The sequence below is a fragment of the Epinephelus lanceolatus genome, chromosome 12 (genome assembly GCF_041903045.1).
Source record: "Epinephelus lanceolatus isolate andai-2023 chromosome 12, ASM4190304v1, whole genome shotgun sequence".
Lineage (NCBI taxonomy): Eukaryota > Metazoa > Chordata > Actinopteri > Perciformes > Serranidae > Epinephelus > Epinephelus lanceolatus.
The window spans coordinates 41,529,072-41,650,967 of record NC_135745.1 but is presented as its reverse complement, the minus strand read 5'-3'; the positions used below and the strand labels follow the sequence as shown (position 1 = coordinate 41,650,967).

The 121,896-nt window shown below is 41.8% G+C and overlaps 4 protein-coding genes and 1 long non-coding RNA gene across 7 annotated transcripts; 2 read left to right on the top strand and 3 right to left on the bottom strand.

Moving 5' to 3' along the window:
- Nucleotides 1-1,643: 1,643 nt before the first annotated feature.
- Nucleotides 1,644-9,091, bottom strand: LOC117271980 (uncharacterized). 3 transcript variants are annotated; one of them, XM_078173428.1, is made up of 4 exons: nt 8,564-9,091; nt 6,963-7,060; nt 6,772-6,859; nt 1,644-6,414 (listed from the first exon to the last, which is right to left on the bottom strand). In XM_078173428.1, exons 1-4 carry the CDS (start codon nt 8,895-8,897, stop codon nt 5,492-5,494), a joined length of 1,443 nt encoding a protein of 480 aa, XP_078029554.1. In that variant the 5' UTR covers nt 8,898-9,091; the 3' UTR covers nt 1,644-5,491. The 3 variants fall into 3 exon arrangements, with proteins under 3 accessions (XP_078029554.1, XP_033506489.2, XP_078029555.1); XM_033650598.2 differs by having other exon boundaries at nt 1,644-6,411; XM_078173429.1 differs by having other exon boundaries at nt 8,579-9,076.
- On the top strand, nt 2,071-30,731 carry LOC144465109 (uncharacterized). The gene is made up of 3 exons (XR_013492469.1): nt 2,071-2,127; nt 6,784-7,069; nt 30,634-30,731. It is a non-coding gene; the product is annotated as an uncharacterized LOC144465109 (long non-coding RNA).
- On the bottom strand, nt 11,704-20,208 carry LOC117271982 (uncharacterized). Its single transcript, XM_033650600.2, has 3 exons — nt 19,665-20,208; nt 17,351-17,411; nt 11,704-13,225 (listed from the first exon to the last, which is right to left on the bottom strand). Exons 1-3 carry the CDS (start codon nt 20,034-20,036, stop codon nt 12,315-12,317), a joined length of 1,344 nt encoding a protein of 447 aa, XP_033506491.1. The 5' UTR covers nt 20,037-20,208; the 3' UTR covers nt 11,704-12,314.
- On the bottom strand, nt 30,572-35,347 carry LOC117271983 (uncharacterized). The gene is made up of 4 exons (XM_033650601.2): nt 34,852-35,347; nt 33,266-33,378; nt 32,789-32,912; nt 30,572-31,824 (listed from the first exon to the last, which is right to left on the bottom strand). Exons 1-4 carry the CDS (start codon nt 35,120-35,122, stop codon nt 31,022-31,024), a joined length of 1,311 nt encoding a protein of 436 aa, XP_033506492.1. The 5' UTR covers nt 35,123-35,347; the 3' UTR covers nt 30,572-31,021.
- A 996-nt stretch (nt 35,348-36,343) lies between these two features.
- Nucleotides 36,344-96,750, top strand: dnaaf11 (dynein axonemal assembly factor 11). The gene is made up of 12 exons (XM_033651223.2): nt 36,344-36,364; nt 39,198-39,365; nt 39,637-39,714; nt 41,682-41,854; nt 42,348-42,565; nt 43,906-44,079; nt 64,555-64,632; nt 66,238-66,303; nt 66,912-66,981; nt 70,303-70,398; nt 71,419-71,510; nt 92,753-96,750. The coding sequence occupies exons 1-12, from the start codon at nt 36,355-36,357 to the stop codon at nt 92,934-92,936; spliced, it is 1,407 nt and encodes a 468-aa protein (XP_033507114.1). The 5' UTR covers nt 36,344-36,354; the 3' UTR covers nt 92,937-96,750.
- The last annotated feature ends 25,146 nt before the right edge of the window (nt 96,751-121,896 follow it).

The following is a 121,896-nucleotide window of genomic DNA, read 5'->3' as shown; positions in this document are numbered from 1 at the left end:
AGTCATCCCTTGATCAGGACTGGTAACTAAAGGTGACTGGGCTTTTGCCATCATGGCCCCGAGGCTCTGGAATTCTCTCAGAGTTCCCACACATTTTCACCAATGAGTTTTCAAATCTTTTTCAAAACTTTTCCGTGACTTTATTTAAGTAATATAATACTAGTCCACACCCACTGAGTGCACAGTTGCCCACGTACAGTTTCACATGGTGTGTGTTTGGGATACAGGTCATAGGAAACTGCAGATTAAATAGTCAACTGAACCCATTAAGAAGAGCAATGTATTCAGACAGAGTGTTTGTGAATTTGATAGTACGATTGCTTTATTGAAAGTACAGTAGTACCATTGCCAATAGTGGGATAGTTAGTGGGCTAAAACTGTACATTAGTAGTTGAGGTAGCACGTTGAAAGGCAGATAGTTAAAGTGTTTATATGTTGTATTGACTTCAAAGTGGGGCGCACTGGTAGTTCACACGGGAAAGGTGCAGCTAGCCCTTGTTGCAGCAGCATACCATACCATGACTTAGTCATACCAAAAATTAGAAGAAAACACCAACATTGGTCCACAGGGGGAGCCACAGCGATCGGTCGCATTTTAGCCATTTTGAAGCATTTTTCTGTTGTTATAGCGCCACCCAGTTGCCAATTAGAGTTAAATTTCTCCAGTCACCTTGAGGCGTCCTGTTCTACATATCTACCAAGTTTAGTAAAAATCCATATGGCGGTTAGGCCTAGATAAGAAATGAGCTCTCTAGCGCCCCCATTTTGTTTGATGGGGTCAATAATGGAGGGGTCCCCTCAGATTATGTGTGGTCATATGCCTACAAAGTTGCGTGGTGATGGGTGAAACCCTTGAGATGTTATACACCTTTATGTGATGAGCCACGCCCTCCGCAATATTCATTGCCTTATAGAAGCTCAGTTTTAGTAAGTTTTCCAACTTTTGCCAAGAGTGAACTTTAGATATTGGTCCCTAGATTATGTTCACCCAGTTTCATGCAGATCGCGCAAACTTCCTAGGAAGAGATCCATTTGAAGTGTTTTTTCAAAAAATTCAAAATGGCGGAAAATGGAATGGATGCTATGTAGAAACACTGGTATGACTGTCTTTTTTAAATATTGTATGTTTGTCTGTCTTTTTTAATGGACCTGGAGTCTAAATAAAAAGGTTGATTGATTGTTAAGATTTGTGTGCTAGCTTATTACACAGGCTAACATAAGAAGACTGGCATTACTATGACTCATCACTGAGGGAAATTGCAAGGCATTGTAGCACAAGGTCAAGTCCTACTGTGGCAGATATTTACTTAATGTTAACTCCTGAGTCCAGTCGTAATAAGATGACATGATATGACACCGTGGCTTCTCCTCTTTTTAACCCCAACAGAAATGCAGAGGTACAATCTGTAGTTTGAGCAGCAGCCCCAGAGCCAGCGGAACATCTGCCCGTTTACTACTGACATCGTTGATACGAAGCTGGTTGAAAATCAGCAAAGTATCCCTTTAAACATCTTGGATTTCAGCCTTAAACTAGAGATTTTTTTTTAAACAAATGTGAAAAAGGTGTTAATTATGACGATGAACAAAGCAACTTTTCTGCTCACAGTTGCTTTCAGATAATTATTGCTCATGAATTTTCCGAGACCCACCAAACTGCTTTTATTACAAAATGACATGATAATCATAAAAAACAAACATCTATGACAGTATCACAAAATGTAAACATGACAATTCTGCTTCCTCTTAATTCATCTCACAACATTTCAACAACTGATGGAGAGAAACGACTGGACAAACAGCTGCTGGTTGCAGAATTAACTGTTCAGACAAACATGCAGATCTGTCTTCAAAAACAGGGGAATCATCCAAAATAATACTTAAAGAAGACAAAAACAGATTGTGAATTTCAGCTGCTTCTGCTTTTTAATTTTGAACTGTTTGGTACTATAGAACCACTGTCTGGTGAACTGATGTGTTGAAGCTTGCTGACGGTGCATCTCTGGCAGCCTGTAGGTTTTCACCACATCTACAGACTCCACCCACTGATGTAGAAGACAGGAAGTAATCAGTGAAAACACCTGCTGAGCTGAGCAGTTCAAATGAAACCCTGCAAACACTCCTGATGAGGTGAGTAAATATTCTCAGGACATAAACCTTCTTAAACCTTTAAGATGTAGAATAAGATCAACTTGTGTTGGTGAGATAGCCTCATCCCAGAACAGTAAAGTCTGTGGGTCCAAAAGAACCACAGGAGGAACCTGAAATCACTTAATCTGAATCTGACAGTTTATAAGTGAGCTTCTGAGGCAACTTGCAGAGTTACTCAAGTACAGAATGATGTAATGTGGCAGAGAAAAGGTTTAAAATCATGACTACACATGGCATGAGCAAAGAGGAGGTGACAGAGAGACACTGTACAGGATATTTCCTCGACAACACAACACATGACGTCCTCCAAAATGTCCGCTGAGCCGAATCAACACCTCAACAATAGCTAAACACTGCTGGTTTGTTTTCCCTAAAACAGATTTAGAAAAAGGCAGCACTAGTTATCGTGGCCCGACAGTATTAACCCCCATGAACACTTTGTGTGCACTGTATTAAAGCTAAAACAATTACTCCAATTAAAATTTTAAAAAAATTTTAAAAAATTAAGAGGCGACCAACTTGATAATGAAGTTGTTAAATCAGGAAACAAAAGGGGCAGATATTTGCTGCTTCTGCTTTCTTACTTGAGGATTTTCTAATGTTCTTTGTCATAATAACTTTAAAGCTGGAGCACAGGACTTTTACAAAGAAATGAACATCCGTTACATTCGAGCCAAATGAGTTGACACAATACTGATGAAGCCCATCACTGCAGGGAAGGCTCTCTGTACTCCCAGTATACTGGAGTTGTGGTGTCTGTGGCGACTTTTCCACGCTGGCACACCTGAAGTGACGCGTTTCACGTCAACCAGCTGGATCTAAAGGGGGCAGGAAGGAGAGAGAGACCATCTCAACGGAGCAGCAGCAATGAGCATGAAGAAAGCTACGGCAGAAAATCCTAAAAAGCATCCAAGAAAAGTTTAAGTGGATGCTTCAAGAATTACCACGTGTGGTTGCATGCATCTGCAAACCAGTGAAGCTGCAATTTACATCCATGTCTGTCCAGACACGTGTAGCCATGACAGTTGACAGTACTTCAAACATGGATGTTGCAGCAAAGAAGCTACGTATTCTTAAACGTGGATGCTTCACACACGTCTTCCCCCCGGCAGCACAGAGAATCTATACAGTCAGCACAATTTCAAGATGGACACCCAAGATTAGTGTCACAAATTCAGTATCTGACCAAATGTCTCCCCTTCTGTTTTGTTTTTGCAAAACTTAATGATGTCACAGTGAAGTTGACCTTTGACCTTTTGGATATAAAATGTCGTTTAACAATCATTTTATCCTGTCAGACATCTGTGTGAAATTTTGTCATGATTCTAAGTTATGGCCAAAAACATTCTTTGTGAGGTCAGTGACCTTTGACCACCAAAATCTGAATCAGTTCATCTTTGAGTCCAAGTGGACATTTGTGCCAAATATGGAAATTCCCTCAAGGTGTTCTTGAGATATCGTGTTCACAAAATTAAGACAAACACAAGGTCAACGTGACCTTGACCTCTGACCACTTAATTCTAATTAATATCCCTGAGTCCAAGTGGACGTTTGTGCCTAATTTGAGAAAAAAACCTCAAGGCTTTCTTGAGAAATTGCACTCACAAGAATGAGAGGGATGCAAGGTTACAGTGACATTTGACCTTCACCCACCAACTGAGTACATCTTTGAGTCCAAGTGGATGTTTGTGCCAAATTTGAAGAAGCTCTTCTCAACCAAGAGAGCAAAATCCAATCTGTTGCAAGCCGCCAGTTCCTTGGAGATGGCGGTTGACGTGGGAAGAAGGCTGCAGTTCCCGGAGGTGGTGCACACAACCCTCCGGCCAGACATTGTGCTGTGGTCAAACAAAGACCAGAAGATAATTCTGGTCAAGCTAACAGTGCCATGGGAGGAAGGCTGCGAAGTGGCCCACCAGAGGAAGGCGTTGAAGTACCAGTCCTTAGTCCAGGATTATAAGGACAAAGGTTGGCAGGCGTGGTTCTTCCCGGTGGAGATCAGATGCAGAGGTTTCCCAGCCAAGTCAGCATGGCGATTATTATCAGCTCTGGGCCTTGACAAAAGGAGCATAAAAACAAGCTGCTTGCAAGATGGGGGAGGAGGCTGAACGAGCCTCCTGCTGGATTTGGAGTAAGAGAGGAAGAACGCTGGAGGCTAGGAGCAGATAGGCAGTGATTTGGCCAAACACTGTCGGCCCTCCAACTAGAGTGTGTTGTGGTTGAGGGCCAAAACACACTGTGACAGTTGGGTACCATCTGATGATATCTGCTCCTGGCCAAAAGCTACAGTTACCTTTGATAGGTAACAAAACAACGCACCTGCCTTAAGGCATTTCTGAGTTAATGCGTTCCCGACAATGGGACACACAGATGGATATACAATGTGAAAACATAATGCCTCCAGTCACGGCTATCGCCGATGCGGAGGCATAAAAGACACTTGGCGTTCAGAGGAAGGATTAAAGACAAAGATCTGAAGAGAGGCCTCCTTGGGCGGGGAGATGTGTTTGGTTACATACAGGCGTGCATTACAACCACACGTTAACAGTGTTTGTATGAAATTACTCCCATTGCCAAAACTCCCGTACTCCAGCTTTAATATCTCATGATTTAGACTGTGGGTTGGACAAAACAAAACGATCTGAAGACATCACTTTGATCTCTTATGACTTGTGTTGGACATTTTTCACTTTCTGGATATTTTGTCAAAAAATAACCAACAGATCAGAGAATCAGTCTGAAAATAATAATTTGTTGCAGCCTTATATTGGAAATGAACCCTGTCACCCGCAGGTTCCCATTAAGTCCAGAGCACACAGCTTTTGCTCAGACCCCAAACAATAGTCATCTGCAGGAGTACCACTTGGACCAGGGTGTCCGTTTGTGGTCACTGGATTAAACGCCACCTCATGTAGTAGTGCTTTAATCGTCTCTTAAAAGTAGATTTTGACACAGGCTTCCTCTACAGTGCTTTAGTTGATATCGGACTTTAGTGATCTGAAGATTTACATAAAACTTTGCAAATCACCAAAACCAACTGACAAGCAGTGACTTTTGGGGCCCCCTGTGGCCCCGGGGCAGCTGCCTGCTTCGAATGGTTGTTAATACAATTTTGTGTTCATCTTTTTTTAGGCCTCACGCTGAAAGATAACTAAAATCACCACAATGACCAAAACATGAGGTGACTTTTTGTGTGGAAACAAACACAGTGTGGTCAAGTTTTCAGAGAAGGAGCTGAGCTTGAACAGCTGTTCTCATCTGGGCCGTGGTGTCGTGTTTCCATGTGTTTGTTACTTTGCTCGCACATGAGGCTCCTGTGAGATATGACCTCATAATTCCCCCTCAGTCACTGAAACGTTGGAGCAAATCGTTTCTCCCCAGCGTGCACGGTCACGTGGCGGCGCAAGTGGCTGCCGGAGATGAAAGTTTTGCCGCAGTAAGAACACCTGAACTGTTTGCAGTCTGTGTGGACGGTCATGTGGACCTTCAGGGATCCTGACTGGGCGAAGCGTTTCCCACAGTGGACACAACCGTAGCGCTTCTCTCCGGTGTGGACGCTCTGGTGGCGCTTCAAGTTGCTGGAGTCGGAGAAGCGTTTGCCGCAGAGCGCGCAGACAAACGGCTTCTCTCCTGTGTGGACCCTCATGTGGGTCTTGAGGTTCTTCAGGCAGGCCAGAGTTTTACCGCAGCAGTTACAGACAAATGACTTCCCCGCGCCGTCCTCCCTGCTTTGGCTGGACGCCCTGCTGACACCATCCTGAGGTCTCCATCTGTCCCTTCTGATGAACGCATTGAGTCTTTCTGTCATCTCTTTCCTCACAGGAAGCTGAGGCTCGTCTGCGGGTAGCTGCGCCCTCTGCTGGTTGTTCTGGAAACCTGCAGGCTGCTGGTGCTCGGCTGCAGACAGACTCACCTCTGTGATGGTGAAAGGGAAGCTGCTGCTGCTGCTGCCTGAATCAGACGCAGCTGAAACACTCACGCTGGTGTTCAACACGTACGAGCAGCCGGGATCCTCACTCAGAGGATTCTGGGTACTGAGGGAGCCATGTTGGAGCTGTGGCTCGTACATCAGACATTCATAACTGCTGGTTTCTGACCTCTGGCTGGTGTTCAGGGTTTTTTGCACGGACATGGAGGTGGAGCTGACTTCACCGCTCGCCCACGACCGAGACGAACCTCCACCTTCATCTGCTACTTCCTGTTTGGTCAGTGGAGGCGGGGCTTCTGTCTCTGTTGTCTGACCGTCTGCAACATGGCAAAACTCTTCTGCTGAGAAAGAAGAACAGAAGTCGCACCTTTAACAATATTTCACGTGCACATATCTGCAGATTTATACCAGCGATTTGAGCTGCAGTTACATGTCAGAAGAGACGAACACTTTACTTGAACCACTTGAACCTGATCCTTTGAAATGATCAGATAAATGTATGTTAAATGCACTTAACTTTACACCTTTAAAACTTTAGATCCGTGTTGCATTGTGGCAATTGGACAGTCTGTGCTGTTACATAACACTGAGCTGACTGGTATGCTTGCTTACCTGCAAATGTGCAGTGTTGAGTACAGTTAGTGAAGTTAGCCAGCCCTGTCAAAAATAAGGTCTCAGTTTACTAAAACTGTACTTACTGTCCTGCTCAGATTGGGACCAGGACTCATCATCATCCTCCACTTTGATCACTGCAGTCGTCACTTTGGTTGGCTCACCTGCAGCAGGCTGCAATCAGAGCACAGAGAGAATAAAGACCCGAGACAGAGAGGGAGAGGGAAGACTATAATCTGCAGCTGTGACGTCCTGCTAACATTCCAGCTCTACTCACCGTCCCCTGTGTGGTATCTTGTCCAGAGTCTGAGGACGGATCGGGGTCTCGGCACTGCAGAGTCTCCTGGTTGGACACTGTGGACCGCCTGGCCTCACCTGGAGGAGGTAAGTCATGATGACACTTTAGTTATGGATCATAAAAACAAACTGCTCATAATGCTAAAAACGTCTTTTAAAAACACCTCATTTATTGTATGACACTAATTCAACTAGTTTTTTATATTAACAGCCAAGCATGTACACAGCGCAGCGTACACTCATAGTATGTTGTACATACTGTAGTCTGGAATTGGGACAAAGAAAAATCTTAGCTAAAGGTCCACTTGTTTTTTCCGAGCTTTCAATCACATCTCACTGTCTTCATCAGTGGATGAACTTTGGAAACTCTGAGTAGTACTGAGGAGGAGCAGTCTCCATGTCTACAGAGTGAACCTCGTCCTGTGTGGAATACCATAAGATGCAGTAGAAAGCTTTGGGAGAAAAAAGCAGTACGTGGACCTTAAAAACACATTACTGTAGATATTGCTATAGCTTAATCTGTATCATAATTTATTAACTGATACATACTTTGTATTAATATTTGTAATAGGCCCTTTTTACAGCAGACATGACGTGCCATAGTAGGAAGAGAAGAAGATCCTGTAAATCATTATAATGAGAAATGTTCAAATGTATCATCAGTTTGGGATGATAACTAAAATCATCTTTTTGGGATGAAAAAGTTTCATTATTCTGAGATATTTACACAGTATTATGAGAAAGTTTCTCATCATTTTGAGATACTAACTTTTTTTTTTTAGTTTCTAAATATTTTGGGATGGTAACTTATTTATTTTTGGGAAAGTTTCTTATTATTTTAAGATACTTCTTTGAAACAGTTTAATTATTTTTGAGAAACTAACTTATCTATTTATTTAGTTATTTTTAGGAACGTTTCTCATCATTTTGAGACACTAACTTATTATTTTAAGAAAAGTTTTATTTTGAGTTACTAACTTTTTTTACTTTAGAAAAATTTCACATTATTTTAAGATACAAACTTATTTATTTATTCATTTTTGTATTCTGAATTAACAATAATATTGTTATTTTATTATTTTTGAGATACTAAGTTTTAAATTTCTCATTATTTTATGAGTTTTTCATTATTTTTGAGATAGGAGCTTATCATTTTAAGAAAGTCCCTCATTACTTTGAGACACTAACACCTTATTTTAATAAAGTCCCTCATTATTTTGAGACACTAACACCTTATTTTAGTAAAGTCCCTCATTACTTTGAGACACTAACACCTTATTTTAATAAAGTCCCTCATTATTTTGAGACACTAACACCTTATTTTAGTAAAGTCCCTCATTATTTTGAGACACTAACACCTTATTTTAGTAAAGTCCCTCATTATTTTGAGACACTAACACCTTATTTTAGTAAAGTCCCTCATTATTTTGAGACACTAACACCTTATTTTAGTAAAGTCCCTCATTATTTTGAGATATGAGCTCATCATTTTAAGGAAGTTTCTCATCAGACTGACCTACAGGATCTTTTTGTCATCTCACAGGCGGAAATGGGCTTCCGTACTGTCGTACTGTAACTTACGGTCTGAACGGTTACCTCCAGGTGCTCCGCTCCTCCTTGGCCCGTTGCCCAGGTGATGAGCAGGCAGCTGAGCACGCGCGCGGCTGCTCGCGAGCAGCAGCGCGTTGCCGCCTGCGGTGGCCGCGGCTCGCAGGGCGGACGCCCGCGCGGCTCGCAGCTCCATGAGCCGCAGTTTTCTCCGCAGCACCTCGTTCTCTTTGCGGCTCCGCGAGATCTCCAGCTGCAGCACCGAGTAGCCGCTGTCCACGAGCTCGCAGATCTCCGCCACCGCCGTGTTGGCCAGCACCTCCATGATGGAGGCGAGCTGCGCGTGGAAGGCAGCGGCCGGAGACATGATTTTAATAACCCTCCGCGTGCGCGTGTTGAAACAGAACAATCCAGATTACTGGCACGAGGCAGGTGACAAAACACAGAAACGCACGCGCCCTCTGCGTTTATGTGAAAGTAGAATCCCACCTGATGTAAACAGTGTCGAGAAAACCAGGAAGTGATGCGGGGGTAGCAATGACTAGAGACGACCCACAGTGCGCATGTGCAAAGTATCATTTTACATTATTCTCAAATATATTCAGTATGACAGCAATGCGCATGTGCACATCCATGGACCCAAGAAAAAACCCTTTTTATTTTACATCTATATCTGAAGCTCTTAAATCCAGTGTGACCTCGAACACACCTTTATTTAAAGCATCTCAAGGTCAAAACTCCCAGTTACTTCCAGTGTCGATTATCTTCTGGTCTCTATAAAACCAGTGGTCATGTTACTTTTTCTTGTCAGAGCAGCAGTCCAAAACTCCCCAAAGTTTAATAACTCACTACAAGAGCTGAAACCTCATGCATTCACTTCATAAAAAAAGAAACTGCCCTGTTTTCTGCATTTACAATATTATTAATCAATAATAATTGTATATTGAATAATAAATAATTTTGGGCTTGTTTTTCAGAATTAGCAAAATAATAATCTCATTAATTCAGAAAAAAAATAATTTTGTTTCTCAAATGTATGTGTTATATGCCTCTGTACATTACTGCTTAATTATTATTAATGAAATTTATTGTCAAATTTGTTGAAGATTATTTTTCTGTCAATTCTTCAAATACTCAACTAATTGTTTCAGTGCTGCTAAATTCTCCTCTGGAACCAGGAAATCATGACATTTGGCATTTTGTAGTTGCTTTGTTTATCTTTGTAGTTGTTCTGTTTTTCTTTGTGTTGTTTTGCATCTCTTTAAAGTCTTTTGTGTCTCTTTGTATTTTCTATTTTTGCATCTCTTTGTTGTCACTTTGTTTCTCTTTGCAGTTGTTTTGTGTCTGTGTTCCTTTGTGTCTCTTTATTGTTGTTTTGCATATTTTATATCCTTTTGCATCTTTTCAGTATCCTCTTGTCTCTTTTGTAGTTGTTTTGCATCTCTTCCAATTCTTTATTCTGTAGTCATTTGCCTCTTTATAATCGTTTTGTGCCATTGTAGTGGCTTTGTTTGTCTTTGTAGTGGTTTTGCATCTCTTTGTCTTCATTTGCATCTTTGTTATCCTTTTGTGTCTTTGTAGTTTTTGTGTCTCTTTGCAGTCATTGGCATCTTTGTAATCGTCTTGTCTTTGTTGTTGCTTGTTTCTCTTTGCCTTCCTGTTAGTTTTGCATCTCTTTGTAGTTTTGTGTCTCTTTGTATTTCCTATTTTTGCATCCCTCTGTTGTCATTTGTCTCTTTGTAATCGTTTTGTGTCTTTGTTGTCACTTTGTTTCTCGTTTTAGTTGTTTTGTATCTCTTTGTAGTAGTTTTGTTTCTTTGTAAACATTTTGCATCTCTTTCTAGTAGTTTTGTGTCTCTTTGTTGTCACTTTGTTTCTCATTGCAGGTGTTTTGTGTCTGTGTTCCTTTTTGTCTCTTACTGTTTTGCATATTTTATATCCTTTTGCATCTCTTCAGTATCTGTTTGTGTCTCTTTGTAGTTCTTTTGAATCTCTTTCAAGTCTTTTTGTATTTTTTGGCACCTCTCTGTAGTCGTTTGCCTCTATGTAATCGCTTTGTTTCTCTTTGTAGTTGTTTTGTGAGTCTTTGTAGTGGTTTTGCATCTCATTGAGGTTGTTTTATGTCCCTGTTCTCTCTGTAGTTTTGTGTCTCTTTGTGTTTGGTTTGTATCTCTTTGTTGTAGTTTTGTGTCTCTTTAAAGTTGTTTTGTGTCCTTGTATTTTTTGTGTCTCTTTGCAGTCATTGGTGTCTTTGTAATCGTTGTGTCTTTGTAGTCACTTTGTTTCTCTCTGCAATTATTTTGTGTGTCTTTGTGTCTTTGTTGTCAACTTGCATGTCTTTAAAATCTCTTTTTTGCGTCTCTTTGTGGTAATTTGCCTCTTTGTTATGGTTTTGTGTGTCTTTGTGGCTGCTTTGTTTCTCTTTGTAGTTGTGTCTCTGTGTGTTTGTTTTGCATCTCTTCAAAGTCCTGTTTTTTTTTCATCTCTGTGGAGTCATTTGCCTCTTTGTAATCACTTTGTGTCTCTTTGTAGTTGTTTTGTGTGTCCTTGTGGCTGTGTTGTGTTTCTATGTAGGAATTTAATTTGTCATTATTGACTTTGCAGCAGTCAATATTAACAGGCAGTTAGAGGCCCCCTAAACCTTTGGCCCCTGTGCCCGAGTCCAGTAAGCCGGGTAATTAATTCATCCATGATCCGACCCCTGGAAACAAGTTAGGTTTGTCCCAGCTGGACACACAGCCAACTGGTCTTTAAACTGGTTTGCAAATAGACTAAACGTGAATGCACATGTGACACTAGTTTGTCTAAACAATGTGACCATTGTTGTCTTTCATCCTTCCATACGATGACAATGACGACCAGAGATGGAAAACAAATTGAAAGTTAAGTTTCATGTTTAAGTTTCTTTAAAACAACAGTCTTTTATATGTTGTTATACACGGCTCCTGTTTGTTTCAGGGTTAACAGGATAAATATCTTGTTATATGTTTAAAAAAAAAACCTTTTGATTTCTCTTTTGCAAGAACGCACATCATTAAGATAAAGTTACTGCTACAGCTGATCTTGACTTCAGTGCTAATCATTGACGGCTACAGTTTCACAAATGACCTTAAATACCCGTAATTCCTTGTGTGACAAATCTGTCTTAATAAAAGGAAATAACTGATACAAAACACTTTTAAAATTTGTTTTATTAACAAAGAATGACACAAACCTTATAAGACGGTGCTTTTGCTTTTTACACAACTATTAACCTTTTGTACCTGTACACTGTTACACCTGTAGACTTTATAACAGCAGAGACTGAGTAAAGTTTCATTCCAAAATCAGGCACCTTTTATTTTTAGATTCTCCAATCTGCCAGTTATATCCTCGATTAATTATTTGGTCTTTTCAGCATTAAAAATTGAAACATTTCTTTAAGCCCAATGTGACGTCCTCAAATGTCATTTTAACTGAGCGACACCTACAGATATTCAGTGTACTATAAAGCTAACAAAAGAAAGTCAAACTTGAGAAGCAACAAACATTATTTGTTCAAATGCTTTAAAAATAACTTCAGTTAACAAAATAGTTGTTTAATAGACTAATTATTGCAGCTCAAAGTTAAACTCATTCTTTAAAAGAACAGACTTTAAATCATCTAAAACCTTGAAACTCAATGTGTCTTCTGCACATTTGTAAAACTTATTATTTGTGAGTGTTAAATAACATTTCTTCCTTTTAAAACTGTGTATTTACAGAACAGAACATTTTGGAATGAGACCTGCACACGTTCATTCACTCAGACGTTGGGATGGCATTTCTTCATGTGTAACTTGAGACTGTATTTGACGATGAAGCTCCTGGAGCAGAGCGTGCAGGCGTACGGCCGCTCTCCGGAGTGAACGCTCAGATGCGACTTTAGATGAGCCGACTGGGTGAACTTCTTGCCGCACTGGCTGCAGCTGAACGGCCTCTCGCCTGTGTGAATCCGCATGTGAACGTCCAGGTTCTGAGACGTGGCGTATGTCTTAGAGCAGATGGCGCATGCAAAGCGCTTCCCTCGAGTGCTCAGCTGCCCATGACTGAGCTGAGGTCGCCCCGATTGGTCCCTGTAGAGGCCGTAGTTCATCATGTCGGCATCGTCGTACTCAAATGCAGAGTTGCTGCTTTCAGACAGCTGGCAGTCTGTGGAGGTCGAGCCTGTGACGCTGATCATCTTAAGCCCGAAAGCATCACTGTCCAGGTTTTCATTTTGGTGAAACTGAGTATAACTCATCTGACTTTTCGACTGTTTGGTCCACGTCAGGCTGAGATCTAGTTCTGCTCTGTTTGTGGGGGACTCCATCAGAGCGCTGTTACCAAAATACGTTTGTCTGTTAGCACTCGGAGGGACCAGTGAGGACTCCTGGTGGACCAGCTGGACGTCCGCGTCCATCTGTGCAGAGTAGGAACAAACTGAGTCGCCAGCCTCCATCTCATCACCGCCATGCTGGGTGGAGCAGCCTGGCTCGCTGCGAGGAGAGTCCAGAGTGTAGACGGTGACGCTCTTCTTCTGTGCCCCTGTGGTTTTCAGTGTAATTGGCTCAGAGGACGACCTCCTGTTGGCCTCCTCGCCTGCCGGCCAGTGTCTCTTCGTACTCCGGCTGATGGGAGTCGAGGTGGCGGCCTCCCTGGCTGCAGCCGTCCCTCCATCAGCAGGTGTTGTGTTACCTGCGAGAAAAGACAAAATACAAAACCAAGCTGAAAACTGTGTTTCCAGTACGTTGCATCCTGCTCGCCTAGTTTTCACTTCACGTTTCGGATCTCGAAAATCAAACCAGATATTTATCACAGCAAAGAACTGGCAGTGTTTGGATGATCAAGTAACTCAACAAATATGGACTAACTTAACAAAGACAGATTGTGTTGAAAACAGGTTTTTCCTGTTCATGTAATCTAAACTAGTTTTTTATGAATGTTATTATTCACACACTGAGTTGAGCCACTGGTGCTGCAGTCTGTATGTGGCTGAAGTGTAATATGAAGGTGCAAATCGACTGCTACGTATTTACACTTCATTTATATATGTTGTCTTTGTTTAATTATTATGGGCCTTTTTGTGTCTTTAATAAAGTCATAATTATTATGGTTATTATTATTATTGTTAATTCAACCTTTGATTCAAATACAGGACATTAACGCATGGCTGACCTGAAACAACACGTACTCTCACTGTTACAGTCCTGCCTCTCATTTCCTAGATCAGGGTTTTTTTTTAGTCCAAAGGTTCTCTTAATATTTGGTAAATGTGATTTGTTTTCAGATTCTTAGAGCATTGTGCATCTTGAATTGATAACGAACACTTTTAAATTGTGAAACATATTTATTCTTTAAATGAAAAATGCATTAAAAATACAGCGGGCTGCTGTGTTTTTGGGCTGCAACTAACGATTATTTTCATTGTCGACTAATCATTTTATCGAAAAATGTGTTAATGTTGAAAAATGTCGGTCTGTCTCTCCCAAACCCCAAAATGATGTCATCTAATGTCTTGTTTCATACTCACGCCACGCCAAAGGGTTTTAGTTCACCGTCATGGGAGAGTGTGTAAAGCTGCCAATATCTGAACATAAGAAGCTGCAGTAAGAATATTTTGGGGTGCTTTTATATGAAAAATGACTCAAACCGATTAGTCAACTACCAATCTGGAAATCCATCGGTAAAAAAAAAAGAAAAAAAAAATTTTTTTTCTTCCTTTACCTCTGGAGGCACAGCCCGGAGTTTTTCGACTAACGGAAGTGCAGGGGCCTCGGCGATCGCTCACGCCCTTCACTTCCGGCGGTGCCCCCAGGGAATCGCTGTGTTGTTTACAAATACTTCGGGTAGAAAACCAGCAGAGTTTAGCTATATATCACATTTTTCACATCACTATATCACCGTGTAGACTAATCTGATGTTTGTTAAGTCTATAAACACAATGATTGAACAAACGTTACTATTTCTGTGTGTTTTGTAATTAACATGGTTATCGTAGATTAGCTGGGCTAACCGTTAGCTGTTAACGTTAGCCGTTAGCGGTGCCATAGACTGTATAAAAATAAGGTAATAACTTAATAAACGGTCCGTTAATAAAATATTTTTTCCAGCGGATATCTTAGTTACAACATGATTGAGCTAGCAAAGCAGTTTTGTGTTGCTATGTGTGGTATTTATTCAGTTTTGGGAAATCACGATGTCTAGAAAGCATCAGTGGCTGCAGCTGACAGGGACAGTTAGCAAAGCTAACATCAGGACGTCATCTGTTAAAAGCCTCCTGTTGTCGGATACGACATGAAACTACTCCAGTTAGCTCAATCATGTTGTAACTCAGACATCCGCTGGAAAAAAAAAAAATTCACATTGACGAGACGGCGTTTTGGGTGGAGCGGTCGCTATGGACGCGGAGCTTGCTGTTTCTGTAGGTACACATTTCCTGGGGACACCTGCATGTCTCGGCCACACCCCCTCCATTGTGATTGGCTAAAGCGCAGCGTCGTTCAAACTCAAAGCTCCGCCCTCTCGCCCTCTGTAGTCGTCTTTCACACAGGGCTGCCGACAGATTCTACAATCTGCAGAATCTGTCTTGAGAGATTAGTCAACTACTAAAATAGCCAAGGATTATTTTAATAGTCGATTAGTCATCGATTCGTCGACTAATCGTTGCAGCCCTACTGTGTTGGTGGAGGTTTGTTCCCACAGTTCAACTTGAGTAAACAGGTCAATGAGTTTTAAGGTTTATCTGACAAAGAAAACTGCACAGAGGTAAATAATAATATGGGACAGGACTTTACAAGTAAATAAGAAGTGTTTTCACAAGTTAACACAACCATTTTATCCTCTGTCTTAATTGTGAGGTAAAAGTAGACAGTGATAGAAAGTGCAAAGTCATCAAACAGGTAGGGCTGTAGCCAACCGAAGAAAATCTTGGTCGACTAAAGTCGCACATAATCTTCAACTAATTGATTAGTCGTGGGGGAAAAAAATCTGCAAGTTATTTTTACTTGTGCGGTGGTGTGTCTGTGTCACTCTGCAGTTACACCTCCAAAACACTAGTCGCGGTGGAGGACTGTGTTAAGTGCTGTAAAGTTTACTTCAAATCAAACTTTATTTATAATTAATTAATTGATTCAGAACACACATTAAACACACATTAAACATGGCTTAACATAGACAATTTCAAACACAAGTACACAAATCAGCTTCACTATAACTCGCAGCATTCACAGACAAACACTTGTCTTCATCTGGACACATTTTCCCCACAAATACAACATGCTAACGTTATTAGCACAAGCCTATGGCATTTTACATTGTGTAAATTAGCCTAGCGTCTAGCGATCTTTTCCTCTTCTCATATGAAGCCAGGATAAATCACACATAAGACTTAAAATGCTATTTTAGTGGAGGCTTTATTGTCTTCACAATTTATTGTTTCTTATCTGTGAAATTAAAGTAAATACAAGCTTCGTTTCCACTGAGGAAAATGGTTTCAGCTTACAGAGACAGACAGGAGGTCTGACACTGAGCGTGAGGGTGGGTGAGTTCAACTTTCTGTCACCAACGGGGGCGTTTTGAAAACACCCTATTTTCACAGGTAACTTAGCCTGTCCCCCCGCCGCAGGAAATAATGGATTAATCCTGGAAAGCTGTTGATGTAGCACTTTTCTCCTTATGAAAGTAACACGGCAAATATTCGACCAATGAGAATTTGGTCGGACGAGAGCATAGCGACCAAATAATCGACTAGGAGACTACAGCCCTACAAACAGGAACGTGCACCCCGCTTTGGTCCCGACCGAGAGGCTAAAAAACTCTGTCTTGTTTACACCAGCTGGTTTGGTTGTTATTTTTATCTGTGGTTACAGAGTGCCCCAGGAATGAGTCCTCGAACCTGGAAATGAGTTAGCATTTTAGCACTCCCAGTTCCCTCCTCTAACAGTCTGTGGCTCTTTGCACCTTTTGTTCTACAACATGAAATGCGTCAGTAATAGAGGTGTGCCATGTCATCTCCTTCTCGATAACACCGGTACAATTTTTAATATATTATGAAAAATTCATATCATGATAGTCACAGTACCTCAACTTGTTGACATATTGACGTCATACTGTTAGCTTTTTACTTCTGCCGATTGCATTTACGCTTCAGAAATAATGAAAGTGGTGTTCACCTGTGAAGCTTATCTTGCTAAACAAATGTGTAAGTATCACACGTTTATTTTCTGCAATAATCCAAAAGCCAACAGAAAAATCCCATTGTGGTTCTTTGAGAAGGGAAGCAGAGTGACGCTAACTTCTGCATGGGCTTAAAGAAAAACATCATCCCTGGAGCACTCTATTGAGCATCAGAAATATGGGTCAGAAGGGGCCTGTCACATCCGTTAGGCTCAGTGGGCCATTATCAGGCCATGAAAAGGCTGTTTACCTTTACTGTTAGGCAGGACCTCACATGGCCATTATAACTGTGATGGCAGCAAAGGAAGAAGTCAGGTGACGTAGTATAAAGAGTGACAAAGTCCTCATCAGATGGGTGGGAAAGCAGGGTGGTGGATGGTTCAAACAAACACAGAACTTTGACCCAGGAGAGCGGAGTAAGCAGCACGCCACACCTACTATTAGGTTCACAGCCCATTAAATGGCTGTTTGCATATCCAACGTCAGGAAATGGTTTCGTGAGCTTTCGCTTTCTTCAGGTTGATGCAAAAACTACGTGGTTACAATAAAGGCATATCATGGTACGTCAGTCTAAACAACCGTCTCTGTTAAAAATAAGTCAGTGTTGACTTTTATTTTGACACGGGACACATCAGCAGCACTCACCGTCCTCAAAGGCGTCGTTACTGTCCGAGTCTTCATCTTTGATCAACACCACGTCTGGAAGCTGGAAAAGATTTAATATAAGAATTAAAACAGTCGTACAGCCACAAGAGGAATAAAACGAATGTTCGATAAATATAAAAATCAATTATTAACATCAACAAACAAGAATTAAACAAACAATCAGGCAAGTGATGCATTTAAACATGAAATACGGATTTTCTATCTTTGAAACTGAGATAAAGTCGATAACATGCAAACTAATCAAGATACAGTGTCCCTTCTGTGCTGACTGGCTGACTCATCTTTAAGGTTAATTAAAGTTTTAATGAGAACATAATTAAAAAAGGAAATCAGTGATGGTTGTATCACTGGATTAAGTTCCAACAGTTGCTCAAGACGAAGCTACGGCCGAGTGATTCACTACAACTGTTCAAATGTTAACAAGACTTGTGAGTGACTGACTGAGATAACCTTTCACACCTTTGCTTTTGTCTGGAAACTTGAGAGCAGTTTATGTTTTAATCCCGTTATCTCAAAATCTCCATGTAATTATCACATTATCGAAAAAAATAGCCTTTGGGTTTTTTAAGATAACAATATAATTAACATGTTATCACAAAAATACGCCTTTCAGCCCAAGGTAATAAGACTGAGATAAAAAATAAATAATGGTTATCTTGAGATAAGTGCTCAACATGCACAGAGCAGGCGCAGCACCGATAAGGAGATGATTAACGTCTGATCGAGAGATTATATGGGATTAAATATAACTGCAACCTCGCCTGCTGTCAGTGTACACAGTGTTTGATATACAGTATATCCTTAAGGCCGAATGCCACGTTATGAAAGGATGCAGTGGACTGTATCTACTTGAAAATCAAATATTATCATTAAGGCAGAAGTGACATGTATGGTGGCCATTAAGTCCAAAAATACTTTTTTTTTTTAGATTCGTGAGAGGACAATTTGTAACCTGAGAGAGGACACAAGGTCTAATATTGTGAGAATAAATTATAATTAGATGCAAACAACCGCCATATAATAGAGAGAACTCTAATCCAGAGCTCCAAATGTGCATAAGGTGATATTTTTTTAATCTTGTGCTTTGTTTACCTTGTTTGCTTGCATTTTTTTTTTTTACTATTTTCTCTCATTTTCTAAACTAATTAAGGAAACAATCGACAGATTAATGATGAGAATAATCATTATTTGCAACCCCAAATCAGTTTACAATGATGCCAAACAGAAACGTCTTAAAAACACTCGATTACAGATTAATAAATGAATTATTAATTTTCTATGAAGCTGACAACGGCAGTGCTTGCATTTTTATATAGCCTTATCTTGAGTTAATTATCAGGTTATCTGGAGATAACAAAGCTTGTTTTCTCCAGATAAGGAAACAATTCACTGCAGATGTGGAGATAAAGGCATTAAAAATAACAAGCGCTGTTGGCTCCTGTAATTTGCCTTTATTGCCCTGTATCTCAATAAGGGACTGTTCTTTACTTATCAGAGGGTTGGGGGTGTGATTCCTTGTCGTTAATCTTTATTTTGGAACTGTCCAACGCTACAAATATTTCTGCATGAGCCTCCCTGAGTGACTGGGGGAAAATATACGACCTTCCCGCCATCATAAATCAATGTTAGGTTTTTAAAATTTACCCTTTGATGTTTGAAAGTTAAAAGTTGAAAATGAAAGCCTCAGTTTTTAGTTTTTGGGAGAAAAAAAGCTTTATTTTTGACAAATGTAAAGTATTCGTATAGTTACGTGATTTTGATTCAGTAGCATTATTCTAAGCTCTGATTTTTTATTTTTTATTGTATTTTTTCTGACTGAAGCTTTCATCGCACATCATGTTTCCAAGAGCCGTTACAAACGTGAAAATCCAATGATATTTTCTGTTTTTACAGTTTCCGGCTATGACAAATGGTGTAATTTTGGCGATTTTTTTTTTTTAAACCTGCCCATATTCTTTGAAAACTCCATGACAAAATAAACACAACATATAACCATTTAAAGTTGTAAGCCCCTCCCCTCAGCCAAAAAAAAAAACTTAAATCCCTCCTATTGCTTAAAAATGATTTGACATGCCCCCCTCCATAAAGTAACGAACAGTCCCTAACTTTTATTATTTATTGTGACATTTGTCCAGAGTCTATGGATGCTTGTTGCTTATCAACGTGCACTGTCCCTAAAAATGAACATAACTTGATGATCGACTAGTCGACTAGCTGTTTCATCACTATGGTAACCGTAATGAGGTCAAACTGTTTACTGTGACAAAGATGAAACGAGGCCGGCTGTGTTTACCTCCTCCCGCGCCACCACGGCACCTCCTCCATCTCCTCCGGGAGCCACGGCGGTGGCTCCTCCATCACCGTCCCGGTGCTGCTGCTGCTGCTGCTGCTGCTGTGTTTCCGCCTGCTGTGCGCCCTCCGCGGCCGGCGCGAACTCCAGTGCCGCCGCGTTCCCCCCGCCGCTCCCCCGGACCACAATGGACTCGATGAGGTGCAGCTTCTTCTTCAGGTCCTCGTTCTCCTTGTGGCTGCGGGTGATCTCCATCTGCAGCACCGCGTAACCTTCGTCCACCACTTCGCAGATCTCCGCCACCGCCGCCTTAGTCAGCGCGCCCATGATGATACAGAGCTGCTCGTGAAGAGCTTTGCTGGTTAAAACAGCCATCCCGCCGCTCGAGAGGAAACCACACCGGGCTGAGACACCTCCTAACGGGAGTCACGGAGCTCCGACGGGCTCGGAAACACGCGTCGATGTCGGTAACGGAGCCGCTGACTGAACCTGTTTGGATTTCAACCTGCCCGTCGCTCATCACAAAGACGAGATATATTTTTCTACTTCCTTCCGACTTGCACTTCCGGAATGACACTGATGACTTCAAAATAAGAGACTCTTGTTATTGTTGTGATGAACTGTTGTAAATTTGTTTCTCTTCAACACACAACGTTCATTATTTCAGAAAGAAGTCGTATCAATTCCATATGTGGTAGCTTATTGGAACAACTGTTAAAAACCTTGACTAGAAAAAGATTTGGAACTTACCTGCTAGATATATGATAACTAATAAAGTAAAAGAAGTATCTTTTAAACTAATTCACAGATTTTACCCCTCTAAATTTCTTTTTACAACGATTCAAAAAAGATACAGGCCTAGGTGTCGACTGCTCTTTCTGTGAAGGAGACTCTGAAGATGTTTTTCATTTATTTTGGTCTACCAAATTCTGGGAAGATATTTGCAACTTGATTTCTACTTGTATTGAACCACATTTTTCTTTTTGCTTTGAACAGATATTGTTTGCTTCATTGACTATCCATCTGTGAAAAAAAATCTTATTATACTATTAGCCAAATGGCATATCCACAGATATCGATACACTAATCAAAAACCCCTCCTTTCCATCTTTGAAAATGAGGTCAAACAATATATTAAAACTATCAGACATTCCACTTATATGAAAGCCAAAAAGATTTTGGATTTATGTGCTCTTTTTGATGTATTTGTGTAATATGACATTCTGAAATGTTGCCTCTGAATGTATGTGACCCTCTGGCGGTTGTCATTGCACTTTTGTATTTCTTAATAAAGTTTTTTTTTAAAAAACAAATGAACTGTTGTTGACAGGAAGAGGGACATAAACACTACAGAACTTAATGGGTAAATAAAAAATAGATCAGGTAGATGATACAAATAAATCCAATAACAAATAGGTAGGTAGAAAAATGAATGAGGAAAATTATAAATAATATAATGGAGTGACCATGACCTTTAACCACCAAAATCTTATCAGTGCATTGTTCAAGTGGATGTTTGTGCCAAATTTGAAGAAATTTTACTCAAGGTGTTATTGTTGAGATATCACGTCCACGATAATGACACTGACCATGTCACAGTGACCTTGACTTTTGATCACCAAAATCTAATCAGTTCGTCAGTGAGTACAAGTTGATGTTTGTGCCAAATTTGAAGAAATTTTACTCAAGGTGTTATTGTTGAGATATCACGTCCACGATAATGACATTGACCATGTCACAATGACCTTGACTTTTGATCACCAAAATCTAATCAGTTCGTCAGTGAGTTCAAGTGGATGTTTGTGCCAAATTTGAAGAAATCCCCACAAGGCGTTTTTGACACATCGTGTTCACAAAAATGAGACAGATGAGGTCACAGTGACCTTGACCTTTGACAACCACAATCTAAAAAATTTATTGTTGAGTTCAAGTGGATGTTTGTGCCAAATCTGAAGAAATTGCCACAAGGCGTTTTTGACATATTGTGTTCATGAGAATGGGACAGACAGGGTCACAGAGACGTTGACGTTTGACCACCACAATCTAAAGAGTTTATCACTGTGACCAGGTGAATATTTGTGCCGAATTTGAAGAAATCACCACAAGGTGTTTTTTGACATAAAGCCCTCACAAGAAGGGGACAGACGGGGTCACGGAGATGTTTACGTGTGACCACCAAAATCTAAAGAGTTCATCGTTGAGTCCAAGTGAACGTTTGTGCCAACTTTGAAGAAATCCCAAGGCGTTTTTGACATATAGCCTTCACAAGAAGGGCACAGACAAGGTCACAGTGACCTTTGACTACCAAACTTTAATCAGTTCATCACTGAGTCCAGTTGAATGTTTGTGCCAAATTTCAGGAAATCCCCTCAAGGTGCTTTCGAGATATCACATTCCCAAGAGTGAGACAGGTGAGGTCACAGTGACCTTGACCTTTGCCCTTTGACCATCACAATCTAATCAGTTCATTGTTGAGTCCAAATAGACATTTGTGCCCAATTTAAAGAAATCTCCTTAAGGTGCTTTTGAGATATCACGTTCACAAGAGTGAGACAGATGAGGTCACAGTGACCTTGACCTTTGCCCTTTGACCATCACAATCTAATAATTTCATTGTTGACTCCAAATGGACGTTTGTGCCAAATTTGAATAAATTCCATCACAGTGTTCTTGAGATATTGCATTCAGGAGAATGGGACGGACAACCCTAAAACATAATGCCTCCTGTCACAGCAATCACCAACACAGAGGCTGAAAAATGTTTCATAAGAAGTAAAAAAAATAGAACTTAAAAAGTAGAAACAAAACAGAATAAATAGGTGGATAAAAATTAAGACAGTAAATACAAGAATAAAAAATTGATTCATAGGACAAATAAATAAATACATATTAAAAGCTAGAATTAATTTGTAGACAGAATAAATGGGTGTGTTAAACAAGAAGTGGATCGATAAAAATATAATACTAATAGGAAGATTTAAAAAAAGGACTTGTAGGTAAATCAGCCTAAAGGTAAACAAATCAATAAGTAAATAAAGTGATAAACATCGTATTTGTTTTCCATTTTGTTTACATTCTTTCCACCATCTGCAGATCTGTCTGCCAATCTGGGGACTTGTCCTTCAAGTAGTGCCGGAACTTATTATCACTGACATCACCAGTAAATCTGTGCATCACTTTAACAAACTGATCAATTAATGTTTTTGTCCATAAATTGACAGGAAATAATGAAAAAATGTCCAAAACCCAAAGATATTAATTTTACATGAGACAAAGAAAAGCACCAAATCCTCACATTTGATTTATAGATTATTAAAATGGTTGACAGTTAATTTGCTGTCAATCAAATGATGATTTATTGTTTCACTGCTCAGTAAGAAAGGAAATTAGCACATCAGCAGCTCCAAGACATAATTGCGACTCCATCTGCTGATGAAGATAATATGAAACGGTCCAAAAATGTCCCTTGTGCTGACATTGTTTCATTAACTACTGTTTCCACGCTGTGTGAAGCGCCCATTTGAGCCTCCTGTCATTCAGTGAGAGTGGATTTGTTTGAAAGCAGTGGAACCAGTGAGAGTCCAGTCAGCTGGTGCTTCTATTGTGTGAAAGGCATTTGTTTGTGATTCTATTGAACATTGTGTGTTGGGATAGAGAACAGTCCAACACAGTCAGCCTGGGCGTATAAAATATCACGTCACTGGTCAGTTGGTAGATGCTTCTTTTTCTCACTGTGCCATGTAGGCAGCTCAGTGAGGCTGTAAATGATACAGGACTTTTGAGGCCCTGAGTGTGTATTTTCATATATATTTAATTCAGTCAAAACATATCTGACTACTCTGAACCAGTTATTTTCATCAGTTTCCCCTAAATTTGGTTGTTAAAGAGTTGTGACCGAGACATGTCATGAGTACGGGAGCCGCAAACAGCTGCGCTTGCTTTTTGTTTCTTAAATACCATTATGTAGAGATCAAGTTAATTATTTCGTCATCTCGAGATAACAAATAAATAAATAATGAGATAATTTATCGCAAGAAAACGGCTTGTTTTCTCCATCGTGGTATAATTACATAGAACATGAGAATGAGTGCTTGGATCATTTGATCACACCTGATTTCAGCCTTGACCATCACTGAGCATGGTTACATGCGCACAATAATCAGATAACTGGGAATAATCAGGTAATGGTAATAATCTGATTTGACACGTTTACATGCACTTCAATAATGTGATAATCAGAAAAACCTGGTTTACATGATTCAGTCCTTCAGTTGGATTTCTCCTCAAGTACATGACATAAAACTAAAACTTCCTGTTACAGTAGGTACTCATATCCTTGAAAAACCATGAAAAGTACGCAAGTCATATATTTGCAAAATAAAGCACTCATCATGCTGACAGCTTATATTCTTACAGTACTGTTTGTTTTTATCATTAACAAATACATGTGAGAGTATTCTAATGTGTAGTTTATCAGTGTGGAGCCAATTTTACATACTTTGGGTAGATTCGTAGTAAAAGTACTGCAAAGAGCAATATACAAGTGTATGGTATATAAACTTGTCACACAAAGTGCATAACATAAGTAAGATAAAATAAAAGTGACAATTTAAACACTGAGAATATAAAAATATATTATTTTATGTAAAATCTTTATCTGAAAGGAAACAAAAGCTGTCAGATTAACGTAGTGGAGTAGAAAGTACAATATTTCCCCCTAAAATGTAGTGGAGTGGGAGTATAAAATAGCAAAACCCGAAAGAAACCAGATTAAAGGGTATACATGCACCGAATAATCTGACTATTGGGGAAAAAGCTAGCTGTGTTTATCTGATTTCTCATAATCAGATAATGGCTTTTATCTGATAAAGCCTCTCGGATTATGCTGTTTACATGACCACTTGAATAATCAGGTAACTCCAGAAATCAGATAATGATCGGTTTATTAGTGTGCATGTAAACGCGCTCACTGTCATAGCTGAACAGCTGTCAAGGCATAAATGTGGAGCTCAGTTTGCTGCAGCTGCATCTTTAGAGCACACAGTTTAGTTTCAGATGAGAAGCTGACCAGCTCCCTTCTCTCTGCCTCTCTCTGCCAGCTGCTCAAATAAAGCCTGTGAAGTTGCAGCCGGGCCGGTTGCCTCCTTTAATGACGAGGACTGATATCTCTAAACAAAAGACAAAATGGGATTTCTGCCTGTCTGAGACCTTCACTGAAGTAGAGTTTGATGCATTGGATTGATAGTGGGTACTCCTTGATCTGACATTTTCCATTATCTTGAGATAACAAAACTTGTTTACTCGAGATAATGAAATAATTAACTTGTGATCTTGTGATAACGGCATTAAGAAAACAGCTGCATGCACAGCCGTCCATGGCCTCCGTAAGGACTCTGTGGAAAAAAACAGATACAAAGAAGATGCAGTTTCTGCTTGATCTCAACATGTTTGACAGTTTTGTATGAGATTGGCCAACATATACACCGACACTGTTATCTGCAGCTAATTCATATATAACCCCGGGAAATACTGACTTGTGGTTGTATCCTCCACGCACCAGTCGAGTCACAGTTACAGTTACATCTCTGCCTGTCCAGATTCAGCTGTAACCATGAAAGTTGACAATGCTTCAAATAGACTAGTACGGATGTTGCAACATATTCTTTAACATGGATGCTTCACACACATCTTCCCCCCGACAGCACAGAAGATCTATACAATCAGCACAGTTTCAAGATGGACACCAAGATCAGTGTCACTGATTCAGCATCTGACCTTGTCCGTCTCATTCTTGTGGTAGGTATCTAGGTGGTATCTTAAGAACACCTGGAGGGAATTTCTTCAAATTTGGCACAAACATCCACTCGGACTCAACAATGAACTGATTACAGGGTTTGTACGGTCATGAAAAACCTGGAAAAGTCATGGAATTTTAAAATGCAATTTCCAGGCCCTGGAAAAGTTATGGAAAATAATATTTTTTCAGAAGTTTTGGAAAAGTCTTGGAAATATATCTGAAGTTTCATCAATTAATCCAAACAAAATCGATGTGTGAAGAGGCAAAAATCGGTGCCTGGAATTGGGCCTGGAGGCTCCCGACCTTGTCCTCAGCGTTGCTTCTCAGTTGTCCTCTGATGTCAATCTACTACCTTGGGTTCATCTAAGTAACACTCAAAGAAACACTGGAGACAGGCAGAGTCCGATGCAATCGAGTTTAATGTGTTCACAAGCTTCAAAACATACAACTCATGAGTCAAGCCCCGGAGCCGGACTGAAAACTCGCTCTCAGTGCGTCTGCTTTTATGCTGGTGGAGACTGGGTAGTTTTGTCTCTTAATCAACTTATGCAGTATAACACTTTTACTTGATTAGGGATTAACTATTACACTACATGTGTCGTAATAAAATGTAAATTGCCACGGACCGTCATGATATTTTGGTGGTGTGAAAAGTTTATTCAGTCTGGCTCAGTCTGTGTTACTGGGCATGCGGCGTGCACGCGCCTAGTAACTGCAGGCACGCCCACTAACCTGGAGTTGCTTCCACTAGCAAACGGACGATGCCGACAAAATGCCAGGGACGTGCAGCTTCAATAATACATGGCTTTTTAAGGATAAATACCAATTATGGCTGGCAAAAGACACTGACCCAAGACGTGCTAAATGCAAACTGTGCTTTAAAACATTTGACATTTCGAATATGGGCGAGGCAGCGCTCGTTAGCCACTTGAATGGGAAAAACCACGAGACTGTAGCCGCAGTTGCTAACTCAGCAGCGCAATACCCATAGGTGAGTTTATGAACGCTGATGCTGTGAGGACGTCCAGCAACACTACTACAGTTTCCACAGCAACAAAGCAGACAACTTTGGACGTTTCTGTAAAAAATGTCCTCAAAGTGGAGATACTGTGGGCACTAAAAATCATGAATTCACACTACTCATTCAAGTTAGACTCACAAGTCAGTCTTTAGACGCTTTGCTTAAATAAAGACTGATGACTTTCTCCCTGATTTTGTGTTTAGATGGGCGGATACAATTTCAGAGTTTAAAAAAACTCCCTACGTTGCAGAACCAATAGTAAATCTGCAGGGCGGTCCTTCGGTGGCTCGCTGAACTCTTGTGCTCATAAACATAGTCCCACTAGAAACACGTGTAGCGGTACAAAATGGCTCAGCGTGCTCACAGAAAACGCCGTCTAAGTTAGTGGATGTTTGTCGCGTTTGCGGCGACACATTCTCACCAACTAAAAGAAACAAACATAATCTTTTACAAGGCCATGACTCATCCGTCCGGCCGGACTATAACGTTAGAGGGATTTGCCTTGTTGTTTACAAATACTTCCGGGTAGAAAACCAGCAGAGCTTTTAGCTATATATATATATATATATATATATATATATATACAGTACAGACCAAAAGTTTGGACACACCTTCTCATTCAATGCGTTTTCTTTATTTTCATGACTATTTACATTGTAGATTCTCACTGAAGGCATCAAAACTATGAATGAACACATGTGGAGTTATGTACTTAACAAAAAAAGGTGAAATAACTGAAAACATGTTTTATATTCTAGTTTCTTCAAAATAGCCACCCTTTGCTCTGATTACTGCTTTGCACACTCTTGGCATTCTCTCCATGAGCTTCAAGAGGTAGTCACCTGAAATGGTTTCCACTTCACAGGTGTGCCTTATCAGGGTTAATTAGTGGAATTTCTTGCTTTATCAATGGGGTTGGGACCATCAGTTGTGTTGTGCAGAAGTCAGGTTAATACACAGCCGACAGCCCTATTGGACAACTGTTAAAATTCATATTATGGCAAGAACCAATCAGCTAACTAAAGAAAAACGAGTGGCCATCATTACTTTAAGAAATGAAGGTCAGTCAGTCCGGAAAATTGCAAAAACTTTAAATGTGTCCCCAAGTGGAGTCGCAAAAACCATCAAGCGCTACAACCAAACTGGCACACATGAGGACCGACCCAGGAAAGGAAGACCAAGAGTCACCTCTGCTTCTGAGGATAAGTTCATCCGAGTCACCAGCCTCAGAAATGGCAAGTTAACAGCAGCTCAGATCAGAGACCAGATGAATGCCACATTCATCAGAGTTCTAGCAGCAGACCCATCTCTAGAACAACTGTTAAGAGGAGACTGCGCCAATCAGGCCTTCATGGTCAAATAGCTGCTAGGAAACCACTGCTAAGGAGAGGCAACAAGCAGAAGAGATTTGTTTGGGCCAAGAAACACAAGGAATGGACATTAGACCAGTGGAAATCTGTGCTTTGGTCTGATGAGTCCAAATTTGAGATCTTTGGTTCCAACCGCCGTGTCTTTGTGAGACGCAGAAAAGGTGAACGGATGGATTCCACATGCCTGGTTCCCACTGTGAAGCATGGAGGAGGAGGTGTGATGGTGTGGGGGTGTTTTGCTGGTGACACTGTTGGGGATTTATTCAAAATTGAAGGCACACTGAACCAGCATGGCTACCACAGCATCCTGCAGCGACATGCCATCCCATCCGGTTTGCGTTTAGTTGGACCATCATTTATTTTTCAACAGGACAATGACCCCAAACACACCTCCAGGCTGTGTAAGGGCTATTTGACCAAGAAGGAGAGTGATGGAGTGCTGCGGCAGATGACCTGGCCTCCACAGTCACCGGACCTGAACCCAATCGAGATGGTTTGGGGTGAGCTGGACCGCAGAGTGAAGGCAAAGGGGCCAACAAGTGCTAAACACCTCTGGGAACTCCTTCAAGACTGTTGGAAAACCATTTCAGGTGACTACCTCTTGAAGCTCATGGAGAGAATGCCAAGAGTGTGCAAAGCAGTAATCAGAGCAAAGGGTGGCTATTTTGAAGAAACTAGAATATAAAACATGTTTTCAGTTATTTCACCTTTTTTTGTTAAGTACATAACTCCACATGTGTTCATTCATAGTTTTGATGCCTTCAGTGAGAATCTACAATGTAAATAGTCATGAAAATAAAGAAAACACATTGAATGAGAAGGTGTGTCCAAACTTTTGGCCTGTACTGTATATATATATATATATATATATATATATATATATATATATATATATATATATATATATATATAGCCTATATATCACATTTTTCACATCACTGTATCACCGTTTGGACTAATCCGATGTTTGTAAAGTCTATAAACACAATGATTGAACAAACATTACTATTTCTGTGTGCACGTTTAGCTGGGCTAACCATTAGCTGTTAGCCCTGTTAGCTGTTAGCGGTGTCTGTAATAGGTAATAACTCATTAAACGGTCCGTGAAAAAAATATCTTTTCCAGCGGATATCTTAGTTACAACATGATTGAGCTAGCAAAGCAGTTTTGTGTTGCTATGTGTGGTATTTATTCAGTTTTGGGAAATCACGATGTCTAGAAAGCATCAGTGGCTGCAGCTGACAGGGACAGCTAACAGCAGCAGCAAAGCTAACATCAGGATGTCATCTGTTAAAAGCCTCCCGTTGTCGGATACGACATGAAACTACTCCAGTTAGCTCAATCATGTTGTAACTAAGACATCCGCTGGAAAAAATATTTTCTTCACGGATGAGCACACGTTTGATAAAACGGAGTTAAATCTCTCGGCATCCATTTTCAAGCTCTCTGTGTGTTTGTTTCCTTGCGGACAAGAAAAGGGGGAGCGCACATTTCCGAGAAGGCGTGTCCTTTTCAAAAATGCAAGAGGCGTTGCTTTCTTGCCCGCCGTTTTCGCCGGTGTGTTAAACACACTTTAGAAAGGAGTGTCCCCAGACTATCAGAAGGTGGAGATCTCTGATTGTCTGGTGGTGAGACTACATTCAAGTCATCTGAGGACACGAGCCGTCTTTTCGCCGCCATGTTCCCGGACAGCCGGATTGCACTGAAATTTACCTGTGGTGAGAACAAGTGTGCCTATGTCTGTACTTTTGGGCTGCTCCGCACTTCAAAAGACTCTTACTGTCAGAAGTGTCCCAACAAACGGCATATGTAGTGCTGTTTGACGAAAGCCTAAACCACCATGTGCAGTCCAAACATTTTATTTATTTATTTATTTTATGTTATTTCTTTTTTTTTTTATTTTGACAACTCATGTACTGATTACTGGGTAATCAGTAGTTAGCACTGGCATTCCTACCCCAGTGCACTATTTCTCTCTGTTTATCTCTGACAGAAAATGTGATGGCATTTTTATCTTTTGAGACATTGACAAAAATATTAAACTGTTGGAATTAAAATATGAGAAAATGTATCTAAGTGTGCCTGTCTGGTGTTTTTTTTGTTTCAGAGAGGCACTATACATTTCAGATGTAAACCTAATTTTACTTAGTGTTACGATAATTAGTTTTCGGTGGTCCCATTGAGATAAAACAATTTCTTTTGGTCATGGAAATTCAGTAAAAGGTTTTGGAGAAGTCAAGGAAAATCATTGGTGAAAAACCCTGTGATTAGAATTTGGTGGTCAAAGGTCAAGGTCACTGTGACCTCACAAAGCACGTTTTTGGCCATAACTCAAGACTTTGAACATTAATTATGACCAAATTTCACACAAATGTCTAAAAGGATAAAATGATGAAGTGATGACATATTATATCCAAAAGGTCAAAGGTCAGCTTCACTGTGACATCGTAATGTTCTGCAAAAAACGTGTCTGGCCATTACTGAACATCATACCTCAGGAGCAGAGGGGGAGACATTTGGTCAGATACCGACTTGGTGACAGTGACCGTGACACTGTGCTGACTGTTCAGATCTTCTGTGCTTGACTAGTTGTTTTTTTTGTTTTTAACACAGTGGTATCGGATTGGTACTCAGTATTGGCTTATACGCAAGGTAGCGTAATCAGGAATGGTACTGGAACATCTCTAAAAACACACACTGAAGAAACCAAACCATTCATCCAAGATTGCACACTTTTAATTCCAGATACACACCAACTAATAAACATTCACATGCTTCTTACAGGTGTTGGCTCTCTACAGGAATCATCTTCACCACACAGTCATTCCTCTAACCTAGAGTACTGAAGTGGACCCCAAACGGCCCACGTTCTTTTTGAGGTAAGAATTGATCTGGATCAGCTCATAGTCCCATTTAGCTTTGTATCAGCGTTCTACCAAGGCAGTTCAGATGGTTAAAAATATGTAAGGCCTGATAAACTTTAAACAGTCGCATCTATGGATCAGTTTTTCAAAAGCACCCATTCTTCTAAAACTTCTTTAAAAGGCCTTCAACTTAAAAAAAGATGTATTAAAGTTACAAGTTCAGCAACAGTATCAGCAGTCAGAAGGTTGTGGTGTGTCACAGTTTGGAGCTCAGTACCATGAGTGCATTTATTTCAGCAGTGTTTGTGTTAAACAGGAGCAGCGCTCTGCTCAGCCGGATGGTGTTTCTGCTGATGGATCCGCAGGTTCTGCTTCCCGGCAAATCTCTTCCCGCAGTGCTCGCAGGCGAACGGCCGCTCTCCAGTGTGAACGCTCTGGTGCGTCTTCAGGTGTCCCGACTGCGTAAAGCGCTTCCCGCACTGAGCACAACTGTACGGCCGCTCGCCTGTGTGAACGCGCACGTGTGTCTCCAGGCTGCGGGATGATGTGAAGCATTTTCCGCAGTAGCTGCAGACAAAGCGCCTGTCCCTGCAGTACCTGTTCAGGTCCAGCGGGTCCAGTCTGGATCCGCCAAGACCCAGAGCTAAGGGGAAACCGGCAACATTCAGGTCTGACACTTTGTCCAGCAGTGTCGGCCGCTGAGGGACGGGCACCATGCTCGGCAGGCCCTGATTAGTCCACGAGGAGCACAGGTCCAGGTCTGTGTCGTAGGGGAGGGAGCTGATCAGAGACACACCCCGCTTCAGCTCAGAGGTCCCGGGCAGAGAGGTGGGACTTTCTCTGGACCCGAGAAGGAACGGCTTCCTCGTCTGGACCACAGACGGAGCTTCACAGTCCGACTCGGAGGCCAAGTCAAACACCACATCTGAAGAGCTCTTAGCGCCCCCTGCAGGGCCTGGAGACCCTGGCGCACTGTGGGATTCTTGATGCTCCAACGGTCCGTTACTGTTCTGATCCCACAGCCTCATGTCTGCCGCTGGGGTGGACATCATCATCATCCCAGAGGGTCCTTCATCACTGTCCTCTCTCTCTGACGGCTGCACCTCCGTTCCTTCAGACACACAACAAACAGTGTGAAACACAGAAGCAGTGATTTCAAGGCCATTTTGCATTTAACATCTCAAAGACGAAAGACCAGCGCGACAATGACTTCTGTCAAAGTGTCTATTTTTACATTAAACCTCAGTTTGCACTAAATAAAGAAACGTTGGCTGCAGTTTGTCTCGTGCATTTAATGTCAAAATATCGGCCGTGTATTATCCACTGACAGGCATACACACATGAATAAAAGTTGTGCTGTGAGCTAATGTTCTCAATCTCAACCCGAGCCTGGGTTCAGGCCAAAAATGAGCACTGACTGGCTGCGTCAGGTAGGTCTGTGGAATTTAAAAAAATATATATTTATATAAAAAATATTAAGAAGTGCAGGCAGGGAGAGAAGAGAGGGAGCAGCCAGGTTCTGTGCCGGGCTCTCTGGCGGGGAAATACAGTGTGGAGACTCTGTGATCCACTGAGCTGGTACATTTTCCGCTTAAGATGTGCTTGACTTGTGCCGCCACACAGCTGGTGCGTCCTGGGTGTTAGAAGCCAACTAGTGCTTTTTGGCGGAGTCAGGCTCAGTCAGGCTGAGCCTCAGTATTTCATGTGATGATCTCGGACGGGCCAGGTTCCAACTTCAACTCACACGGGTCAGTTCAGTTTGGGAACACACTGAGAACTCTAGAGTGAGCATGTTGCTGCAAGATGTGATGTAAGTATGCAAGTACAGTTTGACTAGGGGATTATTATAGAGATGACAAACTGTCACTGTCTTGGGTGTTTGAACAAAGCTGACATGGTGACCGTGTGGCATCAGAGTCTGTTGGTATAAAAGCTGCATCAAACCTGCTTTCATCTTCTCTCCTTTGTGATTTTATTTCGTAGCTGTGCTCATGACTGCTGTCACAGGGAGTCTGGCAGGAAATTAAGCATTACTTCCTGGATTAATGTTAGAGTCGGTGCGTTTCCTCTCTCACCGTCCTCATTGAGAAGCAGCTCGTCTGTGGCGTCGTTGCAGTCCGCCTCCTCTTTTGCGGCTTCCTCTTTTATCAAAACAACGCCCTGATCGTTCGTCTCCTCTGCAGCTCCTGTCGCTGAATCCTGAGAGCAGAAAACAACAGAATAAACAACTGACACTTAATTCACTGGGAGACTTATTTTAACTTTGTTTATGATGACAGGTGTGCTACACCAGATCGTCACACCACAATTACTATTCATTTTCAACCACAATGTCACATACAGTGTAACATTTGTGCACTAAGCTCCACCAAAAGCAACACAGTTACTAAAGGCAGCAGAGATGATGCATTTAAACAACCTAGTAAGAAAGCTGGCAGATAATACTGTATGTTTATATGACTGCTATATGATTTATGTCAATAGTTGTCTTTCCTGGGTCTTAAAGGCCAAGCTACAGCAAGATGAAAACAACTTCGTCTCTGTCCTCTCACCTCTTTGGCTGCAGGGGTCAGCTCTGTCGTCACATCCAACGCAGTGACCCTTCCACTTCTTTTGAGATTTGCTTTCGGCTGTTTGGGCCCCGCTGCAGCTGGTAAGGCACGTTCTGAGTAAAAAACCAAAAAGACAGTTACCCTACTGGCTCCTCATTTGGGGTGAAGGAGACCACCAGGGCTCTTTGAAGGGGTGTCACGTGGGGAGGCAGACAACTGTAATCGAGGTTTCATTGTTCTCTACTGCTGTGTTTAAATAACTGTTCTTACTTACAAACAGTAAGTACAATATATGAGTAATAACTGTGAATGAGTAATGTGTAACTGAGTTATTTGAGTCGAAAAAAGGTGGGAAATGCCAAGAACTTGGTTCAGTAAGCTAACAATTTTAAAGTTGTTTTACTTCCTGTGACTTCACGTGCACTTTATTGTGTGTCTTAATGCTTTTTGTGAATATTCTAGATCAAGTCTTCAGTTCAGCATATATACATGTAAGGTTTAAAGTTTCATGTCAGTAAAATGTAAAGTTGTAATCTGTCTATAACAAAACAGTGGGAGTCAAGGGTAGAAATGGCTAAAAATAGACAGAAAAAAAAAATACAAAATTTGTAGTTTCCTTGCAAATAACAAAGAAGTGTTTTAAGTATGGTGTGCAGCGCTTTCCAGGCAGAACAACAGCAGTTGTGTAAAAAAGAAAGATGGGGATGCCAAGAACTTGGTTCAGTAAACTAACAATTTTAAAGTTGTGTTACTTTCTGTGGCGTCACGTGCTCTTAATAATGTGTCTCGATGTCTTTTCTGAATATTCTAGATTAAGTTTTCAATTCGGCTTATATACATGTGAGGTTAAAAGTTTTTTTTATATCAGTAAAATAGAAAGTTTGCTCTCTGCTTGCTGGCTGTGAACGTTAACTGCGAATGGCTTTTTGTAACCTGCGTATGACAAGAGAGTGGGAGTCAACGGTCGAAAGAGCTCAATATTTTATCTGTCTTTTTTGCAGAAAATGATATAGTTTCCTTGCAACTAACAAGGAAGCGTTTTAAGAACAGTTTTTCAGTAGAGTTTGGTGTGCAGCGCTCTCTATGCGGAACAACAACAGGTGAAAGGCAGACGTGTAAAAAGAGGGAAAGGCCAAGAACTTGGTTCAGTAAACTAACAATTTTAAAGTTGTTTTACTTTTTGAGACGTCACATGCTCTTAATAATGTGTTTCAATGCTTTTTGTGAATATTCTAGGTCAAGTCTTTAATTCGGCATACATACATAGAGGAGTAAAAGTTTAATATCAATAACAGGGCAAGTTTTATTTGACATCACTCTCTGCTTGCTGGCTGTGGACGTTAACTGCGAATTTGTACCTGCCTGTAAGGACACAGTGGGAGTTAATGGTTAAAAAGGGCTAAAACAATAAACTGAGTGCAGTTTGGAGTTTGGTGTGTGACGCTCTCCATGCGGAACACACCAGTGATCGGAGCCTGGAGTCCATTCATTGCAGCACACATCCTGCCTCCATCATCGGTGTCATGAACACGGTAATAACGGGCATTTGCATGTCGGCTCTGTCTGGAAAAGGCCCCGAAACTCACCGAGAGTGAAACCCATAAACCTCCCGCCGGCAGCCTCCATCCTGCCGTCATCCAGCATCGCGACGTTCCCCCGCTGTCCCCGGGCGATGATGGTCTCGATGAGCTCCAGCCTCCTCCTGAGCGCCTCGTTCTCCTTGTGGCTCCGGCTGATCTCCAGCTGCAGCACCGCGTAGCTGTCATCCACCAGCTCGCAGATCTCCGCCACGGCCGCTTTGGTCAGTGCCTCCATGATGGACGTCAACTGAGAATGAAACGCCTTGTAACTCGTCATGTTGAGCGGACGTGAAACGACAACAACCGCCGAAACGTGAATTAAACCAACATTAGGAAACACACGGTGCGTTCAGGGGAGGAGGAGAACGTCCGGTGAGCTCCTGGCGGTGGGCTGGTTCTTGTTGTGGCCGAGCAGTGAGTGGCCGGCTCGGGGGAACGGATGGATGCTGCGGTTAATCGTTGTTGTTTGTTGATGGTCGGTTCTCTCCTCCTCAGCGTGTCGTTGAACAACTTCCGTAATGCCACTTTCAAAATAAAAGCTCGGAGTTGATGATGGGGTGCTGCCTTCGTGTGCGCCTTGTAAACTCTAACTTCACTTACCCAAGTTATATTGAATGATAAAAAGCAACGCCTCAAACGCCACATGGGTTATGCTACCTGGGTACTCAGTGGGTATGGGCCCATAGTGAGCATTTTATCTGGGGCCAACTTGGGTAAATTAATTAGCTCCCACATGTGGGTCCTTGTTGGGCCACTAATGGGCCCACCTGTGGCCACTAATGGGCCCACCTGTGGACAGTGGACAGTCCCATAATAGGGCCTATTTACTACCCTCAACTGGCAGTTATTTTTCATTAAACTGTTATCCAGAGTTCCCCCACTCATGGAAAATCTGGAAGAGTCATGGAATTTCCCATCACATTTTCCAGGCCTGGAAAAGTTCATGACATTAGTAAAACAAAATATGAAAAGTTTTGGAAAAGTCGTGGAAGTTTTTTTTTATTGTTTGTAGTTAAACAAAGGTATATGAAATAATGTTTTTGAACATCTTAAACCCATACTGGTAAATATATGTATAGATCAGTGGTGTAAAATAAGGAAAAAAAACATGCATTGTACTGAACCAGCTATTATGGGACTTTATTTTTTACTTCTACTCAACTACATTTTTTACAACATATATCAACTCAATTCAATTGAATATGACTCTATCTATCTATCTATCTATCTATCTATCTATCTATCTATCACTACACTAAATGCTCCCTAGAAGTTAATACATCAGTATCAGCATTAATCATACATTATATATAATAATTCTGTGGGGAGTTTGCATTTTCCTGTACACATTATTGTTTCTCTAAAAGTATTAAATGTCAAATATTAGTGTCAGTCTCTAAAATAACTGGACCTCGTCAATTGCCAAATTTGTAGTTGTAGTATTTCCCACGGTACGCGAATGCAGCATGAGATCGGTTACTACAGCAACGGCAGACAACAGAGAGGACGATGGTTTACAGTAAGTTAAATAAAGAAATCAAACAGCCCAAAATAACTGCTGATAAAACTGTACAACAGTTCTCTGCATTTTTACTGCTGTTAAACATCGTTATGTGTAAATGACACGTTTTACTTTTTATTTTTAACGACACAGACATTCTTAAATTTACCTTATAAGGTAGGGGATTTTGCTAACTTAGCTTCACCGTAACGGTCACGATTGGTAATGCGCTAGCTTTTGAAATTACGTCATTGGTAAACCATGTTTTTTAGTAAAAGTAGGTCTGGTTAGTAGTTATACCATTATCACAGGTGGCTTTTACGTCTATCACTGGCTAACCTAGTCTAGCTAACCTAGTCTAGCTAACCGGGGAGCTAGCCACTGCTATCATAACACTTCTTTAGCATGCTGACGTCACAAAGCTAACACTTATTGCTAATCTTACTATATAATGACGAACACTGTATGTGTGTGTGTGTGTGTGTGTGTGTGCGTGTGTGTGTGTGTGTTCCACGTTTTTCTCCTCACTGACTTGGTCAATCCATGTGAAATTTGGCACAGTGGTAGAGGGTCATGGGAGGATGCCAATGAAGCAATATTACATCAGTTGGCCAAAGGGGGGCGCTATAGCAACCCATTGAAATGTCAAACTTTGAATGGGCATATCTCATGCCCCGTATGTCGTAGAGACATGAAACTTTGCACAGAGATGCCTCTCCTCACGAGGAACACATTTGTCTCAAGAACCCATAACTTCCGCTTATATAGATTTTCCGCCATTTTGAATTTTTTGAAAAACACTTCAAATGGATCTCTTCCTAGGAAGTTTGAGCGATCTGCATGAAACTGGGTGAACATAATCTAGGGACCAATATCTAAAGTTCCCTCTTGGCAAAAGTTGGAAAACTTACTAAAACTGAGCTTCTATAAGGTAATGGCTTTAACTATCTGCCTTTCAATGTGCTACCTCAACTACTAATGTACAGTTTTAGCCCACTAACTCTCCCACTATTGGCAATGGTACTACTGTACTTTCAATAAAGCAATCGTACTATCAAATTCACAAACACTCTGTCTGAATACATTGCTCTTCTTAATGGGTTCAGTTGACTATTTAATCTGCAGTTTCCTATGACCTGTATCCCAAACACACCATGTGAAACTGTACGTGGGCAACTGTGCACTCAATGGGTATGGACTAGTATTAACTACTTAGCTTTCTCCACTACCAATACTAGAGATAATTTGAAAGATATCTACCTTTATTATTGATGGATAAAAGGCACGGCAAATTTATTCCTGCAGCACCGCTCAGCAACAAGGCAATTGAAAGTTATTTAACACTAGATAAGACTTTAAATTACATCTCAAGATAAACACAAGGCCAGAAAGGCCCATATATGGGAGACTGGGGGCAGTTGCACCAATCAGAAATGAGACAGAACCATGAAACTCAGGCACACACGGTCTGTGATGGCCCCTCTGTGCCTGCCACGACTCCTTCTTGAGATATGAAAGTAATTTTTGTCGTCTACAGTAGTTTCCTCACACAGTCTAAACCTCACCTTTATTTGAATCGGACTGGTTTGAAGACCATCCTGTTGAGTAACATTTACATTTACATATCTCATACATGGTATACTTAATTATAGTGTTTGAATTAAATTTGTTTTGTTAATATTTATCTTTTTAATTATATCTTTATTCCTTAAAGTTTATTGTTGTCATTGGTATTTATGAGGTATTATGTGTGTTGTTACAACTGACTGACATTATCTGTAAAAACAGCTGATGACTGTCAACAAGTAGAACACAAAAAAGTTTCCTATGTAAAAATTGCATCCGAGTAGTTCAAGAGGTTTTTGAGTAATGACATCAAAACCAAACAATGTTACAACTGTCCTGAGTTTTCCCTAAATAAGAAAATAACAGTATAATGTTAGTACAATGCAGTATGTTTATAATTGAGTAAAAAACAGTGGCAAACAGTAAAAGTTTTAAACTTCAGTTTACAAAAACAAAGTTGGAGCAGAACTCGTTTCCTGGGAGTTTGCTGTGAATGTATGTTGTAGCCTTTAAATGAATGATGCTTCTCAGTGGGGAGATTAGACACCTCATCATGACCTACCTAAACATTATGGATTTCAACCAAATATGACTTCAAAATAAATTGATTATTTCTGGCAAAGGAAACCAGGCACATTTCTAGTAATAGTAATATGATTGGAGAAATGATGCTAACGTAGCGTTATTGGTGTTTTTTTCCACCGATATGCCGATAAACAATTTTGTTTCCTTAGCTGAGCTGTTTTGCCCCTGGCGTTCTTCTCACTGCCTGCACGTACCACTCTTAGCTTTTAAAAGCAAACTCAAGACCTACCTTTTTAGCCTGGCTTTTAATTGAGCTCTCCTTTATTTTATTTTATTATTATTATTATTATTATTATTATTTTTATTCTTTATTGTTTTTCATTTTATTTTTTTAAATTCTGTATTTATAGTTATTGTGTATTTATTTTTATTAATCTGTTTTTATTTAGCTGGCATATTCTTCAACGTCGTTACTTATTTATTTATTTTTAACTTATTTATTTTCCTGTTTATTGAAAGATCTAAAATGTCGTTCTTTATTGTGAGTTTTTATCCTGCCTCTGGTGTTTCTTTGTCAGTGTTTATTTTTTAAAATTCTGTGTCAACTATGATTTTTACACCAGACATATATTGGTTGTAAATATCGGCTGTCTGTATTTCTGTTTCATAATAATCTGTATCTGCATCGGCTCTGAAAAAAACATATCGGTCGATCCCTGGTTTTGAATGTTTGACCCTTGTTTGTGTTTTGTCCGTCCAGTTACAGAGGACATGGTCCGCCGACGGGCCGAGCACAACGAGTGTGAGATCTTCTCCCTGGAGGAAGTGTCTCTGCATCAGCAGGACATCGAGAAGATCGAACACATCGACAGGTGGTGCAGGGACCTGAGGATCCTCTACCTGCAGAACAACCTCATCCCCAGGATAGGTGAGACATCAGTCAGTGGCCTCTGGTGAAAGTTGCTCAGTAAACACTGATGATTTATAGACATCTAGATTAAAACTGAACATTTGGCTGAAAAATGAAGGTCTTCAGATGTCACACATTACTGTTGTGTTGACAACTTTGAGCGTCCAACCAGCTAAAAAACAACCCTAGTTTTAGACGTGTTTACGAGCAAATCACCAAATCATTGTTTACAGGGAACATCACAGACAGTTTGCACAGACATGCTTGTTTTCTGTAATTTGTTTCATAGAGAATGTTGGACGCCTGAAGAAGCTGGAGTATTTGAATCTGGCCTTGAACAACATTGAAGTCATTGAAAACCTTGAAGGTTGGTATGCAGAGCACACACTGTTGTCACAAATAATGAGCAACCTTGGCGCTTTATGAAGTACCTGTAAGGGCTGGTCTGGTCTGTTTGCATATGCAGCTAGTTGACGATGGGAATATCTAACGAGTCAGTGAAGTTAGCACGTGCTAGTGGTTTGCATATCTGCAGATGACTGGGAAGTGGGTGTGGCTGTATTGCTAAAGGCCTGTTCATCTTATCTTACTTTATAATGACCAAAACTTAGTGTGTGTGTGTGTTCCATGTTTTTCTCCTCACTGACTTGGTCAATCCATGTGAAATTTGGCACAGTGGTAGAGGGTCATGGGAGGATGCCAATGAAGCAATATTACATCAATTGGCCAAAGGGAGGCGCTATAGCAACCCATTGAAATGTCAAACTTTGAATGGGCATATCTCATGCCCCGTATGTCATAGAGACATGAAACTTTGCACAGAGACGCCTCTCCTCATGAGGAACACATTTGCCTCAAGAACCCATAACTTCCGCTTATATAGATTTTCCGCCATTTTGAATTTTTTGAAAAACACTTCAAATGGATCTCTTCCTAGGAAGTTTGAGCGATCTGCATGAAACTGGGTGAACATAATCTAGGGACCAATATCTAAAGTTCCCTCTTGGCAAAAGTTGGAAAACTTACTAAAACTGAGCTTCTATAAGGCAATGAATATTGCGGAGGGCGTGGCTCATCACATAAAGGTGTATAACATCTCAAGGGTTTCACCCATCACCACGCAACTTTGTAGGCATATGACCACACATAATCTGAGGGGACCCCTCCATTATTGACCCCATCAAACAAAATGGGGGCGCTAGAGAGCTCATTTCTTATCTAGGCCTAACCGCCATATGGATTTTTACTAAACTTGGTAGATATGTAGATCAGGACGCCTCAAGGTGACTGGAGAAATTTAACTCTAATTGGCAACTGGGTGGCGCTATAACAACAGAAAAATGCTTCAAAATGGCTAAAATGCGACCGATCGCTGTGGCTCCCCCTGTGGACCAATGTTGGTGTTTTCTTCTAATTTTTGGTATGACTAAGTCATGGTATGGTATGCTGCTGCAACAAGGGCTAGCTGCACCTTTCCCATGTGAACTACCAGTGCGCCCCAATTTTAAGTCAATACAACATATAAACACTTTAACTATCTGCCTTTCAACGTGCTACCTCAACTACTAATGTACAGTTTTAGCCCACTAACTATCCCACTATTGGCAATGGTACTACTGTACTTTCAATAAAGCAATCGTACTATCAAATTCACAAACACTCTGTCTGAATACATTGCTCTTCTTAATGGGTTCAGTTGACTATTTAATCTGCAGTTTCCTATGACCTGTATCCCAAACACACACCATGTGAAACTGTACGTGGGCAACTGTGCAGTCAGTGGGTATGGACTAGTTTTAAATTACTTAAATAAAGTCATGGAAAAGTTTTGAAAAAGATTTGAAAACTCATTGGTGAAAATGTGTGGGAACTCTGAGAGAATTCCAGAGCCTCGGGGCCATGATGGCAAAAGCCCAGTCACCTTTAGTTACCAGTCCTGATCAAGGGATAACTAGTGAAGGCAGGCTCCAGGATCTCAGATCACGACTTGGAGCACAGGTAGTCAGAAGCTCAGTTATGTAACTGGGGGCTTAACCATGTTGAGCCTTAGAAGTTACTGAAAGAATCTTAAAATCAGTCCTGAAGTGAACTGGTGACTAATGGAGGGAGGCGAGGATCGGCGTGACATGTGACCTATGATTTGTCTTACTTAAAATACGAGTGGCATTCTGAGGCGTGTAAACGGTGTGTCACAGCAGTCGAGGCGTGAGAATTTATCTATCTCACAGTTAACATCACATTGTGTTTGATTCATTAAACATAATTTGTGCACGTCAAAGTTTTGCCTGTAAATATCCAAAGATGTATGTTTGTGTGTTTGCTTTCTGCCTTCAGGCTGCGAGAGCCTCCAGAAACTGGATCTGACTGTGAACTTTGTGGGTCGTCTGAGCAGCGTGGAGTCTCTGAAACACAACATCCACCTCAGAGAGCTGTTTCTGGTGGGGAACCCCTGCACTGAGTTCGAGGGCTACAGGCAGTATGTGGTGGCGTCTCTGCCTCAACTCAAGGTGACTCTACCTGCCTTCCCCTCTGGCCTCAGGACAGGGCACACCTGGTCAGTCTGAGCCCTGGAGGGGCGCGGCTCCAGAAAATAACACTCTGAATTTGTAGTTTTAGAAATGTTGAGCACAAAGTTGTTATAAATGCAGTTGTCGCACTTTCATTTAGTCAGTTTAACTCCTTTACTCAGAGAGCGAAAAATCACAAGATGCATTTTATTACTTCTTTAACAATGATGCCAAAAGCATAATTGGGCTGATGACAACCTGGATCACATTTTATTAATTTTGGACATGATTTTGTCTGTGATACTCATGTTGAAATCCCAAAGTTTATTGACAGGAGACCAAGTTGTAATAAAAGCAGCATCATCTTTAAAACAGTTGAGTCTGTTTAAAGAATAAATGATTAAAACCAGTTTGATTTTGGATGAAGAGGCTGGTGAGAGAATCTGTATAATTCTGATCCAGATTCAGAGTTCTGCTTTGTCTCCGTCCTCAGTGGCTGGACGGGACGGAGATCAGCCGGTCGGAGAGGATTCAAGCCTCTCAGGGACTGGAGGAGGTGAAGAGACGAGTCTGGGAGCAGGAGAAGGAGTACCTGAAGAGGAGAGCCAGGGAGAAAGAGGAGGCGCTGAGGAAGGACGCAGGAGAGGAGAAAGGAGACAAGGAGAGGAAACCAGGCTTTGACGGTCGCTGGTACACAGACATCAACACAGTGTGAGTGCAGACGCAAACACTTCCTGTCAGAGTTTGAAAGACATGAGCATTAACAGACAAAGGTCTGATGAAAGAAAGAAACTGGGGTGTTGCATTCTGGGAAATGTAGGATCCAGTGTTAAAATGTCAGTACTACAATATACAGTACTTCTTTACAAGTAAAACTACTGCATTTAAAGTAATGAAAAAGAGAATTTAATTGAACTGTTCAGGGAAATCTTATAAATTGACAATATTTAGATTATTTCGTCACACTTGTACATCCAGTTTGGGGTTTTTCAGGCTTATCGTAAACTTCAAAAGAGAAAAATATAGAGAAAGAAATACAGAGAAGGAAAAGAAAACCCTCTAAAACAAAGCGAAGATTATGTGGCCACAATTGATTCTATTGAAATATTCAGGCCATACATGAATCAGTTGTTCAGCATCTAAGTTACAGTCCCATTTCTAGGCAAGTAATAATATTAAATAAACAAACAGACAAATAAATAAATAAAAATTATAAATAAAAAAAATAAAACAATAATAATACCATTATTATATAAATATACATTTAGAGACAGAGAGGTGGTAAGTGATAAAAAAAATGAATAAAAAAGACTTACTAAAAACAACAAATAATAAATATAAAAAGAAGTAAAAAATAAATGAATAAAAAATAAGGAACAAACATTTAAAAAAAGATAAAATAACAGAAAATAGAGAGATTGTAATAATGACACAAAAATATAAATAGACTTAAATAATTACAAATTACTAAATAAAAAATAAAATAAAAATAAAATTTACTGTTAAAAATAGCATTATAAAGGAAAAAAGAAAATTAACAATTAAAAAAAAAGCTGGTTTTAACAGTTCAAAGTTAAAATGTTTTCAGCAGCTGCAGCCATATTCATTTGATGTTGACTGTTAAAATAGTGGAGTAAAAACATACTTCAGTCAAGAGTCTAAGGATCGAGGATGTCCTATGTGGTGCAGATAATAAAGCACTTTGAGGCACATTTGTGATTTATGGCTGCTCCGTAAAATTCAGTTCCCTCTGTGGTGGTGGGAGAAAGAAGAAAGACTCCAAAATAGAAACATTCAAGTAAAGCAACAGAACTGGAGGAGATAAAGTTTGTCACCTGCTTGTTTTTTAGTCTCCCATTTAGGATCACAGTCAGCTGAACTGAATCGAAACACACTGATCAGCTGACTGTGATCCTAAATGGGAGACAGTCAGCTGAACTGAATCGAAACACACTGATCTGAAAAAGATGAAAGTTATGTTTTTATTATAACCACAGCTTGAAGTGAAGTTCCATCAAAGCTGAAGTCGCTGAATGTTTCTGCCTCTGTAGTCCAGTGTTGGAGGAGAATAAGGAGAACCAGGAGGTGGAGGAGAACACGATGAGCCCTGTCTCAGATGAAGAGCGGCGGGAGAGGGAGTTCTGGCACACGCCGTGTTCTTTCACCCCTGAATCTCGTCTGGAGGCTCACCGCCACCTGGAGGAGACGAGGAAGGCAAAGGAGAAGTAAGTGCTCTTCGTTTAAGATGATGCAGCAGCGATCCACCTGCTGTTACACCTGTACAGACTGACGTGCTTAATTCATTCATAAAAGTACATGGAGTTTGGTGACCACAGCAAATTCTCATTATAGCTCCGCCCACAAAATACAGCATATAAAATACCATAAAAGTACTTTACATAAAGAGAAAAGGGCTCATTTCACTCACTCTGTATTAAAAACAATCCAACTTAATCAAAGGAGAAAGTCTCAGCTGATTAGTTGGACATAGCATGCAATTCAACTTGAGTGTTTAAAACCCAAACTCGACTTATATGATATGAAACAGTCTGTTTTTCTGGTCTGGTTTTGACTGCAGTTAACACTTTTGGCCACTGGATGTCGCTACAACACCAACCATCACCTAGCCGAGGCAGCGTCTGACTCATGCTGAGTGGACAGACTCAGTTTCAACCCTTCAGTTATGCACTGATGATTACCTGCTGACACACACACCTCCTGGCCAAAAGTATGTGGACGCACAAACATACTGTAGCAACCGGGTGTCACTGAAGGTGAAGGAGAGGCTGGTGTGTCGCCTTTTAGCCTTCCTCTGGGGAATAACCTTTATGAGGAACAAGCACTGTTCCTAAAACTAGACAAGTGGCGATGGATAAAATAACTCTTCTGTAACCCAGAGCTGATGCTTTAATGAAAACTGTTCTGTGCAGCGCAGTCGTAGGATATGTGACTGCAGTATCACTGATTATACAACAAACTACTCACTGTACTCATTTGTTTTATTTTATTTTATTTCTTATTACATGTTTTTATATGTGAATACAAGTAATAACTGTTAGGCCACCAGGGCTGGTTCACAATCAGCGTTCTAGTTCATCCTAAAAGTGTTGGACAGGATCAGTGGTGGAAGAAGTATTCAGGTCTTTTACTGGAGTAAAAGTATTGATACCACACTGTAAAAATTGGGGCTGCAACTAACGATTATTTTCATTGTCGACTTATCTGTCCATTATTTCTTCGATTGGTCGACTAATCATTTTATCAAAAAATGTGTTAAAATGTTGAAAAATGTCGGTCTGTCTCTCCCAAACCCCAAAATGATGTCATCTAATGTCTTGTTTCATACTCACGCCAAAGGGTTTTAGTTCACCGTCATGGGAGAGTGTGTAAAGCTGCCAATATTTGAATGTAAGAAGCTGCAATAAGAGTATTTTGGGGCACTTTTATAGTACTTTTCTATGAAAAATGACTCAAACCGATTAGTCGACTACTGAAATAGTCACCGATTATTTTATAGTCGATTAGTCATCAAATAGTCAACTAATCGTTGCAGCCCTAGTAAAAATACTCCAAGTTAAAGTCCTGCATTCAAAACCTTACTTAAGTTATAGTATGTAATTAGCAAAATGTACTGAAAGTCCTTCAAGTAAAAGTATATATGTTGCCGTAAAATGTTCACTGTCAGTGTTTTCCTGTTAGGGCTCGACGATGTGGAGAAAATGATGTTATTGCAGGGTCGACTGTTGGGGCTTTCACAATGATATTTTTAAATAACCATGAGTACTGTGGAGATAATGACTAAGGCTCCGAGCACACAGAAAGCGTTTTGCACCCCTCACCACCGTACCCTAACCTTCCCATGGAGCCAATCTACCTTTATTTCAGTTTTATTGTATTTATTTCACAGTAATTAGTTGCTAGTTCCTGACATGTTGAGGCAGAGGGTACTGTTAGATAAACAGAGATCTGTGTGGGTACATGAGACCCCAAAAAAGAGGCTGGATCATGGGGAGTACCACCAGTTGGTCCAGGAGCTTCTCCTCCATTATGAATATTTCAAGTACTGCACTTGTCTGCTTCCACACCTGCTATTTTCTACTGAGATGATGGTAACTGCAGTTTGTAAAGTCGTATAGCTCTGGGTATCCAGCAATGTCTACTGACAGTTTCCGCAAAAAACTGCCTAAAATGGAAAAACTAAAATAAAGTACAAATACCTCAAATTTGAGTCTAAAGGGACAGCTCACCCCAAAATCAAAAATACATGTTTTTCCTCTCACCTGTAGTGTGCTGTTTTTCAGTCTAGATAGTTTTGGTGTGAGTTGCAGAGTGTTGGAGATGTTGGCTGTAGAGATGTCTGCCATTTCTCCAGTATAATGAAACTAGATGTCACACTGCACGAATCACAACTCATAAGGAAGCGTGCATCTACTGCTAGCTCACCTAGCACCACTGAGATGTCACGAGCCTCTTGTTCCTGAGCAGATGCACACTTCCCTAAAATGCAATTACATATTGGAGTGTTCAGATTTTCCTACATTGGAACTAAAGAGCCTAAAATCAGGAGAAACAGACCAAAAGTGCTGGAGTGTCCAACTTCTTTTGGTCAGATAAGGTTGCACTCCTCAGAACCTCTGTTAAGATTCCACCATCTTTCACGAGTGTCAACGCTGCATTGTGCTGAGGCTAAAACGTGTGCTGCCTTCTTAACCAGTCACAGAGGGAACAGGTCGATCAATCACTTTACTGAGCACATGGCTAAGGGTGAAGTGATTTGTTTTCAGTGCAGCATGGAAGGAGACATCAGTTCAACAGCAAAAAAAACAGAAATAAATATCAGGATTTGACACGACAATTAGCGGGACAGATGAGGGGATGTTCACAGGTGCTCCAGAGCGGGTTCATCTGTCGGGTTAATGAGAAGTGTTCAGGTTCGTTACTGCAGCGGAGAACACAGTGTACTGTAAATGGCGGAGACGTGAGCAGGTTTAAAAGGGTCAGAGAGGATTTAGCTCTGACGTTTTGTTTATACGTGTGTGACTAATGAATAGGCTGATGAGCTGGGGGATGTCAATAACCTGAATGATGTACTGTTTCAGTTTCAACAAGATTTGCTGACTGTTATAACTGGACAGTCAGTGACCGATGAAGAAGACTAGAGGTGGAATTTAACTTTGAATTAAACTGAAACTTCTGGATTTAAAACCCCTAAAATATGAGTCGAACTATTTCTTTTTAGAAACCAATGCAACTAAATATGCAACAATTTAAAGTTTTGTTTTCACTTGATTTTTATGAAGAGTTTTAACACTTTGAATCTCAGCAAATCTGCTCTATCATGTGAACTGTCAGGTTCTAGATCTCTGAGTCACCACCTGCATCTCACTTTGAAATACAGTAAGTCTGCTGATGTGCTCTTTGATAGCTGTTTGCTCCGTTGGAAAAAAGACAGAGCCAATCAGAGCTGTGTAGATGGGATTAAAGGGATAGTTCAGATTTTTTGAAGTGGGGTTGTATGGGTACTTATCCATCATCAGTGTATTATCTACAGGAGATGGCAGTCAGCATACTCCCAGTTTGGAGAAGTAGCTGGAGTTCGACATGGAAGCTGGACAATGTACTGCTGTGGAGGGGTCAGCAACAAAACATATTCTCGCCACCTAAAAGAATCTATCAGTTAAAATATATGTTAGCCTGGTAAGGACGTGAACTCAATATTCTTTTTCGCTGTCTGTGTCAGTCTGCGCTCGGGGCCACCCCAGTCACTTTCAGTAGGCGGGAGCACTCGCCTTGACAGACAAACTCCTTCAGCCAATCAGCGTAACAAAAAAATATATTTTCCTCTATTTCTGCAATAATTTCACTTATTGCTGTGTTTACTCAGCTAATGTTGGAGTCAGCGCTTGTTGCTTCAGGAGCTGCCATTACTGCTCTGCAAGCTGCGGCCTGCATTATACATCAACTACAACGCAGTCCTCCAACTATGGTGCGGGTCTCTGATTGGCCCAGATTAGATTTTAATTTCTTTTGAAAGTATAAGGGGCGACATTGAGTCCAGACTGACACAGAGAGCAAAACAGACTGCTGACATTATCAGGATGGTCTTACCAGGCTAAGTGCACAGCTGCACGCTATATTGAGAGTATTTTCACTGCTTTACCTTTCTGTCAGACGGCCATTAACGGCCTCAGTTCCACATCTGTGCTCTCGTCAAAGCCACCAGACTCCATTGACAAAAACAGTCATTTTAGCTTGCTGAACAGTGGCAGGGAAAACAAAAGTTTCGGTTGCACAATGGTTGACGCACATTCTCACCGTGTCAAGCCAGTAAATCGAGGCTTCACTTTCATAGGAAATCGTACCCTGTGGCAGACAGAATTAAACAGTGAAATCAAGGCTTAAAGGGAACTAGAACTATAGACTGTCAGTAAAGATATACGACATGACAGCTCCCCAAAAGTGAAGCCAAAACGTCCTGATTGCCCCCTGGTGGTTGGCTGCAGTACAGATTATAAAGCCTGTCCTCTTCTTGTTAGTGGATGGGACATGAGCCAAACTAAAAACAACACAAAAAAGTACACATCAAATAAAATTTCCACAAAGATGGTTTCTGTCATTTAAGGTAGTTTTATCACGCTGCAGTTTGTTTATGGGCGGGAAACTTGATATTGTGGGGGTCACTACTGAGCAAACTGGCTCCAAATGACATCACCGTATCGGGGATATTTAGCTTCACTTTTGTCCAGTTGGGGCAAGTGGAGATGTGTCGTCCATCTTTATATACAGTGTATGGTCTAAACACAGTTGGTGTCATTATTCTATAACTGTTGTATGTGCAATCAACATTTGCTTCATTACGCTAAATTAAGACAAAACTTGTCTATTTCCACTTAAACTATCAATTATCTATCAGTATGGCTTAAAAGCATATTGTGGGTGGTGAAAGTAGACATGACCTCTGTCATAACAACATGAATGTACAGTTGATGTACATGAGACTGAGACATGTGACCATAAAGGTTAATCTGCGCGGCTGCCTCGCGCCCTCAACACACTCAGAAATGACATAAATGGAGCATTTTCAGCAGAAGTGTTTCAGGGCAGAATTGTTGCTGACGTGTTTGTGTTTCTAACATTGTGGACTGTTGGCACAGTGAGACTGGATAGGTTGTTGTCATGTTAATTCTCTTTAAACCAGGCTGGCAGAGGAAGTCAGAGAACATTATCTCTGATGTGACTGATTCACAGATATGAAAGTGTGCATTTTGTTCATGTTTGTTTCTGCAGTTGCCGGTGAGTGATATGACTGCAGTTTGTCTGAGCTGACAGGACAGAAGAGGTTAACTGTGTGAGTGGAGGGCTTTGATGTTTCACTCTTTGAAATTCATGTGGATGTTTATGTTGAGTTGTATTACTCTTGTAGTTCTGCAGTGCGAGTTCCCACCTACTCTGCAGTTCTACTGAACCTTCCAGCCTCTTTTAGCACCTAGTTTTGGTTTTGCGACACATTTTCTGTCCGGTTCGGTCTCTGGGACAGATTTACTGCAGCTTTTGGGCCTGTTTTTCAGGTGCAGATGTGACAGCGCTGAGCTGTGAGGATGTCAGCTAAATTTAGAAGACTGTCAGTGTTCATTGTTCAGGAGGTTTTACCGTGAGCTAAGTTATCCGCAGAGGTCTCCTCCTCTCCAAAGTAAATGGACCAGGTGCTTAAAACCAGTGAAAAAACGGAATAAAGTTCAGTGTTTCTTCACTGCTGTCTGAGACGACGCAGACGGGCTGTTCGCCAAGGAACGTTAAGACACTGACACACAGTGAGAACGGAGACCGACATACGTGCCAGCAGCTGGATGTAAATGAGATTGGGTCAGAGGGGATAGAGGTAAGGTGACCAGATTTCTGAGATGAAAATTGGGGACATTTTCAGTGCGGCGGTGAAAAATCATTAAATATTATCATTATGAAATAAAAAATGGGGACAAGTACTTTTTCCATGTATTTTGACCAGCTTGTATTACTCACAAGGTTGCAATCAAACAAATGAGTGACATCACCAACCATACATCCACTGAGGAAGAAAAAAATATCTTAATCTTATTAGTTTGAGTTAGGATGGATTTTTTTGGTCAAAGGTTTCAACCTATGGTTTCAACTCATAACTGAATACTGAACTGATATTTATGACACAAAAGGTGGCAATCTAAAAATGGGTGGCATCACCGTGATCCCCTCATTCATCCACCTCCTCCGCCTCAGGAGCCTGGGTAGAATAAGAGCAGAGGAGAACATGAGAAAAACTGCAAGAACAGAGCCAATAGTAAGTGAATAGTTTCTTAAAGAAATAGCAGTTTTGGTAATATAATACTTATATAATTTAGTCATTACAGATTACTACAGTCATTGGTTACCCACACAGCACTGTCTGGTGCCAGCCCAACACAAAATACAGCAGTTAACACACACAACTATTAACCATTTACTTATTATTTATTTATTATTTTAACACAGTCTCAGGTCCCTATGCCTCCAGGAAAATCCTATGCTGTCTTCCACCTCCTCCTTTTCTAAAACAGAGCCACATACAATGTCATCACCTGGTAATCTCACGCTAACGTTACAGCTTCACCAATGAGAGATGTAAAAACAGAGACATAATGTTAACGTTCACTGACTTTTATAACCTTACGTTAGGTCTTCAGTTCAGATTAAACAGACGTACTGAATGTTACCTCACTTCACACACACAAACAGTCAAATCTACTGCCAGCTCACACAAAATAAATGAGTTCATACACAACATACCATTTAACGCGGCTGCTGGTCTCCTTTTCTGTCCTTTTTGCTGCTTCTAGATTGTTGTTGTTGATGCTGCTGTGTCTCTGGTCGTGCTTCTTGATAATGTCTGTACGTCTTACAACGTCTTCTCTGGCGATGCGTTTACTGACTACCGTAGTAACTGGTGTTTGAGTCTGCGCGCAAATCGGGGACATTTTCGGGGACAGCTTTTACCAGGGACAGGTCACCCAAATCGGGGGCTGTCCCCGGAAATCGGGGACGTCTTGTCACCGTAGATAGAGGGCTGTTGTTAGAGAAAGCCACAGCAAGCAAACGCACTGTCTACAGGCAACTTGGCCAACAGACTTTGCTACAAGCTAATAAGCTGTTCAAAAAGGTGATGTGCTTTACGTTCTTGACAAGCTGAGCTGCAGGTGACACCATCAGCCAGCTTGAGTCGGCCAGTTCACACTGCTGCAACTTTTCTCTGCAACGTACTAAAATGGTTTCATCTCATCACAAATCTGTGGTCCGAACTGGGCTCAAAACAAACTGATTTAAACCAGTAAAAACACTGAATATAGTCGTTTCATGTTAAAAAAAAAAAATCTCTGTTTTTTGAACCCTGCATGTTGTGGAGCAGCTGTTAATTACGGTGGCCGACGCAAAAACACAGTGTCCCTCTCTACAGCCACTGTTTGGTTTGTCCATTCTGGGCTACAGCAGAAACATGATGGTGCAACATGGCGCTGTCCGTAGACGAGGAGCTGTTCCCTATGTAGGTACGAAAACAGGAGTTATTTTCCACCATTTAATTCAGGTCACGTAAGCCAAACACACACTCCCCAGTGTGCATTCAGCAGTCATAACCTAAAGATCAAGATTCTTATTAACTGAAGACAGAAGTTATTTTTTTCTACTACACATCGATTATAAGCCTAAGAATATTAAAAAAACTAATAAATTGCTTGAGAAATACAAACGTTACAGAGCTTTTTATCCAGGAAACAATCACAGCTCCCCTGTTGCTTTCATTTGTTTACAGGCCCTTATTTACTCTTTAATATATATATATATATATAATAATACTCTGACTTACTGTATAGCTGCAACGGGCTGGCACAGTCAGCGCAGTGTATACATATATCTGTCTTTGGGTAGTGAGTCGGCACAGTATTTGTTAAAGCCTAATTAATTTTCCCGCCATGCTGCTAATTAGTGCTCACCCTTCAGGTGACCCTCTTGCAGGGGTGTTAATTGGGTGTGTGTGTTGCACGTCCTCGTCTCACTGTGCTTCATTTTTCTCTCTAACACACTGACACACACTTCCTGCCTGACTCTAACAGAACAATGATATCAGTTGGCAGCTGGGAGGTTTCAGACCTGGAGACATCACTCAGCACAATAAGTATAAATTATTAGTCAGCAGTTACACCTGACACATGGATACACAACAACCCTTTGTGATTCTGTCACTTTAAGGAGCTCCTTTTTGACATGCTTTATGGTATTACACATTTCCAGTTTAATTTTTTCGAACCAGCGAAAAAAAAAAAAGTGTCTGAGGAAATATCAAATCCTTTAAAAAATGCTGATGAGGCTTTAGATTGGCTTCCTCTAAAACCAGTACAAAAGAGTAATAAATGGTTAAACTGGTATTTTTTACAATCAAATTTTTGCAATATTTTAATATCTAATTTTCATATTTTTTTATTGCAATAAATACCCATAATTTGTGACAATCTATTTTTTATATGATTTTTCTTTATGAAAATGATCAAGATGATGATAATTACACAGGGTACAGGTCATTTGTATGCATTAAAAAGTCTCAAATATAAAACTGAATACTGGCACATTTTCCTTTCCTGAGTATAAGATAAGATGAGATGATAATATTGATGATAGTAATAATAATAATAAGTATAAGAGGACATTTAAAACAGTTTAAAACATGGATTAATCATAAATCAAGTAAGATTTTGAAAGAGTTGCAGCAGCATGAAGCATAAATGGAAAGTAAAAGCAAGAAAAGAAAGAGTTTCAGATCTGTATTAGTAAAGTCAGAGTGAGTTCAAGGCCAGATACATTTTTAGCTTTCTTTCAAAAATATTTAGCGAGCTAGCTTCCCTGAAATCTACAGGTAGTGTGTTCCATAGCTTTGGGGCGTCAGTGACAAAGGCTGCATCCATGTTCTTCTTCCAGCTGTTTCTTGGAACCTCCAATAAACCAGCTGGTTTGCATAAAATCAAACTGATTTAAGCTCGTACTTTAACTGGACCACTAAACTGGAACTGAACCCAACTCTACTTCAAACATGGATTTAGGTGTGACATGCACCATTTTGTTTTCTCTCTGTGGAATTTAGTTTTTTGAGTTATTAACTCTTTCTGCCTGACTGCAGTCTCCTCGGAGGGAGAGTCCTCTCTGTCATGGTTTCCTTTTTTTCGTCCATAACTTTTTCTCGTCTGCAGTTCTTGTCATTGAATTACAGTTTATCATTGATCTGAGGTTTGTGAGAATCATTCTCGTTGTAGTGCCGCCCCCTATGCGCCCATGACGTGGGTGTTGTGAAGCCAGTACTGTAACCGTGATTAAAGACCATACAAATAAACCTGACATGTGATACATCTCCAGAATAATTAATACAGGAAGCCTCCAACACTCACCCAGCTCCTCTAAGATTTCAGGGTCGCTCCACGGCTCAACTTTGTCCAAGGGCACTCTGACAGTGGAAGTGTGCTGGTATCAACATCCAGCCTCCAGTTCACAGGGGGCTCACCCTCCTCCTGGGTCTGATTATTTAACCATCACACTGTCCACATCTGCTGCAGGTCAAGAGAAGAAACAGTACACAGAGTTTAATCCGTAAACACCTGCAGCTCAGCTCATTTTTGTACCTCAGTAATTACTTGTTAATCCACCTGCTCTGTGTGCATTTTCAATTTTTTCATAAAAAAATAGTGCTGCTTTTCAAAGCACAGAGCTGGGGACACTTCAGTGTTTTGTGATGTAAATGTTTTAAAATGTTTTATTTTATTTTCTGTTGGCTTTGCTGACAGACAGTCGACCAGCAGTGATGTGTGGAAACATGTCCACTGTTCACTCTGCGGTCTCCACTGGCTCCTTGGCTACTCTGTAGTGTGCGTCACCCGGGCCAGGTGGGAGCTAACATTAGCTAACTAGCAGGGGGTTTACTGCTCAAAAGTGAGCTGATTATTCACCAGAGCGACCTGGCGGGAGACCAGAGCGACCTGGTGGGAGACCGGAGCGACCTGGCGGGAGACCAGAGCGACCTGGTGGGAGACCGGAGCGTGGTCACAATGTTTCGCAACAGTGTGCTCTGCCACCGGGATGGCATTACCAGCTGTGATCGTCAGATTAGCAGCGCTGCTAGTTAGCTAATGTTAGCTCCTACCAGACCCAGTGGTGTGCAGTGCAGTAAATTAAGGAGTAGCAAAATTAACCAGTAGACCCACACGTGTAACCGGTGAAAAGTATTCTCGTTGCTTAACCATAATCATAATCTGAGCATTTAGACACACAGAGCCAGATTGGCGAGTTGAACCGAGGTGCCCAATTTTCCGCCTCGTAGGGTAGACGTATTGGCGGAACCCTTTTAGTTTAAACAGACCGAGGCGGCCCTCCACTACGGGAGGGGCTGTTGATGACTTGTGGGAGGAGCTGTTGATGACGCCGCACGTGCGACCCACTGGCGGTGGATAAACAGGAAACAGCTGATAGCAGGAATTAGCGAGCAGCTAGTAGCAAGAGGGAAACACAAACCTGACAGACACTGTAAAGATGAGCACCTGGGGAGACAAGGAATTGCGCGCCCTCCTTGTCCTCGCAAACGAAGGGGCCATTAACCATCAGATGACGGGGACGGTGAAGGACAGGCCGACTTATGAGAGAATCACCGAAGGACTGACCAGCCGGGGCTTCGCTCCAACGTCACTGTTGACGTCACACACTGAGCTACACGTTTTGTTACTTGCTCACGCCCCCCATTGCCCCGAAAAAAGGCACTTTAGGCCCGTTTCCACAGAAGTTCCTGGTACTATTTGGGGAGCAGGAACTACTACAGGAACGTCCTCTCGCTCGGCCCTCTCAACTGCCGTGTCTCCACTGAGAGAGCGGAGTAGGAGGAAGGTTCCTGTAAAGTTACCGGGCTCTGGATGTGACGTAATCGTTGCGCGACCATTTTGACCGGGGCGACGTAGGGACGCCGTTAGCCGATAGCGGTGTCTGTAATAACTCACTAAATGGCACCTGAAAAAAATACTTTTTCCAGCAGATGTCTTAGTTACAACATGATTGAGCTAACTGGAGTAGTTTCATGTCGTATCCGACAATGGGAGGCTTTTAACAGATGACGTCCTGATGTTAGCTTTGCTGCTGCTGTTAGCTGTCCCTGTCAGCTGATGCTTTCTAGACATTGTGATTTCCCAAAACTGAATAAATACCACACATATCAACACATGATTGCTAGCTCAATCATGTTGTAACTAAGATTTCCGCTGGAAAAAATATTTTTTTCACGAGCCATTTAGTAAGGTTTTTTTTTTTTTTTTTTTTTACACGAAGGCGGAAGCTATATGAACGAGCTAACCCTCGTCTGCTGAGTTTTAAAAATGCCAGCTATTTTGTTGCTTTCTGTTGTCGTCACATCCCTCCTTGAGTATATCCAATCAGCACCAAGTAAACCCCAAGCCCCAGCCAGGAGTCTTTCGGGGCTGTTCTGAGTACCTACCCCGAGGCAGGGACTTGTTTAGCCCCCGTAAAAGTTCCGGAACTCTGTCCTTAGGGGGTGGTTCCTGCGGTGGAGACACGCACCAACGGCCCCGGCCCCGTAAAATTACCCCGAAGTTCCTGCGGTGGAAACGGGCCTATTCTGTATTAAACAAAAGTATGTAGGCGGCATTTTGCTGCACTCCCCGATTTTGTTTTTATACTGCCAATGCTGAAAGAAGACTGATTGGGCTTTCCTGCAAATTTGTCTAAAATCTGTCTTAAAAGGGCTAGAGTCTGTCGGTAGCAAGTACACACCTTTAGTGAAAGTACAGTGATGGTGCGAAGATGCCCTGAGTGGTTACATTACAGCCTGTTTCACAGCTGTCGGCTGCAGTGCTCCCTCTCTGTGCTGGACCAGTTTTAAAAGTTGTTGTTTCCATTAATCACTTACATATAAGTACACTGGAAAATGGGGCAAAAGTTGGGAAAAATACTGAACTCACACTATAATAATCTCAGTAATCTTTGTAAAGCGAGGTGTGACAGGTCTGTTTCTCATTTTTCTATCCTAGGAAAAGCTTAGTGTTTCCACTGACCCCGCTGACCTGCAGACACACAGCACTGACTCACAGCATTTAGTTTCTATAACACCTCCAGCCACAGAGTCATGAATATCTGAGAATACTGTAGACGCACTGTGCTGTGATAGAGCTCTTAGCGCTGCTTCATCTCCTTCCCACAGGGAAGTCTTTCCAGTAGCCTGAAGGTATCTCAGTGTTTGTTTCCTGCCTGTGTTGTATTGTTTTTCTCAAAAGGAATGCGTCCTGTGCAACACTTCATTTATCACGTGAGTTGAAAGTAGTGGATCTTTTAAATTTGCAATTTTCCCACAAGTCCACAATTACAAGGAATCTTTCCGTTAATGTGCACAGAAAATACTTTTAAAGAATATTTTATTCATCTAGAGTCACTTCTGGAAATGAAATGGCAGAAAAAAAAACTCACCAAGGAGCTCAATAAACCCTTTCTGTTGATATAAAGACAGGTAAGATACCCCTAAATAAGATACCCAGTGTGATGGTTAAGAAGCCAACTGGTGACAGTCCGCTTCCTAATCCATATTACAAAAACATCCCAGGCCTGTGCGCTGTCCAAGCATAAAATCAGGGTGATATGGTGTTGCCTTTTTTATCGTCTCCCTGCACGCGGCTGTCAGAGCGCGCTGACTTGATGCATGCAGTCGTGCAGTCAGTGGATTGTCAGGAAAGATGAATTTCCTGCTCCTGAGCTGGATTCTGTTGATAAGGTCAGCCAGGAGACGCCTCTGTGTTTAATGGCTGCTCTGTTCCTCTGAGAGGAAGGGTGACACCAGACGAGCAGCAGATCCAAACTGCAGTCTGCACAGCTGAACCTGAAAACACAGCAGGAGCTTTGAGGTCGAGGAAAATGGCAGGCTGATAAACGGGTGCAGTTAATTGATGTGCATGGATGGGTGGAGGTTTGCATGAAGACAGATAACATGTGGTATGTTGTTGAATGTTTAAACAGAGATGTTGAGGTAGACACGTTTTAAAGCGACACTTTAAACATGATTAATGACAGAATGATGCTTATTCCACTGATTGTCGATTATACTGGGCAGAGCTTTAATTCAGGCAGGATACAATGTGAAACTCAGCTCACATCCCAGCTCCATCAGCTGATCTCAAACAGTCCAATCAACTGATGGGTCAGCTGATTGATCACATGACTCCTTTCTATGCAACCAATTGGCAGATCTCATTCAGGGCGCCCTATTTGTTCACAAGCAAGGATGGTCACTGTGTAAAAAACTGTGTGGGTAAAACGTCCAACAGTTTGAGAACAACCTTTCTCAATGCACAGTTGAGTAAGGGGCAAAACTGAAAACCATCACCGAATGTCCATGACCTTTGACCCCTCAGACAGCACTGCATTAAAAACCAACTGTTTAAAGGATATTACTACATCAGCTCAGGAACATTATGGAAAACCATTGTCAGTAAACACATTGCTGCATCTACAAATGACAGCTTAGGCTCTACCATGCAAAGTGAAAGCCAGAAATCAACCTCTGAGCCCGAGCTCATCTGAGATGGACTGACACAATGTGGTCTGACCAGTCCGTCATGGATGTCGTGTCCTCTGAGCTTAAGAGGAAAAGGACCATCCAGATTGTTACCAGGTCAAAGTTCAAAGCCAGTATCTGTGTTGGTGTAGGGGTGTGTTAGTGCCCATGGCATCATGGGTAACTTCAGATGTATGAAGGCACCATGAATGCTGAAAGGTACATACAGGTTTTGGAGCAACATATGCTCCAGTAACATACATCCAGATGATGCCTTTTTCAGGGACGTCCCTGCTTATTCCAGCAAGACATTGAGTGCGTTTACATGGGCAGTTTAATTCCCTTTTCGTTCGGAATGAAAGATCATTAAAAGTAAACGCCTAATTCGGACCACAGGGCATCATGATGATTTTGGAACAACGGGACTTCGGAACAATGGGTTTAATATGGTTGGAACAATGGGCTGTCGGACCAATGGGCAGTTCCTGTTTTATTTGAGAATAGAAGATAACAGGTTAGGGTAGTACGACGCAGTTTTTTTTGAGCGGAGTGGTGAGCGAGTGGAGCGGGATAAAATTTATGATGAGTGGAGCGAAGAATGCGCAGAACCAAGTGGAGCGGACGAGCGGCACAAAGTGACAGGTCTGCGAGCGAGGACCGGAAATTTTCATCCGCTCCGCTCCGCTCACATGCTCTGGGCTGGAATATTCCGTTTCTAATTCCGAATGAAAGAATTTCTCACACTTGTATACACTCATTCCTCTTTAAGTTCATTCCGGTCTTTCTGCACATGCTCGTTTCCTTGCCCTTCTGGCGTGATGACGTACATAGCGTGCGCGATGACGTATTTAGCGTGCATAGCAAAGGGCTGAGATAGAGCAGTCGGACTCGTTGCACTGACCGGTTTCCATTCGCCACAGCACGGTCATCTATCTCCCTTCTTCGACCTTCTACCTCCCTCCTCCTCCTCAACAGACGAAGCATTAGCAGAACAAGGTTGTTGTCGTACTGCTGCTTCAAGAATATAAGCAAAACAAGCCCGAAAAAGGCACTAAGAACGGCGTCGTCAAGCATCTTGTTATCCGGAGCGAGGACTACAGTGTTTTCTTCCGGTAAACGTAAACATGTAACATCCGCCCCGCCCCCTATCCAATCAGAAACCTTCCCTGCCCCAAACCTTGCACGGACCCGAATACAGGCGATTAAACTGATCTCTGTGTAAACCCTCATTTTGAATGAATATTTCCCATGTAAACTACCTGGAAAGACTTTAATTCCGAATGATTTCATTCAGATTTATTTCATTTTGAATGAGAAGCCATCATGTAACCGCACCCAGTGAGACACACTGTGCACGTGTTGTAACAGCGTGGCTTCATAGTGACAGAGTGCAGGTATCAGACTGACCTGTCAGACTGTTGAGACACTGAAGTCGTATATCAAGCAAGAAAAACTGCAACAGTTAGTGTCCTCAGTTCCCAAACTTACTGAGTGTTGGTCAAAGAAAAGGTGATGTAACTCAGTGTTAAACATGCTCCTGTCCCAACTTTATTATAACATGTTGCAGGCATCAAAATCAGAAGTTTGAACATTAAATATAATTTGTATTTGTGTTAAATGTTTCATATGTGAGATTCTTGCCAGATGACATCACATTGTGTTGCAGTCTAAGCTGAGGTCAGACTCCACTTCACCAGACCCATGTGCGTTTTGTCCGAGGTCAGTCTGAACGCAGCTCGGATGTGCCTGACTTTGGCGATGTCCTGTATATCACTGTAATTCACCACAGAACAGAGGCTTCACATAAGTTATTCTCTGCAACCTGAAAGTTCTCTGCTCAGTGATCATAGCTGTGTAGTTGTGGATTAAGACTTCTCCGCAGACAGAGTCGTACATGGCTAACTGAAAGCTGTCTGAACGGATCGTCCTCAGCTCTAGACTCCACTCAAACCAGCAGTGAAGCTGTCACCACTGATGTCTCCGAGGCTCAGATGCCCTGTCACACCCCCTTTAAAAAAAAAGAAAGAAAAGAAATTACAGAACAGGGTGTTATAGAGAGAGAGAGAGCCACTGTGACCTTGACAAGTCAGCGGTATATGGCTGAGGATGAGATGGAGGGAAAAGCTGCTGTTTGAACTGGGAGGCAGCGATGGGGATGATCCCTCTGGTTTGATACTTGGAAGTGGATACTTGCCCTCTGTCTCACCCCAACTTATCCCCACAAACATACACACACACATACACACTATGGCTGACAGTCTTCACGTGTATTTCACAAACAGAAACAACAGCTGGGAACACCTGGGTTCGCTGCTAAATGCTTTACGTTGAGGTGATATTTCAGGCTTTAAGTTCTCCAATGGTACGAAATTCCTTAATGCAGAAATGGCAGAGGATGCTCTTACCAACACTTCATCTGGGTGTTTTTTAAATGTAAATGTACCATTCACGAGGTCAAGCAGCGTCGTCTTGTCTGCCTCCATCATGTGACCAAGCCATCGTGGCCTAGATTAATCAGCGTCAATTTTTTTAACGCATTATTTTTCTGTCATTAATAATCCAAATTAATGCATTATTTTGACGGCCCTAATATAAAGCTTAAGTGAGGGCTTTGCGCTTTGATGTAATTCTTAATGTGAAAATGACAGCACTCAAACTTTGGCTCATGGACAGTGACAAAAACAAATTCTTTGGTTCACAGGTCGCATTGAACTGTGTGTGTTATCTGTACTGGTTCGAGACAAACACACATCCTGTTTCACCTCTTGCATGATTAGAATGTGAGGAAGACTACCTGAGCGTCCTGCTTCCCCCTTGCTGTCTGACTGTCTGTGTGACTAACATGAACGACCACAGTGGTAATGGACCTGTTAACCCAGGAAGTGTTAGTGCCTCGTCTGACCGCTCGGCTCCACAGCACCACTTAAACTCATTACAGGTCTCTCTGCAGCCCTCCGCTCTAATAAACATCCTTGAGTTCAGCAGATTGAAGGCTCTTTGAACACGCTGTCACACTTCTCCTCCTCCTCCTCTCTGCTACTGATGCACGACCGCAGAGAGGTCATGATGGCCGACCCTCTGCAGAGCGCTAAACACCATCCTGCCTTGACCGCCGACTCATTCACCTGCTGCTGAGTGAGCTTAATAGATGCACGTGAAATGAGTGTTTCCCTGCCTGTGCTGCTGTCACGGCCTGCTTCATGTGGGTAATGGAGGGACGGGTTGTTCAGCAGATGGTGGTGAGAATACAGTGGCCCATTTGTCTTAGAGCTGGTGGTCTGAAGGAAAAGGCTCTGAGTGGCTTCAGTTTAAAGGGGACCTTTTTTTCTGTCTTATAGACAATGTTACAGCGTTGGATGTTCCTGTTAAACGTGGCCAAAGTTTCAAATAAATGCTCACAAGTAATCTCTGTGAGCAAAAACCTCAGGGTTCAGACTGTTGTGAATACTGTTGTTTCCACCGTTTTTTACTTTGGCTACAAGCTGACGTCAGCTCGTGACAGGTTTCAGGCACGCTACTGCAAGTGCTTACATTACGTAACCTGCACTGCTACATACATAAAGCTTGCTAACGTCAGAGAAACATGTAATCTTGATTGCTGATGTTGTTGATTTCTCTCTGAATTCGGATCACATTCCTGCTGTAACATGTCCACTTGTGTTTAGGACGGCTGCAATGATGGTGCAGGGACGCTGAGATACGGATGACCCGGAAACACTGACCAATGAGAGCAGCAGGGTTCCCGCAGATCCTTAAAGTCTTAAAAGGCATTGAATTCATTAATGTAACAATAAGGCTGTAATTGGTATCAAAAAGTCTTAAATCAATCTTTCAGAAGTCTTTAAAATGCTAAGAGATGGGAGGGAGGATTTTATGAGTCATTTCTTTCTGGTGTTGCTTTGTCAAGTTGTAAAACCTCAAAATGATGTGTAACAACTATTTATCTTTTCTAATTGATTTATTGATTTTATAAACCTACTTAACCAAGTGCCTCTCACATTAACATCATGCAGATCAGCATAGTGGAACCAACAACAATCAGTCAGTCAGTATGCTCACCCCCTGCACAGTTGTCATGAACAGAGAAATCACCCATAGGGACCAAAACCATTTTTTGTACCAGGCTGTAGACAAATTTATTTCTACTGTAACGTTTGGTACTTCAACACGAGGGTTTGTGGGGAGTGACAGCCTCAAGTGGCCATAAGGGGAACTGTAGTTAGTGGCACTTTTAGGGCCCGTCCCAATACCCCCCCTTGGCCCTACCCCTACATTTGCGCGTTCCCGCGAGGGGTAGTGGTGTCCTAATTCCTTTTTGCGTGTTGGGGTAGGGGGCATAACGAGGGGTAGTGGGTATGAAACTAGCCCTTCGGAGCGAGGGATTTCAGATGCTGACTTGCCAGCGAGGGGTAGACGTCGCCATGGCTACCACCAAGCAAGAGACGGGGAAAAAAGTTCATACATAGCTAACGTTACCGTCGTCAGGCTGCTTGTTAGCTAGCTAGCTAGCTCGCACTATCTGGCGTCTGTCATCTGTCCTGTTCTGCAAAATTGTCGGGCTTTTCACATTACGATAACACGCCAGCTAGTATAACTATGTTGCCTCGTAATGTTAGCTGGTTAGCTAGCTAGCAGAAGTCCCCTGTCGTCTGTTGTTCATCAAACGAAGCATGATGAATGTGGCAAACGCAATCGGTAGGATGAACTCAACTGGAGACTCCATTGTAGATGCCGGTTGGAAATGTAGATGGCTCGCAGCTTCCTGTTTAAAATAGTTACGTATGCGTGAACGTAACCGATGCGGTGACGTAGTGAGTGGTGTCCCAGTTCCCAGGGAAAGATTTCAACCCCTACCCCTCGTTGCTTCATTTTGAGGGCCAAGGGGTAGTGGGCAAGGGGGGTATTGGGATTGGGCCTTATGGTGGCTTCATTTTTTAGTCCAAACCAAGAGGTTCTGAAGTGGGGACTACAACCCCCTAAGGGGCCCCAAGATCAATCTGAGGGGTCACCAAATGATTAAAAAAATCATAGATGCCTGTCAACATCCAGAATAGCAGCAATTTCATGGCATTAACTTCCTAAATTAACACATACAGGCTACTTTTTCTGCCTGGTATGTTCAGTGGATGACAACCTGTGACATGGCGGGTGTTGCACTGAAGACTTTGCTTCATTTACAGTTGGTCATAAGGTTCGGAGCCACTGGTTTAAGCCTCAGGTATGATTTCTGCATGGGCATTAGCTTGTAGTAGAATCATGAGGAGGGAACTTTTGGATCTTTTAGGTCCCGATTGCACAGTTCTAGCAGCTGGAGGCGGCTTTTCATAATTGTTTTTAATGAGAATGAAGCTTTTTGCTTGGTGTCTTTGCGTAGGCTACGCACCTTGTGTTTCTGTGCTGCTGTTTTTGCTGGAGCGCTATAAATTCCTTGAGTAGAAAAAAACTTCAACTTTAAGCGGAAAAGTGCCCCACATCATCATTCCACCCTTTTTTCAAGTTGTCCAATCAGTTGATTTGATAGGTGGGCCTTCTGTGGTGGCCACAACAACAAGTTTACAGTTGGTACAATGGAGGAGAAACTGGTGGTAGTGGTTGCTGGATACCCAGAGCTGTACAACTTTACAGACAGCAGTTACCACCATCTCAATGGAAAACAGCAGGTGTGGAAGCATGAAAGTGCAGTACTTGAAATGACCATCATGGAGACGAAGCTCCTGGACCAACTGGTGGTACTCCCCCCCCGATCCAGCCTCTTTTTTAGGGTCTCATGGACCCTCTGTTTCCCTGTGCCCAACAAACTATTTGCCTCTCACCCTCAACCAGAGCCACAGCCAGTACCCTCTACCTGTCCATTTCAGTTACGAGCTACTCACTACTGTGAAATAAATAGATGAAAATAAAGCATAAATTAATTACACAGGAAAGTTGAGGTAAGGAGTTGATGGAATGGTTGCCTGGCAACAATATACTGGTGCAGCAAGCATTTAGTTACTAGTGGCATTCAGTTAAAAACAAAAAAAAGGCAGTCCGGTGCGCCTTGTGTTTTGCAACATGCAAAAGCTTTCTGTGTGATTGGGACCTTACGCTTGATGCTGGTTCCTCCGTGCAACCAACCAATATCCTCCCAAACTGTAGGGGGCAGAGTATCGAAAACACACATCTACAGCATGGTTTTCCCAAGTTCTCTGCTCAACCACATCCGTGGAGTTAGAAAATGTTGGATGTGCATGGTCAGATGCAAACCCAGGATACCACAAAGGGACTTGCTAATGGTGTGATGTCACTTGAAATGTGAACACTCGTGACCCTCACGAACGCACCAAGCATAAATCATGCATTCAGCATCAGTTCTCTCTGCCAATACACGACTGAGTCCACATCTCAGACTTTTCAGTGATTCAAACAGGTGTGATGTTGTGCTCTTTGACTGATGTTTGCAACAAACATTCCACCGATCAGTTTTTAGATGTACGGGGACATCATCTTTCTTTCTAATCCAGATTGAGCTGTGTGTTAGTGACACTAATGATTTTCCCCCGATACAGAGTGGAGCTGGGTTACAAATGGGGGCCTTATTTCTGCTGGACATGCAGAGATATTTTCAGAAAACAACACGCCAGAATTAACCTTGGTTAAATTTTGGAAGCCTGATGAATCACCACACTCACGCTCTCCTCGGACAGGAGAACACGAGCTTGTGTGTGGTGTGAGTCATTAGAGATAAATCGGCACAGAGGCGACATTATTTAACATCATGTGGAGCATTTCATCAAACGAATTAGGTCCAAATTTACTCTCCATTATCCTTGTTTTTCTGTGACCCATTTAAAATGTTTCAAACCGTAAACCGGTGGAACCATAGTGTGTGTTGCTTTATGTGTGTGTAAAAGTGTGTGTCCTACAGTAAAACCTCTGCACATTATCTGTTGCTTCTCTTTTTATGGACGCTCTTAGAGAAGAAGTGGCTCTCTCCTTCACCTCAAGGACCTCATCACTCGGCTATTGTCGTCTGTCGGTCCACCCATTTTTCACACACACAGACACACACACACACACACACACGCACACGCACACTACAGTCTACTCATGCTTTGCTGTTTTTCTGCAGGGAGAAAGAGAAGAAGCCGAAGGCCCCGAGGACGCTGATCACTGCTGATGGACGAGTCATGAACGTCAACGAGCCAAAGTAAACATTTTCTATCAACAGACTGAAACCTGTGATAACGCAGGTTTTGTAAGTAATTAAAGGAACATTTCTTTTTTCCAACCTTATGTTTGTAACCTTAGGTATGTGTTCTGCAGAAACATTTTCTTCTTTCGTTCTTCACTTTTGTTACATTCTATTATATACTTTTAATATTCTAACTATATTTTCCTGATTATACTGACATACTTTCACTAAACGAACATTTTCAGTGCAGGGCTTTTACTGTAAGAAAGTGTTTTTCTACTGATGTATTTGTACTTTAACTTACATAAAGGATACTTCCCCCACTGGTAACGCCTCATCTCAGTAGTGTAGTTATTTTGCAGTGGCACAGTTCTACCACCTGTGATTGACTGTGAAGGAAATCGACCAATCCACTCAGCTACAGCAGCCGACGCAGCAGAAAGCAACATAATTGGTTCTCATTCTGTTCAGCCAGAACAACAAAACACATCCAATCAACTGCTTCAATTTTGTTTCAGCAAAGATATTACATAAAAACACAGCTCCACTCTCACATAGTTTCCCTTCACAGTTCTTCATAACCGTAATGTGTTTTCTTTCAAACCCTTGATTACCTCCTCCTGCGCCTGGTCAAACTGCTCAGACAGCGAGGCAGGGAAAAAGCTACCAGGTGCCGCATGATTGCTTTATTAGCAGCCTTCGTTTCTTGATCTCTGGCACTGGATTGGCTCGCCTGCCATCGGAGCTCTACAGCAGCGTGCTGGGGGGCAACCTGATAGCTGTGGGCCACCCCGGTCTCCCTCCATTAGCCAGAGGTTTATATCCAGAGCAAGGCCACGGGGGTCGAGGCCTTAAAAACACAGCTGATTTCATTTGTAATCTGAGCTGAGGACACAGTCAGGTCAGGAATGTATCTTTTCTATGATATATCACTTTACATCAGCAGGGAGACAGGACAGTAAGGTTCACTGCAGCCTGGGCAGCAACAGTCAAAACATCACGTCTGTGCTGTTAATATGTAACATGAATGGCTTGTAAAGTCATGTTCTCCAGATTGATACTGCTGAAACACAGTGGGCATTCACCAATATCTTCCTTTGTTTATTCTTAAATTTGTTTTTAGGAAAGGTCACAATAAAAGTTTACATCAGGTTCTTAAAAAGGAGAATTGAGAGTCGTTGACTAGAGATGATACACCGTCTCATCGTGGTCACTTCCTGTCAACGTTACAGATCAGAAGGACAGAGAGTTGTTGAGTCTAGTCTTGTTGCGAATCTTTGGTCTGAACTGGGCTTTAGAGAAAATGCGTGTGTTTTGTGAAGTACCAAGCATACCATCGGATAAGTGAGACTTTGATTATACTGCACGAGTTGGGTGAGAGTTTGTAAACGGAAGTTTTGGTATAGTTTTGCTGTTGTTGAATGCGTTCATGCTTTAAGAAAAAAACAGTTTTCTTCCTGAATACGTTTTTTACCTGAATTCAGCCTGACACAGAGTGAGTAACTGACACACAAATAATCATTTTAGGGTTTCAGTAGTCCTGTAAAGATTTAAATAAAAGTGTTTGTAGCTCTGCAGCTGGACCAGTTTTATATTTTTCGTCTTTGTGTCCTTTTATAGGCTCGACTTCTCTCTAACTGAGGATGAAGAAAATAACACCATTGTCTTAAACTTGGAAGTGTACAGGTATGAAAGAATGAGCTCAAACTCTCAACAGCTTCATTTATCAATATAGTAGAAATGATATTTTATTTGTATCTACCCATATTTGTGCTCTTGCAAGACAAGTTTATTTGGAGAGACTGAAGTTTAAGCCGCTGCAGAGATACAGGCCCACAAATTCTCTGGTTCATTCAGCTGTGTCAAAGTTACCCACTTGTTTACAGAGTGGCTCCATTTGTGGTTTATTTCTTTATTCTTTGTGTTTAGCTTTGTGTCTGTGGTTGTTTCCTTCTCGTGTGTTTGTTGTTTGCATAGAGGAAGCTCCTGAGAACCAGCGTCACGTTAATTTTAAGTGTCAGCAGCACACCAATTGACTTGATTGATGTAGAGCTGCAGTCACATCCAATCCAACTGATGTAAATGATTGTAAGAACTCTCTGCAAGTTCAAATTGGAAACTTAACAACTATCATGTTGGTAGTTTGAAACATTTAGAGACCCGGTTCAGTCAGACTGCTGCTCTACAGCTCAGCTTCATGGCTCAAGCTGATCCATGTAGACTACAGACACCACTACACCTGTGTGTGTGTGTATACAAACTGACCTGGACCTCTACCTCCACCCCTCTCACAGACACATGGACACCTCTCTGATCGATGTAGATGTTCAGCCAACATACGCCAGAGTCTCCGTCAAAGGAAAGGTAAGCTGTGGGGATTTTAAGATTAGTTTGTAACCTTTAGGATTAGCAACACTTCATTTTAAGTTTTTCCTCAGCACTGTTTTGTCTGCACACTCTTTCCAGCAAATGCATTAACTCAGGTTTTTTTTTAACATCCTAAAGGGCAGCAGCAGAGATTTAGACTCACTTCTTAAAGTTTATAGGTCAGAATGTTGCTGACTCATTTCTGAGGCAGGCCTCCACAGTGTCTAAGAATTTACCTTAAAGTCTTTAAAAAACAAAGAAAACAAAACAAAGATAAAGCAGTGCTCCTTTGCGCCATAATTCAGTTTGCTGACAGAAAATCTTTCTGGAATATTTGTATTCAATCTGTGTTTCTTCAGGAAAAGTCCTCAGAGCTGCAGGCTCAGTTTCATTCCCCACACAGTCATACTGGAAGGTGGCCAGTTTAACCACAGACTGCTGCTGTCAGCCAGTGAAGGTCTTTGCTCAAGGGCACTGCGACATTAGTTGGCAAGGAATCCAGCCAGTTAAGGGATTCAAACCAAAGCCCTCGCCGACACCAGCACAGATATTAAAGGGACAGTCAACTCCAAAATACAAAAATACGTATTTTTTCTCTTACCTGTAGTGCTGTTTATCAGGATAATGGAACTAGACGTCACTTGTGGTGCTCGGAGCGAGCTGAAGATGTGCACAAGTGGGTTGAACATGTTCTCACTTAAAGGTTCAGTGTGTTTGATTTAGGCAAATGTAGTGCCATCTAGTGGTGAGGATTGCAGGTTGCTCGTTTGAGCTCGATCACTTGTGCTGCCCCAGGTAAATTTGCATCTGTTCACCTCCACTTACATTTGTCCATTGATAATATAAGGGGTCATGCCGGCTCCAAAATTAGCTTTCAGCTCAGTCGTAACAACTTCACAGTGCTGAATAATTCAAGAGGTGATAAAACAAAAGCAATACTTTTGGCTGGAAGTCCTTCAGCTGCTCTTTTTATTCGTCTAAAATCTCAGTGTTCCTCTTTTATCTTCATGTTTTCACACTCTGCTTCCTACTATACTAATTTGTCAACAGTGCGGAGTGAGTCATTGATTACAGGCTGCTGTGAATTCATGAAGATGATGCTTGCTGCTGAGTCGGGGGCAGAGAGAAGTGTGATGGATGAGGACTCAGATTTAGAGCAAATAAAAGGCTGTCAGAAGCTGCTGAATCATCACACGTGTTTCTGACTCTGACATTCTGATACGTTTATGGAGAGAGTTTATTACACCTGCTGCAAAGTCATTTCCCGGCAGTGAACTTCAGACTTGTGTTTTTTTCCGCAAAATGTCAGCTGTCCGGGGAAAGACCGCCACGCTCTTTCTCTGGTAAATACGAAATTGATCATCCGAAGTGTTGATGTTCGATTAAATAAAATACAACCTAAGTTACCTGCCAGAAGTGGGAGATTCAGTGTCAACAGAAGCTGAGTATTTATCTGGTGTCAGGTGTTCATTTCTCGCTCTGCGTGAGATCTGCTGAAGTCTGACTGTGGCTTATTGTGAAGGGAGGCTCAGTTCTGCATGTCATCGTAAATACAGGTTACCTCTGGGGGCCAGATGCAGAAGACTGTAGATTCACGACTAAAACTAAGACAGAAATATGCAGTCACGTTCTGTCCGCCACATAGATTCATTCATTCATCACACTTCATTTGAAAGTAATCAGTTACTTTACAGTATTACTCTCTGTGTGGACTTTTGCGTTACTTTCACCAAAAGAACTAATGTTGATTTGAAATGGATGAGGCTCATGTTGTTTCACAGAAGCTCCAGTTTATTACAGTTCATGTCAAATCCAGTTTGGAGAAGCAGGCTGGAGTGCCACCACAGAAACTAAGCAATGTACTGCTGTGGACAGGGCAGCAGCAGGACATATTTTGGCCACCTAAAATGATCTATATTGGTTTAAGTGTACGCTATATGGAGAATATTTTCACCTCTTAACCCTGCCGTCAGACAGCCCTTTCAGTATGGCATGGTTTCAGTACTCGATACCTTTAAGGTATGGATAGAAATAACCCGATATGTCTCCAGTCAAACGATACCTGCATTCGATCCTTTTTGCACTGGGGGGTCTGGTGAAGTTGAGCGTGGTGTATTTGACAGAGTCAGCAGTTCAGCGTGCTGAGATGCCACCAAAACATTCAAGATTTTGGCTACCATAAAAACTTCAATTAAAAGCCGAGCTCCAATGAAATGCAGAGTCCGTTGTACTAACCAGGTGTGGCTACACATTTTGACAAATAGACGTTGGTCTCGGTTAGATGCCAGTAAAATCAGGAGAGACTTATCTTTTAGGGTGAACAATAGCGTAAGATGAATACTAAGAAGTTCTTTGGCGATCAGACCCCATTGTAACGTGTATATTTAGGGAGTAGAGATGCCATCGTTGTGTGGCTCTCATAAACGCTGGTCTGAAGTCTGATGTTTGCACTTGCTCACAGCGCATTCTTCTTCAATGTGTAGGAAATGGTGTACGCATGGTTGTTGCTTGACGTGTTGTTTAACCAGCTGAGTTCACCATACTCTCCTCAGCAACACCAAGGAAATTTTAATCTCCCACGAACAAACCACAGCAACCTTTGAGCCTGGTCAAACAGCTGTTTGGCCACACATAAATCCAAGAGATTTAATCTTTTTTTTGTTTGTTTCTGTTCCTGTTTCCTCCCTCGAGCAAACAAATCATAAACACAGAGCCCTGCAGGTTCGGAGTTCTTGAATGTCATCGCTCCTCTTCAAGCTGTTAGCGTATTTATGGATGGTTGTTTTATGCCAGGGGTCAGCCTGATTGGACGGGTGGTGTGATTTACACAGTGATACATCAACTCAGGCCTTTAAAATTCCTTCTAAATATTAACTCATTTAGAGGAGCAGGGGGAATTGGCTGTCGGACTCATCTGTGGCTGTGTATATCAAGTTCGCCACATCTGACAGCAGCAGGGCTTGCAGAGGAGTTAACAGGACAGAGTTTTCTTTCTTCTCTGCCTGCTGTTTGAACGGTCTTCCCTAAAGTCCCTCTCAGAATCAAATAAAAGTAGATTGAAAAATGAAAAAGTCTAATTTTACGCCCATTATTCCTCCCACGTGGATCATTTTGGTTTCCACAGGATTTCGCTGCGGTGATTCATTGCTGCTGTTCTCGGTCGGAGCTATTCTGGTCACTCTCCCACGTCTTTTCTGGAAAGTGTACCTATAAAAAGGCCCAGTAATGATTAAAGTCATTTAACACACTGGGACAGCGGCGGTGCCAGATCAGCGCATTAATCTTGCTAATTAAAGTTGTGAATAATTTACTCTGCAGATATTTCAGATGGTTCTGCCTGCTGAAGTGAAGCCCGACAGCTCGACAGCTCAGAGGTCCCAAACCACGGGACACCTGGTCCTCACTATGCCCAGGGTACGTACGGTTACACATCAGGCTGGAACACATGTATACCTGAGCCAGGTGCACAACATGCAGCCAACGTGCTGTTTCCTTTTTTTAAGGATGCCAGTGAGTTTTTCAGTTTGTTAAAATACACACTGAACTTTTAGCCACAATCATATGTGAAGTTAAAGATGAAGATGTCAGGTGCTCCAACACTTAAAGGGACAGTTTACCCTGAAATGAAAAATACATATTTTCCTGTTACCTGTTGTGCTGTTTATCAATCGAGATAGTTTTGGTGTACGTTGCCAAGGGCTGGAGATATCGGCCGTAGAAATGTCTGCATTCTCTCCAAGATAATGGAACTAGACTGCACTCGGCTTCTGGTGCTCAAAGCGCCAAAATTGTCATTGACATTTGTGTTCCACACATCCACATTTATCTGTGTACTCTATTACAATTTAGTTTATGAAGCACCTCCCTCGCTTAGAGGTTAAAACATAGACGATCAAGATCTGTGCTGCAGTTCCTTGCTGCTAAACACTCCGACTGTGAGTTAGACACAGAGATCAAATTATTGTCACTCATAATTTGTAAAACCCTCCCAGAGTTTTAAACCAGGTCATGGCTGTGCGTTCAAGTTTTTTAGAAGTTTAGTGCATTGTCTGTGAATTTGTCTCCTGTAGGGGGCGACGTCTGAAAATAAAGTTTCCTGATGACCTATGAACTAAAACCTGTTTTTTCTCTTCGCAGAAAAACTTTAAAGATCTTGTTAACTTTGTCAAATTACGACTTTCCTCATGAACCTCAGGCTGTTTTCTGTGATTGTTTTGCTAACGAGGATCAGACATTTTCTACTCTGAGGTTTAATGACAGAATTCTTTATGGTGTCCATAAAGAGACACAGGTGCTGATACTGCAGAGTCAGAGCTGCTACTATTAATCCTCCATATGGCCTCTGATACATCCTGCACCACAGCGCCAATAAACAGTTCAGAAATGAAAAAAACATCGAGTAAACATGTGTCTTCCTCTGATGTGTCTTTTTAGGCTGAAGGTGAAATCAAAGTGACAAAGACAGTCCCACGTTGGCCCAGAGCGAGTCAGAGCAGATGCAGCAGCTCGCCTGAGGGCAATAAGAGGTAAAGATATTCTCTGTACCCGCTGCAGCTGCTAACCTGATGATAGATGTCCTTATAATGTGTGGACGGGAAGGACAATTAACATGTTGGCTTCATACACACTCAGCAGCTTCTAAATCTCATTCCAAAGCTGTCATGTCTGTCTCTCATGGTTACTTCTTTCTTTTATTCTATATTTTACTGTTTTTTTACTATGACGATGCAATATTTTGACTATGGAAGCACATATATATATATAAAAATAAATTATAACAACAAAAAACTGACAAGAACACACATAAAACAATGAACATAAAGACTTAAACCCAAAAATACGAAACAACAATGTGCAAAGGGACTGATGCCGATTGTACAGTAATACAGATACACGCATTAGTTTCCATTAACATCTCACAGCACTTAATAAGATTGTTAACTCTCTTCCACATCTTTAAAACTAATCAATCACAGTAAACATCATGTCTGCTTTTATAATGCAGGTATAAATGCAGACTGATTTGGAAATTCTCTGCTGTTTTTCCTCCCTCCGCTAATGTAACTTGTAAGTTTAAAGTCTCTGCACATTGATTTTTATATTGTATGGGGAATAATGGAAACCAACAGCTAGCTGGAAGAAAAACTAAAGACTAAATCCTCCTACAGACTGTGAGATTTTAGCAACCTTATAAGTTTAGTGTAGCTATGTACACTGTGCGACATGGATCTAATAAACTTGATGTCTGATGATGCAGACTGTACGATGACAGCGCTTACTGAATCACAGACGCACAATGCAACAGCCTCCCATACTGAGTGATGCTGCACAGGTTTACTTCTCCAACTGTGAAGCACAACACAGAGGCTCACATTATTAAATAACCTAATGTTCCGTGGTCACTATATACTGCAGTGTGTCTGTTTGCTAGCTGCTAGGTGTCTCACCTGGCAGCTGTAGCTCCGCCTCTATTTCCTTTCATGCTTCGTCCTTCTTTATCATGATCATGGTCAGAGCTGCAGGACACATCATACAGGCAAAGCTTGACAAGTTTTCCTCTTTGCTGGAATCCCACACATTTCTTTTAGTGCGTTTTGCCTCCATGGCAAGCTGCTGTCTGTCTGTTTGTTTGGTTTAGTGCCAGTGTGTCATTTCATGCTGCGTTTCTATTGGTTGGTTAGTAGACGTAGGTGCTAACAGCAGTCACACAGTGAGATGGTCATCCCAAATATCTGCCAGAATTTTATCCCAGGCTGTCTTTGATCGCAAGACCGTGACAACGGCCATCCTTGAACCTCTCTCACTGTGTGACGTAGGACCAAAGACATCATCCACTTTCTTTCACATTGGTTATCTTTTGTCTGGGACAGCCCAAAATCACACGGTGTATACCAGGTTCAAGACTCTACAGCCATGAAAGTAGCCTAGTGGTGCTTTACTTAGACACGGTTTATCTAAATGCTAACAAAGGCATGCTAACATGCTAACATTGCACTTCCATGAAGTTGTAGATTTGCAAAAAACAGATTAAAAATATGCTATATGCTATCCTCCTGGTAAACTGACCCATATTATCCGTAAAGTGCCTTTTAACATGCTGCTATTCAGCAGGCATAATGTTTACCTTCATTGCCATTTTAATTTAGCCTGTTAGCATGCCAGCATTAGTTAATTTGCACAGACAAAGTACAGCTGAAACAGGAATGTATTTGTGTTAGTTTGCAGATATTTGGTCATAAAGCAATGTTGACAATTTTCAATTTGATCTGATTATGGCACTGAAGAGGAAATTTAGTGGATCACAAAAGTTAGGATTCATCATCAGGTGAATGTGTGGAAAATTTCATGACAATCCAATCAACAGCTGTTGAGATATTTCACTCTGTCATGAGCTGCGGCTGGAGAACAGCAGACGGGAATCTAAAGACACTAGATTTATATTTAGGCTGAGGTTAATCTGTCTTATCTTACATTGTAACTGAAACGAGGTTACATAAGAAAAAAACTGTTTCTTTTTGTTTTACAGTTGTTCTTTTCTGTCTGTAACACTGTCTGTAACAGTGATGCAGAACAACCCCATATCCTGTACTGGGACCAATATCCTGTACTGGGAAATGGGTCAAATTCAAGAATAGATATGAATCATCATTGAAAAAAATAATGAAATAAAACAAAATCAGATAGCAGCAGATAGAGCCTGAATGCCTGAGGCTTGGACCAAACCCCACAGTAAAAGCTGAGTAGTTTACTGTATGTGAGAATCATCCTTCCAGTGTGATGTTGCAGCTCTGGTCAAGGTTATCTGTGGCAAGTCTACGGTCATTAGCAGGGAGAATGCTATCATCAATGCGGCTGATAAATTGAATCATGCAGAGCGTTTAATATACAACAGGCATCTGTAATTAGGACAACAGGGACCTGATAAGCCAGAGGCTCTTAAGTATGTGTGTATTCAACTCAAGGCCAAACAAAGACTAACACCGCGGCCAGCTGAGACCAACACTTGACTCTGATGAATTCATACAAACACACAGACCACTCAGCTGCCTGCAGGCCACAGCGCTGCTGCTAGTAGCTCTTTATGCCTCATTAATATTACAAACTTAGTATTTATTACTATTTTACCTTCTGTTACCACCAGGAACAGACACATAAATATGACAGTACTTGTACGACCGGGAAAAAGTCCAACAGTACCTCAGTCTTACTGTAAGTTTTAAGGTCTCTTTTACACCAGTAGTGGTGATCACAATTGACAGACGCTTTTGTTATTATCCTGAATTATGAAGATGGAGGAAGTGTGGAGTTTTGGCAGCAAATTACAGGTGCAGAGCAGAAAACAGGAAGATATTTAACCGGAAAAATGACTAAAATATTAGGGGGTAAAGTTTTGCGCATTAACAGTTAACTCAAGGCCCATTTAGTGTTTTTGTTCTGGAGCTTTCTCATCAGGGTCCTTAACTACACTCATAAAACAAGGGATAATGGAACTAAAGGTCTGTTTCACATGAAGGCCATTGCCGCTATTTGACTGGCGGCCTGAGGGCCAACTGTGGTCTGCCGATCAGTTCTCTTTGTAAATAAATAAAATTAACAACCTAAAGAAGAAAAAAAATTAAGCCAATAACTGACATGTTGCCGCTTGGCCTAGTTGCTCCTGATCCCCAAAACCTGCCAGCTGGTTTGAAAGGCATGTTTTCTTAAAAAAAAAAAACAAAGAAAAAAAACCCATTAGTCATAACCAGAAACTGTAAAAACAAAAATGATCATTGGAGTTTTCAAATTTCAGACGATCGTGGAACACAACAATGAATGCTTCCACATTCAAACAAAATCAAATCTGAGATTAAAATAGTGAATTTTTACCTCCTGTGACCCTGCGTCCTCACAACACATCACACTTTGGGTTTGCTGCACCTTACCCCCAATTTCCACATACTCTGTCTGTGCTGCGCTACACAGTGCCGTGGATCTGGAGCGACCGACGCGCATTCCCTCGCCTACTGGATGCGTTTCTGGAGCGCCACGCCATGTAGCAGAGCTGCAAGCTCACACGTGGAAACTGCAAAATCACGCGATAAAAAGCATTCACTCCCAAAACTCCTGCAATTTCACACCAGGTCTTCTCCTTTCCATTTGTATCCTTGTAGAAAGGATGTGTGGTGTCATACAAAATACTATGGTTTTCCACTTCAACTATGAGTTACTCCTCGTCCACCTTTCCTCGGACCCTCGCACTGACTGACAACGTGTGCGGCAGGATGTGACGTGATTTAAAAAAAATTGAGAGTTTACAATCCGTAGTCCGTGCATTGTGTTGTGTTTTACCAGATGCTGTGTGTGTTCCGGTTTGGTGCGATCTGAGCTTCGTGGCTTGACGTGCAATGGACGCGCAGTCACTGAAAAATAGACCTGGCGCATATCTCTGACAAAGTGGAGCGCTGTGGCACTCTTGGGACACTCCAGAGATGCTGCGCGGCACTCGCTGTGGAAATGAAGCTATTCACTAGAATGGGATGCGTATCTGCTACGCGCTGCACTGTGCTACGCTGCGCAGACGTAGTATGTGGAAATTGGGGGTAATACTTCATTCTTCTTAACTTAGACCTGCTGTCCTCATTCAGGGAAAAAAAATTGTGTCATCTATTGGTAGCAAAAGCGCAATACACTAATCCATGTAAAAACAAGATGGCAGCCATCTCTGCAAAGTCACAAAATTGGACATCTTGGATGTCTTGGACATTTGTAGTTTGATATGGCAACAAGTTTCACCAGTTTTAGCAGGAGCAACAAGCTAAGACGCTGTTAGTTAGGAAGTACTCATTTGAGGACATTGGGACTTTATTATTATATCACACAAGCAGATCACAAGCAGATTAGGAGTGACAGACTGTGTCTTCTTCAAGGAAAATTTATACAGACTTACAACAAAAACAAATCACAAGTTTTCTTAACGATGTTGCATTATTTGCAATTTAGTTTTTGCTCAGCCATGTTCAGGGATTGAAATGAAGTTATGAACCATTTTAAATGTGAACAGTGACCACTACCTCATAGAGTTATGAAACATTAATCAAATGTTAAACTGTTTGTAGTTTTGTTTTTGATCAGCCATGTTAAGGCATTGAAATAAACAGTTTTATAAAAACAAACCCAATGTCATCATATGAGGACATCATTTTTTTTTTTTTTTAGAAACTACTCACTGTCCAAAGACAATAGTTTGTTTTTTAATACGCCTATTAATCCTAAATAGCAGGGAGAAATTAAGAATGAATACCAAAAAAAGCTCAGATCTCAAAATCACCTTATTCTACATGTCTTGTTTAAAATTTCACCAAAAAAATAACTATTTGCACTGATCAGGTCCCGTAAAAAACATTAAATTCTGCACTCCTCAGTGCAACTAGGAAGCCATTAATGACTCAGCTGAGACCAACAGTCACATGACAAAAATTTGTTGAAATTTTGACCAAACTGCAGCCTGTTTACACAGAGGAGAGGACAAGAGACGTTTTAGCAGAAGGTGTAAAATGTATGTAAATCATAAATGCAAATTGCAGTGCAGCAAAATAAAAGTTTTGGAACTGTGGGGGCATGTTGTGTCAAGGGTACTGACCCCAGAGCGCTTCTGAAAATGTGGCCTGTGAACAATATAGTTGCATAGCCTTGGAATACTGTCTATCATTTATTGTAAATTGGCTAAATCATGCAAAGTGATCCATATCTGTGCAAAAACAACTCAGACTACTCTGATTACAGTGGAAACTTCATCCAAACAAACATACATACAGGGCATACTGTGTTTCAAGACTCAACACTAACATAAAATATTTAGAGTACCTCTTTCTCTGTAGAGTAGACTGAACCACAACGACCGACTCACTGAGGTTTGGTTCAGGTTAGAGCTCAGCAGCTTTTCCTCTTAATGACCACATTAGTCCGCAGTGCTGTTTGACTGAGCTCTGTTTCTTCTCCTTGCCTGGAGGTGTGCTTGTCACTGCACTGTCATCATTACCATTTTATGACGGCGAGCTGCTTCTTGTCCTTCAGCTGGCCCCATCAAACGCAGTAAAGAGCCCCAGTGTGATCCTGTACCCTCAAATTAAACATTCGATAAAAATGCTATGCTGCTCCGGCTCCACGGCAAGGTGACAGGTGAGCAGCACGGCTGGCTGCAGAGTTATTGCACCATTTAGACATGATTAGGGGCACCCTTTGACCTCAGGCTTACCCACAGATTCTTTATTCAGCCTCTAGCATGCATGGAAATGGATCTGAAGGTCATGATTGGGTTTGAAATGGATTTGCTTGATGACACAAGGCAGGGCAATGTGTAAATTGTATCTTGGAATGAAAGATCAAATGTTATCTAAAACCCACAGCTCATGTGGCCTGTGATAATATCCCGAGTGGTTTTGAAAGGTTAGACAGAGGTCAGGGTCACCTGCACTGTATGTTTAAGTCAGCAGGCTCACAATTCCTGCAGCACTATGAGCCAGAAGTACTCTGCAGGTTTAAACACTTCAGTTCTCAGGCTGCAGCTCATAATTATCTTAAGCACTTCATCTGTTTGTTTGTTTTTCTACATGAAATAATTGAATCGGTGAATCATCAAGTCTGAAAAGCCAGAAAATACAGAAAAATGTCCTTTAAAGATTCCAAGAACTGAAGGTAATGTCTTTAAATGTCCTGTTTTGTTTCAACAAACAGGTCAAAGCCCAAATAAATCCATCTGCAGATTTAAAACAGAGAAGAGCAGCAAATTCTGACATTGGAGAAGCTAAAACTTTTCCACTGATCAACCAATCAATCAACTAATCTGTTTAGCACTGATCATAACTATTAAAGGGTTAGTTTAGATTTTTTGAAGTGGGGTTGTATGGGGCACTTACCAGTTGGCATGCTCCTCCTATGGAGAAACAGGCTGAAGTCTGAAGGAAGCCAAGCAATATGCTGCTGTGGACAAAACGTCTTTTAACCACCAACAAAAAGTCCCACCAAAAACATCTACCAGTATATGTGTATGCTATATTTACAATATTTTCACTGCTACACCTTAATGTTAGACAGTTATTTCCAGTGGGAAAATGTAGCTGTTATATCACTCTCTTCAAGGCTAGACTCCATTGACAAAAAATAATTTTAGCTCACTTTTTTTTCTCCTTTATTCACCATTTAGTGCATACAAATATATATACATATAAACAAATATAAAGACAAATATAAAGATAACAAGCAGTGGAATTGCTTGCAACAAGCAGTGATTAATAAAACAGGCAGATGTAAACAAAACAAATTCAAACAACAACAATAGCGACAGTGGTAGCAACACCAAAGAAAAAGAAAGGGACAAAACTAAAAAAAAAAAGAAACAACAAGAAAAACAAGACAAAATTGAGATAAACAAAACAAGCAAACAAAACAAAAACCTTGAGGCGTGCTGTTCTACATATCTACCAAGTTTAGTAAAAATCCATATGGCGGTTAGGCCTAGATAAGAAATGAGCTCTCTAGCGCCCCCATTTTGTTTGATGGGGTCAATAATGGAGGGGTCCCCTCAGATTATGTGTGGTCATATGCCTACAAAGTTGCGTGGTGATGGGTGAAACCCTTGAGATGTTATACACCTTTATGTGATGAGCCACGCCCTCCGCAATATTCATTGCCTTATAGAAGCTCAGTTTTAGTAAGTTTTCCAACTTTTGCCAAGAGGGAACTTTAGATATTGGTCCCTAGATTATGTTCACCCAGTTTCATGCAGATCGCTCAAACTTCCTAGGAAGAGATCCATTTGAAGTGTTTTTCAAAACATTCAAAATGGTGGAAAATCTGTATAAGCGGAAGTTATGGGTTCTTGAGGCAAATGTGTTCCTCATGAGGAGAGGCATCTCTGTGCAAAGTTTCATGTCTCTACGACATACGGGGCATGAGATATGCCCATTCAAAGTTTGCTCCCACCATCACTTGACCCATTCCAGTTTGCGTACCAGCCGAACCATTCCACGGAGGATGCCATCTCCTCTACCTTCCATCTGAGCCTGGAACACCTGGAGGATAAAAACACCCATGTGCGGATGCTGTTTCTGGATTTCAGCTCAGCGTTCACTACAATCATCCCTCAGCACCTGGTGTGCAAACTGGGTCACTTGGACCTCGGCACCCCCCTATGCAACTGGCTACTGGACTTCCTCACCAGCAGAACCCAGTCTGTACGTGTGAACATTAACATCTCCAGCGTCATCTCCCTGAACACCGGTTCCCCCCAGGGCTGTGTTCTCAGCCCCCTGCTGTTCACCCTGATGACACACGACTGTCGTCCCAGATTCAGTACCAACCACTTCCTGAAGTTTGCGGACGACACAACCGTTGTGGGCCTAATCCAGGGTGACAACGAACTGGCCTATAGGGACGAGGTGAAACACCTGGTGAACTGGTGTAAAGTCAACAACCTGATCCTCAATGTTGACAAGACAAAGGAGATCATTGTTGACTTTAGGAAATCGCGGCCCAGTCATACACCACACCTCATCAACAACACTGCGGTGGAGGTCGTCAGTAGCACAAAGTTCCTAGGAGTGCAAATCACCAACAAACTAACCTGGTCCCTCAACACCACCTCCCTGGCGAAAAAGGCACAGCAGCGCTAGCACTTCCTGCGCTGGATGAGGAGAGCCTCCCTCCCCCCTCCCATCCTGACTACATTCTATAGAGGCACCATCGAGAGTCTGCTGACCAGCTGCATCTCTGTCTGGTTTGGGGCTTGTAAGGCCTCTGACTGGAAGTCTCTGCAGAGATTGGTGAGGACGGCGGAGAAAATCATCGGGTTCCCACTCCCCTCTATCCGGGACATTGGGCATAAGCGCTGCCTGACCAGAGCCCAACGCATCTCCTCTGACCCCACCCACCCCCACCATGGACTGTTCTCCATGCTGACCTCTGGCAGGAGATTCTACAGCATCCGTAGCAGGACGTCCAGATTCAGAGACAGTTTCTTTCCCCTGGCTGTAAGTCTATTGAACACTCACATACAATAAATAAACACTCATCTATGGACTGTAACTGTAGTATTACAGATACAGTTATGACAAACTCAACTCTTCTTCGACTAAAACAACAAATCAATTTTCAGAAAAGTTGCTAGTTAATTTTCTATCCATCACCTTATTGATTACCTAGTGACTGAATGTTCAGCTCTGCCTTTGCTTGTTCGTGTCACTAGCCATGTTTCCATCAGCCTGTTTAGATGCACATCTAGAAGTATCGCATCGGAAAATTATGATGGAAACGCCAAAATTCAAATTAAAATCCCCTGATTCGCACAAACTAAAATACGCTCACTTTAGCCGGGTTTTGGTTGATTCGAAAAAATGTTGATTCGCAAAACGGGGGATGGAAACAGTTATGTTCGAATTAAGTCTGATGTAGCGCATCTCTCTCCATGGTGATATCCACACTCCGGGTCGGGAAGGCGGTAATGCATTTACAAGCTGGTTGCCAACTGCCAGAAAACGTAGAAGAAGAAGAATGCGAGACTTGTTTTGTTTCCGGTTCTGCAGAAAACTTGCGCGAGTTTGTAGTTTTCACCAAAGTCCGTACATTTAATGGAAACACACAGAATTCGTATTTCTTTTAATGCGCATTTCCCAATGATTCAAATCAATTTTGGATGGAAATATAGCTACAGTGTTGTCAGACCTCTGCTAGAATAAGGTTCTGATAAATCTGATTAATGCTTTACGTTTTACTTTTTCTTTCTTTGAGTTATTGTAAAGGTCCAGTGCGTAGGATCTTGGGAAATATATTGGCAGAAATGGAATATATTATTTATTTTAGTGTTTTCATAATCACCGCCATGTTGTTTCTACAGTAGTTTAAAACAGACAAACCAAACACTGGCTCTAGATAAGGCCATTTTGTGTAGGCCGTGGTAGATCTACTACAGGCTTTGCACATGGGAGAAGTTTCATTTAGTTGTATTCTGGAACCTCACCACTAGATGCCACTAAATCCCACACACTGGACCTTTAAATATAAACATAAATCATAATTAGTGCCAGATCATAGGTAACTGGACTTGCTTGAGCCTCTTGAAGATGTTTCACCTCTCATCCAAGAGGCTTCTTCAGTTCTGTCCAAAGTTCAGTCCCAACTGAAAAAGCGTCTTGGACGAGAGGTCAAACGTCTTCAAGAAACTTAAGCAAGTCCAGCTACCTGTGATACAGCACTTACAACTACCGTAACCTGGATGACTGAGAATCTTCACCAGCAATTGCAAATTTTGCATATTTTTGGGCTATCACAGCCTCTTCAGGGCAGCAGAAAGGCGAGGGCCGGTGTTACACCCTCTGCAGTCAGGTTATAATAATGCATGAATCATCTTTACCCATAATAAATTGACCCAGTGATCGTGTCCCTCGGGGCTCATTTGATTATCTTTGTGTACAACAGAATAACCGTAGTGTTCAACCCCTGACCCCCCACCCTCCTCCCTCCCCACCTCCTGACCCCTGCATCAGCCAGGCTGCAAACTTTCCAACAAATGACTTTATCAATATTGCACCATGTGCAGTTATCGCATGTCTCCAGCCCTCTCATTATAACACGCTCTCTGTCTGATAATAACGTGTGAGTGGCAGAGACTTTGCTCCTCTGTTGACAGTCCACAGACCTCATTACCTGTGAGGTATGATGACCAGCGGGCTTTTGCCTTTGGTGACCTATTACAGGGAGCCATTTTGGACTTTTAACCAAGGAGGGCATCAGTAGAGGAGCCCCGCACTAATGACTCCATCCATCTCGCATAGAGAAGTGCTGACGATTAGGTTTACCTGCCCGTTACCAAGATGAGTGTTGAAGCTAAACTTAGACCAGGCTCCGAGATGTCCTCAATCTTTAACCCTCCCTCTGATCTCAATTAATATACTCAAGATTAATTTAGTCCCCTATGGTGATGTCTGTTAAAGGACATTTTTACGAACAGAGCACATTTGCAGTTATTTTCTGGCTGTTAGTAAAAAATGGATCTTAATCACATGACTGAGGATGAGAATAACCAAGATGAGCCAAAATATAAAGAAACTACCAATCACACCTAAAGCTGTGTGTGTTGTGTGCATGTTTTTCTACAAACCCTTTTTTCATTTAAAGATATACTCTGCAAGATTTTTCTGATAAACAACATTAAGACACGTACAGATGTAATCCCTCTCAATCAACAGTTACGACCCACTCTCACTGTGTGATGATGGTGTATTTATCTGCAGAGTATCTGCCCTCTGCCTGGATTTTCTTATTTTAATCTTATTTTGCTGTGTTCAAGACGTTCCTGAGCTCAGAGCGCAGGTGAGGTCACGGCTTAATATACCATAAGCAGCATGCATCCAAGAGGAAGCTATGGAAATTGTGGACACGGTGCCAAAAAAAAAAATGCAAATATAGCGCGGTGGAATGCCAAGGTGACAAAGCTTGTGCCAAAACGAGTGTGAACCTGAGGTTGGCTTCCACTTTCACTTTTGCTCAAGAAACTGTTTAAGAAACAGCAGCCGACATTACCTGCACAGTTTACCTTGAAAGAAACAGAAGCAAACTTCTTTTAAAAAGTTTATCAAACACACAAAAATGAAAAGCTTGAAATGGACAAATATTTTATTGAAACTACCTGATGAAAGAGTTAAACAAGATTATGAAACTGATATCAGCTGCCAATTTTAGGAACATGATATTTTCGATATTCTGTGCAAAGGACACTTGTTTTAAAGATATTTGGCATTTACGCCTTTATTAGATAGCTGGTTGTTATAGTGGCAGACAGGAAACGAGACTTGTTAGGTTGCGGCTTCATAATAGTCTTCTTAATCGTGTAGCTACAAGGGTGGCCCATGAACACATTTTGATATGAACCAAAAATAATTTAGGTTTAATAACCTCCTCAATGCAAATGATGTAGAGACTGTGACCTTCAAACGTTGGTTTGATACAGACGGAAAAGTGCAGGGAAATAAATGAGAGGTGAGAGCTGCTGTCTGTTGGTGACCATTTTAGATTTCAGACATGAAATAAAGTCTTTGACACATTTTTTGTCGACAGTCGCTACTGTTTTTCTTTAATTTAAGCCAATGAACCAAAGCACCACAGACTCTGTTAATGTAGAAAAGCAAAGTACTCCAGGTGTCCCTCTCCTTAGCAACACTTTCCATCTCCTCCTGGGGGATTACTGGGGGAAGTTCATTGCTCTTTGAAAGGATGTACTTGAATTTTTATTCTATTATATTATCATTATATCAGTGAAAGAAAAGGAACAACTGGGAGGTGTCTTTATTTTTAGGTTGTAATGTGATGGTGCTACTGGTCCGGCCCACTTGAGATCAGATTGGGCTGTATGTGCCCCATAAAATAAAATGACACCCCGGCTTTAACAATGAGTCAAATAATCTATTTGACATTCAACAGAAAATAAATTGACTAATTGTGGGTTTGAATGGTTATTGCTCCTGAACAGATGGCACCTTCAATGGTAGCCTCTGCCACCAGTGTGTGAATGTGTGTGAGTAGGTAAAAGCTGACTTGTTGAATATTGTTAAGCACCTTGAGTGGTTGCTTAGATTAGTACAGCTCTGTAGAAATGCACTCTAGTTACTGTTTAATCAATTAATTAATATCAACTGTAATAATGCTAATGCTATCTGTGGGTTTTGGACTTTTTGGACCAATAAATGCGAGAATGTTTCCTCGGACATTCTGACCTTTACTCACTTTTTTTTACCCTGGCTCCAGACCTACATAAACAAATATGAGTTATAAGATAATATCAGCCAGTAACATCTCATTCTGTGTGTAAAATTGTTTAATTAATCTACAGTTTAAAGAAAAAATAATGCTATAAAAGCTTCTTCGTCTCCGTCTCATTGTGACATAAACACATGTAGATTTTCCAGTCAATGGGTGGAAGCTCAGGGGACAGTCAGGGAGGGCGACTGATAAACAGAGACGAGTATCGTCATATCTCTCCATCAGGCCATGCAGAACATGACATCAACCATCTCCAAGTCCACGTGACTTGTTTAGTCTGGTTCTTATCTAAATGTGAATCACTGCACTCCAAACCTAATCCAGTGTGGATCGGTGGCTGCAGACACTAAACAGAACCTGCTGATGTTGTTACTGCAGCCGATTACAACTCAATTACTGCGGGACCCCGTCACTGAACTGAGAGTGATAACCTCACAGCAGCTTAGTCATGATAAAAGCCTCGTCACAGTTATCTGCCTGCAGACGTGCATGAGACCTACTCTTACATTAGCACTGAGTCGATTCAGCGCTCGGGTCGTGTCCTCTGTGTTTTTACAGGAGGAAGTTGTAGGTTTCAGGGTGACGGGTTACGTTCTACAGTTAAAAGAGTTGCAGATTAGAATGACATATTTCAGTTCTCTTAATGTCAGGTAACCCTGTTCGACAGTCATGGGCTTGGCTTGGTTTGGTTTGGTTTGGTTTGGGCCATCAGCCCAGCACAGCAGGGATTTGCATTTCCATTACAACAGGGATACCTGCTTGAAGGTGTGTCTTATCTGATGACGGCTTGTCTTAGATGATGGTGTTTAAAAGCAGCGGGCTGATTCACAGCTATTTTTCCTGCTAGTGTTTTTCCACAGCAGGGCAGGTAAAATAAGTTTACCTGTTGGAGGTGAGCTGTTGTCAGAGGTGCAGTAAGAGCCTGTTGTCTGCAGCTCTTCATCAGCATCTCACTGTGGCTGTTTTACTCTTCCTCCCTGCCGTATTATTACACTTGATTTTATTGAAGAAAAGCCACTAACAAAGTCCCGCTAATTCAGTGATGAACAGATTTCATTTCCCACAGCTTCTCCACAATGAAAATCCCCCATTTTTTTATTATGTAAAAACTTTTATTCAGAAGCAGCAACATAAGGAAATATCGGGTTTTCGAGCAGCAACTTCACACAACTTCTAATGTGGCTGATAGTGGAGATGAAACAGTAAAATGAAGCAGATATGTAAAGTAAAAACAGGACGCAGGAGAGAAACTAAACTCCAAACCACAGAGATTCAGTTAGAAGCTACAGACGTACTGAGAGCTGAACACACAGAGACTTTTAAAGACCCCTTTCTCTCTGGTCTCCTGCAGACAATCTGAGTAAATTCTTGCAACACATACTTATTTGAGGGGGAGAAACAGGGTCATCGGAGGTTGGCTGTGGTCGGTGAGATGTTGCCACTAAACGCTTCAGGGCTGCGACCCAACTTTTGGATCCACTCCAGAGAAGGTCCATCTCTTGCGCAGCTCGGCATGGCCTGTTGGTTTGACACAATAAGACATCTAATGACATCACCATAGGTTTTGGGGAATTGTGGCAAACATTTTTTACTGATAACAGACATTTTATAGACCAGATGAAGCTCAAGCTCTTTGCAGGAGGACATTCCTTAAAAACTGCTTCATATAATAAAACCTGCAGAAACTAAATTAATCACTAACTTAGTAATTAAAGGCGCTGTACGTAAGAATGTGGCCAAAACGGTTACTGCACTCAAATTCAAAATACTGCTGCGAGTCGTGTCCGCCCCCCCTCCCCTACAGATTCGAGGTTGCTGGACAGCAGCACGCTGGAGACTGATTTGTTTGCCCACGGGCGGCTGCCGTGGCAGGGCCGTGTCACTGCGTCCTTGATCTTCAGTTTTCCAGCGGACCGTTCGAGCAAGTCCGGCTTCTCTGCTGCTAATGCTGCTGCCGGGATACAGCAGAGGAGCCGGCTGCTAATGCTATGTACCGGGACACTGCTAATGCTGCTTGCCATGGTGCTAATGTTTGTTTCTCAAAAAAAATCAGTCGGGTCGATGACCCACCTGCACATGGGCTACAATGTATGATTGAAAATGAATAACAGTTGAAAGTATTTGAAATGTCCATCCCCGTCTAGCTATGATGCTAGTTAGCAAACTTTGGCTAAAGCTTACATGTCCAGGAGAAGAGTAGCCAATTTGACATCCGATCTCAAATTCTTCTCCGCTTTCAACCGTCTCCACAGTTCAAAAGCATCTCCTATATAGACCCTCGCTTTGCCTCGAGTTTTGTCTTGGCGTTTTTGGGAATCATAACGAGGTTGTTTGGGTTTAGTCGCACCGTAAGCCATTGTAGCTCAGTCGTAACTGTAACGGATGCTGAGACTCTACTGACTGTGTGACTGGTAGACGGCGGTGGGTGGCGCAACAGGCCAAAACACAAATTCAAAACATAAACATGATTTGCAGACTGTAAAAATTTTTTAAATGCGAATATTCTGGCTGTACTGTTGTTGTCGGTGAGATCAGTATGTTATATGAACATTATTCCTTAGTCTCTGTGACATATTAGGAGGATTTTACGACTATTTGCTTTAGATTTCTTACATATAGCTCCTTTAAAATATGAAGAATCCAAATAGTTTAACCTTTTTGGTGACACTCTTTTCATGTCTGGTTGGTGTTTAAGGAACTTCAACTCAGGACCTCAGTGGTTCTGTGATCTCGGCTGTGGCCCTGAGCGTTTATAATGAGGACATTTCACTCGCCATCCTGTTTTTCACCTGTTTTTTTTTTTTCTCCCGTGAAAACTGCAGAAGCCCTTAAAACGCTGTTTGGACATCTTGTCTGTTCCACTAAACATATCCGTTCTAAAAATAGACACTCGCCTCTTTCTCTATCAGCAGGAAAATTACTTTCCCATTTTCTCCCGCCGAGCTGGTAATTTTCCTGCTGCAGAGTGAGTTCACTGCAGTGAATGAAGTCCAGACTCAAAGTACCATTGTGCTTACAGTACAGTATATGTCCGCTGGCAGCTTTATTCCCTTCTCAATAAACAAGTGTCAGAAAGCACAGAGTAATGAAGTGGCTCCTCCTCCTGCGTCCTGCTGCTGTTTGTCAGCTGCTCTGCAGGAGATTAAATTATAATTGTCACGCACTTCCTGGAAAATCAGCACATTTCATTTATATCGTCTCGCCTTTGGAGACTTATACCTAAAGCATATTTACATTTTAAAAATAAGCCTCTCTTGAAGTCGACTGCTTGACTAGTACAGACAACTGACCAACAAACTCTCAGGTTTTACACAGTGAGAGTTATTTTATATTCAAAGACCAAATAAAAACCTGTTGTTGAAATGTCAGTTTCATGTTGTTGTGATTGTCCCTCATATATTAATCGATAATTAGCTACTCAGGACACTGACTTGCTCTCTAGCGCCACCATGAGATTCAAAATGTTACGATACCAGCGATATTGTAAATGATGTGATACAATGTTAAGCTAGTGTTCATCAGAGTGTTCAGGTAGCTCAGTGATTGGGATTCATACCAGATAACTCAAGTGGTTCAGTAAAGTTATATATCTTGGGTTGGGCTGGTGTAAAACTTTTCAAACTGGCTTGATATTAAGCCAAACACCAGTCCGGACCGGTATACCAACATTTCTCCAGCCAGGCTCCACCTTATTTAGGTTTTTGTAGTGAAATATGAAGGTAACTTGTAGATCAGTGGTTCTCAAATGGTGTGCCTTAATGCCAATTCAGGTGTGACACACATTATTATTATAATATTCGACTGGGCCTATACAAAAAGTTATGAATGAATTTTTACTGTATCAGTATGTTGTGTGCACCCATTTCCTAATACAGAGGCAAACGTGTTGTCACACACTAAAAGCCCCGATTGGCAGCCAGTGTGAGGGATGATAACGATTAAGAGGAGAAAGCCATGAGTGGGACAGTGGATCGCTGTATTATACGGAGCAAATTACAACAAAGTGTCAGCGAAGACGACCTACCACCGAAAGAAAAGAGAAAAAAAAGCACAGTAGACAGTATCATGAAAGCCACCTGTCTTATTTTCATTGTCTTACATTGTGATACAAGTGATATTACATGTTATAGAAGCTGTTGTGCACAGATCTCAGGTGTGTCTTGAGATTTTGACTTACTTTTTGGCGTGCCTTGGGCAGAAATGGTTGAAAACCACTGTTGTAGATCATTCCTCTTCTTAACTTCATGATTCAGCCAATCCTCGTCCATTGAGGTGCTCTCAAATCCAGCAACAGATATAAATAGAAACACAAAAGTTCAGCTCACAACAGCAGCGCTGCATCGCTCACAGTTATTTAGGACACTTCTTGTGTGTTGTTCTTGTTGCCATATTGGTGCAGTTTTAGTTTTGTGGCCATGTCTCTTCTCAAACAAACACCGTGTGGGCTGCTCTGCCCCTCCCATCTCCTGAAATGTGATCCCCTCCATGTTGCCAACACCAGCCTCAGGCCTCATTTACACTGCAGGCGATGTGTTCGTGTAGCGCTCGCTAACGGTTGCTGTTTACTCACATTTTCATTTCGGCGAGCATGTTAACAGGTTAGAGCATTCACACCACATCTGTTCTACGCGCTGCTCGAGTCGCGCTGCTTCGCGAGCAGCTTTGCGAGCTGCTTTGCAAGCTGCTTTCTTGAGCAAGCTCGAAAATAGAAGAAACGCCAATTTTTTGTGTGAGTCGCAAGCGAATGACAAAAAACAAAAAACACAAGTTTGCGTGTGTTGTGACCTCTCTCGGACACCATAGACATCTGCCCTTTGTTTCATGTACTTACCCATTTGTAGTGCTAAATATTAATTCTCCAAGCGTTGGAATAATCACTGGCGCGTGAACCTGTCCACCCTGGGCTTTGGGTCCAAACTCACTTCTTTGAGGTTTATTGGAGATTTGCAAACATGGTGCACTACTGCCACCAACTGTTCGGGTGTGGTTTTGTTTTGACGGGACAGCAGCGGCCGCTGTGCGACGTGTCTGTTCGGTTTTGGTGTGAATACACATGTGCTGCCGCTACACTTGTGGACCACTTCGGGAGTGCTACGCGAACACATCACTTGCAGTGTAACGCCGGGTGCACAACCTGTTTTTCCTGTTTTAACGGAGCATTTCCCACCCCCAGAACAACACCGCGAGGTTCCGTCGTTGACGGACCTGGCCAGATGTGGGTGGCTAGCTAGCGTGCTGTTGGCGAGAGCTGTTAGTGAAGTCATCTATGGGCTATGGAGATGAGCGCAAAATTCGAAAATATAGATTAATTATCAACCACATAGAAATCAACCTATGGTCAACAATCACTTTTAATAGTGGAAAAAAAATCTTATGCTTATTTTTCTTTTGCATAAATAAATGAGATATTGTTTGTTTACAACTACGATTGCAATTTATTTCCTACTTCCGGCACTGTGACACTCCATTTCTCCCATGTTGTCAACGCCGAGTAGAAAAAATCCAACACCTCTGCGGTCCGATGGTCAAAGGAACCGCTGCTGTGTTGCGCGCTAGTCCGTTACTATCCATCATTTTCACCTCCATTGGAATGAATGACTTCCGGTCAGCGTCACTCCGTCAATGCGTTAGGTTGTGCACCTAGGGTAAATGAGGCCTCAGCTCACAGCCGGTCAGACACTAGTGGCTCCATTAATCCATTCATAAACATAATATGATGTTCATCACATTGTCATATTGCTTATTATTAATGCATGTTGGACTTAGCGCTGTGACACGTCAGCACAGGTTGCTGATGTAGACTACTTCTTAATTTGCTAGAACATGTTGAAATGACAAATGCTGCTTCAGCTGCTTTGCTTGTGAAGCAGCATGGCAACACTGGAAATCGAACCAACTCTAGTCACACCCCTCTCACTCCTCTCTCACCTGTACACTAACAGTGAAAGTGCCAAACCTCCAGTCTATCACTGTCACATATCTTACATGGTTAAGTTGATTTTATCTCAGGACACACAAACACAGAGCGATCAGAAAAATCCTCAGAGATGATTTTAAAATCGTTCACCACTCACAGCTCCTGTGGCTGAGCGGCGGGGGACCTGTGGTTTCACTGTTATAAACTGATTAATTAGTTATTGGAATGACTTGATTGTTGTGGGATGGAAGTGATGAGCTCAGAGGAGGAGTGGGATCCATTTGGTTTAATAGTAACAGATTGTGGTGGTAAAATTGACCATCATCCCCCTGGAGATGGATGTATGGATGTTGGGACACGTCACACTGAACTGCAAAACACGTCCGTTCATCTCAGCTTCTAATGTCTTGTTATTGTTAAACAATTGATGGAAAATTCAAACGATGAGATCTTTTGACTCGTCTGTCTCAAGAGAGTTCTTTTGGTTGTGTTTAGGAGTCAAATGGATTTAAAGACAGAGTGAGAAAACATCAATAGTGAAAGGGCATTGGTTGTTTTGATTCAATGGGTTCTTCGACACATGTAAGTCATTACATAACAAGGCTGATCAGTATTTGAACCTACAACACCATCAGTTACAAGTTACATGTTATAATTATTAAAGCAGCGGAAAGAAACATGTAAAAAATTCAAAATAAAACCAAGACACAGACCCTACACTTTAACGTACGCCACAGCCTGACGTGCTCCTTCCCGGAAATGTAACCACACGTTGCGGTAACGCAGACCTCCTGTCTAGTTTTGTAAGCTGAAAACTGGAATATTATTATATCTAATCAAAGAATTAGTAAACAAGATTATGTATTATTTAATGCACGACCCAAAGTGGCAGTTTTCTCTGATCTTGTAAAAACTTTAACATGAAACAAATCAAGATCAGCATCTTTTTGCAGTGTGCTCTCATCAGATATTCATGACATGACAAACAGAATCCCAAAGAGGATTCATGTCCCTCTGAGATAACAAACATACTGTCTAAGACATCTGGTAATTTGTTTTTCACAGCTCGACAGGAGCCTGATATACTGTACATAGGTATGAGGCTTTATGTAATATAACACCTAAACTAGAATGCAGATATGTACAGTCATATTTATAGTCTGCACATCCTGCGCTGTGCCGTCAAACCATATTTTTCACACATACATCAGGTCCCATATTGACCTTTTACAGTCACATTAAATCTTGATGTCTCTGCACCAACATTACCATGACGTTTACAAACAACTTCTCCTGCTGTGACATTAAAGTCATTCTCATTTGGCATCTGTTTAACCATGACCTCTGTGTCCCCACAATGATTATCATGTGTTAATTAAATTAGGTCAGATAGACAGTAACTAGTAACAGATTTAGTATTCCTGTGGGGAATTAAATGGGTTCATGCAGGACATGGCTCATGTTCAGATTTGATTTGTTTAGCAAGGCCACTGAAACTGCTCGTTCCTGATTGGCTGGCTGGTACCAGTACAGCACCAGGCCACTCTCTGCTCTAAATCAGAGCTCATAGTGTTTTCTTGTAAACAAACAGATTCATGGAGCATCAAAGTTCATTCTAGATTTTGGAAGAAGTAGCACATCTTCAAAGGAGGAAGAAAGCACTCAGATATTTTATTCATTTACCATTTATTAGTTGATTTACGTTGTGTATTAATTATTAGAATCTGAAAAGTTACTAAAGAAGTCAATAAATGTAGTGCGGTACAATACTTGTACAGAACAGTACTTACAGGATGTACTTAGTTACCAGGACTCTCAAATGTATCTTAAAGGATAACTTTGGTATTTTTCAACCTGGGCCCTATTTCCCCATGTGTGTGTGTGCGTATGATTCATAGGTACAACTCGTTTTAAAATTGGTTCAGTATTGAGGGAGGCGGATGCAGCCGGCAGCCGCGAAATGAGCTAAAACGGTAACGGGGGCGAATGCGTCCTGTATAAGTTTGTGCATTAAAAGTGCTTTTTTTCGCCACTGACCGGTTCAGATCGCCAGTGCTATCTCTGTAAATAGCATAGTAAGCGTTTCCCTTACCTTTGGGCTGTGTGACGTCATCTTGCGAGAGCTTTGCTCCACTGTGTCTGTAGCTCTCTCTACTCGCGGGACAGCCGTTTTCTTGAGGAAGAGGTGTTTCGGGATTGGATGTCTTCTCTTCTTTGGCTGGCAGTAGTCACCTTGGGAGAAGTGAGTACTGTAGACCTGATGGTCTGCAAGGCGCAGAGTCTGGACAGGAGTGTTAGCATCCATTTGTAGCACAACTAGCCACAACTTCAGCATCTCGCCGTCCGACAAAGGCAGCCTGTGAAAGCTGTACGGGGTGTTGTGCGACATCCTGTTCTTGCAATTCGGATAAGCACAAACACAAACCATTGTTTTCAATCGATGCAGTAAAACTCTCATCCGCCTCCCTCAATACTGAACCAGTTTTAGAACGAGTTGTACCTATGAATCATACGCACACATACACATGGGGAAATAGGGCCCAGGTTGAAAAATACTGAAGTTATCCTTTAAGGTGCTAATCAGTAGACAGATGATGAAGATTTTAAAATGATTATTATAATTATTATTTTGTCTGTGAAATAAACTCTTTACATTCAGTGTTTCTCATCATAAAATTGTGACTCTCATCAAACATGCGTAACACACACAGAACAAACATCTGCTCATCAAACGTTTCACCGTAGCACCACTAGTGCTCAAAACCCATTCAGTGTACCTTAAAACTACAGGTAGCCATAGCAACAACACTGAGGCTGTAGGCTGTTTTACCACTTAATTCCCAACCTGGGTTAAACTGATGAGAATTTTAAAACTCTCCTTTTTTTTGTTTTGGGAAGTGACCATAATCAGTGCACAGTGATAAACTCCACAGCGTCCCTGTTTAGACTAATGATGACCTCACTGATTATTTTCAGAGACTTGTTTTGCCGACTTAAGCCATACAAGAAGAGGAGAGTGATATTGTCTCTGACTTATTTCATTTCCTGATGTTTTCACAGGAGAAACAGTGTTCCTGAGAGGCTGGAGGTGGACCCCAGCAAGCACTCAGCCATCGACCTGGCCAACATTGTACCACGCCGGGACGTCAAAGAAGGTCCTCTTGAAACATCCCGGCTGGCTCCACCTGCAAAAACCTTCTCTGACGGGTTTGTGGACGACCCTGATGTCCCCCCACTGGTGTAAGACTTTAGGAAATAACACTGACCACTAAGGATGCATTGGTCCTGAGGCCCTTCAAGTAAAAGATGCAGATGACTGTCGACTTGAAATGGTTGTATTAAGCAACGAATCTGCCTCCTCAGACCTTTATAGGGGTAAAAACACTGAGTCAGACCCTCTGCCCCCAAAATCTGTCAAAATTAAGTGACACATCAACTAAATCTCTAATGGAGGTAACACTGTGAAACTACTGAGTTGTAGAGAAAATACCAGCTATTTCAGCAGTGTTACAAATCAGCAAGGCTTTCACTGACCCTTTAGATAACTTTGTGTTTCCTGTCTCAGCTCACTGAAAGAGTCAAGCTTCCGCTAAATTCCCACCCTGACACCTCTTAAACCTGATATATGTCACATGTATAGTGATTTATTGTTTGGAAAAATATCCTAAAATGCAACCAGAGCTTTTGAATACCAGACAATAAATGAGGATTTTGTATTAAATTCAAAATAAAATGTGAAAGATTTCTATTAATTGTCGTTCTGATGAACAACTTGGACAAAAACTTGTGGACAGTTTTAAACAGTGGGTCAACAGTCACATTTTGGTCGACACTAAAATAGCATTTGAAGTTGCTCTTTTCACTGAAAACTTTTAAAATATTTTAGGGCATTTTTTTGCCTTCATTAGACGACCAATGATAAAAAGATGGCAGAACAAAAGGGGAGAGACAGACGAGGAATGACATGCAACAAAATTCCACTGCCAGATATGAACTGGGGCTTTGTGGTTTATGGCGACTTTAAAGGGAGAGTTCAGATCTTTTGAATTGTGCTTGTATGAAGTACTAAACTGTAGTCAGTGTATAACCTACAGTAGATGTCTGTCAACACAGCCCCAGTTTGGAGAAGCAGCAGGAGGTCTGACCCATCTGACATTTCTGCTGGGCTTATTTTATGTCCTTTGTTGCTCTGCTAGCGTCTTTGATGAACCAAATCCAAAGGTACACAAGCTAAACAATGTCCTGCTGAGGACAGGGCTGCAGCAAAACATATTTTAGTCAACCAGAAAAATCATAATCACTCCAAGTATACGCTACATTTGAATATTTATTCTGCATTAGCTTACACACTGAGCAATCAGGGGTCCGTTTCACAAAGCAGGTTCAACAAACTCTGAGTCTAATCCTGAACTCTGTGTTGATCTACTCTGAGATAGGAAACTCTGAGTTTCCGGTTCCAGAACAGCTGATTTGAATCAGTTTAATCAACTTGGAGTAGTTTCACCTGGAGTTAAGCGCGTGCACCACATCTATAAAAAGCCAGCATCAATGGAGCCCCGATTCGACGAGTCACCATGGCAACGGGGAAGAGGAGGACTGCGTTTTTCACCCCACTAGAATAAGAAATCTTAATGTGCTCATACTGCGAGTTTGAACACGTTTTCAAAAAGAAGTGCAACACCGCTGCAGCTGCAAAAGAGAGGGAGACGGCGTGAGAGAACATTGCTGCTCGGGTCAGTGATTAAGTTTAAATGTAGTTCTTTGCAATCACAATAATATTACAGGGGAAAACTGCTTGAATGGTAGCCTATTAATTTATTTCATTTAGGTGCAATCCCGCGGGGGAGAAGCGCACTTGGCAGCAGTTTAGGATGAAATATATAAACATTGTTCAAACAGGTAAGACCTCGGCATAATCTCATGGGGGTGCTTCATTTTGAACATGTTTTACATTGTAAAGTAAATATTAAGTGGCTGTTTGACTGTGCAGTTGTCTTATCCCCAACATAATGCTGTTTTCACACACATAAATGTCCTCTCATCTGTATCATGTTCTGTTAAATAATTAAGCCTATTTAAACTAACACAGACTTCTACTCAGCCAACAGAAAGAAGGCAGATGCCCATAAAACGAGCACACTTTTCTGACCGCCCTGCATACATGTACAGTTGCCTTACTCAAGTGCTCAGCGTCTCCGACATTGTACAAAAAACTTCCATTTGCAAAGAAACGCAGTGCATTTTTATACAGTCTATGAGCGCAACACACAATATCTGCTGGGGTGTGAGAGCATGACTACGATTGGTAATGTTGCAAATGTAAGCACGGATTAGGTTGTGTATGTAGATGATGGACTGTTACGGGAAACGGTACCGCTCAAAAAGATAATTGTGTGGAAATGCTAAAACATCTATGCGCGGTCTGATAACCATCTCCTGACGAATATTTAATTCTCTGCGCAGTAATGCTGCACCTTCATCCACGGGATCGTTATCTAAAGGACATGCCATGTTAGTGAAAAAAGTCGCCACCTACTGTGCCTAATGGACTTCTAATATACTGACTCTGATTTTTTTTAAATGATTTTTTTAAATGACAGACGGCAGAACTAGGTTACGCCAAAACTCGCCTGCTGACTGAATGAATGAGGAAATCAAATGGAGTGTGTGGCTCTGAAAGAGGGCGGAGACAGAGACACTCGAGGTTCATTGAGAAAAACCTGGTCCCGACCAGGTTAGGTTCATAGAGTCTGTTACTACGGTAACTGACCGAGAGCTTAAGTTACCTCTCTCTCTGAAACAGGCTAGAGTTACCCCTCTTTCTCTGGGTTGAGTTACCTCCCTTTTTGAAACGGAAAACTCAGAGTTTCCCTCATTTCAGGGTTAACAGACTCTGAGTTTTCACTAAACCTGCTTTGTGAAACGGACCCCAGGGCTGCGGTCGACCAGCAACTCCAGTGTTCAGCAAAGTAAAATTACTGTTTATGTTAATAGGGTCTGGTGAGATATTTGAGATAATGGCTTCAATTCCCCGTCAGAAAAGGCTGTCTGACAGCAAGGTAAAGCGGTAAACATATTCTGAATACAGAGTTCACTGAAAATGATCATGATTGTTTTCATGTGGCGAAAATATGTTTTGTCGCTGACCCTGTCGAGCGGTGCAGCTCATCGCTTAGCTTCCGTGTTGGACTCCAGCCTGCTTCTCCAAACTGGGGGCGTGCTCTCAGACATCTACTGTAGGTTATACACTGAATATGGTTAAGTACTTCATACAACCCCACTGCAAAAGATCCAAACTATCCCTTTAACTTTAACCACCTTAACTTCTGTATTAAAAAAATGTAAAAGGAAAGACAAATTATAATTACATGTCGAGCTCTGCACTGTTGATTAGATATTCATGAGAGCCTTGTGTTGGTGTATAGATGTTGATGAGTCATGAGGTGTACCACTGCTGCTCCTGAAAACAAAATTAATGTTATTCTTATTGAACTGACCCCTGGTCCGTGACCCTTTAACCTCTTTAAACTCTGATGGATTTATGTTTCCAAGAACAGATAAAAAGCTTCAGGGAGAAAATAAAAGTTGTTTTTCTTCGTTACTTTTTGCACATGTTTGGTTTTTACCCTGTGAACTGCAGCTGGAAGGGCAACGCTGCAGAAAGCTGGAAAATCAATCAGCCTGGTTTGTCTGCCTTGCCTGTGGCCCATTTGTGTGTTTCGGAAGCCGTTGTACTTTGCCCTGTTGTGTTTCCTTTTTTCTTGTGATGCTCCTCCCGAGCGCCCTCCTCAAAGCTCAGAAACCGATACTCTGCCAGACTTTGATCAGAGAGGCCCAGAGGACACAGGTCCAAACATATTTTGAAGCTTGCTCATCCTCTCCTTGAAACTCCACTGGAGTCTCCTTGCTCTTTACTTTCCTCTGAGCTGTCACCCGAAAAGCGTGGAGGTCACGACTCCATCCTCTGCTCCCTCCTCCCCGAGCAGCTCTGAGTGCCGTTGCAGCCGCAGCGCCTTGAGAGATCATTTCGGCTGTGGACCATTTTTCCTCCTGACAGCTCCACTCTTCTCTTATCATCCCAGCGTTCTATATTTGGACTGCGTGGCTCGTATCATCCAGGAGATTTTGATGTTTGTGGTTGTTTGTTGCTTGAGAAACAGCTTGTCCTGAAATAGTGTATATCCAATCTCTGTCCAGATTTATACATTTAGATTTTAGTCTGAGGATTTATGTATCAGGGATGTACTGTAGCCTTGATGCAGTATCAGTACTGTGGGTTTATATTTGATCAGTGAGCAGATTTGGTTCCAGCTCACTTCTGGTATCAAACAGTAAAGTGCAACACACACTAGCCCAATCACACAGCAGTTAACAGTGAACATGTTAACATTTTTAAATGTATGTCTTTCTATATTATCTGTGCTTGGATAAGGTTAAAGTGGGCGTGCACTGTATGATTTGAACCCAATTTTTGAGCCTCATGACTCCTTTTAGAGTCGGACCAAATTTCAGCTTCATCTCAGTGAAGATTCTCACTCATCCAGGTCATGGTAATCACCTGATCACCTGAAGAAGCTTCTTAGATGAGAGGAGAAGCGTCTTCAAGAAACACAAGCAAGTCCAGTTGCCTACGATATAGCACTTATATTCAGCTTCATCCGGCATTGTTTGCTGTCAAGTGCACGAAGGGAGTGAGAACAGATCACGGCCCAGTCAGCTGCACGTCCCAAGGAATTTGTCCCCCAGCTCTCCACTGTTATGCTCAGTTGTTCTTCTTGATCCACTCCATTAGAACTCTTTTACGCACAAGAATCGCCAGTTTCATTGAAAAATAAAATACATTTTTTTAAAAAAAAAAAGCTCAAGGAAATATAGATATCACAGCCTGGGCCGGGCAGATAATCAGAGCTCTAATTCCTCTGGGTCCTGGGCTGCATCTGAATCCTGTCAGTAGAAGCTGCACCACCCACCTGACGTGCATCACACACAGAGGAGGAAGTCGAGGTACCGGAGCAGTAGTCTCGCCACCAGACAATCAGAGATCTCCGCCTTCTGATAGTCTGGGGACACTCCTTTCTAAAGTGTGTTTAACACACCGGCGAAAACAGCCGGCAACAAAGCAACGCCTCTTGCATTTTTGAAAAGGACACGCCCTCTCGGAAATGTGCGCTCCCCTTTTTCTCGTCTGCAAGAACACAAACACACAGAGAGCTTGAAAATGGATGCCGAGAGATTTAACTCTGTTTTATCAAACGTGTGCTCAGTCCACAAGATTGTGGAAATGAAGGACTTACAGCGACTTTGTTTAAAACTTTTAATGCAGTTGGACTATGTTTACGAGCACAAGAGTTCAGCGAGCCACCGAAGGACCGCCCCGCGGATTTACTATTGGCTCTGCAACGTAGGGAGTTTTTTTAAACTCTGAAATTGTATCCGCCCGTCTAAACACAAAATCAGGGAGAAAGACATCAGTCTTTAGTTAAGCAAAGCATGTAAAGACTGACTTGTGGGTCTACCGGAGCAGTAATGTACCAGTCTGAGAGAAATTTAGTTGAAATTGCTGCTTGCCTGCTTTGTTGTGATATATATCCCACACCATCATCATACACCACTGGTGTGTGGCCTTTTATATATGACCAGCACCTGAATTACTTTGCACCAGCCTGAGATGCCGGCTGTGCCACTTTGAGTGGTTCTGCTCTGATTTTACATCTCAAGCTACGTCTTAAGATTGAAATTAAACCTCATTTGTGACATGACTTCTGTCCATGACATACTGTGGAAAAGACCTGTGACTGACGATGCTTATAAAGAGGTCTTTCCACTCTTCCTCTCTAAAGGAGAATACCTGACTCTGAAGTAAAGAATTCGCAAACTGTGTGTGCTCGGTTCTTTGTTTTGTTTTCCCTGGCACTTTTCAGCTACCTGGTCTTTGTTGTTGATGTAAACCTACTCAGCCTGTCTTCATCTCCAGGTCGTCACACACTGATGCTTTGTCACGCCCCATCGCTCTGTCATATCACCACCAAACCCTTTAGCGCCTTTATGAGATGCTAAAAGGCTTTCAACCAATGTAGCACAACATGAAAGTGAGAGCAGTGCTCTGTTAATTTGAATGTGCAATAAAAATGTCTAGTCCCCCCCAAAAATTAATAATCATGAAAAATAATCAGAATCTAATATTGATCAGCGTACTCAAATTTTCAGCCCGGATTGTACAGCCCTACTTTACATGTTACTTTAAATTTAAATACACTGCATCTTAAATTATTGCTCAAATATCTGTACAGCTGTTGCTGAAACAATAAACGTGGTCCCAGTCAACAGGAAGCAGGAGTCAGGATGAGCAGAGTGCAGGCTTCGATATGATGCTGGGAAACCACTGAACCATTAAACTGCACTGACATAATGGTCCCAGAGTGATAATAAATAAGAGTTAAATGAATTGTTAAATATCACTAATGTAGCGTTTCTCTCTGATTGCAAATGGAGCATCGTTTGCATATTTCAAATGCCAGTGTTGACGTGTGGTCTGTCTCATTACAGACGAAGAACGGATTCAGTTTAATGCACAACATGTGTTATCTGCACCGCCACATGACAGACCAGGAAGATTATTTGTCAGTAATTAATGAAGCAGAGCAAAAGTCTGTGCTGCCAACAGACCACTCATCAACCAACTGCCTGAGCTCAGATCTGGGTCAAAGTAATAATGATGTACTTTGCTCTTTGAAAAGTGTAAAACTGTCATACTTCAGTGTTAAATCATCAGTATTAAAATCTTCCTTCACGTGCCAGATGTGAAGTGAAGGCAGTGATTGGTTGGATGGAAACAACCTTAATCCCAATATTCATGTTTCCACCTGTAAAACTTTAAAAACCCAAAAGCATAAGTTAAAATCAGTGGAATGTGATTGCATTGGTCATTTCAGTCTGTCTTTGGGACTGTGGTGTTTTTTCAGGTGGTGGATCAGCGCTTGATTTAATATGCAGTTTTGGAGCACATATTTTAAACATAAATATCACAGTCGATCTTGTACATGTAGTTTTTGGAAGCCAAAATCGTGATTAAGTCTAGATTAATTGGGCAGTACCAATGTAAAGTATGTAAAAAGATTGAGTTTGGGGTGGAGTATCACAACCCTGAGTTAAAGTAAGACAGTTAAAAGGTTGTAGTTCCTTCAGTAACGCAATTCAGACTGGAGTTAACTTTATTAAATCAAGTCCTCACCCTGTGTTACCCTGGAAATCCAGAGTTCTCGTGAGAGCGCAATTTGAATTTGCTCAGCGAGTCACTCTGGCAATCAGTAATGATGCTTATTACCTATGCCCATGAAACCGAGCTGCACCAATCACATTGGTGTATCTGATATAGGCGGGCCAGAGGTGAGCTAAACAGATGATGACAGCGCTGCGACGACGAAGTCCGGAATCAGTCAGTAAACATTGCAAGATGGCTACGGATGAACATCAGTTGTTTGAAACGGCATTGGCCGCTACAATGAACAAGTTAGACTTGGCTTTTTCTCTAAAAGAGGAACAGAAGACGACGCTCGAGTCTTTCCTTTGCAAGAAGGATGTTTTTGCTGTTTTGCCGACCGGATACGTCAAGAGTCTAATCTACCAGTTAGCTCAGCTGGTAGCTAAGCTCTGGATACGTCACCCCGTGTATTGTTCTGATTGGTCGTAGTGTTATCCAATTGTCTGCAGTGATATTTTCAAATGCATGCTTGGTGCCGCCCCTCGAGTTGGGCCATTTTCATTACTCATGGCCAGACCCTAAATCTGTCTAGATCTGGGTCTGGATTTCCAGGCTAACCCTGTGTTACCTTAGCCTGGAAATCCAAACTCAAAATCTTTCTAGATTTGAGCCCTCACTGATACACCCTTCCTACCCAAGGGGTGACACTAACTGAGGCATTTCAAATGCTGCCGCACGCAATTGGATAGCACGATGGCCAATCAGAGCAAAAAACAAGGTGACGTATTCATTGCACTAAGCCCCATTTGTTTGCCGACCAGTGGGGCTAACTGATACATTATGCTTCCTGGAAACGAAGGCTTCTAGGGCAGTCTTCTGTTCCTCTCTCAGGAAAAAGATAAGTGTAGTAGGCTTAGCGTTTCTTCCAAAGCTAAATTGAATGGACGCGGTCCTTCAGCAGCTGCCATCTTGGCTGTTTACTTTTAGACTCCTACATCGCAGCGCTGTCGTCATCACGTTACGCCGGCCCAGAGCCCGCCTCTGTCAGATAGACTGATCTGATTGGTCCGATTTGCGATTCAAACTGCTCTGCTCGTCGGGGCCAGATTCCTGTGCAGTGCAAATTCAAATTTACTAGGGGCGGGGCATCTGGATTTCCAGGTTAGCTTTACCTTGAATTCATGAAAAAAAACATTGCTTTTCTCTCGCGCCCCTGTAGTGAACGAATAATCCAAAAACAGACAATTCTTGATCGGGGGCTGCATTTAGCAACATCAAAACTATATCGAAACATCTGTTAACAAACTCGCACACAACTCATGCAGTATTGTCAGAGTCTCATTTATCCACTCAGAACATCTGAAACACATGCAGTTTCACCAAACCTTTACAGTTTCAACTCTTTCTATAAACAGTCTCATGCACTGAGGAGTAGCAGGACTTTTCTCGGTTTTTGGATTCTTCGTTCACCGTGGAAAAAAAAAGTTTTCCTCGTATTTAATATAGTGCAGCGTGAGTAATTGATATACAAATTCTGTTTTTGGGGGTGAAGTATTCCTTTAACGTCAGACTTCATATGTAAATTTATAATGTCTTGTTTTTTTTTTAGTTCCACCTCTTCTCATCGTTAGCCACACTGTCTAAACCTCTGATTTTTGGGGGGCAGCTGAGGCTAAGGAGGCAGAGCAGGTTGTCCATTAATTGTAGGATCCCTGGCTCCTCCAGTCTGCATGTTAGAGCGTCCTTGGATAAGATACTGAACCCCAAATTGCTCTTTGATGGCTGTTCCATCGGAGTGTGAGTGCCTTTAAGGGCTTTGAGCGGTCAGCAGACTAGTGTACGTCCATATACCATTTCTTAAGGGGGGGAAACCTTTACTTCTCTGGCCTGTGCCATCATGTGAGCTCATCACAGTCATCTCAGTCTGTCTCTGTAAACAAGGGAAAAAAACTCTTTCGTGTGTAATCAAACCGGAGGAGATCAGATCCAGACTGCAGCAAGAATCCAGAGTCAGATTTTTGTTTCCTCTGTGATTAAATCCAGAGATACAAAAAACTCTGAGCCACCTGCTGCCTCAACGCTCGGTTATCTGTTTCTTATCTGTGCGGGCTCCATCGCTGCCTCATTGATTTTTGTCTGTTGCCATGACAGCAGATGGCCCCACTAGTTTTGAATATGCTGGTCAGACAGATCTGACTCGTAACTTTCCCGTTGCCTCTTTTCTCTGCTCTGTTACTCAGATAAACCTGACACTGATGATGGAGCCTTTGGGTTCTCTGGTTGAGATATTGTTATCTGCTTGTTATACTTCCATTTTTTTTTAAATCTCTTTTTTTTTTTAACCTGTAAAACACAAGAAGCTTTTTCTTTTTGCTGTGGTCACACTTTCAGTATCATTCTCTGCACACACAACATGACTGCTTTTGTTTTACAGCTCAGAGAAGCAGAGTTGTACTCTGGCATCCCATCACAAACTTTCTGAGAGTGAAAATATTAATACATTTAATAGGTATTTTTATTACACTCATCTGCTTGATCATTTGAAGCTGCAGTCAGGCTTCATCATTTCTCATCTCGTTGGTTGGTTTTGGTTTAAAGCATCACAAAGCAGGCAGGATGGTAAACACGAGCTCGCTGTGTGCAGTTTACTGTCATGACTTTACAGGATTTCTGGGTTTTGAAGTTCAAACAGTGTTTGTGATCTATGAAGTTACCCGAGTTGCTTAGCGCTGCTTTGGAGGAAAGAAGAAATCACTTTTTCCACAGACTGGGTGGTTATTTCTGGCCAGTCATTTCTGTCAGTGATGAAAGGTTTCTCACTAACTTCAGTGCTGAGATCAGATGTAGGGGTTGTGAGAGACAACACAGAACACAGAGCCAGCATGTCAGCAGTCCTGTGATCAGAGGGGTTGTAATTAAATCCACATTAAATCCACTGTTTTATTAAAATAATCTGTCCATTATAAATGCTATTAAATTTGATGCACTTATCTCCTCATTTTACTTTGACTGTCTGTGCTTACTTCTGTAATGCTGCAGACATTTCTAAGTTTTTGTTTTAGGCTGCTGTCAGCCCTAGAGTGGTCTCCTCTGGTCTGAATCAGGGACTCATGTTGTTCCAAAGTTGTATAATTGCCTAGAGTTGGTTGGTGTTCTCACGGCAGCATTTACAAGAGGACCAGATCAAATGCCTTGTGTGAGAAAGCTGCTCTTGATTGGTCAGAATTTCCATGTGGGAAAAATCCAGGAAGTAAAGCAAACGTTGAAGACGAGTACACTTGCAAGATAAATGTGACACTTTCTAATGTCACAATGGAGGGTCTCAAGTCCGGCTGTTTTGGTGCGCACCTGAGTGTGATTGCTGTGTTCACACCTGCCCAAACAAACCTGAGTTCAGCTGAACTGAACTAAACAGGGCAGGTGTGAAAGCAGCCTAAGTTTGGTTGATGGATCATTTAATTTCAACAGTGTGACCGAACTGTGTTTTTTTTCTATCAAACTTTCTGACCGCTCTACCTGCGTTATGATAGCCCAGTTTTTCAGTGATGGAACTGGTTCAGAAAGTTGATAAAAAAAATTTTTTGTCATGCTAACACCGTGGCTCCAAGGGTGGCGATGTCAGCCTGTTGTTTGGTTGCTTGGTCCAACACTTTTGTCCAGACTGAAATGTCTAAATTATCTGATGGATTGCCCTGAAATGTGGTTCAAACTTCATGATCCATTGACTTTTCATCTATCGCCATCAGCAGGTCAACATTTCAATGTGTCCAATACTTTAGATTAGATTAGATTATTATTTAATTCGAACATGTAAACAGAAATGTCATTAGAAACAAAGCAAACAAAAGATTCTCAACACAGTTTCGCAATTCGGTTTACATTTCCGAAAAGGAGTGGGAAGAAGTACATACTTATTTAATCCCACCCCCTAGCCATAAATCCCTTTTTCTGTTAATTAACTAGCTTCCCATTACAATAATTAACAACATAAACTTTTCATTTCAATTAACAGAGTCTTACAAAACTTTTCAGAAACATAAATTCACAGTCAACATATACCAAAATACAATTTTACAAAACAAATGTGAGGTAATCTAGGAAAATAACTAGCACCATAAATAAATAAGGCAAACAATATACTAATATACTGCTAAGGATTGTCGTGACTGTACCTTTTGAAAATCATTTCTTTATATCTTTTTTTTAATTGCTTCATGTTTGGACATTTCTTGAGCTCCCCATCCAGGCTGTTCCATAACTTCACTCCCCGAACAGAAATACAAAAACTTTTCCTGGTCGTACGAAAACATGTTTTGAATATTTGCTGCTAGTAAATGATTTTTTGCCCTAAACATTATTTGTGCTATTTGATAATTGATCAGGTCTTCCAGTTTTAATATATGTGCCTGTAAGAATAATGGGTTTGTATGATCCTGATATCCAGCTTTGTGAATGATGCGTATTGCTCTTTTTTGAAGAATGATTAATGACTGTAGTTTTGTAAGTGCTGCCTCAGACCTCTGCACAGTAACTTAGATACGGTAAAGCCGGTGAACAGTACAGAATGTGGAGTGATTTGTGATCTAAAACCTGTTTTGCTTTGTTTAATACTGCAATGCTTCTTGATATTTTGGAGTGGATATGTTTGATGTCTGATTTCCAGCTGAAAAGCATATATTGTTTCTTCTGATCTTATCCTACTGTAATGTTGTTTCTTGTTTGTTTTAGTATTGTTCTTATAGTTCTTGTCGCATACTGTAAAGATTGGTAGGTGGTCACTTATATCATTTATTAGTAGTCCGCTTACTGTATTGTTGTCTAGGACATTAGTGAATATATTATTATATTATCTTTGGTTTATGACCTACAGAGCTGATGACATTCCCATCTGCCTCAGCTGAACTTTGTGGTTAGTGGTAATTAGCAAATGTTAGCATGCTAATATGAGAAACTTACAGTGTCTCAGATAATGAATCTGAAGTGGGCCATCTCCATTTATCAACGGTCTCTGACATTACCACAGAAGTAAGAAGGAAGCAAGCGGGGCTGACACTGGTGATGTGACATTGGGCCAACTCCTTTAGATGTGGCTTTACATTGACTAGTGTTTCGCTAACGTTAGCTATCTTAAAATTTGATGATACATAATGTAATGTCTCCCCGAGGACTGTGACCCTCAGCACCATCTTTATCCATCTTAAATATTTGGTTTTCTTTTCAACATAGACGAGTATTGCACAGAGTATACTTAAAGGATAACAGTAACGGGAAAAGTTGAACAAAGTTCTCCTGAAACTTGCTCAACTGTCTGTTCAGCACACACTGAAAGCAATGGAAGGAAATTTAGGGGGCGCCATTTAGCTCAAACCCTGTTGTGCCTAAGAGGAGCCTCACACAGCTGCTTTTCTGGGAAGTATTTTTTAAAAATTGTTTCTCCAAAAAAAAAAAACATGTCACTGCATATATGGTTTGTTTGATCCAGTTACATATCAGCATGTATGAGGAGGATTCACTCAGGTCTTGTTTATGTGACCTCTGACCTCTGAAGTGCGTCCTCCACGGTAGCATTAACAGAACTGTCTGTGTGATGAATAGTTCAGCTGCTCTGTGTTTCCTGTACATGTGGCTCTGCCCCGGGGGCTGATGGGAGGTTTTCGAGCCTCTGTGGCCTGGTATCAATGTCAGCATGTGTTGTGCTGTTCAGGCAAATGACAAACAGTAAAACCTGCGAGTCCTGCCAGCTTTAAATCTGAGGTAGTTGCAGCTCGGCTTAATTAACACCATACCGACACTCTGCAGGGTTACGTCCTCCGAGGACGCCGCCCGGCTGCACACAGAGCACAGAAATTATGTTGAGAAGATTGGATCCCTGCTGGGGATGAAAATTCAGATTGGATGTTTGATTCTCACTCGGAGTGTAAAGCAGAATCAAAGGGACACTTCAAGGATTGATGGGGAGGAAATCCAAAGACATTTTGTTTCCTGAGTGGTTTTCCTTTTTTCTCCGGACTCTTCATCTTCCCTCTCTCCCTCCTTCCCCTTCTGGAATGAATTATTTAGCCGTTCTCTTCAGAGTAACCCCCCTCTCTGTATCTCTGCCTGTATCTCTGCTGGGCCAGGCGTCCTGTGCTGCAGCCAAGGACAGATGCAGAGCTGTGATGGGCGGCTCGCTCTGCAGCATCGTGTAAAGAAAGAGCCAATAAGAAACGCTTTATCTCTGTGAGCGTCAAAGCTGAAGAACTGCAGAGAGCCACTCTATGGCTCTGATATTTTTATATTCTAAAACTCTTCTCGTAACAAAATGTTGTGCTTGTGAGATCCTGAATATCTTATCAAAGTGATTAGTTGCCTCCTCTTTCGGACATTTTGGGGGTCCACAGGTCTTCATTACCACCAGCCACCTGCAGTCAGTGTTTCTAAGCGCACAACTATGTGAGACAAATTTGATTTCTGGACTGGTTTTGACTGGGAACTGTTCACTGAGTAAATCTCCAGGGTGTCTGCATGTCATGAGACTGTTTCCATAAATGGTCTATAGACAGCCTCAGTTATATCTAAAAGCACTTGTGATTGTAAACAGGAAGTATAATGGATTCGTGAATTGTGCTGTCGGCTACAACTTGAGACCTGTTTATCGGTTGTTGTTGTTTTATGCCTCCACGCCCTCTATAGCGGTGGCCAGAGGCATTACGTTTTCAGGTTGTCTGTATATACGTCTGTCCCATTCTCATGAATGCGATATTTCAAGAACACTCGTATGGAATTTCATTAAAATTTGGGCACAAACATCCAATTGGACTTCAGGATTGATTAGATTTTGATGGGCAAAGGTCAAGAGCACTGTGACCTGGTTTGTCCCATTTTTGCGAACTCGATATCTCAAGAACACCTTGATGAAAGTCCTTCAAATTTGGCACAAACATTAACTTGGGCTTAAAAAATGAACTGATGTGAACTTGGTGGTCAAAGGTCAAGGTCACTGTGAATTTGCGTCCATGTCATTCTCATGAACGTGATATCTCAAGGCGGCCTTCAGGTTTGTTCAGTTCTTGTGAACGCAATATCTCAAAAGTATCCTGAAGGAATTTCTACAAATTTGGCACAAACGTAAACTGAGACTCAACAGTGAACTGATTATATTCAGTTCACTTGTGGTTTTGTGGATCATTATGACCTCACAAAACCCCAAAACATGATGATTCTCAGGGGAGTTCTGAAGTGTCTTTTCCCATGATTTCTAAGCAGATCATGGACTTTTGTTGGTGATGGAAATTTGAGTGTCAGTCACACTGAATCTTAAAATGTGTTCCACGTCTGTGTGCTCAGATTTGACTGAGTTATGACTCAGACAAAAAGTACGATGTTCAACTCCATGAGCAGTTTGTCAGCTTATGGAGTTCAGCTCCGACTGTGTTGGTGAGCGGCCAAATCAGCAGCCAAACTATAAAAACTAACTTCTTTTTTTCTATTTAAAAACCTGCAGGCACCTGTCCCTTTTACCTCACACAATATCTTTGCCTCACATCTCTCCGACCACACTTGAACTCCTCTGCGCCCTCCCACTGAGGTGTCTTATAGTTTGAAAATTTCTATCCATGGTGAAGCAGTGATTTAAATGAGCTGTTAGTGTTTCTTGGTGCTTGAAGCCACTCTTCAGACTTGGTCTTCTGGTTGATCAATGAAGGTTGAGTGATTGCTACATCTCACCCTGTACTGGATAAGTACCTGAAGCTCAGTACTTGAGTAAAGGTATTTAGTTTCTTTCTACCTTATTTATACACTCAGAATTTGGACGCTGGAATTAAAAAGCAGACAGAAAACATAGTGCTCTATATAGTCAGTGACTCCAGACACAGCCCAGGACTCTGGCGCTACAGAGCTGCTTTTTCTTACCTCCACGCCGTGATCAAACTTGTCACTTACAGGACCCTGTGGTCTCTAATCCAGCTGAACCGTGGTGAAACTCTCCACTGAGGTCAGGCCATTACACTGACTGCGCCTCCTGCACTGCAAACTGAAAACCACCATTCCAGTCTGCACCTTCACCCCCAGTGCTGGTGCTTACGGCTCAGTAAAGGAAAACATCTTAAACAGTGCCGGTCATGTGAGGTGCAGGTGTTTCAGCCTGCTACACACCCTCCAGTCATATTTAATGAGAACAATCAGTCACTGTCTTCAAACCACACTGGAGTCAAATCCAGAATAAACGCATTGGATACATCATAAAAGCTGCTTGCTGAGGGATCTTTACATGTGACCCCTGACAGCTGAGTCTTTCACACCTCAACGTCAAAAACTGTTAAGAAAATCAATAATCAATGCTGCCCTAGAATTGCCCTGGTTTGCAACACATGGATAAAAACATCACAATTAAGGCAAAAATGCATCTGCAGCATTTGAGAATTGATTAGGCACAAAAGATTTCTGATATCAGAGAGATTTCTTTCTCCTGGTTTCATCAGAGTCACACAGTGAGGCCTCAGGGCAGGCTCTCTGAATGAAGCCTCTGCTCAGAGAGGTCACATGGTGACTTATGCCGATGGGTGAGATTGATATGTTTATTTTAGCATTTATGCTGAGTCGTGGTATCTGGTGAACTGTGAGTGTCAGTTCAGCAGCAGCTCAATCCTGCGGGAGCCGACAGCTGGAGTCATTTTTCATGTGGCTGGAGACGCGAGCAGCTTGATTCATGACGGCTTTAAGTCAGCGAGCGTCTCCAGAGGCTGAATCACAGAATGGCCTCACGTGTTCATCTCATGAAGGTTAACACACACAATGATACCTCCACTTTTTATCCACCCACAGTTACAGTCTGGGATTCTCCAGGAAGATGCAGTTAAGTCTTTAATGTTAAAGGAATTTCTCTCAGTCTGACGTTTTGATCAAGAAATCTCAAAATCTTAACCGGTGCCAGTAGGAGAGTCCAAAAAACTGTCCCCATGCATCGTTGTACAAACAGCTTATTGCGGCCTATATTTACGTTTATTGTTAGGCAGCAACCTCTAGTGGCTGTAGTGATTATGATGGTGGCAAGACATAGTACAAAGAGAGCCAAGTGAGGAGGTGGAAGTGGATGGATGAGTCAAACAAACACAAGACTTTGACCCAGGAAACTGCCGTTTGTGTCTTGTGTGAAACCAAAAATCAACGTTTACTTGTTTTAAGTTAGGGGGATTTAGTGGCATCTAGTGGTGAGGACTGCAGATTGCATCCAGCTGAAACTCCTCCTGGTTAGAGTCCTTCAGTGTTCATTGTTCAGAAGGTTTTTACCGTGAGCCAAATTATCAGCTGTGCCTCAGAAGGTAGAGTGGGTCATCCACTGATCAGCGATACCCAGCTCCTCCAATCGGCATGTGAAAGTATCCTTTGGCAAGCAAGATACTGAACCCCAAATTGCTCCCGATGGCTGTTCCATCGGTGTGTGAGTGTGTGTGAATGCTTACTGAGTAGTAGGTGGCACCTGTATGGTAGCGTTGGCCACCAGTGTGTGAATGTGTGCGTGAATGGGTGAATGTGACATGTAGTGTGCAAATGCATTGAGTGGTCAGAGGACTACAAAGTTGCTATACAATTGCAGTCCATTTAGCACTGCTGCACTGCTCATTGCAGAGACTGCTGAGTCTCTGAGGGTCCCTGTGTAGAGCCAGTGTTTGGTTTGTCCATTCTGGGCTACTGTAGAAACATGGCGGTGCAGCATGCTGATCTCTGTAGACAAGGACCTGCTCCCCATGTAGATATAAACGGCTCACTCTAACTGCATTCCCACCAAAAGCTTCATAGTCGCCGTCGGGCGCTCTGGTCGCGCTGACATCGCTCACACTGCCAGCTCCAGCAGGCGCTTGCATGAGCAAAAGGGGCGGGGCCAGGCGCTGCAGATGTGTCCATCTAGGCTGACCAGCGGTGCTCTTTACAAGGATGAACAAATGTAGGCTACTATCATTTATGTCATCACTATGTATTATTCATGACTTTCATTACACAATTTAAATAACACTAATAAACACATATAGCCTTTATGAGTCTTTTATAGTTATGATTTGACCCTCCTGTTGGCACGTAGGACCACTGAGAAATGTAACTGGTAATAAATAAGCGGTAACTCATGGTTCAGCTTCTCTCAACTTCTCCTTGACGCTCTGGTCGCTGGCATCACGCCGCTCTCTGCAGCCGACGCCCCTGACGCCCTTCATCGCCAGCGTGCATTGAAAATGAATGGCTGCCAGCCGCTTATGATGCTCGTGAAGCTTTTGGTGGGAATGCACAGTAAGGTTTTTTATAGGTGATTTTACACTACAGAAAACATACTTACTATTGATTTCCATTTCTGCCAGTATATCCCTCTAAATCCTCCTAAACACACTGAGCCTTTAAAGGATGTATGAAATACGCTGCTAACAGTTCTTGTTTGGACTATTTTTCAGAAGAAATAGTTTGAATGAAAACTGTTTGCAGGAAATGATTAATTGTGTTTCTGGTGATCTGCCCCTGTAAAGCTGCGTGAGTTTACTTCTGTCCACTAGGGGGCAAAAACAGATTACATTGTTTAAAGATGCCAACGTGTTAGCAAACAGCTAGACTCACAAGTCAGTCTTTAGTTAAGCAAAGTGTCTTTCTCCCTGATTTTGTGTTTAGATGGGCGGATACAATTTCAGAGTTTAAAAAAACTCCCTACGTTGCAGGACCAATAGTAAATCTGCAGGGCGGTCCTTCGGTGGCTCGCTGAACTCTTGTGCTCGTAAACATAGTCCGACTGCGTTAAAAGTTTTAAACAAAGTCGCTGTAAATCCTTCATTTCCACAATCTTGTGGACTGAGCACACGTTTGATAAAACAGAGTTAAATCTCTCGGCATCCATTTTCAAGCTCTCTGTGTGTTTGTGTCCTTGTGGATGAGGAAATTTCCGTGAGGGCGTGTCCTTTTCAAAAATGCAAGAGGCGTTGCTTTGTTGCCGGCCGTTTTCTCCGGTGTGTTAAACACACTTTAGAAAGGAGTGTCCCCAGACTATCAGAAGGTGGAGATCTCTGATTGTCTGGTGGCGAGACTAGCAAACAGCTGTTGATACATTTCGCACACACAGATCGACATGATGATTCGTTGGGAGTCTTTGTGTCCACCTGATGAATGTCAGTCAAATATTCACTCTCTTGTAGCTCTGGTTTTGGTCTCCACCAACTCCTGAGGGAAATATCCGTCTCTTTAGCTGCTAAATGCTCTACTTTGTTCTCCAGGTAGTCTTTTTTCATGTGTACCATATCAACGTTTATAAAGTGACGTATGGTGGTGGATGGCGTGACACCCAAGCAAGATGGCTGTTTGAGACCATCAAACAAAAAGATGGTTGCTTTTTAGGAGTTTTTGCTGTGTCTTCAGCGGCTTTTAAACCTCCAAACATGGGTGTTTTTTATCAACCCATTGCAGTATTTATCACAGCCTACAGCGCCATGAAAAGCAGTTGTTTTTTACTGAGACATCGACGCATTTCAAACTGCCACAACCAGGTATTCTAAGCCCAAACATGATCATTTCCTAACCACAACCAAGTGGCGTTTGTGCCTATATCTAACCACACATTAACCACACCGTTGTTAAAAAGGAAAATTTCAACACATGCGCTTTATAGTAACATACAAATGTAACATGTCCGTGGTCTGCAGACACGTGCAGTTCCATCATTATTTTCTGCTGATCAGAGCTTGTTTGATGAAAACGTGGAGCTTAAAGAGGCCAAAGCTGGACATTTTTTCAGCAGTGATTGTGTTTGTGACGAGCTGGAGGTCTCATGTTCAGGATCATGTTTATTGAGATTCATCTCAGGCAGGCTGAGCGCTGAGGAGACATCATGTAACAGGAACCACGCCGGTCTGAAGATGCTTTCACTAAAATTAAGTGCTGATGTCAGGGATTCTTTTTCTGCTCGTCTTGTTGTTTTGATGAAACTGAATCTCTTTTCCTCGACGTCTGAGAGCAGCAGAGACGAGGGAAAGCTGTGCAGCTGTTTCCTGCTCAACCAACAACCACAGTGCAGTCCAGGGGGTTGTTCTACTATCATAAAATATTACTATAATGTCATAATATCTTTTGATAGTAAGAAAGAAACAGCCTTAATATTCCTTTAATGTCTTTACAGACTCTTTATGTGTATATTATTAATTTACTGTTGTAAAAAAATATACATGTTTTATTATGAAAAATAGAAAAGTCTAATCTTGTATTCTGTTAAATTACTAATTACTAAATATTTTCCCTTCAATTGCTCCAGTGATCCTCCCAGTATCATCCCCATCAGACAGCTGGTTGAATGGGGAAGCTCACAGCTCTCATAGTGTGTGAACAGTGTGAAGCTGCAGCAGAGGGAAGCTGAATGTGAAAAAAAAGTCATGACAATTAAGAAATGAATAAAAGTCTCAGCAAAGCTTTCTGGGTAAATGAAAGTTGTGACTCTTGTTTTTCTCATTTTCTTCATTACTGTGTGTGCAGCTCCTCTGCCATCGTAGTCACTTCCCTTTGTGTCTTTTCACCTTGTATTATGAAAGTTGGATGAAGCGCATGAATAAAACATGCGTCCTGTGCTGCTCAGGAGTCGGCCACATCATGCAGATATAACAACGCCTGTAACGCCTTCAATTATTCACCAGCTGGAACTCTGACAAAGACCCTTCCACTCCACAGGAAACCAGATCACTCACTGGGTTACACCCTCAGTCCGTCCGTCTGTCAGGAGAAACAGGAAACACTCAAACACCTGTAATCCAGCACAGATGTTGATACACAAATATTCCTGATTCTGAATCTTATTCCCGATTTAAATATAATCAGCAGTTTTGTTTTCAGCAGTGACCAGCAGCTCTGTAGGACCAACACATCCTCACTCCGACCTCGTCACATGTCCACGTTTGGTCATGATCTGTTTTCAAAATACACTTTTGTATTCACAGGAAATGTACAGTTTGCATACAGTCTCTTTCAAAATAAAAGCACTACATCAGTACAAAATGCAAATTAATGTTTGTTAATGATGTATTGAGCATTTTTTTCCCTTCAACAACAAACACACATGGTTAGGTTTAGGAAAAAGAGCAGGGTTTGGCTTTAGAGTCTTACGGGACGCGAACACCGCTTTCTCGGGTGAAAGCCGTCCACCAGCCTTCCTGCCCGCCCCAGTCGGACTTTCGCTGCCTTAACTTTCGTCCGTGTCCAGCCGTGTTTCCCTGTGACACCGCTGAGTGCCGTGTATCATGTCGAGGTTAAAGGATGCTTATTTGTATTGGTTTCTGACACCACAAGTCACTGCCCAAGCGCTGGATGTCGACAACTTTGGAGTGAGACTGGGCTCATAGGACAGTTGGTCCGTCCACAGAAATTTCCCCAGCCATTTACAGCCACGCTTTTTACCACAGGAGGCTGAAATTTGGCAGAGGTCAAGTGTGTGTGTGTGTGTGTGTGTGTGAAGCTGTGTAATTGTATTCATGCTAACTGGCTCGAAGGAGGTGTGGCCTATACTTCCAAACAGATTCGCAGACTTGTGCAAAATAGAGGTGAATTGTTTGTGAGGTTGTGTGTGTGTGCACGAGTGTGCCTCCATGAACATGGATGCATGTGTGTACGTGGTTGCAGTTGTTGCGAATGTGCACTTCTTTATATGTTTTATATATATATTTTATTTTATTCACTCAAGATGAAACGGCACCAGGTGATACACTGACGGGCAGGATCAGTTCATAACACGGCCAGATGACACCTGTCACGGCGGTATGATACACTGCTGGATGGCATCAGGTTGAAACACTGCCGGTAACAATGTAATATAAGGAGCTGAAAGTCCTTAAAGGACAGGCGGGATGGGGAGGTGGATGGGTCCCACAAACCCTGGACTTTCACCCAGGAGCCAACCGTTCGCTCTGTTATTAATTAAGAGCCAAACCATGATGTTCTAAACCTAACCATATGCTTTTGTTGATGAGAAGGAGAGGAAATAGAGAAGAGCGACAGAAATAAATATGTAATTCTATGATATTAAAGGGCCAGTGTGTAATATTTGGCATGGTTTATTGTCAATCTGAATCTGAATCTGAATATTCTACCCATTAATATGTTTATACAAGTGTATGATCGCTATAAAATAAAATTCGTTTGGTTTTCGTAGCCTTATAATTATGCTTTTATATATATATATATATATATATATATATATATATAGCAAGGGCCTTGCTTTAGAGAGGTCGCCATCTTGCACCACCATGTATGTACGGCAGACCGAGCGGACAATCCAGCCAGCCAGAGAACGCGTTTCGCGTGTATAAATGAACCAACGAAGACAGCGGGAGGAAGGAAGGAGGAAGAAACAGCAGAGTGTTAGTAGTTCGTCGATAGAGAGTAGTGAAAAGTTTTTTTAGTTATAAAGTTTGCGAAAGGACCACACTTACCACGCAACAGGAGAGAATGAACCCGAATCGTCATCTGCGAGGAAAAGAAGACGCAACTTCACTCCTTGTGATGCACTCTCTGCTGCGCTTTTCCTCCTGATGAAATATCTCCCCATAGATGGTAGCAGTAGCACCGAATCCCATTCTGTGCATTCAGCCTCTCTTCTCGCCCGCTCAGCATCAAACACATGGAGTTACTCATCTGTATGCTCCGGCTCAAACAGGTATGGCTCTGGGTCTGTGTCCGCTACAAGAAACTCTTCAAAATCGCGTTCAAAGTCGTCCATTGCAGCTACTATAGTCCGGAGATATTGCTAGGCTAAATAAACAGCTGAGCTCTGTTTACCGGCTACGCTGTCAGTCAGTGTGCGGGCTGGAAATCGGTGGAGCAGAGAGGGGAGGGCTGCCCCGCTGGGTACTGCAAGTGAGTATGTGTGTATGGAGAGTGTGTGTGTTACGCTAGAAGAGTCAGAGTTTGGGACGGAGTCTTTTACCCCCTGGAGTGTTACCGGAGTTTTTGGAGTGCTCAAATAAACGGGCCTTTTTCCCGAACACTCCTCTGGTCTCCTGCTCGTGAGGGATTCATTACAATATCGTAACATGGCTTAGATTTCTAAATAAACATTCACCTCGTTGCTAGATAGACCTACTCCTGAAAAACTCGTGCGCAAGGCTTTTTGTCCCTACGAGGCCACTGTCATTTACCCGACGGGAGGGGTGAGCGAGTGAGCCCTGCAATCTAGAATCTGACCACTGATGTCACTGTTTCCAATGGTGTTCAACCCATTTTACACACTGGCCCTTTAAATTAAGTCTTGAAAGTATGTGTACCAGTCACCGCTGCTAATAAAAAAGCAAGCTGTCAGGATTTTGAATATTATGAGGTTTCTTTCTTTGTGCCATGTACACGGCCTTAAAATCGTAGCGTACATTACACTTGAAGAAAAACACAACTAAAAGGAGTTAAGGAACAAAATCCAATTCCAATTTCCCTCCCTTCACTTCATTTGTCCGTCCGTCCCCTCCTCCCTTCCTTCCCTATTTTGTAGGGAGTAACTAAAATGCGTAGGGGAAATGTATCAGAGTAAAAGTATTCATGTTATTTAGGAAATATAATGAAGTAAAAGTGAAAGTTGGCAGAAATATAAGAACTCAAAGTTAAAGATACTCCCAGAAAATGCTTGCCTCATATAAGATAAAGGTCTCAGGCCACTAGACGTCTGTCCAAAGCAGAGGGAGGCCAGGCATGTTTGTGAGAGCAGCGTCACACTTAAAGGTTTATAAATGATATTCCAGGGCAACTGAAACACAGAATATGTCTCAATTTAAATACGTTACCACTGTGTGAACACCTCACCCTGCATCCTTTAACCTTGAGCTCTAAAACTTGGATCTGCACTCAGCTAAACTAACTCCTGACAAGAGTAAAACAAGACGCCGTGACACTAAATCAAAGCTTTTACAAATACACCTTCTTACTCCCAGCGTATCTGTGTAATGGCGCAGCTCTGGTGAACCTCCTCACCTCCTCCTTCATGTCTTCACAGCTGATTTACAGTCTGTGTGGAGACTGCTGGAGTAAATTGTCCCTAAAAACGAAGACGCCTTGATTGTAAGTCACAAACCAGGCCATTTGCAGCACTCTGCGAGCAGAGGGTCATTTGTTCTCATAATCAGAATTGACAAAGTGCGATGCTGCTGAATATGGAGCACAAGTGTGTTTGTGCATCAGAACAAAGAGAGACTGTTTTTTCTGCAGCTCTGGTGACTTTGTGCTCATGATTCTGACATTAAAGAAGGAGAATAAGACTTAGATTCTAGTTTGATTTTAATAATGTTGCCGTCTCTTCTGCAGCAGCAAAGACAGTAACAACTACAGCTGCTACAAAATCATCATTTTTTTTGCTCAGATTTTTGATTTTAAAGCTTACTTGACTTGTTACTCCCTGCCAACAGTAATTCATTCCAAACTTGTTACATTACTTTCCTGTTACACCCCATAAAATTGAGATGTGTGCCTCTGTGTAAATGTCAGGGTGATCACAGTTGCGTGTAGCTCAGGCCCTATTTACCTGGAGCTTCACATTGTTGTGTTGTCCGTCATAGTAGCTGAGGTGTTTCCGAACAGAGGTTTGAGGACGTGTTTTTTGAAGTGGAAAGAGTATTAGTCCGACTACCTGCAGCAGATGAGTTCTTGTCGTCTTTCCTCCGGACAAAATCAAAGCAATGGGAATATGAACGCGTTACTAGCAACTGCCCAACACTGGTGCTAAATAACACACAAGTGCCTGAAGAGGTTACAAATATGAACCATCATCAGCCAAAATCTGTCCTTCAAAGTACTTAAATGCTAGCTGTATGTATCAAAGTCTATACTGACCATGCACGGTGTCTATTGCGCCTCACGAATCAAACTCATGCAGTCATATAAAGAATTTGAATCATCATCAGAAACACAAGCAAATGTGTACGTTCCTGGCACGTCAGAGATACTGTAATTATCAGCTTCTGACTTATTAGTAGCAAACGCCAGAAGTTCAACATGGTGCACTTAGCATGGCAGAACAAAAGTTTATGTGGACAGCAGCCATTTCACGCCCCTACAGCTGTGTTCACAACTACCTCTCCTCATCAGCGACTCATCTTACTGTTACATGCATTGTCTTCTTTCAATATACACTTCAGTTTTCACAGGAAATTGTACGTTTACATACAGTCTCTTTCAAAATAAAAGCACTACATTAGTACAACAATGCAAATTAATGTTTGTTTTCCCTCCAACAACAAACGCACATGGTTGGGTTTGGGGGGAAAAGAACAGGGTTTGGGTTAGTAATCTTATGGGACGCGAACGCAGAGTGAGAGTCAGTGTTTGTTGGACCCATCCACCACCATCACCCCTCCTACCCGCCCTATCTGGACTTAACTTTTGCTCTTGTCCCGCCTTAACTTTTGTTCTTGTCCCGCTTGTTTCCCGTGACGCTGCTGAGCGCCGTTAAATGCTGATGTTTAAAGACGGCTTTTTCAGTGTCTGATGTCGCTGTCACTGTCCAAGCGCTGGATTCCGACGACTTCAGAGTGAGACTGGGTTCAATAAAGTCAGTGTGACACAGTCGAAAGCTCCAGAACAAGTGAGAGGGGACATCTCTTTCAGTTTCAGGAAACATCCTTGTGAACATATAAAGAGTATCTTCTGAGGAGGCCCTGGATGCAGTTTTGGCGCACGGTATATTTGACACTGTCACTGTGAGCAGGTGGAGGTTTGACGCTTTGTCTCAGGACGCTTCAGCAGGACATTCCCAGCCGAACCTGTGACCACAGTGTTACGGTCCAGTGTCCTGTTCATCAGCAGCACGTGTCCTGTCAGCTGCCGGCAGGACGGATGGTCTCCTGCTCGGGGGCGGTGTGTTCCTCTCAGCCAGTGAAATAACATGGATGATGAATTTGTTTCCATTCATGGACACGAGTATTGATCGCAGACTCGTCCATCACCAATCACTTTACACCCACATATTGACACAAGGACATTCAGAAGTGTTCTGCCGAGCTCTATCAATCTACTCCTGACCAAACATCTCGCAGTGTCTGTGTGTCGGTGAGGCCGGACTGGGACCAGGAGGTCGCACCTTTGAAACTCTGGACTGCAGGAAGGCAAAGTACCAGTCGCTAGGAGAAAATGTTGGCATTGTACGTTTCTGCAAACCATGTGTGGCGGTACTGATTCTCACACTTCTTTCCAACCAACTGGAATCTGGGGAATCAGTGCTGCCACACATGTATATGCTACATTTGCACACTTCATACGTATCTTATCAACGTTTCTAACGTGATGAAGCATATAAGCTGACTTTGTCACCTGGAGATTGAAGGGATGGTGGATGTCGTGACAGTTTGGAGAGACGCCCGCCAAGCTGCAGACCAACAAGCAACAAAACCAGCTGTGTCGTTAAACTGGGTATTTTTTATTTTTTTTTATTTTTGTAAAGAATATCTTTATTATTAATTATGTGTCACATCTTACTCACATATACAAACACATTTACCCCCCCCTTCGAGAAAAGCCCCTCCCCCCACCCCCCCTCCAAAGTTGAACATTCAGTGCAGCAGTCAGCTACGAGCATGGTAGAATATCATATGGCAATAGTAATGACAAAAATTAATAATAATATAAAATGGAGAAATAAGTATACATTACAATAATTAAGAAATGATATAGAAAATAAACTAGCAACACCTCTCCTTTAACATTCAACTGTTATTCCTTGGTCTGGGAAGCACCTTCCAAAATATGTTAGATATTCTAGGTCCTACATAATCGAGAAATGGGGTCCATATATGGTAAAATAAACCAATTTTCCCTCTGGACCACTATGTCAGATATTCCATGGGTAAAAGGTCAAATATTACCTTATGCCAATCTAAAACTGTAGGTGGCTTAATTGAAATCCATTTCAGCAATATAGTTTTATGTGCAGCATATGTTAAAACATTCCACAGTTTCTGACAATGAGATCCTTTTATTTGTGGGTGTGGTAATCCCAACAACAAATATACTGGGTCCAGGTCCAGGTCCAACTCCTTATTAAAAACCAAATCTAATTTCAAAGCCACTTTTACCCAGAAATCCTGGATATGTACACAGGTCCACACAGTATGTATAAAGCTACCAACTTCCTTATTACACTTCATACACAGAGCTGATTTCTTTGGGTCCATCTTATGTCTGAGTTCAGGTGATATCTGAAGGCGATGCAGTAATTTAAATTGTGATTCCTTTGCTCTATTACATATGGATATGTTAGCATGCTCCCATATGTCCGCCTCCATAGCTTCGTCTATTGTCACGCCAAGGTCCTGAGCCCATGTTTGCATAATTGTAATGTTAGCCTTATTGGACTTATAAAAGGCCTCATAGCATCGTCTTACTGTAGCCTTACTGCTATGTATTTTGTATAATAGTTGTTCAGTTGGTGACATTTCCAGAGTAAATTTATGCCGAACTGGATTTAAACCGGGTATTTTAAACTAAAACGTGATCTTTTCCTGCCCATAAACAAGTGCCTAAACATAACCGCATGTTAACCACAGTAGTCGGGTTTCCATCCACCTATTTTTATTTGCATTTTCAACCTTTGGGAAAAAAAAAACTTGAATGGAAACGACAGAAATTTGAAATATCGCAAAAAAGTGGAAAAAGGGGGTGGAACAGTCAGCGTATCCATATTAGGAAAATGGAAACAGATTTAGCGAATAAACAATGACGTATAGGCTACCGGATCCTATTCTACTTCACTTTCGCTCCACGAGTCCACAGTTAAAAAATGGCGGCAGAGGAAGGGAGCGTGAGATATGTCTGGAGTGACAACGAAACTGAGTTTCTTTGAATTAATAAAAGAAGTGAACATTGTTTACATCAGTTGTGGACATGAGACGCTCTCAATGACGTCATCTCACGGCGCCCTCTTCTTCTGCAGGTGTTCTTTTGCATTTTTATTTTTCACGAGAAGCGCCACCTACTGCTCGACCTGTTGACTCGCAATACTCGCAAAACAATAATGAATGGTAACGTGCATAAATTCACATTTTCTTTTGCGCATTTTCACAAAATTCTCTTAAAATTTGCGACATATTTGGATGGAAACCCAGTTAGTGTTGCTGAAAAGTTAAGTTTTAACATATCTGCCACATAATAGTGTGCAAACGTACAACGCTAGCATTTTTTTGTCTGGCAGTTGGGTTGAAAAAGTAACACTCACGATAAGTATATCGATGTAGTGCAGTCATTTACTACAGTAATTAATATGTAAGAGTTAGAGCTCTTGAGATTTGTTTTGATTTTATTTTTCAGAATGCCAGATTCATTTTGGAAAGTCCACCTTTGCTAATGTCAGCATGCTAACAGACTAAAATGGTGAACACCTGCTGAACATCAACATGTTAGCATTGTCACTGTGAACATGTTAGCTTGCTGATGTTAGCATTTAACGTAAAGCACCACTCTGCCCACGCTAAGGATGAATAAGGAGAAGTGCATACAGTGTTGGAGGTGTGGTCCCGTTTAGTCCTATGAAAGTTGCTCAGCGGTGCATGAAGCCAAAACAGCTGAATTTCTGCGGTATGAAATTACCTGGAGTTTATGATGTTTTTGTTCCCAACAGAAGATGAAACGTTCAGAGAAGACGCCCCAAACAACCAAACTGAAAAAGAAAAGATAAAGACACGAACACACTTTGATCCAATCCTCCGATCGATCAACATTAGTCTTGGATGTTGATGGATTTAAACAGCCTGTTTAAAGTTCATGAGCAGATTTAATGAAGTTGGAAGCCAAGAAAAAAAAAAAAAGATCTGTTTTATCAGAAACCTGAAGCAGCAGCTCAGCGTGGCTCGTCCATGTGAACTGTGTCAGAGCTGCTGTGCGGCCGAGCAGCAGACAGCTGGAGTCAAATTATTGCTTTTTCAATTACAGACTGCTTCTGCCCGTTTTTCATCCAGATAATTAGTCAAATCCTCCGACCGCCAACGATTAAGTAGAAATACTAAAGGCCACCGAGACACGCAATCAATCTATTTTAAGATTGCTCTGTTCTGTTCTTCAGATCCTGTTAGACTGTGTGTGTGTGTGTGTGTGTGTGTGTGTGTGTGTGTGTTCGTTCTTTGGTCAGATAGAATATTTTACTACCTGGAAAGCACTGATTGAATCTGTGTTTATTGTATTTTAATGAGTAATTTTATATATATATATATATATATATATATATGTATATGTGTGTGTGTGTGTGTGTGTGTGTGTGTCAAGAGTAACAGGGACAATGTTTCAAGAAAGAGATGTCGCTTTTCAGTTTACCATTTACATTTTTTTGAAGGAGCAGTATGTAGGATTCTTGCGTTGAGGAGTTCAGATTGCAACCAGCTGAAACTTCTTCTGGTCAGAATTCCTTCAGAGCTGAATTATTCACAGAGGTCTCTTCCTCTCCAAAACAAAAGCCCCTTTTACACTGCCAGATTTTCCGTGTTGGGCCGTTTTGCCGGCAAGCTGCGAGCGTTTAGACACACAGAGCCGGATTGGTGAGTTGATCCGAGGTGCCCAATTTTCCGCCTTGTAGGGTAGACATATTGGCGGAACCTTTTTAGTTTAAACAGACTGAGGCGGCCTTCCACAACGAGAGGGGCTGTTGATGACTTGTGGGAGGAGCTGTTGATGACGCCACACGTGCGATCCACTGGCGGTGGATAAACAGGAAACAGCTGATAGCAGGAATTAGCGAGCAGCTAGTAGCAAGAGGGAAAAACAAACCTGACAGACACTGTAAAGATGAGCAACTGGGGAGACAAGGAATTGCGCGCCCTCCTTGTCCTCACAAACGAAGAGGCCATTAACCCTCAGATGACGGGGACGGTGAAGAACGGGCCGACTTATGAGAGAATCACCGAAGGACTGACCAGCTGCGGCTTCCCTCCCACGTCACTGTTTACGTCACACGCTGAGCTACATGTTTTGTTACTTGCTCACGCCCCCCATTGCCCCGAAAAAGGTGCTTTCTTTATAAACAAAAGTAGGCAGGCGGCATTTTGCTGCA

Excerpts from the sequence above, each read along its gene's own strand:
- LOC117271980 (XM_078173428.1), bottom strand. The coding sequence starts at position 8,897 with ATGTCTCCGGCCGCTGCCTTCCACGCGCAGCTCGCCTCCATCATGGAG. Across the intron at positions 6,860-6,962 it reads AAGATACCACACAGGGGACG|CCTGCTGCAGGTGAGCCAAC; the intron begins GTGAGTAGAGCT and ends CTCTGATTGCAG. Across the intron at positions 6,415-6,771 it reads GTCCCAATCTGAGCAGGACA|CAGAAGAGTTTTGCCATGTT; the intron begins GTAAGTACAGTT and ends CTTCTTTCTCAG.
- LOC117271982 (XM_033650600.2), bottom strand. The coding sequence starts at position 20,036 with ATGGCTGTTTTAACCAGCAAAGCTCTTCACGAGCAGCTCTGTATCATC. Across the intron at positions 17,412-19,664 it reads CCGTGGTGGCGCGGGAGGAG|CTTCCAGACGTGGTGTTGAT; the intron begins GTAAACACAGCC and ends AATCTTTTCCAG. Across the intron at positions 13,226-17,350 it reads TAACGACGCCTTTGAGGACG|GTAACACAACACCTGCTGAT; the intron begins GTGAGTGCTGCT and ends CTTTTCTCGCAG.
- LOC117271983 (XM_033650601.2), bottom strand. The coding sequence starts at position 35,122 with ATGACGAGTTACAAGGCGTTTCATTCTCAGTTGACGTCCATCATGGAG. Across the intron at positions 32,913-33,265 it reads TGACCCCTGCAGCCAAAGAG|GATTCAGCGACAGGAGCTGC; the intron begins GTGAGAGGACAG and ends TTCTGCTCTCAG. Across the intron at positions 31,825-32,788 it reads GCTGCTTCTCAATGAGGACG|GAACGGAGGTGCAGCCGTCA; the intron begins GTGAGAGAGGAA and ends GTGTGTCTGAAG.
- dnaaf11 (XM_033651223.2), top strand. Across the intron at positions 39,715-41,681 it reads AGTCATTGAAAACCTTGAAG|GCTGCGAGAGCCTCCAGAAA; the intron begins GTTGGTATGCAG and ends TTCTGCCTTCAG. Across the intron at positions 42,566-43,905 it reads TACACAGACATCAACACAGT|TCCAGTGTTGGAGGAGAATA; the intron begins GTGAGTGCAGAC and ends CTGCCTCTGTAG.